Below are 144,179 nucleotides of genomic sequence, written 5' to 3' on the forward strand. Positions count from 1 at the left end.
TTCCATCTTCAATATTAAAATGGCTACACAGACACTTGCCAATTTTTTGAAATGCACACTAATATAGCAGCTGTCACAATACAATCTAACAAAATTGTTTTGAAGTTCAAGACAACTAAGCACTACTAGAGCCAATTTACAGAAAACAAACGAATTTTTTGGCCAACCCAACAGCAACTGTTGGCACATTGTCTGAAGTCTTTGCTTAGGGAAAACCAGCACCCTCCCTGTGCTCCTGAGGCTCTGTTCCCAAGAAGGCAGGTAGGGGACAAACTGGCAGTGCTGCCCTGCCCTTTTCTCTGGTGCCAGTAGGAAGGTATTTTGAGCTGAGGGACTGAGGGATAACCAGGTCCACCAACAGTCTGGCCCAGTCCCGCCCAGTCCAGCTGGCAAAGGGGCTGTGGCAAGAAACACCTAGGAACCGGAGCAAAGGCAGAGGTAAGAGGCCCAGGAGAGTCAATAGCTTGGGTTTGGGGCCTGGAAGCACAGCAGGCCTGGCTGGGCCCAGCTGCAGAGCTCCCGAACCAGCTACGGCTGGGAGGCTAGCCTTCTGACTTCCCAGATTCTGTTCTTCCTCCGTGCCCCGACGCCAACCCCTTTCTGAGCCTCAGCAGGCCTCAGCTGGGAGTTCTGGGTGTGTTTATACGTCTCTGTCAAGCATTAAGCCTGGATCTGTGAGTGACTAGCACCTTTTCTAATGTTTGTATATCTGCGAAGAGCTTTGAAGGACACGCAATCAATTCCCCTGCCCAACCCCGAAAGCCTTCCCATTTCCAATTACTCTTTTTTGTAAGACTTCAAAGGACTTGATCAAAGATAACATTCACGTTAAGTACAACAGCAGAGTTTTTTCTGTTTACCGTAAAGCTGGGAATGAAGAGCAGCCACACTTCGGCTCTCTGGCACACAAAGCATGGTGAATGGCAGCGACAAAGTGATTATTGCAGGACAACCCTCCACACCCGCTTTGTGGGGAACTTTAGTTGAATTTCTGACATTAGAGATGACTTTTCAAGTGCTCAGGTCATTAGGTGACCAGAAACCAAAGCTCATCTTGATACTCTCCATAAATTATCACCCGAGAAGGCGGCTGTGGCGTGGTGAAAAAACACGCTGGATTTGGGGGTCAGAAAGCGACAGTTCTCCCTCTGGGAAGCTGGCTAGTTGGTTAGAGGGTTGCCCCGATACGCCAAGGTTGCGGGTTCAATCCCCAGTCAGGGAACATACGGGAAACAACCAATGAATGTGTGAGTGTTTCTCTCTCTTACCCTTCTTCTCTAAAACCAAGAAACTGAACATAAATTAAATGTTTAGAAGTCTGGGTTCTCAAGTCTTTACTCTGCCTCTCTGTGGCCATCCAGCCCAAGCAGGACACTCACCCTCTGTGGACCGCCTCCCCTACAAACACAGAGGCTGCAAACCCTGTGCATCTCACAAGGCTAGCAGAGTGCATAAAAACGTGCGCTCCTTACTCTGTGCTCCATGTACACCAGACTCTCAATAATGCGTATTGCGTTATACACTGTTACATTTGTGGTATTTTCTGTAACACTTCCCACAACCCCCAAACCAATTTAATAAAACAAATATAAAGGTAACATTTTAAAAATTGCTGTATTCAAAATAATAAACTTTAGGGTAAATAAGCTTTAAAACAAAAGTACATAAGCAAAAAAATAAATAATTTACACCAACCCACTAACCTAATTTTCAGAGTAAAGCCATTTCCAATTACAGTGTTACCGGGGCTCTGGCCTGTGGTCAACTCTGACAGTTCATTATTTTTTTTTAAAATGGTAACACAAGCAAGAACACTTAAGTCTTTAACAAAACCAAAGCACTGGATTTAACTTTTTAAAAGTAAACAAACTTGGTAATTTTAGACATAATCCAATGTAGTGCTAGTATGATTAGCATTTCTGCTTGAAGAGCTGGTATTTAACAGGGATGGAAAACTACAATGAATAGTCTTCAAACCATGAAATATGAACAAAAATGGACAAGTATACAGTAGAACAAAAACTGCAGACACTCCAACTGCAGGAAATATTTGAAGGCTTTACATTGTTTATTTTTATTACCCATGATGGCTTTTGGAATTGTGATCATGTGACATATAGAACCTTTGACATTTTAGGTCTAGCTTTTATTTGACTTTTTTCACAGTAAGTTAAAAATCCATCCTAAGACTCTGTAAGACTTCACTGGTCTTGCATAAAGACTCTAGGAGTTTGCAATGTGATAAAAGAGTAATGTGAAAATTTACGGTATTGCCCTAATTTCATACTTCCTTGTACACAATGAATCAATCTGGGAATCTATTTCAAGGGTTATATACACAAAAGTGTCAAGAATAAAATGTTCTCCACTCTTGCATAAAAATGTGTACAGTGTTTCAGGAATGGAAAATGTCCCCCGTCTCCCGGGCCCGGCGCCCACAGGTCTCTGCTGCCTGAAGATGAAAGGCTCCTCCTGCTGTGCTGCTCTCAGGTCTAATCGTCCAGCCCCGGCGTCTCTCCTTGCTGGATCCTGGATGCTATCCTGATGGCTTCTTCCAGGGATGGCTGCTCTCCAAGCTGAAACAGGAACATACACAAACTCACGGTCAAGAGGATGCCAAAGAAATATTATATGCCAGAAGTGGAATTTCTCTGTGATTCTGACATGTGGGCTTGTTAAGCTACTACCATTGATCCAATCAGTAAAAGCAAGAAAACTATATTCCTACAAGGGACAATAATGCAGTTTCTTTATTTGGGATTTTGATAGACCTTCACACATGCCAGGGACAAAAGATGCTCGTATTTCCAATGGAGATTCAATTTAGAGAGCTTTCTGAGACTTTAGCTTTATGCCCATAAACTAAATAAAAATCAATGGCTGGCATTTTCCTGATTATGTTCTAACCTTTTGCCAAGTAAACACATGAAGAACTCCCCCAAGGAAAGGTAATCTGTACCTAGGATTCTGGATTCTCTGCTCGAATCCACTGACTCCCCAGAGGATGGTTTCTTCTTAGTCTTCTGACATTGCCCACTGTAAAATAGGGCTGTGCAGTGAATCCTCAGAGGTAGGGTCTGTGTTGATACTAGTTTCGCTTCCAAAGGAGTAGCTCTTAAGTGTTTTATAGAATTCTATCTATTTAGGTTTTTTAAAAAAAGATTTTATTTATTTTGTTTTTTAGAGAGGGGAAGGGAGAAAGAGGAGAGAAACATCAATGTGTGGCTGCCTCTCACATGCCCCCTACTGGGGACCTGGCTGGCAACCCAGGCATGTGCCCTGACTGGGAATCAAACTGGCAACCCTTTGATTCACAGGCTGGTACTTAACTACTGAGCCATACCAGCCAGGGCTTAGACTTTCATTTTGAGAGTTAAGATAGCTGGCTGGATGCAAATAGGTAGACATACCAGAAGCTTTATTTTTCTTGGTATAAATTCCCACAGAATATGCAAAAAAGAACAAAGTGTTGGTCTCTTTGAATCCACCTCAAACACACAATTTCCTTACGGTGGCTAAATGACAGACTGTCCTGTGCCCCGCCTCCTGTAAAGGTTATGCACAAAGCACAGTGTACAAGGTTGAGAGGTCCGAGCAGCGCTGCTGTTGATGGAGGACAGCTGTCTCTGGACTCACCTGAACTGCAATCTGGGTGCCGTTGGATGTTGCCACTAAGGTCAGAGGTCTGGTTTCTGTGGTTACTAGATGATGGCTGTGCTGTTGGTGCCCCATTTCTGACGACGCAGTATGGAATGCTGCTAAGTCCTGAGCCACAATTGCAACCTTAAACAAAAAACACACAGAAGAATTCAAACAATGGTTTAGTTATTTAAATCCCACCAGAGGATATGTTCACTGATTTTAGAAAGAGAGGAAGGGGTGGGGGTGAGAGAGAGATAAACATCAATGTGAGAGAAAAACACTGGCTGGCGGCCTCCTGCATGCACTCCAACTGGGGATCAAACCCGCAGCCTAGGTATGTGCCCTGCAGAACAATCAAACCTGCAACCTTTAGCACAACAGGGTGAAGCGCCAACCAACTGAGCCACCTGGCCAGGGCAAAACTATGATTTAAATAGGTTAAAATCCATTTAATGAAAAGGTGTGTCTGCAAATTCAAAAGGAAGAGATTCCCTCTGACCACAGACTTGTAGAAGCCCAAAGCTGGAAGAAGCCTTATATATCATCTATCATGGATGCCTCCTTTTTAGTTGGGGAAGCTGAGGCTCAGAAGGGATTTATCTAAGGTTATGAAGTAAGGCAATGGCAAACAAGGGTAGAAGGCACTGGAGAAATGGATCCCCACGCCAGGCTCCATCAATGAGGAGAGACGTGACTGTGCTTAAGTTCTATTTCCCCTAAGTGGCTGCTCAGGAAGTTACACCTGTGGACTAATTCACATCTCAAATGTCTATTTATTCCTAAGTTTGGGGCAGATAAGATACCATTTTCTCCTGTTTACCTATTGCATTTTAATCAGACTCCATTTAACCAGGAAAATTGAAAGAACCAGTAGCATCACTGACCCATAGCAACATATCTTGCTATACTCATTTCCTATTTTAGACTCCATGGAATCTTTGCCCACTGCTCCTGAAGCATCTACCTAGAGCGGCTGAAAGTGCTTCCGTGGCCCTTAAACCACAAATGTGGCCTTTTCTATGTAGATAAAATAGAAATGGCATCAAATATACTTTCTATATAATATTCTAAAGTTTTGCTCAGCCAAACTTAGAAGAAGAAAGGCTAAAAACTAAAATTTCTGTTTTACTTGGCCATTAATCCACTGAAATGCTATGTTGGATCAATCCCAGCAATGTTTCATAACCTAATAAGATTTCGGCCCAGCAAGGGCTGAGTGGTTTATACTGCACTAACCTCTCCTGCAGATAACAATTATAAACTGTGGACAAAATTATAAAAAAGCAACTGTTTGAATGGACTGGAGAACGAAGAAAAGCAAGCAGAAACTGTAGGAGATTCTCAAAGAAAGGGAACCACACTGGGTCACATCCATGTTTAAATGGCTATGGAAACAGACTTGTCTTGGGTGGTAAACACATAATATAATATAGAGATGCTGTACTGAAGAACCGTACACCGGAAACCTGTGTAATTTTATTAACCAATGGTACCCCAATAACTTCAATAAAAAATAAATAAATAGCCCTGGCTGGCGTGGCTCAGTGGATTGAGCACCATTCTTCAAGCCCAAAGGTCGCTGGTTCCACTGCAGGTTGGAGCACGTGTTTGGGTTGTAGGCCAGGTCCCGGTTGGGGGCGGGTGAGAGGCAATCAATCAATGTTTCTTTCCCCACTTCTAAAAATTTGAAAAATAAAAAATAAATAAATAAAATAGCTTTTTCATTAATGCCACTCCCCAGTCTGAGTAGCACAGGGCAACTTAAAGAATCAGCTAATGGAGTCCAGGGCTGCCAGAATGGTTCTACATTGAGAGGAATATTCTAGAAAGGAGAAAACAGGGGGGGGGGGGGTGAGCCCCTCCACATATCTGTGTATGAACTTTCAATTCCTTAAGACCCCAGAACTGCAAATATATGGGGGAGGTGCCAATAATTCTGGTAGAAAGCAGCAGCTGAAAGGCTAAAAAAGCTGAGACGCCACGGAAAAGACAGAATTTAGAGTTTCTGTCTCACCACGTTAGAGGGGCTACAAATAGTGCTAAAGCATACCCTTCAGATAACACACAGGTGGAGTGTGGACGCCCCTTGGGGATGGTCGACATTTGCCCAACAGCCTACAGTTGCAGCAGGAGCAGTGGTGGCAGCTGGTCCTCAAGCAAAGCCGGCCCTCGCCCGCCACCCCCACCCCTTGTGATATCCCCAGTGGCTGGAAGCTGCTCTATTTCATTCCAGCCCCCAAAGTCTTCTCTTCCTGAGAATTTTCCTAGCCCACAGGCTACAGGTAAACTGCAAAAGAATGTTTGCTTTAGGGTCAAAGCAAATACAAGGTTTATTTACCCAAGCTGGGCTATAAACCCATCCAAGTATTCTAGAGCCATGGAGATGACTACAAACTGATGAGGTGGGGCCATCCCATAAGACAGCCCGAAAGCTCATGTTTAGGTTTTTTCTTTTTGTTTTGGCATACATTATAATCAGCTAACAATAACTATGTTCCCACCTCAGGTTTCCCGTTGAGTTTTGACAGATACATCTGTGAAAACAACACCTAAAATAAGATACAGTACAGTTCCTTCATATTCCATGCCATCAATGTCCTTCCCCAGCCACGCAGCACTTTCTACCGGAGGATCTGTTTTCTCTGCTCTTGGATTCCATGTAAGGGGACTCATACAGCATCTATTCTACTAGAATTTATGGGTCAAGGGACAGAGGTATGTTTGACTTTATCAGAAACTGCCAAACTGTTCTCCTAATTGGTTACATCATCTTACATTCCCACTATTGTGGAAGAATGTTCTAGTTCCTTCCCATCTTTGCCAGCGTTTGGTTTCCAGTCTTCTATTTGAGTCACTTTCTTATGTCTGAAAAGGTAGCTAACTGATTTTAATATGCATTTCTCTGATGACTAAAGAGGTTAAGCACTTTTTGTGTTATTGCCATTAATGAATCTTCTTTTGTAAGGGGTCTAGTCAAATAAGCAATCAAATGATTTGCTCATTTTTTAAAATTGTATTTATTTATTTTGCTCATTAATGGGCTGTTCATCTTTCTATTATTGATTTGAAGAGGTTTGTTATGTATTCTCAATGTAAGTTCACTGTTAGATATATACATTTTGAGTAACTTTTCCCCAATTTAGCACTTTTTCTTAATGGTGTCTTTTGGTAAACAGAATTAATTTGATGAAGTCCAATTTATCAGTTTTTTCTTTTATGGTTAGTGCATTTTGTATCCTAAGAAATCGTTAAAGTTGCAAAAATATTCACTTTTCCAGAAGGTTTATGATTCTGAGGTTTATATTTCAAGGTGTAGAAGACCTTTGACTTTGTTCTTTGTTAAAGATTGCTGTGGCTGTTACAGGTCCTTTGCATTTTCAGGTAAATTTTAGGATCAGACTATATCATCAAAAACTCCTGCTGAAATTTTGGTTATGATAGTATGAAATCTGTAAATGAATTTACAGGAAGAACGAGAGCTACCAATTTTGACAGATTCTCACTGAATAAGGTGAAGCAACTGCAGTGAAACCTAACATTGTCATCAGCATAGTCCAAGAACAGTTTTTAAATGTATTAATCAATATAACTCATATTAATGGAAATAAAAAATTAAAACTACAAAGAGATATATCAGATTGGCAAATAGCCAAAAGGATATTTTTTCCACAAAAGGGAAAGAGTGTGTTGGCACTCTCAAATACCGCAGGTAGGAATGCAGATGGTTGTCCACAGAAGGGAAGTTTGGTGATACTTATCACAATTACAAATGCATAGATCTTTTTACCAGGCAATTCCATTTGAAGGATTTATACATGCAAAATCACATGTGCACAAGGCTATGTGTTGTTTGAAACAGCAAAAGACTAAGTATATCATGCATGCCCATACAGTGAATACAATGTAAGTTAAAAAATGAGGAAGCTCTCTATATAATGAAATAGGAAGATTTTTCTAGATATGCTATTAAAGAAACAAAACAAAGTAAACAGTATAGTTTACTACCATAAGAAAGTAGGGAAGATGACTGCATATGCTTAATGAATTATTGGGAGAATATACAGGAAACTAACTGAAGTGGATAATCTCTACGAGGGTGAGCACTAGGTTGATGGAAGCAGGGGCGGGGAGAAGGACTTTTCAATGCATACTTGTATACAATTTTTTATTTCTCTAAAACTATTTTTTTAAAGATTTTATTTGTTTTTTGAGAAAGGGGGAGGAAGAGAGAGAGGGAGAAACATCAATGTGCAATAGGTACATTGATCGGTTGCCTCTCACATGTCCCCAACTGGGGACCTGGCCNACTACCATAAGAAAGTAGGGAAGATGACTGCATATGCTTAATGAATTATTGGGAGAATATACAGGAAACTAACTGAAGTGGATAATCTCTACGAGGGTGAGCACTAGGTTGATGGAAGCAGGGGTGGGGAGAAGGACTTTTCAATGCATACTTGTATACAATTTTTTATTTCTCTAAAACTATTTTTTTAAAGATTTTATTTGTTTTTTTGAGAAAGGGGGAGGAAGAGAGAGAGGGAGAGAAACATCAATGTGCAAAAGGTACATTGATCGGTTGCCTCTCACATGTCCCCAACTGGGGACCTGGCCTGCAACCCAGGCATGTGCTCTGACTGGGAATTGAACCACTGACCCTTTGGTTGGCAGGCCGGTGCACAATTCACTGAGCCACACCAGCCAGGGCATACTTTTTGATTTCTGAACTATGTGAATGTGTTACATCTTCAAAAAATTAAGTAAATTTTGCAAATAAATTTTTCCCTAAGAATCTGGTGATGATAACTGTAGGAAGAGCTATCATTAAGGAATATTTAATAAATACATGGGTTGAATAGTTTAAATGCATTATCTCATTCAGTCCTTAGGATCAACCTTGTGGGGCAGACACAACAATCACTCCTATTTTACGGATGATGAAAAACCAAGACTCAGAGTTATGTAGCTCAGAAGTGATAAACTGGGATTCAGTCTTAAATTTATGTGCTTAACTGCTATATCACACTGTATATCTATTAATAATTTAGATATTAACATGTTTTGATTGATTTAGAAGAAAAAAAGAGCAATTACCTGCTGCCCTTCTGTGCCCTCAGCAGTTACCATAGCAACAGAGTGTGTTCCTGCTGAGGAGATGACTGCATCATGGGCAGGGACTGTGATAGGTGTACCATCTTGCGTTACCATTGTGATGGTATTGCCTATGGCTTGCATATCGGTCTGAGATATGTTGACCTGCAATACAATGCATTTCACAAATCAGTCAATGTCTCTTCTTGTATTTGGCAAATTTTATTAAGAACTAGGCCTAATTCTTTGGTTCGCAAGCCCACGCTCAATCCACTGAGCTACAACAGCCAAGGCAGAACTAGGTCTAATTCTTGATAAAGCTACTCTGGGAGTAAATAAACATTTCATATTTTAGAAAAAGAAAAAGGCTATCAGAAAAAATTGAGTATTTCTTAAATGCATTTTCTCCTCTCCATCTCTACTGCCAATTCAGACCTTTATTTTCCATCATGACTTTTTGCAATACCACTTCTTTCCAGGTATCCAGTCTAACCCTTCCCTAATCATACCCTACCTGGACACCTTTCTAAAAAACAAATTTCAGTATGTTTGCTGCCATCACTACAGTTCGGACTTCTCTCATGCCAGTCAGGACTTTTCAAGGTTTGGCCTCTCAGTGTCTTCAGACTCATCTGCCACCACTTCCAAACCAGCAACCGGCACTTCAGCCACAGCTAACCATTTGCAGTCCCAGACAGTGTCATATTCTATTCTCTCTTCATGACTTCGCCCATCCTTTACTCTCTGCCTTGAGAACTCATGAAAAATTTTCAATGTCCAACTGAATGGCCAATGTCTACAAGGGCCTCCAAGAGTCCTTCACTCCGTCCTCCAGGTTGCCACAGCACACAGCTATCTATGAGCAATTATTGTTCATTTTAGGAATGTCTCCCGCAGCACTGGGTAGATGTTCAGTAAGTATTTGTTGTCTAATTGACTAAAGGAATGGAACAGAAACCCAACTCCTAAAGGAAATAGGAAGGTTACATCTACAGAAAATACAACATTGTGGTGAGGAAAACAGTTGTTTGGGACCACAGGGAGAGGGCAGAGAGGGGTCATGAGTAGATGACATGGCAGGAGGTTCATATATGATAAACACTAGAATTATCGAAGACTGGAACAGGCTGTCTCTTTTTAAAAATTTTTATTTATTGATTTTAGAGAGAGGAAAGGGGGGGGAAGATATCGATTTGTCGTTCCGCTTATTGATTCATTCATTGGCTGATTCTTGTATGTGAGCTCACCAGGGATCAAACCCAAAACTCTGGAGTATTGGGATGATGCTCTAATTAACTAAGCTGCCAGGGCTAGGTTGCCTCTTAGGAGAGAAACTGCCCATGTATTTTAGAGCTGCTTTGGGGGGAATTTCTCCTGTACAGAGAGGGAGGGAGATAACATCCAATGACCACCAAAGGGCCTCTGTCTGTGTGGAATCAGTGATGTCAAAAGTGAGGGGGAGGGAGATAAAAGGGATGGTACAAGAGCTTTGTATTTTCCAATTCTGAGTATGTTCTGCTCCCACCTAACATTAGCATCTTAGCAATCATCAACACAAATGGCAGATTAATCATGGGAGGTAAAGCTCTGAGAGAGACAAGGGTAAATAGAGAGTTCTCCATGGAAAAATACACATATAAAAAGGCAGAAGAACCCCAGATGCCTATTTCTACCAGGTGCTAAGATGACCTTAGCTAGAGCTTAAAAATAAAATTATTTTAGGCTACTAGCATCTAAAAAACTTAACATTTGACTATTGGAGAACAACCGTTACATTGCTTTTCCTGGTGGAATCAAGAGACCTGTTCCATTAATTACGTGAAGGCCCCATGATTCCATATAGGAAGAGAGCCACACTTTGGAAGTTTTACAGGTTTGCCCATCACTGACTTCACATGCCTTTTAATGATGACATCATTACTCAGCCAAGGGTCTGCTGATTTTTTAGTCTCATCTGGACTCAATCAGCCATCAAATGCTATCCCTTCTCTGCATAGTGTTTCACATGGATTCATTATTTCTCAAGCCATCAATTTCACTGTAGTTCTGACCTTCATCACCTCACCTTTGAACTCTACCAGTAACAGTTGAGTTCCAGTCACAAACACTCTCTCTACTAATTTCTCTGCATGTAGACTCTTCTAGCAGGCTACTGAAGGACCTTCAGGAAAGCTAGTCCTATCTACAAGATGAAGTCCAAACTTTGTGCTCTGATATTTAAGGAATTCCTTAACTGGGACCCAACCTGACTTTCAAGTCCAGGTTCAGAGAAATATTATTTAACTTGTTTGGCTTCAGTGCATACTTACATGCTGAGTCCCGTCCTGGGATATGAGTGTAACCTGTTGACTCAACCCAGACTGTGTTACTGTGGCTACTTGTGTAGACACATCATCCCCTTCTACACCTGTAACATATGTGATCTGGGGCCCTTTAAGAACATCTTCACCTTGACCTGTTTAAAACAAACGAATCATTTATTTGACCAACCAACCAAGATGTTTAAAAAACAAAGGATATTTTAAATATTATAGAGAAACTTATACAAATTAAAGTAAATGTATTATAGTGTACATAATGAAAATAAGCTCCCAACACCTCCTTCCAATTCTTCTACCTCCATCTTTGCAAAGTCAAACCAAATCAAAGCAGACCAAACCAAACCGTTCCGTATCAAAGCTAAGTGTTCTAATTGAGAGCCTTCTTTTATTGCCTCAGTTGGAGTACTACGTGATAACTGTGCATGTATGTTGGGGCAGCAAGTAAGGCAACTACACAGGAAGACTGATTGGCAAATAACCCCTCCACTATGGCAAGTTCTTACATTCAGAAGCTGTTAAAAAAGACAAGACACAGTCTTCAGAAACATTAACCACAAATCTGAATGGTGTGTAAATGTAACCTACTAAGTTAGTTATTTTTTAACACAAGTGATTGACTGCAAATCATCAGTACACAATGACATCACTGGGTAAAGAAAATATAATGGTGTGTTATCTGGTGTAAAGTTAATCATTTAATAAGTGACAGAACAGGAACCACCATCCACTTCTTTAGTCCATGAAGAACCAGCAGTAAACAGAAATTTCAGCGGTCTGTCACTGCTATACTTGGCAACCAGGAAGATCACTGATCCCTCTCTTTCATCACCTTCCACCTCCCAGAGGCAGAAATAGGGTAAATATGCACTTTTTTCCTTCAGAGGAGGACTTTATATGCTAATTTAAAAGTCCTTCTCAAAGTTAGAGGTTGATGCATGTATTCATACGGCTGCAGTCATCTTGGCATAATCTCCACAGCAGTCATTACTTCATTCTTTTTGTTCTATTCCATAGCCATTATATTAACATCATTAATAATAATAATAATATCATTATTCCAACAGGTTATACAACTTATGTGATCATATAAGAGAAAAGGTACACAAATCCATCCCCAGTCTTTTTTTTTAAGATTTTATTTTATTTTTAAAAATTTTTACAGAGATGGGAAAGGAGGGAGAAAGAGAGGGAGAGAAACATCAATGTGAGAGAAAAAGATAAATCTATTGCTTTTCTTACTCGCCCCAACCAGGGACCTGGCCTGCAACCCAGGCATGTGCCCTGACTGGGAATCAAACAGGCGACCTTTCACTTTGCAGACAGTGCCCAACCAACTGTGCCGCACCAGTCAGGGCTATTCTTTCTTTTTTAAAATCAAAGTAGGTTTTTAAAAAATCATTTATTTACTCTAGAGCAAGCAAGAGGGAAAGACGGGGACAAAGGGGGAGAGGAGCAGGGAGAGGAGAGGTAAAGGAAAAGGGGATGGATGGATGGATGGAGGGAGGGAAGGAGGGAGAGAGACAGAAATATTGATTTGTTGTTCCACTTATTTATGCACTCATTGGTTGATTCTTGTACGTGCCTTGACTGGGGATCGAACCTACAACCTTGTTGTATCAGGACAATGCTCTAACCAAATGAGCTGCCTGGCCAGGTCTCCATCCCTAGTTTTGAAAAAACAATCTTAGTTGTTGTTTTTTTTTTAACAGAATGTATATTATAATATAGACTATTTCCTTGAGTACAAGAAATTCTGACAATCTGAAACATCAATATTTAGGAAAGGGATTAAAGAAGCTTAAAAAAGAGTCTTAAAACCTAAGTTTGCCACCATTAAAACGTGCTTTCTAACTGTAAGGATTCAGCAGTTGTAATATTTAACCATGGGCACTTACAGTGCTTTGGCTAGAAAATAATATAGCACTCAGACTGAAGGATTTGTTATTTTCTTACAATCATGTGACAGATATCTGAAAAGACAAATTAGAACCACAAAGAATCATGTGATCAGCGAGAGAGTGATCTGTTCTTTCCCTTATTCTCCAACCCATTTTTCACCTAAATGTTTTCAATGTTAAGAATGGGAAAGGTTTTCTTTTTAAAAAAATTTTCAAATTTATTTCATTTAGGAGGTACTCAATAAAACATTGAAACAATCTACAATTTGTTTAACAAAACCTACTTCATTTTTTCTATTTACCTGTGCTGAGTTATTGAAATTAAATCATAGAATGTAGTTCTCTGACATACTTTTTTAAGAGTTTATTCTTTTTAACGCTGGCTGGTGTAGCTCAGTGGATTGAGCGCGGGCCTGCGAGCCACATGATCGCGGTTCGATTCCCAGTCAGGGCACATGCCTGGGTTGCAGGCAAGTTCCCAGCAGGGGATGCATGAGAGGCAACCATACATTGATATTTCTCTCCTTCTCTCCTTCCCTTCCTCTCTAAAGATAAATAAATAAACTATTTAAAAAAAAGAGTTTATTCTTTTTAAAAAAGATTTATTTATTTTTAGAAAGAGGGGAAGGGAGGGAGAAAGAGAGGGAGAGAAACAATGGGTTGCCTCTCACATGGTCCCAACTGGGCACCTGGCCTGCAACCCAGGCAATGTGCCCTAACTGGGAATTGAACCAGCAACCTTTCAGTTTGCAGGCTGGAGCTCAATCCACTAAGCCACACAAGCCAGGGCTCAAGAGTTTATTCCCATTAAAATGAATGTTTTTGTCTCCTACAACACTATCTAACAGCAAGCACATGAATCAACTAAGAATTATTTGGGAGTGCTTCACTGCTCTTATGGTCAAGATCAACATCCTTAACATACCCCAATAATCTAGCTGCCCCTGCCTGGCTCTCCAATCTCATTTTATGCCACCTTCCAGGCAGAAGTGAGAATTGCCACACTGGCCAGGCTTCTTCCAGTCTCCAATGTACTTCGCTCTCTCGAACCTCAGGGTTTTTTCCCACGTGCCACTACCTCCATTTGAAACATTTTTTGGTCTTTGCTCCCTGTTTCCCCTCTCCTTTAACCCCTGCCAGCTAGTTAACCCTCCAGATTTCTCCAAAAATCACCTCCTCAGGGAACCTTTCTCTGAGGTTCAGACTAGGTGAAGTTCCCTTCTTATATATCCTAAAGCACCAAGTACCTTTCTTTGATAACATTTATCACAATTATAAATTATATGGTTGTGTGCTTACTTGAATGAAACTTCATGATTTGAGAAAATACTATGAATGATAAATTATGTTGATTACTGTTGATTCTCAAACACATAGACAGATATATTAGACAAACTCCTCACCTGGGGGAGGCTCAAAAAAGGCTTCCTGCTCCTCCTCGATTGGCTCAGTGTCATTGTGGGCGGTCCGTTTGTGCATGGCCAGGGTGGAGATCTGCTTGTATGTCTTCCCACAGTGGTTACAGTTGTATGGTTTTGAGTGAGTGTGAACAACATGATGTTTATACAAACTGGAATATTCTGTAAACCTTTTGTCACACCCAGGAACTGTACAAACATATGGCTTTTCCCCTAAGTAAAGAACAGAAGAGAAAAAAAAAACCAAACCCAAAATCAACCTTTACATATAAAGGCATAATCATTCCGTACGTGGAATGGGGCAAAAAGTGGTAGCTGCCAATCCCTTTCTGTGCTGCCCCGAGGCAGCACACAGGAACCACTCCCTAACCATGCTTCTGGTTTGGTTAAACAGGTAGTCTGCCCCCGAGTGCTGCCCTGAGTCTGAAGGCTACTTTCCCCTTAACTTCAAGGGATGAGAAAATTAAGGAGATGTTGCCTAGTTTAACCCTTAAGTTTTAATAAAACTGTAACTTACCTATTACTAGATAATCTAGATATGATTAATGATATCACACTAATAATGACAAGAAATGTAATTATTATTATAACTAATGCAGTTTACCCTAAAGATTTTCTAAAAAGCCTATATAGTTTAGACACTTCAGTAACTCTAAAAGGACATACATGTTTCATATTTAACTTCACTTGACTTCTCTCATCCAATCAAAAGCTACTGAATATTCACTAAAAACTACTTGGCAATACAAAGGGAAGTAAAAACTAGAAATCTTTTTCCATGAAACAATTTGAAGACCATATAGGCAATACAACGATTTCTAGAACATACTATTATAGAAAATTTCAAACATACACAAAATTATAGAGAAACAGTGTAATACGTTTTCATGTACCAATCACCCAGCTTTAACTATCAATTCATGACCAACACTGTTTCATCTATTCACTACACATACCACCCCCACTTCTTCCCCCTGGATTATTCTGAAACGACTCCAGATAGCAGCCTATGGCATCTATAAATATTTCAGGTTGTATATCTGAAAGACAGGACTTAAAAAAAAATAAAATTAACAATAATTACTTAGTATCATTACTTAGTATCATAAACTATCCAGACAGTATTAACATATGGTGGTAGACAATCTAAAACTGAACGCAAACTGAAACAAATTAACCTAATAGTGGTTTAAGTGAATACTTTAAACCACACTGAAGGGGTTGGGGTGAGGGAGAACGAATAAACTAGCTAAGGTAACTCATATACACAGTATTTGACTAACACACTCAGTACTGAACTACTGCTCATTCTTGCACTAGGTAACAAATCTTCAACTTTCTTTTAAAGATGATTCTGAAATTATTTGAAATATAATAAAAGATTGAGCAAATAGTACATGTGTCAATGTTGTTGGAAGCCAGAGTTCTTGCTGTGGAAGAAGGGACATACAAATAAGGAATGGGGGGAGAAAAAGAGAGCTGTCGGCCGAATTGTCTTGTAGGTATCAGTGTAAACTCATATAATTTCTAAAAAAGTGCGTGTGTGTGTGGATACACATGCATGTTCTACATTCTCTTTTTACACCTTCCCTAGGTAACTGCATCCTTTCCCATGGCTCTAAACAGTAAAACCACCCACACATAGTAAAAAATCTCATACTAATGTAATCTGTAATGAATCTTGGACATAAAGTAAGTGGAGATTGCCTCCTGTCCTCTGCCTAGTCCTATTCTCAAAGCAGGGCAGGTTTAATTTCTTATCTTGGCAAATGGCTATGAGGGAGATGTGGGAAAAGCAAAGCCAGGAAGGTAATTGGGCAATACCAACTCAGAAAATTGGCCCTATTTGTATTGAGGCTGGAGCATAAACTGCCACTAGGTGGCACCAAATCACATCAAGGGGTAAATGGCTTGGAGTTGGGCTTCTGTGCTTCCTACTGGCTAGCCACCTGCCTCAAGTGGGCCATCTCGTCAACCTTGCAAGAAGAGACTGCCACTAATCTTTACACTACACATACAGCATAATGTGGGTGTTTGCTGTTTCATATATTTGATGATCATTAGCCAATCCTTTCTTCCAGCCCCAGACTACCTCTTGGGTCAGACAAACATTTATCATTACCTACTGGATCTATTTCAATGATTCTCAACCATTTAAGCCGATAAAAGACATGGTGAGCTTTTAATATATACTGATACCTGGGCCCCATCCCAGTAAAATTATGTTAGGAACTCTGTACACATAATTTGGGAAATTAGTCTATTTTTAAAAGGTTAATTCAATGTGCAGCCACATTTGACAGCACTGCCCTATCTGCATATTCCAAAGATCAGTACAGCCAAACGTAATATAGGCTTTCCTCTTATCAAAATCTAACTTGTCTACAAAACATATTGACTGGCAAACATTCAGATAATGGGTCTATATTCTATCACTTCATTTCTTAAAAAAATTATTTATTTATTTACTTTTAGACAGAAGGGAAAGGAGGGAAATATAGAGGGAGAGAAGCATCAATGTGTGGTTGCCTCTCATGTGCCCCTTACTGGAGACCTGACCCTCAACCCAGGTATGTGCCCTGATTGGGAATTGAACTGGCGACCTTTTGGCTCCCAAGCAGGCTCTCAATTCACTGAGTCACACCAGGTAGGGCTCTATTACTTTAAGTAGGAAAAATGTTTTCCCAGCTCCTATAAAAATCCCAGCTAATTTTCCCAAATATCACAAAAAAGTTCCTAAGCACCTGTGTTAATAACTCACCAAGAATGTCTACATAACACGAAGCACTTGAAACACCAACTATCTTAATTATTCAGCATTCAATGAGCTCAGCAGGTATATGTCTGTATGTAATACACAATGATATGGTATAATATAGAATAGCAATTTTGTTTTCCTTCTACCTTGCAAACAAGTACAGTAAATAAAAAACTGAAGTATCTAAAAATATAAAAGAAATGCAAGTTATATTAACAAAATATACCTTTTCTTCTAACCTTTTCTATGCCTCTTAGGTATTTACAGGCTTTTCCACTTTCTTAGAAAAGAGATGAACTTAATCATACAGGGAAAATGACAGCAACAACACATAACACACAACGTAAGCATGATATGATTATATCTGAAATATGACTTCAGTGTATTGTGTGTGCTCTCATTTACAGTAATATGCAAAACAACCTGATAGTTTTTCCTTTCACAGAAAAAGCACTCACAAGTAGACTTACTATAGTGGTTTTCAATTTGGGTCAGGAATTTTGACTAAAAATTTTGCTCTATGCCTCCAATCACATGGAGCCACTCAATGTTCTCCAAGTAAGTTACGTTCTTTTTCATACCTTTGTGGCTTTACTCATGACATTTCCACTGCCAGGAATACTCTCCCTCTGCCTAGCAAACTGTAGGACTGAATCTGAAAGTCGAATTCCCCTTAAAGCCTTCCCCAAATGCTTTTCTCACAGAGATGGCCCTGCGCCTCTCTACACCCACGGCATCTTGTTCATGTAACTGGGAGACCCTGTACAGCAATTACACAGCTTTTCTCCTGTATGGGTTCTCATCTCTCCTCAGCTCAACTGCTCTGAACAATCTCTTATCTGTCTCTGTATGTCTGATGCCTAGCAGGGCATACACAGTGGGTACTTAGACACTGTTGAATAAATGAATGTATAAATGCTAAGGTGAAGGTTTTTTTAAAAAGTTGCTTAATCCTTGTCCACCATGCCAAGTGGTAGGAGAGAGGGAAGAGATTACTTGGCAATGGTTTACAGAAGAGGCAGGACTTAAAGTGAGCCTTGAAAGTTAAAGACCAAGAAATCAGAGACTCTTACCCGTGTGTATCCTCACATGGTTTTTGTAATTGGTGGCACTGGCAAATGCCCTTCCACAACCTGGTTCTGTACAGTAGTAGGGTCTTTCTCCTGTGTGTGTCCTAATATGCACTTTTCTGATATTTGATGTTGTAAAAGACCGACCGCAGCCTTCAAAGTGACATTTAAAAGGCCTTTCTCCTGAAAATGCAAAAGGGAATAAATTGAATGGTGCAAAAACACAGAGAACATGGAAATGTCTTATTTTTCCATTCTGCTTAGGGTCATGCTCAGGACACTAACCTTTTTGTATATGAGCTTCCTTTCCCATTCAGATTGTTCACAGCCCCTCCCCGCCCCATGAACAGCATCTTCTGCTCCAAACTTAAAGTTACCTAGATGTGTGATCCTAGGTAAATTAGCCTGTTACTTACATATTTAGACAATCCCTAAAAACTGAGAGCACTGATGGTCTAGGGCTAATCTTTTTGGGGACACAGATTGATTTAAGAATCTACAAAGTTATGGACCCTCATCCTGGAAAGAAGCATACATGCTCAAACGGCAAACTGCATGGAATTTCACTTCAAGAAAAACCCTTGGTGACGACCCCCTGAAACTCTTCCTGAGCCTCCTTCCCCATGTCCACTCCCTGCAGGTAGGAACTGCCTAGACGGATGTGTTCACACCAGTACCTGTATGAGTTCTGATATGTTTCTGTAGATCTCCTGAAGTTTTGAAGGACTTAGTACAATTATCTTCTGAACACCGATATGGCTTTTCTCCTGTATGGGTTCTGACATGACTTTTTAATCCATAACCTTTAAGAAAAATGTAAAAGAAACTTAATTACACAAGACCCATCTAACCATGACCATTGAGATTAAGCTTTTGAAAAATATAGTAAACACCAAGGATATAATACTAGGCAAGCACAACAAAGTAAGTATTAAAATGTATAAGAGTAAGCCCTAACTGGTGTGGCTCAGTGGGTTAGGCATTGTGCTGCAAACCGACAGGTCACTAGTTCAATTTCCTGTCAGGGCACATGCCTGGGTTGCAGGCCGGGTCCCTTGGTGAGGGGTGTACGAGAGGCAAATGAGTAATGTTTCTCTCACACATCATTGTTTCTCTCTCTTTCTCCCTCCCTTCCCCTCTCTCTAAAAATAAATTTAAAAAATACAAGAGTATGACAGCTCAGGACTGTCATACTAAAAATTAGACAGCTTCATCTCGGTCTAAAAGAGGTTGTGTGCCTTTTTTCCAAGTGCCCAACCTTATTAAATGTTCCTAACTCATAATCCAAAAGCCTGAAGTGGAACCAAGACATGGAATGAGGAACAGGACAGGGTGGAAGTCAAGAGGCCTGGTACTGTCGAGTCCTGGCCCTGCTCAACATGTCCCTGAGCAGGCCTGCCCCACTGCTAAGTGCGGTTCCCCATGGCGCCCCCTAAGGAGTGTCCTAATGTTAAATTCTGTATGAGCTTTTAATGCGAAGCTTTTCTTTTTCTTGCTGAAAGAAAGCAGGGTGTGGAGTGAAACACTGAATATAGTAGGCAGGAACAAAACAGGCCTGAGGAGAAAAATGGGAATGAGAGAGAAAGAAAGAGAATAGAGCAAGCAGGACAAGAGGTAGTTAATGAAGAGACTGAGAAACTGGTTACTGTGCCAAAGGCAAGGGGTCAGTTCCTGCCTCTGGCCTGTCTCTGCTTGACCTCAACTGAAACCAAGAAACAGAAAATGCATGTTTTTACCTGTTGCAAATGCTTTCCCACAGCCTGGATGCTCACACTGATAGGGCCGGTCTCCTGTGTGTGACCTCTCATGCACCTGTCATTAAACACAGGCATGATTCTATTTCCTTTAGGCATTCTTCAGGTAGGTCTCAACATAGACCTATTTTTTTCACCGTGGAATTATTTTCTTGTTTGTATGTTATTTTTAATAAAAAAGGTAACACTTCTTTTCTCAACAATTATAGTCCAATAAGTAGCATACACCAAATGTTTTATGTTAAGTACTCATTTTAAGTAAGAAATAGGAACAGTGGAGGTGTGCGTTTTCTAGGGTGGTCAAAGGTGCCTGCATGGAACACATACATGATGAAAACGGGGAGCAGAGTGTAGGGAGAGGCTACACGTGCACGGTTAAGGGTGGGGAGGCTGCTGCTGGAGGGCCCTCGGTCTCAGGCCAGGCTTCACCACTTAGTGGCCCTGACACCGACTTCTCTAAGCCTCCAACTCCTCTCTGTAAAGTGGGGACAAAACAGTATCTACCATTGAGTGCTGCTGGGACAAATGAATGATCATGACAATGGGCAACAACTGCGGAACTTCTACCACACGCCAAGCCATTCTTTTTGATGTTTACATGTACAGTTTTATTTAATTTTCACAACCAATCTAAGAGGGATATACTTTTTATCATCCAATTTTATAGATGAGGAAAATGAGGTACTAAGAGGTCAGATTATACACTGTGTCAGATTAACCAGTGTAAGGTTATACACTGGTAAGTAGTAGAGATGGGCTCTGAAGCTGCTACTCCAAATACGCAAACACACACACTTCCTGCCACTCTAAGTTATTCAGTAATTGCTATTATTTTTGAGTCATGGTATATTGTGTTTAGCTGCAATGAAAGTACTTGGCCTATATATTTGGAAGAAAAGACAAGTAACACCAACTTTTGCTAGATTTCACCAAATCACTGTTAACAGAGTGAATAAACACAGCTCATGTAATTATAAAAATTTCACATTTGATAAAAATGTATTCAAATATATAGAGTACCTACCATGTACCAGTAGGGAGACAGAGATAAAGTAAACATAGTCCAAGCCCTCAAAATGTTCACATTTTCTGAAATCTGTATAGGCTTTTGTGCACCTTTGTATGAGTGTGAGTGTACATAGTATATAGATATACTATACCTTGATAAGTGGGAGAAAACAATGGCATTTGAATGCTACAGTATCATGCTGACATTAAATGTCCTAGGTATTCTCATAACTAGATCAGCATTTCTTTACAGATACCTTAAGATGATGAGCTGTTGTATATAATTTTCCACATCCATCATATTCACATCGAAATGCCTTTTCTCCACTCTGTTGGGATTTAGCAGTTACTCTTGTTGCATGTCCTTGTAAGACAATCTATATTAAAAAAAAGTATGACTGAAATTATTTAGAGAGATAAAATAGATGAAGTTGCTATTTTCAGAATAAAAAAAGCTAAAACTATAATGTAGGTTCCCAGACTTAGGTCATCATTTTATGAAAACTCTATCATGCTCAACCAGTTAGGCTAATTCTGCCCCAGGGCTGCAGGCAGTGGCTATGGAAGAAGTCGCAAGGAGACCCACAGGGAGGTACAGCTAGAGCTCACAGAGGTACNAGCATTTCTTTACAGATACCTTAAGATGATGAGCTGTTGTATATAATTTTCCACATCCATCATATTCACATCGAAATGCCTTTTCTCCACTCTGTTGGGATTTAGCAGTTACTCTTGTTGCATGTCCTTGTAAGACAATCTATATTAAAAAAAAGTATGACTGAAATTATTTAGAGAGATAAAATAGATGAAGTTGCTATTTTCAGAATAAAAAAAGCTAAAACTATAATGTAGGTTCCCAGACTTAGGTCATCATTTTACGAAAACTCTATCATGCTCAGCCAGTTAGGCTAATTCTGCCCCAGGGCTGCAGGCAGTGGCTATGGAAGAAGTCGAAAGGAGACCCACAGGGAGGTACAGCTAGAGCTCACAGAGGTACAGGAGGCCCTCCTCACCCATGGGCATGCACTGCAAGGCCCGCAGTGGACACCTGAAACCAGATTGGACCGAACCCTATATATACCGTGTTTTCTTCTATATTATATACTTACGATAAAGTTTAATTTGTAAGTTAGGCACAGTAAGAGATGAACAACAATAACTAATACCAAAACAGTATGCATAACAATATATTCTAATAAAATTATGTGACTGTGGTCTAAGTATCTTATTGTACTGTAATCACCCTTCTGATGATGATGATAACGTGAGATGATACAAGTGCCTTCGTAAGTCAAGAATTTTTAACTTTTTCTTAAAGGCATCACTTTACGGCTTCTCTTTGGCATGTCTCAACTGTCAGCATCACTACTCCTGCACTTCGGGGCCATTATTAAGTAAAATATTATTAAGTGCTTGAACGTAAGTACTATCATTCAACAACAACTTATCTGACAACTGAGACAGCTACTAAGTGACTAACGGGCGTAGTGTGTACCACGTGGATATGCTGGACTAAGGAATGATTCACCTCCTAGGAAGAATGGAGCAGGACAGCTTGAGATGTCATCGTGCTACTTGGAATGGCACACAATGTAAAACTTATGAATCATTCATTCCTGAAATTTTCCATTTAATATTTTTGGACTGCAACTGACCCTGGGTAACTGAAATCACAGTTAAGGGGGGACTACTGTATTGCTGCTCTAGAAAAATCAACCCAAGTAACATCTCCATTGTATGTAAGTATTCCATTATATACTCAAGGGACACACACACACACACACACACTTTATTTATTTATTTATTTATTTATTTATTTATTTATTTATTGACATGTATGCTAAAAGCAATGTAAAAAGCATTTTCAACTTCAAATAATAAATTAGAAATGGTCCCTGCCTTAGCAGGACTGTCATTCTAGTTAGTAAAATTGTTCTATAAATAAGGGATTATGACAGAATATACCAACTGCTATCATAGCAGTCTGCAAAGTTCTATGAGGGACAAAATTGGAAAGTAGGTAGAGATTCAGGTTATGGTGAGCTGTTTAGAGGTAAAATCTGAAGGCTAAAGAACAGGGGTAGGGAGAGCAACCCATGCAGAAGGCTTACTATGACCAAAAGTATGAAAGTGCGTCAAAAAGAATGGAAACTTAAATACAGCACTATATCTCTATAATGCAATGAATAACTTGAAAAAGAAAGAAAAATTTAGTACCACATTTGGGAAGAGTTTTAGATGTTATTCTGAAGAGTAAGCCTAGATAATAAAAGCAAAAGGAAGCCATTAAAAATTTTAAAGTAATGGACTGACCAAGATTAGCTCTGTGTTTAGAGAGAGAACTCTGATAACAGTATGGAACGGAGTGAAAGACAAAAAAGGCAAGAAGACTAGAATAAATTTGGATAACCACAACTATAGAAGAAGTAATGAAAACCTGCCTAGGACAATGACTATGGAAGAGAAAGCAATAGATGATTCTGTAGACTTTTTAAAGGGTAGAAATAGGTAAAATCAAAAATTCTAAATTAATAAGCTAAAGCTAAAACAGGTATTTTAGGGTTACACAATATTGAATATATATAGTCTTTGTAAAAAGAAATATAACCTGGCCCTGGCTGGTGTAGCTCAGTGGATTGAGCACAGGCCTGTGAGGCAAAGGGTCGCTGGTTCGATTCCCAGTCAAGGCACATGCCTGGGTTGCAGGCCAGGTCCTCAGTAGCGGACACATATGAGGCAACCACACACTGATGTTTCTCTCCCATTCTCTATCTTTCCCTTCCCCTCTATCTAAAAATGAATAAATAAAATATTTAAAAAAAGAAATATAACCTAATATATTATATCACAAGGGAAATGTCTCAAGGTCAATTCAGAAGTTAATACGGCCCTGGCTGGTGTGGCTCAGTGGATTAAGCACCAGCCTGCAAACTGTGAGGTCGCTGGTTCAATCCCCAGTTGGGCCACATGCCTGAGTTGCAGTCCAGGTCCCCAGTTGGGGGCACGTGAGAGGCAACTGATCGATTTTTCTCTCATACATCAATGCTTCGCTCCCTCTTTTCCCCCTCCCTTCCCCACTCTCTAAAATATAAACAAAATCTTTTAAAAAATATGATGATTTCTGTCAATAAGTCTTTAAAAAAGAAGAAGCTAACAGCAGTGAAATGCTTTAACAGCTTCTAAAAACATCTCTAAAAATGACTTCACTATTTACGCTTAATATATGTTCTGAAAATTAAAAGATAACCTAAGCTCTGCAATATATTCATTGTGTTACCTTGTATAAGTCATGTAGGATCTGTTTGCCTGTCCGCATAAAGAACATCTTATACTAAATCAGTGATATTTTTTTTCTTTTAAGCTTTTTTTAAAGAAGTCAAAATCCTTTGCCAGACGAAATCTTAGACAGCGTTCTACCGTGTAAAACAGGGCCATTCCGGCTGCTATCCTACTACTGGTCCAGGCAGATGTGGGTGGCACAGAGGTCTGCTAGCCCCTGAGGGACCACAAAGAAACCCTAAGGCCTCCCAAAATTAGAGTTTAAAAACCACTGTGCAAGATAATTAATGCTAAGTCCCTTAAAGCTTTAACATTCTAGGATTCTGAGGAGGTGCAAACCACTGTGGTAAATAAGGGGCTGGATCTAAGACTGAATTCCAAAATGCCTTCAATAGTGGAGATTAACTACCATTAATTGAGGAGTTGCATTTACGTGATGTAACATGGTAGCTTTCCACATGCTGTCTTATTAGTCCTTCATGACTGTCCAATAAACTGACTTATTTACGATTTACAAATTAAAAACATGAGAAGCAGCGTGACTAACTAATGCGACCTGCCCTTGGGTTAGAAGATGAGAACCAGGCCTCAGGACGCTATAGCCCATTGATAACTGACTAGCAGAGCTTCTGTAGCAACAGCGAGGAACCTGGTAGGGCTGAGGGTAAATGGCACATTTTATCACCTGGTTCAGTACTTAAAATTCCACTTACCGTAAATGCCCTAATAAACATTTCAGACAAACTCTTGTCATTTGATGAGCTTAAACTTGTTTATTAGGATGTAAATAATTTATACTCTTGGGAGAGCATAAAATAAAAGCAACTCACCCCATTTTTAAAAGTATGTTCTCTTTCAAGAAAGGAATTAATCATTGAAGTGTGGCAATAGAAGGGTCTCTAAGGAACCATGGGGAGACATCAGCATTGCCAGAAAGACTTATGAACAAACAAATCCCACACATTTCTAATGATTACTATTGGGTAGTGGTACTCAACTTTCTAGTTTTACCTCTATACCATTTGGATTTTTGGAATATAAACATGATTACCTTTTTAAAGAAGAAGGTATCTATATAGTAAGGTAATTGGTCATTTTATTTTTTTACTTTGTACTTCTATTAAAAAAAAAAGCCCTGAGTGGTGTGGCTCAGTGGATTGAGTACCAGATGCAAACCAGGGGGTCACAGATTCGATTCCCAGTCTAGAGCACATGCCTGGGTTACAGGCTGGGTTCCCAGGGACAGGAACAGGGATGGGGGTGGGGGATGTGCATGGGGCGGGGGCACGGCGCACGTGAGAGGCAGCCACATGATGATGTTTTTCTCCCTCTCTAAAAACTAAAAAGTAAATTAATTAAATCAAAACATAAAATAAAAATTAAATTAAATTAAAAAAATTTAAAAAGCTATTGCCCTGACTGGTGTGGCTCAGTGGGTTGGGCATCATCCAGCAAACCGAAAGGTCGCTGGTTCGATTCCTGGTCAGGGCACATGCCTGGGCTGTGGGCAAGGTCCTTGGTTGGGGATGTGCAACAGGAAACTGACTGGTTTTTCTCACACATTGATGCTTCTCTTCCTTTCTTTCTCCCTCCCTTCTATTTGCTCTAAAAATAATAAAATCTTAAAAAATATTTTTAAAACTACTAAAAATATATATATTTTAAAAAATCCTGGGTCCCACTCCAGATCTACTTATTGAATCTCTGGAATTTGGTCTTAATCAAGGGTTATTTTTAAAAATAAGCCCTTATCTAATACCTTTCTTTTAGGGAAAAAAAAAAGGCTTAGAAAAGCAAGGCTCAAGATCACATAGCTAGATAAAAATACAGAAAATATACATGAAATATGATCCACATTAAAATTGCCTATACTAAACAGGTGTTGGGATAATCATCCAACCCACGTCTGGGAGAATCTGCTACCCCATCCATAGACTCTGATAACCAGAAAAGATGGTATATCTAAAGCTAACCAGTGATCTGTGCCTTACGTGGCCTGGCTTAAAAAGTCAAGCTGAACCCTGGCTAGTGTGGGTCAGTTGGTTGGAGAGTCATCCCATAAACCAAAGGTAGTGGGTTTGATTCCTGGTTGGGGTACATGGCTGGTTAGTAGCTTCAGTACCTGGCTGGGACATGTACAGAGGCAACCAATCAATGTTTCTCTCTCACATCTTTTCCTCTCTTTCTCCCTCCCTTCTTTATCTCTAAAATCAATAAACATGTAGTTGGGTGAGTATTAAAACAAAAACCAAAAAAATACGACAAACTGAGTCCTGAAATCTTGACCTAAGGAATCTTGAGCTGAACGTGGGTGGTAAGCCAGAGAGGGCATGGCTGTGATGAGCCATAGGTAATCTCAGTGACAATGCAAAGAAAGCCTGTGTGCAGAGAAAAGAAGGGCATGCGAGAGGGGAAGAGGATGAAAAAGGAAGAATGAAAATAGCCTCCAGTGATGCCTCCTTTGCAAGTCAGATGGCTCTGGTTCCTGTGAAATTCAACTGTTCAGCAGTTCCTATTTTGGGCTTCTTGTACAGTCATATAATGTATCTATTTATCTTGAGCTAGCCTGAGTACCTTTTTGTGTTACTAGAGCCGTGATTAAAACTGGCAAGCCAAAAACTCTGATCTCCATCCCATGTAAATAAAATTAGTTTTGAACACAGTCAAAACTAATGGAAACCATGAAAAAGGCCTGGTATTCTAACAGAACACATTAAGTGCCAATCATACTATATCATCCTTATACATTTACAAATTATGTTCTCATGTCTTAACTAAAATATTAATCAAATGAAGATCTCATCTGATTTTCATAATCCCATGAGATACGTAAGGCAGAGTATTATTATTCAAATTTAGCAGATAATAAACCTCAGATCCAGAGAAGTTAATTTGATCAGTCATATAGCTACTACATAGCAGAGTGGAAATTCAACTCGGATTTTTTTAAAATTATAAACTATGTGCTACTTTAACACTATGCTGTTCACCACTTCACTAAGGGTGGCGCACGCAACCTGCGGACAGGGACTGCAGCAGCAGTCTCCCCTCCCCACACACCCCATCATCTTTACAGTTCTTATAACTGAACACCTGGGAATTCTTTTTTTTTTTAATCCTCACCTATGGGTATTTTTAAAATTGATTTTAGAGAGAGAGGAAAGGAGAGAGCAAGAGAGAGAGAAACACTGATTGGTTGCCTCCCATATGCACCCCAACCTGGGATTACGCCCACAACTTCGGTATGTGCCCCGACCGGGAATCAAAACAGTAACATTTTGGTGTACAGGACAATGCTCCAACCAAGCCATCTGGCCAGGGCCTAGAGTTGCACCTTCTTAAGCAACTCTGGCAGAACTAGAAGGTGTACCAAGAGTCAAGCTGAGAATTTACAGGTGCTGCTTAATTGGAGTGGTTCTTTAAGGATATTTTGACTTTTTAATGCCATGTACTGGGCCCTCAACCTCAAATATGGTACTTGAGGTTGAGGTGTTTTAGAGGATGAAGGATTCATGAACTTCTGGTCCAGCATTAATGAAGAGAAATATAATGAGTCACGAATACAAGAAACATGCAATTAAAAATGTTCCAGTGTAGCCACATTTTACAAGTAAAAACAAACAAACAAACAAAAACAAAGGGTGAAATTAATTTCAGTAGTTATTTTAACTCAGCATGTTCAACTTATCATTTCAACATCTCATCTATACAAGATTTTATTAATGAGATATTTTACATTCTTTTTTCATAATAAACGTTCCAAATCCCGTAAGTAGTCTGCACTCACAGCACATCTGAATTCTGACTAGCCAGATTTCAAGTGCTCAGTAGGCACATGTGGCTACCATATTGGACAACACAGATGGAGTCTATAAGGGAGAAGTAAAAAGGGCAAAGGAGAAAAGCTACAATGAAAAAAAAAAAACATCCTATTCGACTTTCTTCTATTTCTTTGTCCACTGGCATCAACATCAAATGGTTTTATGTCTGCATAAAGAGTTATAGGGCTTTTTTTTTGCCCTGGCTGGTGTAGCTCAGTGGATTGAGCACGGGCCTGCGAACCACACGATCCTGGTTCAATTCCCAGTCAGGGCACATGCCTGGGTTGCAGGCCAGTTCCCAACAGGGGACTCTTGAGAGGCAACCATACATTGATGTTTCTCTCCTTCCCTTCCTCTCTAAAGATAAATAAATAAAATCTTTTTTAAAAAAAGAGCTATAGGGCTTTTTATGACATGTTGCAGTTCTGAATTCCTAGTGACACACCTGGCTCAGAAGTTACTTATTGAAAGTAACAAGCTTTTATGGTAATAGTATACTATAATGTTACACTCATTTTTCTGTAGGACACATTCTGTATTAGTCATTATAAGTGTAGTTACAACTGTCTTTCTTTAGAAATAATCTATTTAAACATTTAATTGTCAGTCACTAACAAGAGATAAAACCCTTAATGGGAAACCCCAAGGCAATGACCTATACCTCTTTTTTTTAATCTTTTAAAAATATTTTTTATTTATTGATTTTTTTTGGGGGGGGAGAAACAAATTGATTTGTCGTTCCATTTACAAGTGCATTCATTGGTTGCTTCTTATATATACTCGGACTTGAGTACAAACTGGCAACCTTGACATATTGGGACAACGCTCTAACCAACTGAGCTACCTGGCCAGGCCTTGACCAACATCTTTTGTATATATTTACACAGTATTTGAATTTCAGAAGAGGTTGACTTAGTAAAATGCAAACAGTGCTTATACTGTTGCCACTTCATGGAAAACAGAAATACTTGACTGTTCAGCAATGTTTAGAAGTATCAAATTTCCACCAGTGATTCTGCTACTGTATCATTTGCTATTATTATAAAAGTAAAACCTTATTGATAATCCTTAACAGTATAACTCAATGCCAGTAAGTGATGCTAATGCTCAAGTTAAGAAGTGTGACCCTGAAGCAGTAACTTTAAGATAGGAGATAAAAATGATAAAACTCTCAGATGAATGCAAACACTGCTGAGGGAGCAGTCAGGAAAATACTGAGGTAATTGCTGAGAAAAAGAACATCATTAAAACAAGAATATGCTACAATGATCACAGAAGCTCCAAGGACATCCACCCACACAAAACAAAAATACGTAATTCAAAACAGTCTTGAATTATGCAAGTCTTGAATTTTTGAACTGTAGAACTCCCAGAATGCATCTGTGACTACTTTGTACTAACTAAACAACTTTTAGAGGCACTGCTGCTCTAGGCTGTTATTTGGGTAAGAGGCAGCCAATGACTAAATCTAGGGTAAGCATCTGAAACGAGGGCAGCCAACCCATGGACATATGCAGCCTAGGAAGCAGTCTGGTACAAAAGGTACAAACAACCTTGCCCAGTGCAAACAATAATAATTAGCTAGACTGGACTTTTTTCCCAAGAGCTGAAAAGAAAAGTATGGAAGGAATCGGAAACAGAAGAAACAAAAAGATATAAAAAGCAAAGTCAGCCCTGGCTGGTGTAGCTCAGTGGATTGAGTGCGGGCCTGTGAACTAAGATATTGCGGTTTGATTCCCAGTTAGGGCACATGCTTGGGTTGCAGGCCAGTTCCCAGCAGGGGACACACGAGAGGCAACCATACATTGATACTTCTCTCCCTCTCTTCTTCCCTTCCCTTCTAAAGGTAAGTAAATAAAATCTTTAAAAAAAAAAAAGCAAAGTCATTCACATGGGGCCCAAAATTGCCTTGGATTACAGAACACAAGGTTCATCTGGATTTCTGTGGTATTTCTATATGATGAATCCTTACACCTGAGATAGTCTGAGAAAGTTGCTAATATATACTGCACAATGTTTTATTTTCTACTGAGGCAGAAAGGGAAGAAGGTTGGGGAGAAAGACAGAGAGAGACAGAGACAGACAGAGACAGACAGGGAGAGAGAGATCTGTTGTTCTACTTATTTATGCATTTCTTGGTTGATTCTTGCATGTACCCTGCCCAGGGATTGAACCTGCAACCTTGGCGTATCTGGACAATGCTCTAATCAACTGAGCTAACAGGCCAGGCATATTGCATGCTGTTTTTCTGAAATGGTAAGATTTTCCTAGAAAGGTAGGGAGATTCCCTATTCTTGCTTGCATCCATAAAAGGGCTTAAAAATGCTAAGAGAAAGAGATTCTTATATAAAAAAAGTAGCTTTACATACCTGCATTTTTTTCTCTTGCTCATTCTCTCCAATCATTCCAGTACCTGTTATACTTTCACTTCCATCAATGGACACCTATAGAAATAAAATAAAGCTTAAAAAAGCTTTTGCCTAGCCCTGGCTGATGTAGCTCAGTGGGTTGAGCGCAGGCCTGCGAACCAGAGGATCGCAGTTCGATTCCCAGTCAGGGCACATGCCTGGGTTGCAGGCTAGTTCCCGGCAGGGGACACAGGATACATTGTGTGTCCTTGGCAGAGGCAACCATACATTGATATTTCTCTCCCTCTCTCCTTCCCTTCCCCTCTATAGATAAATAAATAAAATATTAAAAAAAAAAGCTTTTGCCCTGGCTGGTGTAGCTCAGTGGATTGAGCACGGGCCTGTGAACCAGAGGATTGCGGTTCAGTTCCTAGTCAGGGCACATGCCTGGGTTGCAGGCCAGTTCCCAGCAGGAGACACACAAGAGGCAACCACACATTGATATTTCTCTCCCTCTCTCCTTTCCTTACCCTCTAAAGACAAATAAATAAAATCTTAAAAAAAAAAGCTTTACATTTTGACCATTGTTTAGGCTGGGTGGTAAGTTCATGGAGAGTCATTGTTTATTTCTGTGTATGTTGAAAATTTGAATAATAAAAAGTGGGAAAATAACCTTTTAAATTATATAAAAGATATTAAAAATCCAGCCCTTTTGAAGTAAAACTTAATTGACATTTTACTTCATCTTTTCCAATCTCTAGTTTCTACTTCTTAATTCATAAGTAGTTCTATATATAATCTATTATTTCTCTTAAGATACTCATTCATTCTTGCATATAACTTCTGTGAGTTACCCGCCACCCATTTCTTTAAGCTCTTATTCCATGCTGTTACTTTTCTCTCAATGTTTCTTTTTCCATATGTCTTTTAAGATAAATGCTGATCTCCTTTCTGCTGTCTGATTCCGACTCTGAATTGCTAGTTTCTTACTGGATAAAGTATACTAGTATACTTTTTTGTTTTCTTTTCTTTTAATGAAAAATAAAGGTTCTTAACATTGTAAAATGATGTACCTTTGCTGCATACTGCTCCAAAGCACTGATAGTTTCAGGGTCAATTGTGGCATCCCCGGTGTGCAAACCTGCCACTGTACCATCAGCCTGAATTGCTAAGATGGTATCAGACTGTGGGACTTGCACTGTGTGGTGGATGTAAGCTGTGGTGCCATCTTCCAGCTGAACTGCCTGTAACGCGCTCTGGTCATAACTATCTGAGGGAGTGGAAGAGAATGGCATTAAGATAAAGGTAGTCTGATAAACAGTTACATATTTAAAGGATGGAGGGAGTGAAGTTTTACTAAATAGTTACATAAGCCCTGGCTGATATACCTTCCAAGTATTATTTCATTCAATCTTCACAATTCTGTGAGACAAGTATATTTACTGCCCACACTGGACAAATGAGAAACTGAGATTTTGGGAACCAGGAAAATATAAAACTAATTAACAGTCAAAAATCAGTACACTGAGAAAAAAGGATGAATTCAAGTCAGTGGGACTCCAAAGTCCGTGGGGTTTTTTCCCTCTAAATAATCACACAAAGCTATATACAGCATAGCGAAATAGTAAATCTATCCAACTAAAACGAACCCATGATTAACTCCCACCACTAAAGAAAAACTTCGGAGATTATTTTTTCTCATTTTTAATTAAACAAATTTACTTATAAAGTATTCTAAAATTTTAAAAATTTACCCTTGGTTTCACAACTAAAAGTCTTTCTAAAACATGTTACATCATTCTATAATAAAATATTTTATAAAGTAATAACAATAGCTGGTGTTTATTAAGCACATACCATGTGATAAGCATTGCTCTAAGTGCTTTACATATGTTTGCACATTCTGTTTCACAACCACCCTGTGATGTGGATACTGATTACAATCCTCATTTTACAGATCATGAAACTGAATCACAGGGAGGTTAAGTAATTTGCTTAAAGTCACAAAGCTAAACAGGTGCAGAGAGAGATTTGAACTCTGGCTGCAGAGCTGTGCTCACTACTCCTATGCATTCCACCTGCCCGGTCCTCCCCACACAAAGTTAATAAACATGAACACTTTGCTGTATTTGCTTAAGACAGTTTTAAATTTTTATTTAGTTTTAATTAAAGATCAACACAATAGACAAAGTATTATATTTAAGAGAAATAAAAGAATCAACAATTTAACTTTCAAGTATTTAATTTCATATTTTAAAAGCATCCTGGCCCTGGCTGGTGTGGCTCAGTGGATTGAGCACAGGCCTGCGAACCACACGATCATGGTTCAATTCCCAGTCAGGGCACATGCCTAGGATGCAGGCCAGTTCCCGGCAGGGAACACACCAGAGGCAACCATACACTGATATTTCTCTCTTTCTCTCCTTCCCTTCCCCTCTAAAAATAAATAAATAAAATCTTTAAAAAATAAATAAATAAAAATAAAATAAACGCATCCTGTAGTTGAAGTCCTTTAGGGAATAGAAGTTTGCTATTGAGACCTGTTATTGGACAGCTCAAATTAGAAAGATTTTGCTCAGTCTGTGCCAAAATCTGCTTTCTTGTACTTGAAAACTAGCATAAATCTCCTTTTATGTGACAGCACTTCATTAACAACAGACAGGTCTTATTTTTGCCACATATCCATTTCTTCCTTATTTTATTTATATTTCCAAAGCTATCTTACCTTTAGAGGCATGGTGAATAAATGCTGTAGTTCCATCTTCTAACTGTACTGCTTGACCATCCTCTAGACGTAAACTGTCCCCTGCTCGAGAACAATGTTTACATTTAGATCCCATGCTTTCTGATAACTCAGCAACAACAGAGTAAATAAATCATGCCCTGGCTGGTGTGGCTCAGTGGATTGAGCATCCGCCTACGAACTGAAGGGTCACTGGTTTGATTTCCAGTCAGGGCACATGCCTGGGTTGTGGGCCAGCTCCCCAATTGCGAGCTTACAAGAGGCAACCAAATGATGTACCTCTCGCACATTGACATTTCTCTCCCCTTCTCCCTTCTCTCTCTCTAAAAATAAATAAGGATCAAGAAAAATAAAATAAATCAAACACATACAAACTACACTTGCTTTATGGGTCCTTTGAATTCACATAATTTCAGTAAAACTGCTCTCAATAAGGGTAATGATAGGAGGACATTAAGATACTTGTTTTAGAAATATATGCCAGGGGCCCTGGCTGGTGTAGCTCAGTGGATTGAGTGTGGGCCTTCAAACTATGGGATTGCGGTTTGATTCCCAGTCAGGGCACATGCCTGGGTTGCAGGCTAGTTCCCAGCAGGGGACACACAGGAGGCAACCATACATTGATATTTATCTCCCTCTCTCCTTCCCTTCCCCTCTAAAGATAAGTAAATAAAATCTTAAAAGATACTCTTTTAAAAAAGGAAGAAAAAAGAAATACATACTAGGTTGTAAGAAGAGTTGAAAGAAGGACAAAAAGAAAAAAATCAGAGACATCTAGCTCACATAATAGAAATATTTACTTAGGACTGTTGCACGTTTGTCTCCAGAGTGTAGCCCAATAACTTCTTTTCTATTATTTTTGAGAGAAAGTCTCAAGTTAAAATGGTCTTTCACTGTTCTCTGTGACATCTACTGATCTTCCCTTTCAGAAGGAGGACTAGAGATCAGGACTAAGTTTAGGTAATAAGGGAGAGAGGCAGAAAAGACTAAAATATGAAAATTAGGACAGTAAGTAGTATCAAATACTTACTAGTTTTAGGTATGGGTACATGTTGAACATAGGCAGCAGAACCATCTTCCAACTGAATGACCTGGCCATCTATGAGTTTTCCATCTGGAACAAGACATTTAAACCACTGAATTAGAATAAGAAAAAATGTTAAACTTTATACAATTTCAAAATGATTATCAACTATAAAAACATACACTACTTAAGATCATGTTCATCTTGGTTCTTCCCTCAACGTTCTGAGGCAATTCAATAACACATCCAGTGATCCTACAGAAAGCAGAAAAGCCTCCCTCAGCCATCCTTCCTCCCCTCCAATTCCCAATTAGACAAGTTCAAGAGGAAGAGCGGCTCATCACAGCAGGCTACCTGAGTTGACCCTCTGTGCACTCTTCAGAGCCACCTAGAAACAGTAACTCTGAACAGGGGGAAGCTGAAGCTAGGAAGAATAGACAGCTATGTCAGTGTATGTGAGGCCATTCTCATCCAGGGGGCATAAGTCCCTAGACTACGTATATATGTGTTTAGTAGGTTTCTATAAAAACAAAAAGTTTGAGAACTAGGCTATTTCTTGGATCAAAGTAAACACTGATTCAGAGGCAATGTTGTAAAACTAAAACCAAATGACTTTACTCTTTTGCATATTTCTTAAAAACATTAAATAATAACTTGAACTATAAATAGCAAGAAAGGTCCTAATAGAATCAGGCTAGGGGCACTCCTCTCTCCCTCACTTAATTTTGATACCCCACAGTATCTTCCAAATGTCTCGAAGAGTGTCCCCAAATTATTAAACCAATTTTAAGTTAAACTGAAGCTAGGAAGGCCTGGGAAGGGGTCGAGTTACTAAGTGCTCCAACTCTGAGGTCATTATGCATTGCTGATACTAACCAATGGGTTGTAATGAGGTACGCACCTTTAGAATTATGTTGTATATAAGCAGTAGAGCCATCTGCAAGTGTTACTGCTTGCAAGCTTACACCTTCCATATTTTCTAAATTGTCACCATCTATTATAAAAAGACAATTGTTTTCTTTAGATAACTATCACATGTACATCTATTTAAATCAATTCTTTAAAATGAAAATTAGGCAGACGGCTTAACTTAGATTCAAGTGTGATTTTTTCTAGTATTTACAAAAAACATTCCCCTGTCCCACTGCACCCAGCATCTACACCAAGGTAAAAATGCTTATTTTTTTTTTTAATATTTTATTTATTTATCTTTCGAGGGGAAGGGCAGGAGAGAGGGAGAGAAACATCAATGTATGGTTGCCTTTCGTGTGTCCCCTGCTGGGAGTTGGCCTGCAGGGAACTGGCCTGCAACCCAGGCATGTGCCCTGACTGGGAATCGAACTGCGATCGTCTGGTTCGCAGGTCTGCGCTCAATCCACTGAGCTACACCAGCCAGGGCCTAAAAATGCTTATTGAAAGGCTTAGCTTTGGGTTGTCTCTAGCTAAATGAGAAAAGAGATGTAAATTCAGTGTTGTGATTTTTCATTTTCCCTTAAGCTAAATGATATTTCCAAAACCACAGAATCCCTTCAGATAAGATTGCTCACCTGCCACAGTCACAGCCTCTGTCAGACACAGGGTCACGTGCTGAGCCTCCATTCCTCCTCCAGGAAACTCTGCCATTCCCTGAGAGTCTCGATTTATTTGGGCTAACAACATTTTTTACCTTGAAGAAAAATATAGCCCTTGAGAATAAAGAACAATGCACATGAAATAAAAGCTACAGAGAATATTTATGAACCATAAAAAAATGCCAAGAAAATGAACAGTTTTTGAAATAAGCAGAAATTTCACTTAATATGCAGGGTAAAACTATGAACTCAAAGTCCAAGGCATGCTTTTCATAATTTATCAAACTATTAAACTATTGAGCACACTGGCAAGTGTTGCTTATCAGTTTTGTAACATGTCTAAAATTCCCGTAATTAGAGTTATTTGGGTTTAACATGTTGAAGATTCCCACTTATATTCCGTTAGCAATTCTGTTGACTCAGTGAACCCTGAGGGTAGGGGAAAGTTTGTTTCTTTCCTATAACTGCATTCATGGTTTTTTAAAAAAGATTTTATTTATTTATTTATCTTTTTAGAGGGGAAGGAGAGAAGGAGAGAAACATCAATGTATGGTTGCCTTTTGTGCGTCCCCTGCTGGGAGTGGGCCTGCAGGGAACCGGCCTGCAACCCAGGCACGTGCCCTGACTGGGAATCGAACCGCAATCCTCTGGATCGCAAGCCCGCGCTCAATCCACTGAGCTACACCATCCAGGGCTGCATTCCTGTTTTAAAAAAATGTATATAAATACCTATACATGCTATACAATGTATATAAATGTATATACATTTATAAATTCAAGAGGTCCTCCCAGAATTGGGACCAGGAAATGAGGGTGGAGTGAGGAAGGGACTTAATTTTTACTGCATACCTTCTATAAGTTAAAAATTTTTACTATGTTTATGTCCATTATTTTTTTAAAAAGTAGTTACTATGAATAGAAGCATTAATAGAAAAAGCAGCACTTAACTCTGCCTCAGGGGTGCAAATACCAGGGCAGGTAAATTTGGGCAGACAAAGATAAGTAAGCATTTCCTAGAGGTAGAAAATAGAAAGGGCAGTCCAAACAGAGAGAAAAACCTTTAACTGTCACTGGCTCCTCACTACCCAGATCTTAGTCATCATTTGAATCCTACATTATTTGCTGTTACTTTGATTTGCCTTTCCACCCATTCATGCATTTACCAGTTGACTTCCACAAGTGCCCCCACTGGGGATTGAACCTGCAACCCCAGTGCATCAGGAAGATGCTCCCATCGACTGAGCTACTTGGCCAGGGCCCTCATTATTTTAATGATCATAGATTTCATGTACATTATGGCTTTATAATTTGCTGGCATGTTATGCTTTTTTTTTTCTGTTGCATGCTATGCATTTGACTCTTGCTCAGCTCCTAGGCAATTAACCTGCTGCTGAGCCCCCATTTCCTCCACTGAAAAAAATGGAGGAAGACCCACCTGACAGGGCTGTTGTAAGAATTAAGTGAAATAATGTATTTAAAGCCTTTAGCACTGAAGATGTACTTTTGTGCCAGTTTTCTTTATGCAAGTGAGAAAAGTGAGGTTTACAGAACCTTGTTTTGGGCTGAAAAGCTTCTGCTTCCTGATATCTAATGCTCTTCTCTCATCTTACCAGTCCTTTAACTCCTACATCCAGTCTGCCCATTAGATTATAAGCCTTCTAGAATATGTGCTATGTCCTTCGGGTCTCTGGAATTTTGACTCCTAAGATTGTATGTTCAACAAATATCTAATGAGCCTGGGCTGGTATGAATCAGTGGACTGAGCACTGGCCTGCTAACCAAAGGGCCCCCAGTTTGCTTCCCAGTCAGGGCACATGCCTGGGTTGTGGGCCAGGTCCCCAGTAGGAGTGCACGAGAGGCAATCACACATGGATGTTTCTCTCCATCTTTCTCCTTCCCTTTCCTTCTCTCTAAAAATTAAATAATGATGATAATCTTTAAATAAATAAATGGGTAAATAAAGTTAGACACACCTCATGTTGCAGAGTGCTTTACAACAGTCATCCATTATATACACCCAGACATGGCCCTCTAGTTCTTACTATACTCATAACTCTTCCTGCTTTTACATGTATTGTTCAGTTTCACCTCTTAACTGAAATAGCAATTCTACCACTATCTCCTTATTTGCTATCACAGAAACCTCTTTCATAGGAGCATTTCACTTATCAGAATCTCTAAGTCACAGAGGCCAACACAAGGCCCTCGGGCCAAATCCGGCCCTCCACCTTGTTTCAACCTGGCAGCAGCGCAGAGCTCTCACTTAACTGTTCAGGAGTAGTGACATTTATATAATCCTAATATTATACTCTGCCCTTTGAAGGCAACCGGGAGGCTGATGTGGCCCCAGGTGAAAGTGAGTTTGACGCCCCCATTCTAAATGGACTCTAAATTCCAGGATGGCAGGGCTCCCATCAGTCCTATTCACTCCTGAATTCCTAGTGCCTTCAGGAAATCATGCCACATGGTACATGCTTACTAAATTATTTGCTGAATAAATGAATACAATTTGTATAAGGTCATGGCTAGTTAACTGCCTAAAATGGGATTAAAGATTAAGTCTTCTTTAATTCCAATGCTCTTTTTATTGGCTCACCTATAGTGTCCTACTGTATTACGTGTATATATTAGTAGATCAAAAGCCACTTCCTCAGACCCTTTTTCCCAGAGCCAGCTGGACCCCCATAAAGCATGGCTGACCCTAACTGTTTTGTGAACCTTTATCCTGGGGACTAGAAAATTACTGGAAGCACCCTGAAGGCTCAGAAGCTCCAGGAATTTACTAAACGGGACAAACCACATCACAATGACCTCCAGACCGTGATGACCTCCAGACCCCGCACCCAAAGATAACATTGAAACAAGCTGCAGCCTAACTGAAACATCCTGCTCTACAACCACCCCATTACCCCATCAAAGCCCTAACCCCTCAGTGATGGTGCTAGTGCTGGTAGTATCCCCACACCTGACCCTTCCCCTCCCCTGGGAAAGCAAAAATAAAACCCTTTACTCTTAGCACTATCTTCTCTTTGTGAATTCTTTCACAGCCCACACTGCCAACCACCCTAACATTTAGCACGTATAAATTACCATTAATTGTAATGATTCCAACTTCCTGTGACTATTATTCCATGTTATATAAATGTCTGTATTTTCAATTCTAGGCCAGTTGCCATCATGGTTTAACTTAAAAAAATGTGTGTAAACAGTACATTAACATCTGTGTTATGGCATATTATGTATAGTACTCAAAATACTGCATTACTCTACAAACTACAGGTATTTTATATTTTAAAAGTAAGAAGATGGGTACTAGGTAGCTTACACTTCAGAGACTGGGCTTTTGAACCAGTCATAGGTTCAAGACTCAGCTTTGCCATGTAATAAATTGTTGGACAAGTTACTCTAAATTTCAGTTGACTCACTTGCAAGATAGGGATAATAACTCCAGTATTTGATTAAGGTTTATAGTGAAGGTGATAAGTTTACATATGTAAACGACTCAAAAAATTATTCAATTCATTGCCTAATTAAAGTTAAGTGCTGAGTAAAGTGGTATTTTAAGTAAAAAACATGTAGTTTGGAGTTAATGTCCGTGTCTACACATTAATGGATAAGTCATTTCTGCAGGGTGCAGAGTTCCCACTGCAGTTTTGTTTTGTTTTTTAAGATTTTATTTATTTATTTCTAGGGGGAGGATAAAGAGAGGGAGAGAAATATCCATTGGTTGCTTCTCGCATGCCTCCAACCAGGGACTTGGCCTGCAACCCAGGCATGTACCTTGACAGGAAATGAACCAGCAACCTTTTGTTTGCAAGACAATGGCCAACCCACTGAGCCACGCCAGTCAGGGCTGCTGCAACAGCTTTAAAATTGAATTAGATTTATTGAAAAGGATAGAGAAAAATTTATCACTGTTTTCAAAAGTTTTTTTTCAAAGAATGACAGGGAGACTTCTAAGTCTAAATCAATCTGAAAAACAAAATAATTCTGATTGACAGTACAATAAAGTTTAAAACACTGTCTCACAAATTAAGCATAGAAACAAGCAATGACACATGCAACTGAACTCTTTAAAAGAAAAACCACTGTGTTCTGAAATAAAGCCAGGAGCAAAAAGACTTAGAACTAGATGAAACCTCAGATTAAAACAAAAACAAAAACTAGATTAAAAACTTCAATATGGAGTAACAATGAAAATCTCAGGACTCAGAAAATTTTCCTCGCATAATCACAAAGTGCCAGTACATCATAATTAGTGACATCTTAAGTAATAGTAGAGGCACAATTCCTGAATACAGGTAGCTCATCTTTACATGAAGAACACAGCAATTCTTACTTCACAGCAATATCTCACCTTGCAGCAAAGGGCTATAAACATTTCGCCAATCGTGTAATCTTGTAAGAGACTTTTATATGAAAAGACCTCATACAACTCAATAGCAAGCAAATAACCCAACTTAAAAATGGGGGAAAGATAAAAATCAACATTTCTCTAAAGAATGTTTATCTACAAGTGGCCAATTAAGCACATGAAAAAACGTTCAATACCATTAGCCATTGGGAGATACAAACCAAAATCAGTAAGATACCACTTCATACCCACTAACTAAGAAGTGCTGACAAGACATGAAGGAATGGGAACTCTCATACACTGCTGGTAGAAGTGTAAAACGGTGCAGCCACTTTGGAAAACAATTTGCCAGTCCCCCAAAAGGCTGAATGTAGTTACCAACCACATGACCAAGAAATTCTACTCCTAGGTATATATCTAAGAGAAGCAAAACTGTATATCCACACAAAATCTCGTACAGTGTTCATAGCAACATTATCCATAACAGACAAATTGGTGGAAACAAACCATATGTCCGTCAACAGATAATGGACAAATATAATGTCTATACATGAAATAACTCAATAGAAAGACATGAAGTTCTGATAATGCTATCACATGGGGGACCCTTGCAAATATTATGCAAATGAAAGAAGCCAGTCACAAAAGCCCACACACTGAAATTCCTATGAAACGTTCACAATAGTGGTTGGGGAAGAAGTTGGGGGTTAAAGGGAACAGGGAGTTTCTTTTTGGCGTGATGAACATGTTTAAAAATTTATGGTGGTGATGGCTGCACAGCTCTGAATACACCAAGCCAACTTAATTACACACTTTAAATGGATGAGTTGTATGTGAATTATACCAATAAAGCTATTATTTTTTTAAAGGTGGGGGTGGGGGGGAGGCTATGGAATTTTCAAAATATACCTTAGTTACAAATCTTATCATCTCATCAGTTTTTGGAGGATCTCCTTATCATCTATTCTCTTACTAAACACTTAACAATGAACTTAAACTGTACCCTCAGGGAGAGAAAATACTAAGTACTGCATCGATTTTTGTCAACTACAGAAAAACCAATGTATCTTCCAGTAAGACTCAGGGCGAAGCTGACCACAGCCTCCAACTTACAATTTTTCACTATATCCCACCATAATTATACCAGCTGATTAGACACTTCCAAAGCAAAGGCTTAAGTTGATTTTAAACACCAATGGTACTAGCAATGGTACTTCCCCCCCCGCCCCACTTCTTTCTTAACTTCGTTAGTGTGGTCACTTTATTGTTTAAAAATAAATAGGAGGGAGNCCAGTAAGACTCAGGGCGAAGCTGACCACAGCCTCCAACTTACAATTTTTCACTATATCCCACCATAATTATACCAGCTGATTAGACACTTCCAAAGCAAAGGCTTAAGTTGATTTTAAACACCAATGGTACTAGCAATGGTACTCCCCCCCCGCCCCACTTCTTTAACTTCGTTAGTGTGGTCACTTTATTGTTTAAAAATAAATAGGAGGGAGTAAAAATTGGTTCACATTCCACAATGTTACAAAGCAACCGAAGGAATCGTTCTCTTTGGCCAAAACCGACCAAAAAAAAAGGAGGAATGACAAAAATAACAATTTCTAAATATTCGGTGTTAGACCTCAAATGACCTAAATTTTTTTTTAAGTGAGATAAAGAAGTAATCTGTGCACGATATGGGTGGGAGGATATTCTAGGTGCGTTCTTCAGGCGGGGTCCAAGGGGGCCCACGGCCAGTCCTGCCGCCGGCGCCACAGCTGGGGCCTGGTATAGACCATGGCCCGCCGTCCCAGGCGGAGGAGCTTCATTCACCACGGGAGCGCCTGGGGACTCGCTCCGCAAGGAGGTCAAGACCAGACGCCGCCAGGCTCCCGAGGGCGCCAGGCTCCCGAGGGCTCCACCCTCCCGTCCCTTTCCTCGGCGGTCCCTCGAGGGAACAGGCGGGGCACCGAGCAAAGACGAGAGTTTGGGGGGAGGGGGGTCTTCGGTAAGAAAAGCTCCGCCGCCCCAGCGTGGCGGCCGCGGGTTATTAATAAACTCCGATTCTGCCCAGGCGCCGCTGCCCGCCGTAAAATCAGAAGGGCCTGCGACCAAGACTGAGCAGCCGGAGTCAGGGCCCGGGCCCTAGCGAGCCCGCGCCGCAGCGTTAAGGGCGGCGGCCGGGCGGAGAATAATGCACACTGGGTAAAAACACATTTATATACGAACCTCCGAGAAAATTTTCCAACAATTCCTTCGTCCGACCACCATGCACCAGGACAGGAAACAGCCGCCCGGCCCCCAGGCCCCGCAACCCGCATACCTAGTCTGAAGCCCGCCCCTAGCCTCCATTGGGCTTTCACTACGTCACTCATTAGACGCTTCCTGCTTACCATTGGCTCAAATTTATGCGACTCGAGAGATCAGTTTGTCCACGCCCCATTTTCTTGACGTCACGCCTTAAGGCAAGCGCCTGAGTGGCTTGGCTGAAGAGCGGAATCAAAGTTCCTGTGTCTCAGTGGTTGGCAGAACCGCTTATCCTAGACCGACACCGCCTCGCTAACTAGTGAATTATGCTGATTCGGGGGCTCCTGCGGGAGACGCCATTTTGTAGTGAGGGAGGGATGCTGGTCCTTGTGACTAGCCGGGAGGGAAAAGGGGTGGCTGGCGCCATTTTCCCCACAGGGGCTAGGAGATGGCCTTGACTCTTACGGTGGGCCTACTGGAGCGCGTTCTGGGGACTGGTTGGGCTTTGCTTAGAGATTGCCGTATGTCGCGCCGTTGGGAGGGAAATGGTTGTGAGGAGTAGGACAAAATGGGATGCCTAACAGCTCCCTGGGGGCTCTTGGTGCCCGCTGGGGCCTTTGGTTTCGGAGGAGGGCTCCGCTTTCCCGCGAGTTGCTCTAAGGCAGTCAATGGTTGCCAAGCTTCTCCGCGCTTCGGTCGTCCGGGCATCACCATTCGGTGGGAGGGTGAGCCCCCTAACGCCCCCCCCCTCCCCCAAAAGCCTCGGAGGAGTTTGGCCACGGGTCTTGGACTCCGCTGGCAGAGTGCGGTTCCTTCTGCACTTTAATGTTTAGGTTCAAAATTTGAAAGTCTTTAATGGTGTCGTACCTTCTCTCTTTTTTAAAATCGACCTTCATTTTCACCTTTTGTGTGTTTCGCGAATTAAAGAAAAGCGAAAAGGTTGGGAAAAGCATTTCCTCTGTCTCCGTGAACCTAGTCAGAATGAATACAAATTAGTTACTAAATTTTTCCACGTCCCAACCCCAACTTCAACTATTGGAAATACTAGACGTTTCAGGAGTATTCAGTGAGTTCATTTGCTTTGGCAACCAGGCTGAATAAAGAGGAGATAAAAGTTTGCTAAACCGGGCATTCCAGGTGTGGAGCTGAGTTACTACGAGAATGAGGAGGCCGGTCAGTTGTAATAGGTTAGTGTTCCTCTTGCAAAAATTGGAGCGCGCTAGATGATGTTAGATTTAGAGTCTTTGATGTTTCAGGTGGTTTTGGAATGGCCAAGGGGATTAAGGCAAAAAGAAAGTTAAAAATAGCTCTCTAAATGAAAATAACTAAAGTGTTTTGACCGACAGTTAAGCCTAGTTCGAGATTTCAATGGTACCTTATTTCTTGGAGGAGAGTAGGGGGCAGGTTGAACCTACTAGAGTTTAGTTGAGTAATTGGTGCCCAAACGCCAGTCCAAGAAAAATAACGACTTTTGAGTTTTGTTTGAATACATATTACATCTCTGAAGCAGTTTTTTTTCATTGTGCCCTTAGAAAAATGAAAAAATGTAACACGAAATTGGATTAGGTTACTTGAAACTGAAGGAATTGGCTTACGGAAAGCAGCCTCGTACTACTCAATGGATAGGTTCCCTTTGACATAAAGGAGTATAAGAGTTCAGATGAAAAACAAGGTTTTTAAAAATAAACCAAACCAGGGTGTTTTAACTTACACATTCTATACCTTCCAGGTGTTGTATCTGTATTTGGTAATCAGAAATGTTATTAAAAGAAACAATACTTCTCTGCAGTTTAGCCATTTATTACTAAGTCTCATGCCTGTAGTTTACTCATTACAATACAGAATTCCAAGAATTCATGTGTAAATTTGTATATTTTTATTACCATTTATCCCCGTTATAGCGTCTTCCACCCCACCCAATGCCCAGAGCTGTCAGCCTGCTCTTTATGATTTTATCCCTGGCTGGTGTGGTTCAATGAATTGAGTGTGGGCCTGCAAACCAGATGATGGCGGTTCAATTCCCAATCCGGGCACAGGCCTGGGTTGCAGGCCAGTTCCTGGCAGGGGACGCAAAGGAGGCAACCATGCATTGCTATTTCTCTTCCTCTCTCCTTCCCTTCCTCTCTAAAGATAAATAAATCTTTAAAGAAAAAAGACTTTTTAAAGATTTTATTCTAAGAAAAAGGAAGGGAGGAAGAGGGAAACATTGGTTGCCTTGCACAGGCCCTAACCGTGGACCTGCCCACAACCCAGGCATATGCCCTGAAGGGGCATCAACAGGTGACCTACTGACAGCCATACAGCCAGAGCTCAAAAAGAAGCTTTAGGTTTACCCATTAATTGCAGATTGCATTTACAAAACTTTTTTTGGTCTTTTTAAAATTAGTTTACATTCAGTATTATTTTGTGTTAGTTTCAGGTGTATAGCAGTGGTTGGCCAATCATGTACTTTACAAAGTTTTTCCCCTCATACTTTCAGTATCATACATAGTTACTACAATGTTATTGACCATATTTCCTATGCTCTACTTCACGTGACTAGATAAGATACTGTAATTCTTACCTGATTCAGAGAGAAACCCTAACTCTTGATTTTTTTCACAGGTAGTGGAACTTTGTGTTAACAGTATTTACCAGTGATTTTAGAGTTCACGTGTACAGAGTATTCAGGGCAATCCATAATCTTCATAATTTCCCAAATCATATTTTCTCCTGTCCCTTATATCTTATATTTTGGATTAATGACTTGAAAATATTTCACTTCCAACCAGCGCTAGTACTGGTGCTAGGCCCTTAAAGCTGGACCATCTGGCCAATTCATGAATAGGCTAATTTATTTCTAGGCCCCTTTAAAAACTGCCATTGTGATTTTAAAAACATTTAAATAACTCAAAACTTTCTGGAGAATTGACTGAATTGAGCATGTTTGTACCATGTCAACCAATAAAGTATTATATGTGTAAAAAAAGATACAAAGAAATGCATTAAATCCTAAAAATATCTGGAACAAAGTGTTTAGAGATGACTTGGGTTCATTAAGTTATTTCTGTAATAAATTTGAATTTTTTAAATCATGGATTTGTAGTTTTTAAAAAACGAAAATTTAAAACCAAACTAGTAGCTTGCTCTGTATTGGGAGCTGTGGCTATAGGTATATCAACTTGTCTCGGAATCTGTTGCCTCATCCTTAAGGTAAAAACCACTTATGCAAAGAAGAAAAAAAGGAGAAAAAACCTACTTATGCCATGGCGTGATTGGCACACAATATGGATACACAATATGAGAATATAGGCAAACGAATTAGCACAGTGCCTAGTAGAGATGCATTCAAGGACTTAATGTTAAACCATCTTTCTCCAGTTCTCACTTTAATGGTCTCTACAGCAGTGGTTCTTAAGCACCTAAATAATAGTTCTGTTGTGATTGGGATGAAAGCTATGAACAATATGCTAAAAAGTTTGTGGTTTCATAGGGCTTTCAGGAGTCCTTGGCCTGTAGACTGAAGCCAATTCAGTTAATCTCAGTTTCCACACCGAAAGCATTAATCAGGGCTTAATTAGAACATGTTTTGGAAGTTTATGTTAAAATGCCCCTTTTCCAATCTCAGATAAGTGGTTTTCAATTTATATGATGACATGAGCATAGCTATACTACAACTGTTAATGTTTTGTTAGTGGCTAATTGAATGATTCCCCTCATTTTAAACTGATGTAATTACAGTATGAATGCAAGTTTTCCATTTATCAACTCTACCCTTGGACCACTTGTTAACCTCATTCATTCATCTTTGAAAAATCACAGAGTTTGAAGTTTACCAATTGTGACTAATATATGTTAAGTTTATTTTAGTGACAAACTGAGGAAGTACATTCAATTTACACAATGCTATAAATCTTGAAAAGACCCTGAAGATTCCAGGTGTCCCTTTGGAAGTGGCTACTTTGGAAGTGGCTACTATAGCTTCATTTTGGGATCTAATTATATTTGCTTAAATCGAAACTAGAACATTCCAAACAGGGAAAACCGAGTTTCATTAATAGACACAGTAAGTCCGCACTGTTTCAGTAGTAAATAGTGGATAGTACACGAATGAAGCCACTGCTCTCAACATGATATTATTTTCCTCATACTCTTGAGACAATTTTTTATACCATTTTATAGAAAAACACTTAAGTGCTGTCTTTTTCTTTTTTTGGCAGGGGGAAGGGTTGGCTCAGTCTTAAATCCCTAATGGTATGTATTACATTGAAAAGTATAATAGATATGCAAGTTTACAGGAAAAAAATAATTTCAAGAATCACCATCCCAACCTTGGCACCAGTTTGGACTGTTTAATAGGGTAATGGCAATTAAAAAATGAACTAGTAGGCAAAATATTGGGGTAATAAAATCTGAGACTTTTTTCATCATTCCCAAAAGCAACCCTGTACACATCAGCAGTCACTTTATTTCCTCCCCAACCCTTCCCGGCAACCATTAATTTCTGCTTCTATGGATTTGTCAATCCTAGACATTTCATATAAATGGAATCTTTTCTTTGTAGTTTCCAAGGCTTATCAGTGTTGTTGCATGTTAACAGTACTCCATTCTTTTTTATTGCCAAAATACATGATTTTATGGATACACCACATTTTGTTTATTCAACTGACAGCTTGGGCTATTTGCACCTTTTGGCTGTAATGGTAGCGTTGACAATCATGTCCACGTTCTTGTGTGGACACACCTTTCCTTTCTCTCAACTCTATGTAAGAGTGGAATTGCTGGGTGACACTACATTCAATCTTACGAGGAACTTCCAAACTTTTCCACCAGATAGCCACTTTACATCTTAGCAGTGTATGATGTTCCTAATTTCTCATCTTCACCAACACTTGTTACTTGTCCACCTTCCTAATTACAAACGTGCTTAGTACATGTGAAGTACCTTATTTTTATCTTGATTTCATTTCCCAAGTGACTGGCCATATTGGGCATCTCTTCCAATGATACTAGCTTTGGAGAAGTGTCTACTTGTATTTCCTAAAGAAAATTTTTAGATAGAGGGAAGGGAGGGAAAAAGAAACATCACCATGTGGTTGCCTTTTGTGCACCAACCCCAGTGGGGACCTGGCCCGCAACCCAGGCATGTGCCTACAGGTAATCAAATCAGTGACCCCTTAGTTCACAGGCTGATGTGCAATCCACTGAGCCACAACAGCCAAGGCTCTTTTACTGTAAATTGTTTTTGCTGTTACATACTGCAGATTTGCTTCTGCTTTGGTGTTATATCCAAGAAACTGTTGCACTGCCTAAATCACAGTAAAAAGGATTTATGCCTTTTTTTTCTAAGAGTTTTATACTTTGAGGTCTTATATTGTCTTTCAATCACTAATTTTTATAAATTATTGATGAGGTAAGGGTCTAACTTCAGGCTCTTGCATGTAAATGTCCAGCTGTCTTAGAACAGTTTGCTAAGATTCTTTCACACATCGAATGGTTGTTGCATCCTTGTTGAAAATCAGTTGACCACAAGTTTGAAGTTTCACACTGGACTCAATTTTATGTCTGTGCTTATGCCAGTATCACTGTCACAATTACTAAATCATGTTCACATTTATGATGGGCCATTATGCAACCCTTGTATTTTTTTAATAAAAATTATTTTTTAAATATATATTTTATTGATTATGCCACTATAGTTGTCCCATTCACCCCTTCACTCCCCTCTACCCTGCACACCCCTCCTCCACCATTCCCCCTTCATTCATGTCCATGTGTCACAAATTTAGATTCTGTATTTCCCATAGTATTCCTGCATTCCCCTGTCTATTTTCTACCTATCATCTATGCTACTTATTCTCTGTACCTTCTCCCCCGTTCTCCTCCCACTCCCCTGTTGCTAACCCTCCATGTGATCTCCATTTGTTTCCGCTCCCAATCTAGCTGTCCTCTTAGTTTGCTTTTGTTTTAGGTGTGGTTGTTAATAACTGTGAGTTTGCTCTCCTTTCACTGTTCACATTTTTATGTTCTTTTTCTTAGATAAGTCCCATTAACATTTCATAATAAGGGCCTGGTGATGATGATGAACTTGAATTTGACCTTATCTGAGAAGCACTTTATCTGCCCTTCCATTCTAAATGAAAGCTTTACTGGGTAGAGCAATCTTGGATGTAGGTCTTTGGATTTCATGACTTGGAATATTTCTATCCAGTCTCTTCTTGCCTGTAAGGTCTCTTTTGAGAAATATGCTGACAGTCTGATGGGAACCCCTTTGTAGGTGACTATCCCCTTACCTCTTGCTGCTTCTAGAATTCTCTCCTTCATTTTCATCTTGGCTAATGTAATTATGATGTGCCTTGGTGTGTTCCTTCTTGGGTCCAACTTCTTTGGGACTCTCTGAGCTTCCTGGATTTCCTGGAAGTCTATTTCCTTTGCCAGACTGGGGAAGTTCTCCTTTATTATTTGTTCAAATAAGCTTTCCACTCGTGGCTGTTTCTTTTCCCCTTCTGGTACCCCTATAATTCAGATGTTGGAATGTTTAAAGATGTCCTGGAGGTTCCTAAGCCTCTCCTCAATTTTTTGAATTCCTGTTTCTTCATTCTTTTCTGTTTGGTTGTTTCTTCCTTCCTTCTGGTCCACTCCCTTTATTTGAGTCCCAGTTTCCTTTCCATCACTATTGGTTTCCTGTGCATTTCCCTTCATTTCAATTAGTTTAGCCTTCATATGTTCCTCTAATTTGTGGCTAAAATCAACCAATTCTGTGAGCATCCTGATCAGTGTTTTTGAACTGTGCATCTGAAAGGTTTGCTATTTCTTGGTCACTTAGAAGTATAGGCTCTGGGGCTTTGAGCTGTTCTTGAGTCATAATGTTTGGTCTGTTTGCACCTGTTAATGTATGAGGGGTGGAGCCTTAGGTGTACGTCAGGGCCGGGCGACCCAGTTGCTGGGTTTTGACGCTGTATGGGGGGGGGGGGTCAGAGAGGGGAAAAAAATGGTGCTTTGCTCCACTCTGCTCTCAGATTTCTGTCCCCTCTGCAGCTTCCCACAAGCAAATTGGGCCCCTCCAGTGCTGGTTCCTGGGTGTGTGGGCCTGTGTACTCTCCAGGACCCTGTGGGTCTCTCCAACGAACTCTGTGGGCCTGGGAGCCTGTCCCGGCCCTTTGACCCCGGGAAAAGCTTTCCAGTTGGTGCTTTCAGTCTCTAATTCCCGTCACTGAGGTCCTAGCTTGAGTGGTCCGTCTCACTGTTCGCTCCTTTGCTTGGTTTATCTGTGCTCGAATGTGTGACCACAGTCAGCCAGCCACCCTGTGCCCTCACTGGGTCCACTGGGTCCGCAGCTGCCGCCGCAACCACCCCACACTGGGATCAACCAACCACTTCTGCTCCTGAGTCGGTAAGACCAGTCTTTCCAGCCCGACCCCTCTGCTGCTGACTCCACCCCTCTTACCGGTTCTGAACTGAGTGGACTTCCATACAGTTCAATTTTCACTGTTTTGTCTGCGTTTTTCTAAAATTTCGCTGTCTTTAAATTTAGTTGTGGGAGGGGGCACAGTGTTTCCACCTACGCCTCCATCTTGGCTGGAAGTGGGCAACCGTTGTATTTACATACCAACTATAGGATCAGTGTGTCAATCTTGGCAGTAAGGAAGCTGAGATTTTGAGAATTATACTGAACCTATTGATCAATCTGAGAAATATTTCCATCCTCATTATTTACCAATCCATGAACGTGGATGTCTACTTATTTAGGTCTTTCAACAGGTTTGTAGTTCTGAGTATGTTTTTCACTTTTGTTAAATTTATTTTTAAGTATATTTTCATGTTATTGTACATGGAATTTCCTTAATTTCACTGCTATACAGAAATACAACTGATTTTTGTATATTGACCTTGTGTCCTACAGTCTTGATGGTCATTAGCTCTTTGTGTGTGGATTCCTTAGGGTTTTCTTGATATCATGTTATCTGTGAATTCACTTCTTCCATTCCAGTTTGGATGTCTTTCATTTCCTCTTGCCTAATTGCCCTGGCTAGAACCTCATGTAAATGTTGAATAGAAATGGCAACAGGTGGCATGCTTGTCTGGTTCTCGGTCTTAGTTTTCAAGTCTTTAAGTTTGGGGTAGATGCCATTTTTCAGGTTGAGAAAATTTCCTTGTTTTTTGGTTTATTAAAAGGATTTTGAAAGAAACAAAAGATGGAAAGGAAGATTTAAAGGATTCAAAGTAACTGACAAATTTCAGTCTGTACATGAAAGATCTATAATAAATACACAAAATAATTAACACCTATGCTTTAAAAACCTAGAGGGGGATTACCCCAGACCAAAAAAAGTTACTTCTCAAACGTATTTATTCCTGCCCTGGCTGCTGTGGCTCAGTCAGTTGGGGCATTATCCTGTAGACCAAAATGTTGTGGTTGGATTCCCAGTTAGGGTAATGCCAGCGTTACATAGCAGGGTCCCTGACTAGGGGAGTATAAAAGGTAACAGACTGTTTTTCTTGCCTATCTATGATGCCTTTCTCTAAAAATAAGTAAATAAAATCTTTTTAAAAGATGTCCTTGAGTGAGAAAACAAAAAAGGTATTTATTCCTCCCACAGTGATAAAATCCTGGACTTCTAGATGGGACCTAGTTTCCCTTTGTAAGAAACCACGCACCAAAGTATTATTTCAAAGATGACCAACTTCATCAAGGGTAAAATTGAAACTTCAGGGTGGATGCTAACAAATAGTCACAGGTAATTGTCACCAAAACAAATTTATATAAAACAGAGCTGTGATTTTTATAACTGATGATTTAAGGTAATTTTAGGTCATTCATCTTACAAACTTTGGAATACCTACTATATGCATAAGACATTGTACTGGACCTTCCCAAAGACCTGTTGCAATCAAGTTAATACAATTCTTAATGACTTTTTCTTCATGCTTACTTCAGGGGCTATCTCTGTGGCTGAACAGCAGCACACAGCCAATAGGGCTATGGTTTGACCAACCCTGCTCTATACGCTGGTCTCTCGTAGAGGTGAGCATAACAGTCACCATCCTGATGAAGTGTGTAGGTTTGCAATCACCATTTTATAACCTGCAGAGAAACAAATGAATTTCATTTAATACTGATAAAAATCAAAGTTACATGCTTAATAGCCACTAAAAGACAAATACTGAAACCCATACAAAATCAGAATTCTACAAATTAAAAAATGTTACAGGGCCCTGACCATTGTGGTTTAATTGGTTGGACCTCCTACCACAAAGTGAAAGGTCACTGGTTTGATTCCCAGTCAGGACACATGTGATGCGTCCACTGGCTCGCAGTGCCTGCCGCATCATGGATGAGACAAATTCACGAGGACTACCAAGTCCTGTGGAGGAAAAGGGACAGCACGGCTACTCCCTCAAGGGGGTAGTGCCTTGGAGTGGCCTGGCAACTCTCTCAAAGGGAGAGCACGCTGACCTTTGCCTAGACAGGCTTTTATTGGTTTCTTTGCACAGGAGTTTAGGTACAACTTACTAATCATTGTCAGGCAGTAAACAGTAGATAGTATACAAAGAACCATTAGGGCTTTTTCTAAGTCAGGGTCTATTAGCTAAAGGGCTACAGAACTTTGGAAAAACAAACTCATTTTCTGCTTGGGCCTTCATCATTTAACTAAAGTACTCTTAGCAAAGCAGGCTTCCCAGGATTGTTAGGAATTCTTTCTTATGCCAGATCATCCCGGATCCTGCTCTGGCCAGGCAAAGGGCTGCACCCACCTTCCCCATCACAGGTTTTCAGGCCTAAGTGGGTTAGAGCCAGGAAGTGCTTCTCCCAGAGGACATGAGGACTGGGCTGTCAGAATATCGGGAGTGTGTGTGCACGCACAGCCCATCGATCCCTCTTTGTTGCAGCCCCCCACCCCCAGTCCTTCCATGATGGTCTCCCAGGTGATTGTGTCTGGCTTAGGTTGCCCTGCCCCCGCCCCCACCCCCACCTGCCAGGGGTCTTACCTGTCTCTAACTATCCAAACGTGCTTTGGGGACAGGGGGATGAAGCAGAGGCAGTGTTTGCTACCAGACAAGCCTTGTCTCCTTGTGGCTCTCATTCAGAGTTTGCTAACTTAGCCTTAGCCATGGTGGGTAGTTACAACTCCTGAAACCAGTTCCCAACACACATGCCTAGGTTATGGTTTACATCCTAAGCCGAGGCACATACAAGAGAGGCTACTGACTGATGTTTCTCTCTCACACTAATGTTTCTCCCCCTTTCTCTCTGCCTTCCCCACTCTAAAAATACACACATAAATAAATGAATAAAAAAGTTATAGGGTAGTGAATTTGTGGGAAAGGCTGTAGGTAAATAAAACCTACATGTAGTTTACTACACATTTAGAAATACTGTCCAAAAAGTCATCAGGCCTTGCCAGGTGGCTAAGTTGGTTAGAGCATGTCCTGTACACCAAAAAGTTGCCGGTTCTATTCCCAGTCAGGGCGTGTATGGGAGGTAACTGACCAAAAATTTTCTCCCTCTCTAAAATCAATAAACTTATCCTTGGATAAGGATAAAAAAAATAAGCTATCAAAAGTCCTACTACTTTGCCTAACAGCACTAACACATATATCAAGATCCATAATGTATAAGAAAGTATAATTTGATGTTTAATTTACAGAAATACTGAAAATAATTAAGGTATATATTAGATACATTAGAAACTACCATTTGAACACTATTTAATATTAAATATAGTTTAATTTTAAGGTCTTTAATTTCACTTCAAATCCATAAATGGAAATTAGTTTGGATTGTATGACAGAGGAAACAATAAAACTTGTTCTCAAAGACATACCAATACATTTTCTTGAAACAAAAATCTCAGCAAATGAGAATTTTCATACTGTGCACTGGAATAACTAAAACCTTTATTAGATACGGTTTTCCATTAACAATGTGGAAACTGAAATTATCAATTCAAAAAGCAGTGAAGTCTGAAATTTAAAAAAGTAGGCTAAATATTAGGTAAGGGACAAAAGATAAAGGAAGACGAAAATGTTTAATACTATTCAATATCTCCCCTCTGTACACAATGCTTCATATATACAACTACTCCATTTTAATTTTATTGATTTTATATAATAGTGAAATCCCCTTAAGCAACCTATGGTATACAGATGGTATCCAATTTGGTGGTGGGGGGGGTTAGAAACACACTTGATTAAGTTTTCAACCCACATATTTTAGATAATTTTTTTGCCAAGATTTTCATAGTAAATTCATTAATATAGGAAGCACTTTTACTCCTTCAGTGTTAAAATAGAAAACCAAACAGTGTCAACAATAGTGGCCTAATTATTGGCATACAAGAAAAACACAACACCAATGGGTTTTCTTCCTTATGCATTTTAAATATCAATATGTGCATATTTCATTTTTAGTTATAAATTTAGTCTGTTACAGAAAACAGCATTTAGTTGTTTTGAATCTACTGAGATGTTGCTTTCAATTTGAAATATTGTGTGCACACATGTATATAAAAATTATCCAATGTATGACTCAATCCGACAGATGTTTAAGATCAATAAAGGCTTATTTTTTGACATGCAGTTAGGAGAGAGGGAAGCAAGCCAATCTCTCTACATTGGTTGCTGGCTTGTTTTTGCAGTGGTATCAATAGTGGTTTTTGGAGGGAACCATGTGCCTTCAGCCTATCTATTTAAAATCTGATACCACAATTGAGGGGCAACGGGAGGGCATATGATATCAAATTTTAAAAGTGTGCATTCTGCACCCTTTTTAGGTACAGAATAAAAACAGGCCAATGAGGAAAAATTTTTAAATTAGGAAAACACTACAATCAAATCAAGACATAATAGCCGAATTAAGTTCTTTTAATAGATTGCATATATTGATGTTTAGCCATTAACTCTTTGATAACTCTTTAAAAGTAGAACCTTATATCCAATTTACATGCTTCAAATATCACCTTTCTTATTTTTTACAGTAAGGTCTTGTATCCAAATATCCACTTGTACACCGAGAGCTTTAAGAAAAAAACAGGACACAGAGGGAGTTGCCATTTTTTTTAGCAGCAATGAAATACCATTAACCCCTTTTAACATACCGAATTCAAGTCACTATCAGAGGTGAGCGCACCACAAAGTCACCAGGTACAAAATTGCTAGTACATTTTTAAATTAATAACTTGAAATTACCCCTGTCCCCCCCCATTACATCCCTTCTTTTTATAAACAGCAAACATTTTTGCTATTTTATACATAGGCTAGCAGGCTTGTTTCAATATGAAAGTGCTAATTCATTTACAGATTTTTAAAAATCAGTTATGTAGTGCTACAATAAATGTCCAATCTACATAGAAACAATCTTTGATGAGTGAAAAGATAAAGACTGAATAAGGTTGTCAATTACCTTATTTACATATGAAGAATAGATACCCAACGGTGAGAAGAGACAGAAATCAGACAAATACTCATAGGTATAAAATTACATCTACCTTTGAGCTTATACTGTAAATGAGACATTTTAAATAGTCCTGTAGCCCATGCCTATTTTTTCCTCAGAAAAAGAAAAGCTGCCTTCATGACATCCCCTCGTTTCATATTTCCACAGTGTTACCTGAACTTTCAGTCAGAATCTTTCTTTCTTCAAAAAATAAAGAAAATACCCACCCTCCATCCCCCCCGCCCTACCACTCATAATCCCCCTGGATCTTTTTCAGTGCCAGGTTGCATGATCAGGTCTGACCTCCGGGGTTTGTTTTGTTTTTCCTTTTGTCCATCTATTGATCAATTAGTTTAGAGTAGATAACATGAACCAGTTCTGGAACTGCTACTAGGAGGAACACAAGCTCATCACTACAATCACACAGCAGGAAAGTGATAACTCAATTCATCCCTGGTGCTGGGCCTCCAAAATTGAAAGAGCTTGGCACAACTGGAGCACTAAATTTGTATCCTCCATGCTTCTCAATCATTTTGGATTCTGGAAAAGAAATGATAGTTTAATACAACATGTGATCATCTTACTACTTTGGAGAAAACAAGAAATTGACATATTAATAAAAGCTTAACTACTAGTATTAAGCAGGAGGTTGTAAAGTTAGGCTATGTATTATCTAATCTAAAATGTTCTTTTGTGAAATGAGTACTGGCTAAAATGTTTAATATAATTCTGAGACAGTTTTCCTAACTTCTAATTTTTTACACTGTTTAATAGGATTTTCAACTACCAAGCCATCATCATAAGCTTGAGCAACCTTATTAAAGCTTCTGCAAACTAAAAGTAGTCTTCAACTACACTTAAAAATCAGTAAACTGCTATCAAACACAAAATTCATTTTACTCCTTCAGATTACAGTGAATTCCTATCAACTGCAACAACCATAAATTTTATATACTTAATAATTATTTAGCCCTGGCTGGTTGGTGTGGCTCAGTGGATTGAATGCTCACCTGAGAACCAAAAGGTCCCAGGTTCCCAGTCAGGGCACACACCCAGGTTGTGGGATAAGTAGGTCCCCAGTGGGGGACATGAGAGGCAGCCACACCATTGATGTTTCTCTCCCTTTTTCCAACCCATCTCCTCTCTCTAAAAATAAATAAAATCTTTAAAAAATAATTTAACATAAAAATTTAAAGCTGCATTAAATCATGAATTGCATTAAAGAGGGGTTGTGATCAATTAACATACCATGAGCTGCCCTTCTTTGATCAGCCAGAGTTGCTATATCCTGTAACTGTTTTCTTTGTTCTTCATTAAGACCATGAGTCAGAGCCTGATACCACACAGGATTGCGATTTTGTATAGCTATCAAAATGAAAAGAAATGGGAAAATGGCAATAATAAGAAAGGCCTGACAGCTCCTTTCAATTCTGTTCCTGTAGTCCACCTCCAGTTCTAAAATTCTGATCTATTTTGTGTTCCCTCAATAATAAATTTTAAGTTACTTGGGAAACAAATGATACAGGGAGGAAAAAAAATCTGGTTTAGTGTTACTGTCTCAAAAAAATGTAACCATTCTCATAATTTATATCTCTAGCAAATAAGGACTCAGAGCCTAAACCAGTTCTTACAAGTAACAAACTAGGGAAAGCTTAGATAAAAATTCTCAGGTCTCTAAATTAAAAAACAAAAACAATAAGCATTAACTAGATGCATATAAAGGTGTGAATGATACAAAATAAAAGCCTCATTTCTTTCTGCATTGCCTATTCAAAAACCTTTCTTAAATACACCTGCTGTCTTTTTATAGAAAGCTCTACAGTACTTAAGTTAAAATTGATGCTCACACATTTTTAATATTATAGTATAATAATGGTCAAACTCAATCTGTGACAAAGGGAGAATAAATTTTCCCAACTGTCACAAGACCAGGTGTCAAAAACCTCAAAATGTTTACACTAGATGAACTGAGATATAATGGTAGCAAGCCTGACCATGTATTTCTCTACTTCGATTACATAGCTATATAAGGGACATGTGCATGGTGAGAAAAAAAGGAAAGGATTCCAAGACCATTAATTATAAATTGTCCAATTCTCAGACAGGTAAGTGTCAGTTTGGCTGGAAAGAAAGGATACACAAACACACACAAACAGAAAAGTAGATATACTTCTGGAGTAAGCTGGGAGGCTAGAAACCACAAGTGGGAAAGAGAAACGGTCAGTGTGTAAACTTTTTGAACTACACTATTTTCCTATAATGTGCATGTTTCAAAATTATAGTCTAAATAAAAATAACAGGATGAAGAAAATGTTCTCAAACTATGACAACAGTAGAAATAACTGGTTACTTTACACAACAATCTTAAATCATAGTGTACTGGATTTGATATACCCAAATCCCTCGAAGGGAAAAATGTAAGAACAGACTGGTTCATGGAAATGGATCATATAGAGCTACATGAATTACATATAACAAGCTGACTTACTCTGAAATATAGCTTTAAATATCTGATATTCATCAACTGGGTTATCTTCATCATCAATGATTGTGGAATAGCCTTCCAGAGCAGTCTCCTCAGCATCGTTTTCTTCCCAATCATCATCATCGCCATCCTCACCTGCTTGCTTAGCCAGAATCTCCAAATATTCTTGACCGTCTTCATCAATGTCATCTTCATCGCTCCCTAGTTCCTCTGCCAAAACATAAAATAGGTGCTTTTGTTAATACTGTAATATTCTGCTACTCAGCAAACTGACAGTGATAACAGTAAATCACAACTGAATAAATTCAAGGAAGAGTCCCCAGAAAATGGTGTTTAAGTATATGTTTAGCAAAAAGTAGGAAAAAATTCTCATTGAAATGCAAGAAACCCAACCACAATTCTTAATATTAGAGGTTTGAAAAAGGATCGCAAAATAAGAGATTCAGCACTTGGTGTACTCTGAGCCATATGGTTTATACCAAATAAAATACTAATAGTAAAGTAATATAGCTTATAGTATATCCACAGAACGCATTTTGCAAGATTTTTTTTAACAGCTGGCCGAGTTAATGAATGATAAAAGACAGAAATGGCGATAGCTATCTTACATTGGAACTGTTAGAAATAATTTCTCTTAACCACCATTCTATTAATTTATACTTTTGTAGTATACAGTGTCTTATAGGTGAAATATATTAGGCAACATCCAATTTATTTTATAGTTAGGATGCTTATATTACAGCACTAAAAAATGATAGATGTTTGTCAACACTAAGAACCATAAATGCCTTCTTTTCAGAATTAATACCAAATAATGGATGATGCCAGATGCTACAGGACAGCCTGGAGGCCCTGGAATGGAGAAGCCACTGTGGCTTCCATGGCAGAGGACTTGGCAGTGGCATCCAGAGCCAAGTCATGGCTGGGGTCCGGGCCAGGGCCAAGGCCCTGGAACTTAGAGTCAAGGCTGGAAACAAGGAGTGGATCCCCATCACCGAACTGGGGCACCACATTAAGGACCTGAAGATCAATGTACTGCCTTTCACACAACCCCAACTGGGGACCTGGTTCACAACCCAGGCATGAGCCCCGACCAGGAATTGCAACGGCGACTTTTTGATTTGCAGGACAATGCCCAACCCATTGAACTACACTGGTCAGAGGCACTACATAATTTTATACAAGAAAAAATAAAATGAAGTAAGCCTGTTAAAAAGAAGGAGAACCATAAATGCCTAGAAGTACTTTATGTGTTAAAGATATAAGAGAAATTCTTGTCTTCATGGATGTTACCCTTGGGGGAAGGTAAGACTATCTTTCTATGAATAACGAAAATAAAAACATTTGGCTATGACCCTACATTGCTTTAGGAAAGGGCTAATAAAACAAATTAAGTCCAGTGATATTCTAATTAGCTCAGTTTGGCTTCCTCCATCACAAATCCCTTACCTGTTTCATCATCATCATCAGCTTCATCATCGTCATCACTGTCATTCTCATGTTCTGCATGGCAGGCATATGCTCTTTTTAATCCATTAAATAAAAGGATAAAAGCTGGCAAAATCTGTCCAGAAACCTGATTTAAAACTTGTGGTATTTGTTCCATATCAATAAGAGCACACAGGCCCAGAACACACATCTTTCTGTCATGTAGCCTAAAAAGTAAAACAAAGATTTTTTTCTTTTTTTCTTAATAAGCAGAGTTTCTTATAAAGTTAAGTAAACAAATATCCAATATATGCCACTTACCCCAAGAAACAATCAACATCATTAAGCCACTGTGTAATGAAATGATTTGTAACTGGCTCAACATTATTAGGAAAGCGAAGATTTTCTAAGGTGTTAAGTAGTAGGTGTGGATTATAATACAAAGCTGCAATGGCAACTTGCAGGCACATTGTTCGAAGTTCACTTGTCTTCACCTCTCTTGTCAGTCTCTCTAAAGCTGCTTCCACAAATAAGGGAATACACTGTAAAGAAAGTTATAAAAATATTCTGTATGAGTAGTAGTAATCTAATTATCCTACCCATATTAACTTACTTGTTGCTTCACCTCACTCCTTCTCCCATTAAATGCTACGATAATTTTTTTATTGAGGCGTTTCACTGGGAATTTAATTTTAGAAAGAGACAAGTCTTCAATGAGATATTAGAGCCTCACCACCACAGCAATCATGGATTCACAGTATTTCTATATTGACAAACTTTACTGTGATAATCATGTCCATAATATACACACATATCAACTCATTACACTGTATATTTTCAACTTACACAATGTTATATTTCAATTATATCTCAATAGGACTGGAAGAAATTCTTTTTGAAACCAGCCATGGAAATTTAATGACTGAATCTATTTTACTGCAGTGATAACATGGCAAATATAACAAAATGCAAAGTCAAAACAAAACTTACCTTGCATGTTAACAAGTAATCATAAAACAAGACAGTCATATTTAACATATGTATATTAAACATATGATCATTATTATCCATTGGTTAAATATTAAACCAGTTTATCTAGGTGTCATAATAAATAACAATGTACAGAATATATAACAAATGGCCAAAAAGAAAAAAGTGGAGGGAAAGATTTCTTCTCTGAAGCCTCACAAACAGATCATTAATTGTTAGCCTCACTGACCTGGTCAATGCCACGCCCTTTGCACTGTAGAATGATGACCTCTAACAATTTTGCTGCATGACACTCTGCATCTTCTCCTGCAACTCCTGTAAGAACCTGATCAACAAAATATAAATTGGAGTGAGGCATCATGAAAACTTTCAACCTAAGAATTTCTATCCCATCTTCAGTCTCTGGAGTATTTAAGATATTCTAAATAGACTTGCAATATTCAGAGTATAGGATAAGCATCTGTGAGGATGTGGAATTGATAGTCTGTCATATTCTAGCAATCTGGATCTTGGTCTAAATAATCAAAGCTCTTCTCCCATAATGCCATTCTGGACAATAGCATGTTGACCACTACTTTCTCATACAAACATGCCAAAGGGCCTTCACCTTAACTAAAGCACCTAACTTTTCTCAGTGACATTTGGCTCTTATGTAAAGAACTACAAAAAAACTAAGCTGATACTGCTAGGAAAAATCTTTTCTCTACACAAGTTTCAAAAAAAAAAAAAAATAATACTGACATTGGAGTGGGACAGGAGAAAGGAAAAGGCAGCCTGTTGATGGCAAATGTCCACAGACAAAAAAACATGGATGAGGCATGCTAGTTAGCAGTAGAGGTCTGAAAATATTAACAGTAAGTGTTCTGAAATATGATAGTGTAGATATCTGTACCCAAAGTATTATCATAATATTAGCATTGGCAATAAATATTAAATAAACATATCTAGATGATTACTTTATGATTAAGTATTCAGAAAAAAAAGATATCAGTAAGGACAAGCACATCTAAAAACTTAATGGAGTAAAATCACTTTTTAAATGCTTCATGTTAAACAGCCTGCTGCCTCTCAACAAGCACTGTTAGAAATTCAAAAATTACCAATTACAGTCTCTTTGATACCTACTAAAGGACCCCACTTCAAGTTTTCCCCCCAATATGTTATTTATTTATGTTTTAGAGAGAGGGTGAGGGATGGAGAAAGAAAGGGAGAGAAACAACAATGTGTGGCTGCTGCTCATGAAGCCCCTACACTGGGCACTTGGCCTGCAACCCAGGCAAGTGCTGAGACTGGGAACTGAAGCGACCTTTTGGTTCGCAGGCTGGCACTCAATCCACTGAGCCACACCAGCCAGAGTCCCATACCTCAAGTTTAACAAAAGTATTTTTTAAAGTAGCATTTACTGGAAATTTCTTATGATTTTTACAATCTTGCTATTTACTAGGTAATCACTACATAGTCTCTGCAGCCTCCAATAATTTTATTTAAAAAAATATCTGTAATAAATCCTGATCCTTTAAAAAAATCTCTCAAGTTCCAGATTCTTCTTTTAATTCAAAGCCCAGCAAAGAACTAGGTTAAGGTTAAGCTTTAAGCACAGTGAAAATCAAAAACACTTATAACTCCAATTAAATGTCAAGAGGGCAGACAGAAGATAAATACTTGCTAAAGCCATTAACATAATACCAAAGAAAAGTCTTGTTTAAACTTTTAAACCATTCCCTGACCCCTGACAGATGTCAGTCAGACACGTTCCATGTTACCTATGCTGTTTCTATTTTGTTTGTCAGTTTACTCTTCATTAGATTCCCCACAGAAGTGAGATCATAGGGTATTTGTCTTTCTCTGACTGGCTAAAGTCCTTATTCTGTTATACCCATATAATCCGTTCATCATAATGTGGTATCATGTTGCTTTAAAATTTCAGTTTTTTATACCACCAGCTTCATGAACATATATTCTTCTATTAAGTAAAAATGACCTACCTTTTTGCACATACTGTATATCATTTCAAGATACTTGGTATCAGACAGAAGTGTGTCTGTGTCAACCGTCACATAATTATGAAGCAGAGGCATCATATCTGTATTAAAAAGCATCAGTTAATTACCTTCACTAATATAAATGCTTTATTTCTGAAAAATCTCTTTAGAAAAAAGAAAGGAAACATGACAATGTTTTGTCCGTAACACTTACTTTCAATTAAGGCATATTCATTTATAATTAGACATAGAAATGAACCATTATTAAATTGAATTCCTTTATATTTAGTAGTTAAAACACAAAGATTATATAAAGAATACTGACAGAGAGCAAGAGTATAAAAACAAGTTTAAAAGAAAAAGATCTAAACCAATACTAAATATTAATAGAAAACAAAAATCATTACTATGGGTTTTCACCAATTGCTACTGATAACATGCAAACAAGGATACACCTAGAATTTTCAAAACTATGTGTTCAATTGAAATACTAAAAAAAATCTAAATGGGAGTATTTCCACACTGACTTGACTTACCTGTAAAGTAATCAAAGCCATCTTGTTGAAAAACCTCAAATACCAGAGGTAGAAGCTGCCACATCTGTGGAGACACTTGTTGACATGTCAAACTATGTGCTAAAGAGAAGATCTCCTCATAGAATTCTAAAAAAAGATATGAAATAATTAGTACAATGCTTGCTAATGTGCAACAGCAGTAAATTAATATGACAGGCTCTGGCTGGTATAGCTCACTGGATTGGGCTCAGGCCTGTGAACCAAACAACCATGGTTCAATTCCCAGTCAGGGCACATGCCTGGGTTGCATGCCAGTTCCCAGCAGGGGATGCACAAGAGGCAACCATACACTGATATTTCATTCTCTCTCTCCTTCCTTTCTCTTCCCCTCTAAAGATAAACAAATAAAATCTTTTTAAAAATTATTATGATAGTCAGAGGTTATACCTAAGACATGCTGCTGTAAGACAGTTCCGATGACCTGTAAGCAAATTCCCTCAAGCTGCTGGGTTATCTAAAAAGAGAAGGAAAAAAAAAATCACATGGAGGAATCAGAGCACACTGAATAAATTCCTGAACAATGTATAATGTAATTCACTGCATTAAAATATAAAGCTAATATTGTTAAGAAATCACTGATAAATCTTTGCTTTGAAATGACTCACTCCTATTATGATGTTGTGAATCGACCTAGAATTCAAATTTAATGTATTGTCAGAATGAGACAAACATAAAGAATAATATGCAAAGTCTATGCAAAAGGGAAAATAACATCCTGGAAAAATATAAATAATTATGAAAATAAAGGAGCCACACCGTTCTGCAGACAGACTTTAAAAATTTTGTTTGTAAATATAGATTAATTCAGCTCAGATGTAACTGAGAAGTCACTGTCAGTGGTGTGCACAGCTATTTGAAATAAAGCATTATTCCCACCTCTACCAATAATTAAGTCATCCCCACTTATATAATTATCTCAATATCTGAGATAGAGAAGCAGGCCCCTAAGTTATACAACACAGAAATTATAACTTCTTTTTAACTGTTAGTATGTATGGCCTTCAGTTGGATTACAAATGCCTGAAATTCATGAGAATGTTTCTAAAGGGGCAAGGGGAAATAAGATAAACTTTACTGATCAGAAATTAAAAACAGAATTAAAAACAGAACACCCATCTCAAATACATCTTCTTCAAAGATGACACTGGTTTGTTAACCATAAGGTAGTTTAACTTTTGGGTTCCTTATGGCTTCTGCCTATCTCCAATTATCATCTAGAATAAAAAAAGAGTTTACTAAAATCTCATGTTGCAAAAGGCAATTAATAGATAATCTGAAAACATAATTTATGGATGTAAATATCTACATTGGAGTTATAAACAGCAAATTCAAGATGCTGATTACTTCTAAGGGAAGGAATTAGGGAAATGAGATTAGGAAGTCATAGCCCAATAGCTTCAATTGCATCTATATGAAATTGTTTTTCTTATTGGAAATAAAGTCTAAGGAATATACTGTAAAATGTTAAAACCTAGTAAATTTAGGTGGTGGTTAAAAGGTATTGGTTATAGCCTTTATAAACAGTTTTTTTCTGGTTATTTCTCTTTTCTGTATATTTCAAATAATTCCACTTTACAAATTCACTTACAATTCAAAAAGAAAACTAGAAAGACAACAGGGAAGGTTGCACAACAATGTGAATCTACTTACCACCAATGAACTGTACACTTAAAAGTATTCTACCATAATTTAAACATTTTTTTATGTTTAAAAAGATAGAATATAAACTAGATAGAATATGTTTTCCTAGGAATCACCGTACTTTCGGATCTCAGAAATGTAACCTAAGAGAGAGCCAAAAACCCGACCCTTGAGGTAAAGGTATTGTAATACAAACACCTTCTTCCTTCTAATAGTAAGGAAACTAAAATAATATATCAATCTTATCCATAACAAAAGGGAACTACTTAAAAGATGGCAGAATGAAGAAGCATAAAAAGATGACCAAACATTTTAAGTTAGAAACTCCAAAAAGGACAGAGTAGTTCATGAAGAATGGCTTGAAATAACCTAAAACCTTTCAAACACTGGATCACTTTGTTACCTCTTTATGATCTTCAACTACACTCAGAAGAGTGTCAATGGTATTCAGGATTCCCATAGCAGTAACTGCTTTATCATCACTTCCTTCTTCATCTGGTCCAGTCTGGATTACTTGATTAAATGTCATTGCCTAGATTCAAAAGCACATAATTTAGGTTTGCCATTAAAGCAGCATAAACACATTTATGGTCTAAAACTTTTAATTTTTAAAATGTTCCAACTGGGACATCAAAATCAATCAAAGCCTCCAAATTGATTAACAATAATTAAGAGCGTGGACACTATAATCAAATAGTACTACTCTGTGAATTACTAGGGTATCTTAAACAAGTTACTTGAACTGTTCCTTATAAATTTTGAATATTAAGCCCTTATCAGATATATCATTGACAAATATGTTCGCTGATTCAGTGTGCTGTCTTTCCATTTTGTTGATGGTTTCCTTTGCTGTGCAAAACCTTTTTAGTTTAATGCAGTCCCATTTGTTTACTTTTTCTTTTGTTTCCCTTGCCTGAGGAGATATATCAGAAAAAAATACTGCTATGAGAAATGTCAGAGATTTCACTTCTCGTGTAAAACTCTTCTCAGAGTTTTATGGTTTTCAGCCTTACATCAACTCTTTAATCCATTTTGAGGTTATTGTTGTACATGGTGTAAGAAAGTGGTCTAATTTCATTTGTTTGCACATCTGTCCAGTTTTCCCTACTCTATTTATTTACTAGATGTATCTTTACCCCACTGTAGGTTCTTGCCTCCTTTGTCACATAATAATTGACCATAAAGGAGTGGGTATATTTCTGGACTCTCTATTCTGTCCCACAGATCTCTATGTCTGTATTTATGCCAGTACTATGCTCTTTTGATTAACTATGGCTTTGTAAGTATAGTTTGGTGTCAGGTAGATTGATTCCTCCAACTATGCTCTTCTTTCTCAAGATCACTGTTGCTATTTAGGGTCTCCTATGGTTCCATATAAATTTTTGGAATATTTATTCTAGTTCTGTCAAACACGCCATTGGTATCTTGATAGGAATTGCATTGAATCTACAGGCTGCTTTGGGTACAGCACGGACATTTTAATGATGTTAACTCTTCTTATCCATGAACACAGTATAAGCTTCCATTTATTTGTAGTTTCTTTAGCTTCTTTCTTCAGTGTCTTATAATTTTCGGAATATAGGTTTTTTACATCCTTGGCTAAATTTATTCCTAGGTATTTTACATTATTTTTGATGCAATTGTAAGTGGGCTTGTTTTCTTAGTTTTCCTTTCTGATAATTCATTACTGGTATATAAAAATGAAACTCATAAACTGATTTCTGGATATTTTTTAAAGATTTATTTATTTATTTATCTTTAGAGGGGGAGGGAAGGAGAGAGGGAAAAATATTAATGTGTGGTTGCCTCTCATAAGTCCCCTGCTGGGAACTAGCCTGCAACCAAGGCATGTGCCCTGACTGGGAATCGAACCACGATTGTGTGGTTCGAAGGCCTGCGCTCAATCCACTGAGCTACACCAGCCAGAGCCTGGATATTTATTTTGTATCTTCTACATTACTAAGCTCATTAACTGAGTCGTTTTGGGGTGGAAATCTTTAGAGTTCTCAACATACAGTATCGTAAAATCTGCAAATAATGAGCTTTTCTCTTCCTTTCCAATCTCAATGCCTTTTATTAATTCTTCTCTGATTACTATGAATAGGACCTATAGTACTGTTGAGTAAGAGTGGTGAAAGTGGACATTCCTGTATTGTTTCTGATCTTAAGGGAAATGCTTTTAGTTTTTGTCCTATGAGCACGATATTGGCTTGGGTTTGTCACATATGGCTTTTATTATATTATGTTCCGTCCCGAACTATTTTGCTCAGAGTTTTTTATCATAAATGAGTGGTGGATTCACAAAACTCTTGCCATTGTTTAAATCCACAGCAAATACCAAGAGTTACATTCTTGAAATCTTAACAGCAGGAATATAAACTGCATTAAATAATTCATTGTATAGGGATAAGGAATGGGTAACTGTTGGACACATGGTCATATTCTCTATCACCCTGAAATAATTTACTTAATTCTCCGAAGACTGGGGCTATGTACAGTAAACAAAGGCCATCAATAAAATAACATTATACAAAGTTCATTTTAAAAACATTTATATCCCAGTCAGGGCACATGCCTGGGTTGCAGGCCAGTTCCTTGCAGGGGACACATGATACATTGTGTGTCCTCGGCAAAGGCAACCATACACTGATATTTCTCTCCCTCTCTCCTTCCCTTCCCCTCTAAAGATAAATAAATAAAATATTTAAAAAAATAAAAATAAATAAAAACATTTATAACCTCCCTGGCTGGTGTGGCTCAGTGGATTGAGTGCTGGCCTATGAACCAAAGGGTAGCCAGTTTGATTCCCAAGTCAGGGTACATGCCTGGGTTGTGGGCCAGGTCCCTGATGGGGGGTGCATGAGAAGCAACCACACACCGATGTTTCTCGCCTCCTCTTTCTCCTTCTCTTCCTCTCTGCCTAAAAATATTTTGTAAAAAAATTATAACAAACATGCCTACTTCATCTTTGTTTCAAAACACTCCAGAAAACTACATGAACAAAGCAGTCATAATGCAATGTGAGATAACAGGTAAGGATATGCTTCGTAAAGGCATACAGCTCAGATGTGAATCCAGCCCCACCCATTCTAGATATGGGCAAACCGCTTTATCTCTTTATATCTGAAGTTTTATTTAAATATAGGAATAGTCCTCACACAGGACTGTGTGAGATTTAAACAAGTTAAATATTTATCAAAGGATTTTAACAGTATCTACATACAGTAGTAAGCTCTATGAAAATGCTTTCTGTAAGGTAAGTAATACATAAATGACTGGTTCAAATTACATACCAAATGTTGTGTCATTTCTACTGCAATAGGAGTAACTTCTTCACTATACTCGCAGATCATTTTCTGAATTACATTGGTAAGATCATCATTTTCTGTTTCTCTTATAATATGAAGAAGAGCCTGCATTACAGGCCTGATGAATGGTGTGATGTATTCTTTAGCTGTAAGATGAAAAGAGAAAACAACTTAGGCCAAAATAGCTAAAACTTCTTAAAACCTGATATAACATACACCAGAGTAAAAAAGAGATACTGTTACATAAAAAGGAAGATTATGTGTCAAGTATCTAGGATCATGCCTTGTACAATCATGTGAAAACCCACTGCGCTATTTTTGAGATAAACACTTTACCTTTTTCTTGATTGCTGATTAACACTTGAAGTGCAATGGCAGCTTCCACTTTCACAGGCATTTCCCTATCGTCAATCAGACATCTTCGTGTCAGTTCTAAGGCCGTTTGCAAGTTCTGGTCACTTTTGAACTTCACTTCACAAAAGTAGTGAAGGACCCAGCAAGCCTTTAAAAAACATTGCAGTAAGTTGCTATATCTTACATTAAATTCCCCTAAACTATACAGTATATCTAATCCCCAAATTCTGTATGGGAATTTGGAGGCTGGCCAGTGTAAAATTATGTCCAATGAGACCACACTAGACCAGTACTATGATCCCAACTTACTCTTTGGCTGCATGATGTTTGTGTGGATAGCAAGATCTGAATGCAAAACACAGACAGACATTGCTATCAAACACAGATGAAAACTATGCACACATTACATCAGCCATTTAAAGATTTCCATGAAACATAGTCTAAAATGAAATATGGCTTTTAAAGTGAACATTAATACATTTCCCTTTGAGAGTCCACATAAGCAAGCAGTCATTCATTACAAGATGTAAATATATAAATTAATACAACATTAAAACTTACTCTCGCTCTCATGTAGCCTAGTTCACTGCTGAACAGAGGAAATACGTGATTCTGCAACATGTATTCCATCTGATCTTTGTAGATCTTTTTCTGTAAATACAAACAAATGTTATTTTTGAAGAGGTTTCAAATATAATGATCTCAAATAACAAATAGATATACCAGTGTTAAAAATTACTATCGATTTTAAAACATACATTTATTCTGGTTCTTTGAACTCCAATACCTACATCCAATTTTCTTATTCTCAAACTTGACCACCAAAAATACTGAACACACCTTGGCCCAACGTGACTCAGCTCATTGAAGCATCAACCTGTAAACCAGGGCACATGCCTAGGTTGTGGGTTCTGTCCCTGATCAGGGTGCATACAAGAACTGATCGATTTTTCTCTCCTGCACTAATGTCTCCCTCCCTCCCTCCCTCCCTCCCTTCCCTTCTCTAAAAATTTCAACAAGCATATCTTTGGTTGAAGATTAAAAAAAAAGAAAACCAAACAAACACTGAATATATTTTTTTATCTTTTTCTATCGTTTGTTTAGAAAGCAACTGCACTGAATCTTAGTAGCACTGGTGTTTGAATAATGAAATGTGGTTGATTCTATTGCTTACCTTTTAAAACTTTTTCTTGTAAAACTACTACAATGAAAAAAACCTCTGGAAAGGTTCTAAACGAATAGAACAAAGATTGAGAAACATCCTGCTTTCACGGAATAATCTGGATATCTAAAAATATACTTGTATATTTAAAATAATAACGATTCTAAGAAGAGTTCCTTGAATTAAATCAAAATCAAAACTAAACACTTTCAAAACTTAAGAATTAATTAATGAGACATGAGAACTAAATGCAATGGTGTGATCCTGGAATGGATCATGTACCAGAAAAGACATTTGTGGAAAATGTGGTAAAATGTTAAACAAGTCTGGAAATTAGTTAACAATATCGTATCAATATTAACTTCCTGACATTATGGCATAGATATCCAAGATGTTAACATTAGGGGAAGCTGGATGAAGAATGATGAAACTACTTTTGCAATTTTTCTGTAAATCTAAAATTATTTACAAATAAAGTTTTAAAAAAATCTGAATGTGCCAAAAAACATCCACTCAATTCCCAGAATTCTATACAAATAATCACTATTTTTAATCACTACTGGGTTGGCAAAAAAGTCTGTATAGTTTTTTACTGTAAAATAAAAGACGCATTTTTCATTTCCACCAATAACTTTATTGATTTGGATATTCTGAATATGTCAGTTATCTACCGCATGGTATAACGTTGTTTGTTCTCAATTAATGACTTGATTTGATCGCTATCAACTTCAACTGGTTTATCTGACTTATGGAGCATCATCCAGCAAGAAAGCTCCAGCATGAAACTGCAAATCACTTTTGGCATGTTAAATCAGTAATAGCACCTTTTCCATACACTGCACAGATCTTTTTTTTTTTTGCATCTGAGTTGTGTTTTTACCTTTCTTGAAATTATACAGTGTAATATTCTGAAAATATTTCATACTTTCTTCCATCTTCCATATTAAAATGGCTACACAGAAATTCACCAATTTTGATTTTTTTAAAAAATGCACATTGCTATGCCAGCTGTCACAACACAACCTAACAAAATTATTTCAAATGAAGTTAAAGACAATTAAGCACTACTAGAGCCATCTCACGGGAAAAAAAAAATTTTGCCAACCTAATACTTTAACAATTAAGAGAAGGATGGCTGGACAGGTATAGTAAAACTGAAAGATACACAAAATAACGATGACAAATTCAATACAGCATCATATGTAGTAAGGCTACCGGGAGTTGAGTGTATTGTGACTAAGTATTTATTTACAATTTGAATAGGTCTCAATTATTAACTTCAAAGTAAAAATAAATTTTAGATATTATTTATGAAGAAGTCAGACACAATATTTACAATTAAGTTGAGGATTCTAAAGATAAATCCACTCCAGTCATTCATTCTTTCCTAGAGAATTTGGCACAAAAGCATTATGTTCCTAGGCTGTAAATGGATGAATTCATGTATACAAGCTTCCTTAAAAACCAATTTTGAGAAGGAAAAACCCACTATTTTACAATTGTTTTGCAACATAAAAAGAAAACTCATGTAGCTTCTCCAAGATGTAACTGAAATAGGTAGAAATTACACTAACCTCCTCCCAGGACCAAACTGGAATTACAACTAGATTATAGAGAAACCATCCTAAATAACAAACTGAACAGTAACTGGAGAAAAGCCGAGGACTTATGCAAGAAACCTCATCACCACAACGAGAATGGCAGGGAGGTACAGAAGCACAAGAGGAATGGCTGGGCTCCCATGGGCAGCAGCTGAAGTGCTGGCGGGACATTTCAGAGGTGGTGGGGGGATAGGGTTGGGGTAGTGGGGATCCCCTTGGGACTTGCGGGGGTCCAAACCCCAAGCTGGGCTACCCAGCATAGAGCGCCAGAACTGGGAAAGGAATCCAAGTATCACCCAGCTGTGAAAAGCAGTAGGGTTTTTGTCCACCAGGCGGTGAGAGCTGGAGACACAGAGAGCCTCTTAAAGAACCAACACACAAAATTTTGTTTACAGCCACTTACCCTCGGCTCCCACAGAAGGAGAGCAGAGCAGACTAGAGACATGTGAGAAGAGACTGAAGTTGGCTCTGTGGAGAGTGCTGAAGGGTCAGCCATCAGGATCCCTGTCCTGAATCATTCCTCATACTGCAGCAGCCATCTTCCTCAGAGCACTCTCCTCGAGGCATTAGCCTGGAGGGGAAGCAGTAGTGCCACCCACGGGAATCCTTCTCAACCCACTCTGTGAAGCTGAAGACAGGCTGCTCAGCATAGCTGGAGGCTATTTCAGGAATTAAGCCCTTGAGCTATGAGACTTTACTGACCCTCTGCTGGGCCCAGTGCTGGTAATATCCGGCCTTTGTGTGCAGCTTGGTTCTTTCTGCACATACCTGGTCTGGCACTAGGAGCCAGCCACAAGCTCTGGATTGCTAACAGCTCCAAATAGGTTGCCCAGGGCCAGGCACAAGCTGTGTCTGACATAGGTCTACACCAGCCTCTTTGTGGATCTACCTAATACACAGAAACATATAAAAGGAGGTAGCCAAAAAGGGAAGACAAAGTAACAGGCCCTCCAAGAAAGAACAAGAGAACTCTCCAGAAGAACTACTAAATGAAATGGAGGCAAGCATGTTATCAGATATACAGTTTAAGGTACTGATTATAAGGACACTCAATAGCATGAAAAAAGACAAGAAACCATAAAAAGCACCAGTCAGAAAGAAAGAAATGCAGTATGTGAAATAAGGGAATGGCATGAAATATTCAAGATGATTAAACACAAGAACCTACAACCAAGGACACTTTACCCAGCCAGGCTATCATTTAAAACAGAAAGAGAAATACAGAAATTCTCAGATAAGAAAAAGCTAAAGGAGTTTGTTAATGCCAAACCAATATTGTAACAAATGTTAAAGGGCTGGCTTTAAAAAGAAGAAAAAGAGCCCTGGCTCATGTGGCTCAGTGGACTGAGTGCTGGCCTGAGAACCAAAAGGTCACTGGTTCACAGGCCAGGTCCCCATTTGGGGACACACAAGAGGCAACTGATTGATGTACCTCTTGTACATTGATGTTTTTCTCCCTCCCTCTAAAAATAAACAAACAAAATTTAAAAAAAAAAAAAAAAAAAGCAGCCCTGGCTGGTGTGGCTCAGTGGATTGAGCACCAGACTGGGAATCAAAGGGTCATTGGTTTGATTTCCAGTCAAGGCACATGCCTGGGTTGTGGGCCAGGTACCCAGTAGGGGGCGCTCAAGGGGCGACCACACATTCATGTTTCTCTCCCTCTCTTTCTTGCTCCCTTCCTCTCTCTAAAATTAAATAAAATCTTTACTGAAGAAAAAAACCCCAGGAAAATAGTTATATATGCTCTTTCCAAGAGACCCACCTCAGAATAAAAGATACACAAAGTAAAAGTAAAGGAATAAAAAAGATGTTTCATGGAAATGGAAAGAAAAATCCACAAGGAGACAGTGGCTTTAAATGACACACTAGATCAAACAGATTTAATTGATATCTTCAGAGCATTTCACTCCAAAGCAGCAGAATATACATTCTTTTCAACTGCACATGGAATATCTTCTAGGACAGACCACATTTAAGGAGGTAGCCAAAAAGGGAAGGTTTCAATAAATTTAAGATTGAAATCATACCAAGTATCTTCTGTGACCATAATGCCATGAAACTAGAAATCAATCACAAAAATAAAACTAAAAATACAAAGACATGGAAGCTAAATAACATATTGTTAAATAATACATGGGTCAAAAAGCTACCTTGTAAAACAAGTGAAAATGTGAGAACACAACACAAAATCTGTGGGACACAAAAAAAGCAGTCCTAAGATGGAAATTCATAGCATTATAGGACTATCTCAAGAAATAAGAAGTAGGCCTGGCTGGTGTAGCTCAGTGGAGTGAGCGTGAGCCTGCCAAACAAAGGGTCGTCAGTTCCATTCCCAGTCAGGGTACATGCCTGGGTTGCAGGCCAGGTCCCCAACTGGAGGCACATAAGGGGCAACCACACATTGACGTTTCTCTCTTTCTCCTTCCTTTCCCCTTCTCTAAAAAAATAAAATCTTTTAAAAAATCTTAAAAAAAAAAAGAGAGACAAGAAGTAGTTCAAATAAACAATCTAACTTTATAGTTAAAGGAACGTGAAAAAGAACACCAGGAAGTCCTGGTTGATGTGGCTCAGTAAACTGAGTGCTGGCCTGCGAACCGAGAGGTCACTGGTTCAGTTCCTGGCAAAAGCACATGCCTAGGTTGCGGGCAGGTTCCCTGGTTGGGGGCATGTGAGAGATGGCTGATTGATGTATCTCTCACACTTCAATGTTTCTCTCCCTCTCTTTCTCCCTCCCTCGCCCTCTCTCTAGAAATAAATAGAATCTTAAAAGAAAAGAACAAGCAAAGCCCAAAGTGAGTAAAAGAAAGAAAATAATAAGGTCAGAGCAGAAATAAATGAAATTAGAGTCTATAAAAATGATACAAAAGAGCAATGAATCCAAAAACTGAAATTTTGAAAAGATAAACAAGACTGACGAACCTTTAACCAGACTAATCAAGGAAAAAAAAAAGGACCCAAATAAATAAAATCAGAAATGTAAGCCCTGGCTGGTGTAGCTCAGTGGATTGAGCACGGGCCTGCGAACCATACTATCGCGGTTTGATTCCTGGTTAGGGCACATGCCTGGGTTGCAGGCCAGTTCCCAGCAGGGGACTCACGAGAGGCAACCATACATTGATATTTATCTCCCTCTCTCCTTCCCTTCCCCTCTAAAGATAAATAAATAAAATCTTTAAAAAAAAGAAATGTAAGAGGAGAGATAATAACAGACACCAAAGAAATCCAAAGGATTGTAAGAAAATATTATGAACAACTACTTGCCAACAAATTGGACAACCTGAATGAAATCAATAAATTTCTAGAAACATACAATCTTCCAAAACTAAATAAAAAAGGGATTCTGAAAAACCAGATTATACCTAGTAAAATTGAAGCAGTAATCAAAAAACTCCCAATAAATAAAAGACCTGGGCCAGAAAACTTCACATGTGAATTTTACCAAACATTCCAAGAACACCTCTCCTTAAACTATTCTAAAAAATTCAAGAAGAGGAAAGACTCCCAAGCTCATTTTATGAGGCCAGTATTATCCTCATTCCACACCCAATTAGACACTACAGAGAAAAAAATCTATATGCCAATATTCCTGAAGAACATAGATACTGAAATCCTCAACAAAACACTAGCAAACCCAATATAGCAATTCATCATCAAAAAGATCACACACCATGATCAAGTGGGATTTATTCAGGAATGCGAGACTGGTACAACATTCACAAATCAACAAGTGTGATACACTGTATAAACAAAACGAAGGATGAAAGCCACATGCAGAAAAAGCATTTGATAAAATCCAGCACCCATTTATGATAAAAACTCTCAGCAAAAGGGGAATAGAGAAAACATACCTCAACATAATAAATGCTATGTACGACGAACCCAGTGCCAGAATCATATTCAATGGGCAAAAATCACAAGCATTCCCCTTAAGATCGGGAATAAGACTGGGAGTCCGCTTCCACCTCTCTCATTCAGCATAGTACTAGAAGTCCCAGCTACAGCAATCAAACAAGAAGAAATAAAAGGCATCCAAATTGGAAAGGAAGAAGTAAAATGGTCTGTATTTGCAGATAACATGATCTTGTACATAAAGAACCCTAAAGATTCCACCAAGAAACTACTAGAGCTGATCAATGAAAGCAACCTCATTTTCTTGTGTGGTTGCCTCTCGCATGCCCCTCCCTGGGGACCTGGCCTGCAACCCAGGCATGTGCCCTGACTGGGAATCCAACTGGCAACCCTTTGGTTCACAGGCCAGGGCTCAATACAACGGAATTTTCATATGCCAATAATGAACTATCAGGGAAACTATGAGAACAATACCTTTTACAATAGCTTCAAAAGGAAAAAATGCCTAAGAATAGATTTATCCAAGGATGTAAAATACCTATACTTAGAAAATTGTAAGACACTGAAGAAATTAAAGATACAAATAATTGGAAGCACATACCGAGTTCATGGATAGGAAGAACTAACTCAATCATTAAAACGTCCATGCTACCCAAAGCAGCCTATAGATTCAACACAATTCCTATCAAGATACCAATGGCATCTTTGACAGAACTAGAATAAATATTCCAAAAATTTATATGGAACCACAAAAGGCCCCAAATAGCAACAGCAATCTTGAGAAAGAAGAACAAAGTTGGAAGAATAATACTACCTGGTATCAAACTACACTATTAAGCTTTGGTCAACAAAACACCATGGTAATGGCATAAAATCAGACATACAGATCAATGAACAGAACAGAGCACCCTAAAATAAACCCACACCTTTATAGTCAATTAATATTTAACAGGAAAAGCAAGCACATACAGTGGGCTAAAGAGAGCTTATTCAATAAATGATATTGAGAAAACTAGACAGATGTATGCAGAAAAATGAAACTATACCACCTTCTTATGCCACACACAAGAATAAATTCAAAATGACTTATTAAAAACTTAAAACATTAGACTCGAAACCCTAAAAGTACTAAAAGAAAACATAGGCAGCAAAATCCCAGACACTGCTCGTAGCAGTATCATTTCTGATACATATCCCCAGGAAATGGAAACAAAGGGAAAATAAACAAATGGTACTATATCAATCTAAAAAGTTTTTGCACAGCTAAGGAAGCCATCAACAAAATATAAAGATAACCCACAGTAGGGAGAACATATTTGCTGATACATCTGATAATGGGTTAATATCCAAAATTCATGAAAAACTTCTAAAGCACCACCAAAGAAACAAAGAATGAAACTTAAAAAATGGACAAAGGACGCAAATAGATACTTCTCCAAAGAGGACATACATATGGCCAATAGATATACAAGGCAGGACATGTCCAAAAAACCCTGGAGTCTATAAAAATTTATTTATTCTTACATGTTTAAACTTTGGTCACCTTCAAAGTACTCTCTCCATTTGATGTAATATATCTATTGAGATGTTTTCCCCACTGCTCAAAACAGTTTTTGAACTTGTTTTTTATTTCAATGCCTTTCAATGCCTTCTGTCATTTTTTGTTTCATCTATTCTGTATCAACATTTTTCTTGGAGGATTTTTTTAATCCAGGGAAACAAAATATTCACTTGGGGTTAAATTGGATGAATAGGCATGGTGGGGCACCAGGGTCATGCTGTTTGGGTCAAAAACTACTGAGCACTAAGCACAGTATGAACAGGTGCTCTCTTAAATCAACCATCAAGAAATGGGCAAACTGATTGAAAGAGTTTTCAAATAAAATTTATTGAAGCCTAACCCAGCCTCTCACAACAATGCTAGCTGGTACACTGATACAGGTGGGTTCCTAGAACACTCAACTAGCAGGGGAAGCCTATACTACAAGGAACCAGCGCTCCAGAAGATTATTCCAGGTTTTTCTGGGACCCATCTCATATGAAAAGATGGTCAACATTACTACTCAGAGAAATGCAAATTAAAGCAACAAGCTATCACCTCACACTTGTCAGAATCGCTATCTTCAATAAATCAACAAACAACAAGTGCTGGCCAGGATGTGGAAAAATGGGAACCCTTTTGTACTGTTGGTGGGACTACAGATTGGTGCAGCCACTGCGGACAGTATGGAGATACATCAAATAATTAAAAACAGAACTGCTTTATGACCCAGTAATTCCACTTCTGGCAACTGATCTGAAGAAACCCGAAGCATTCAATCAAAAGTATAAAAGTACCCCATGTTCACTGTAGTATTATTTACAATTACCACAGATGTGCAAGCAGCCCAAGTGTCCATCAGTAGATGAGTGGACAAAACAACTATGGCAGACATACACGATGGAATACTATTCGGCTGTAAAATAGAGTAAAAATTTACCCTTTGTGACAGCATGGATGGAACTAGAGAACATTATGCTAAGTGAAATAAGCCAGTCAGAAAAAGACAAATACCATGATTTCACTCATGTGGAATTTAATGAACACACTGAACTAAGAAGCAAAACAGAGACAGATACATAGACAGAGAGCAGGCTGACAGCTCTGTGGAGGAGATTAGGAGGTGAAGGGACCAAGCAAAAAGGAAAAAGGGACTCATGGACCTGGACAAAAGAGTGGTAATTGTGGGGGAGGGGCCTATAAGGGGAATAAATGGTAATGGGGAAAAATACAATTAAGGAAAGCTCATGCAAAAAGAAGTAACTTCAGCACAAGCAACAAAAGAAAATGTAAACTGGACATGATTTCAAAATCGTATCAAAATTTATACGTTGAAGGATACCATCAATAAGTTGAAAAGATAACCCAGAGAATGGCAGAAAATATTTGAAAATCATGTATATGATAAAGATGTAGTATTTACAATACATAAAGAATTATGCCCTGGCTGGTGTAGCTCAGTGGATTGAGCGCAGGCCTGCGAACCACACGATCGCGGTTCGATTCCCAGTCAGGACACATGCCTGGGTTGCAGGCCAGTTCCCAGCAGGGGACTCACAAGAGGCAACCATACATTGATATTTCTCTCCTTCCCTTCCCCTCTAAAGATAAATAAACACCAAGTAGGATGGCTATAACGAAAATGACAGGTAAATTTATGAGGACATAATAACTTGAACCTTCATACACTGCTGGAGAAAACATAAAATGATAGACCTAGTCACTTTGGAAAAACAGCCTGGCAGTTTCTCAAATATGACCTGCAATTTCACTTCTAGGTATTTACTACCCAAGAAAAATAAAAACATACATCTACACAAAAGTTCACAGCACCACTGAATAATAGTCAAAATATGAAAATAATACAAAAGCCCATCAACTGAAAAACAAATAAATAAAATGTGGTATATCGATACAATGAAATATTACTTGGCAATAAAACAGAATGAAAGTGCTGGGACATGTGCGACCCTATGATGAACTTTGAAAATATTATGCTAAGTAAAAAAAAGCTACTCAAAAAGGACCAAATGTTTTATCACTCCATTTATATGCAATGTCCAGTTAGCAAATCCATAAAGGAGGCAAAAAATAGATTAGGTGTATCCCAGGGCTGGGAAGTCTCAGACAAAATGGAGAGTAACTGCTAGTAAGGTTTCTTTTTAGGGTGATGAAAATGTTGTAGAACTCTGAATATAAGGAAAAAAACCACTGAATTATACTTTATATGGGACAATTTTATGGTATATAAATTATATCTCAATTTGCACATTTACATGAAAAAAATACCTTCAGAAGTATTTCAGCTAATGATCCAATCATATGCAGGGCTCCATCTTTTTTTCGAGGATCAGCGTTCGGTTCTGTAAGAATCTGGTAGCAAAATCCCATAGTCTTCTGCAGTACCTAAATTAAAAAGAAAAAAGTAACACTATTGGATAAATCAAAATCCTTCAAAAAACATTAATGACAAAATGAGTTACACTTAACATTAAAAACTGTATCTGAACCAATTTTAAATGTAGAGCAAAAAGTTTCTACATTAAATAACTTACCTCTTTCCTCTTACTACAGGCTGTAAACAAAAGTGTCTGGGCAGCAGTTGTAGGAGAAATGAAATCTTCGAACACATCTAGAGAATAAATTTAAAATTAATAGAGAAAACAGTTAATTTCTTCAACAATCAATGCTAGAAAATGTATAAATAATGCTGTTATTAAAAACAAAATAAACCAACCAACCAACCAAACAAACAAAAAACCACACACCGCAGCCCTGGCTAGTAGCCCCAGGTTGAGTGCCAGCCTGCACACTGAAAGGTTGCAGGCCAGGTCCCCAGCTGGGGAAGTGCGAGAGGCAACTGATCCATGTTTCTCTCTCAGAGATGTTTCTGTCTCTCCCTCCCTGCCCTCTCTCCCTCAAAAAACAAACAAACAAACAAACAAACAAACTTAAAAAGGAACAACAAAAAAACAAAAGTTTATAAAATTTCACACAAGATCAACATGAAAATGTACCCAATCACCCATATAATTTTGTAAAAGCCTTATCCTATATATTTTCTGTACGGGTTAAATGTTAACAATCCATTAATTTCTCCCAATGATTATTTTCACACTACAACTGAGAATTTTCACAATAGAGTCACAAAAGTACAAACTAGTAAAAGTACATTAAAATTCTTTGATTGCAACTTCATGAGAGATTTTGAGATTTTGAAGCAGTCAATTGTTAAGCCATGCCCTGATCCCTAACTCTCAGAAACTGATGTTATTGTGTATTAAGCCAATAAAAAATATGAAAAATAAGAGTAATAAATAAATAAGGATAAACATCAATACACACACACACACACACACACATTAAGACTTTGCTAGGAAGAGGGACAAATGCTCAATATCAGCCCATTACAATTCTTTAGTTCCAGGGAGAGACTCCGTGTGACTACAGCTTCCAGTATTCATCTTCCCAATTCCCACATTATATGATGACTAACACAAAACTATAGTTTAGACACTAAGTGTTAAGGTATAATCTTGAATTTCTCACAGTTTTGGCATGAAGCACATCTAAAAACTTAGCAACACTACTGTGTCTGCTAAAAATTACGAAGTGCCATAATTAATGAATTGTCCTCCACAAAATATCTAAAGCAGTGATTTTCAACTGGTATGCTGCAAAAATTGTTTAAAACATGCAATACCTGACTATTTAGTATGGAGCACTGACCTCTTTTCCCTTACACTGTCAAATTTAAAAAATGACAACAGCAAACACAATAGCTGTCTGGTGTGAATGAATTAAAATTGTATCCATGTTTTTGTCAGTTTAGCAAAGAACATTCTCTGGTGTGCCACACAATTTTAATGATTAGTTTACGTGTGCTGTGATATGAAAAGGATTGAAAATCACTGGTCTAAACAATGAATAACTTACACTGAAACAAAAGATTACTTTTTTTGATCCTCACCTGATCAAAAGTATTTTGATCATTGCTTTTTTAGAGAGGAAAGGTGAGAGTGGGGACTGAACCTGCATCCTTACTGCGTATAGGATGCTCTGACCAACAAAGCCACAATAGCCAGGGCAACAAAGATTTCAGAGTACAAAAGGTAAAAGACTCTGACACCCCCTAGGTATACTATATACAAACTTTATAAACTTAATATAAATTGACAAACTTAATTGACATTTCATTTCTAAACAAGTGAAAATTCCTTACCAAACTTCATGCGTATATATTCATAAGGGTCTTCTTGCCAAAGTTCTTCATCGGCATCTGTATAGCACATCAATGGAAAAATAACATCTTGGATAATGCCCTGCAATTTAAAAGTTAAGAAGGTAATAACCTTAAGTCAGTCTTAAGATTTAAACCTTCAAATTTCTGTTAAGTGGTAAAACAAAAGTAACTCCATAATCTCTAATACATATTTTTAAAGCTTAATATCAAACTTTTTACATTTTCAGATCAACTGCCAATGTACCTACCCTTCCCTGTATGCAACAATTATAAAACAAAATAGGTGTACATAGGTAGTAATGAGAAAATATGACATGCAATTTTAGTCCATCAAGCCCTACAGTTGCAAATAAAGCAAAAAAAACTACTCATGAAAATAATACATATGCCAATTATTCCCAAAAACTACCTGGTAAAACAGTCCTTTGCCTACTCCAAATCACATGACTAAAATTTTAACTACTCATAGTCCAATAGTAAGAAGAGTTTAGGTGAAAAGGTAATCTGAATATTCACAAAATAGCTTTTATAAGTTCATGAGGGGTGTTTTTCCCTTGTTTTTATACTCTACTCTCAAATCAATTACCAGAACTACACTAAGCAATACAAGAAAACAATTTCACTTTTAAACCTTTATGATATTTAATGTTATTTCCATTGTATTTTCTAGAAAAACATTTCAGACAGAAAATTATTACTTGTATATGAGGCTTCAGGTTCTTCCAGGTGAGCGCATGAGAAACTCCTTGATTAATATAATTTAATGTCTGTTGTAAAACTCGAGGAGCCATGTATTGCTTCTCTTTGTACTGATATAACACCTTCAGTAAAACCTTTGGGAAAAAGTTTTGATCAAAAACCAAACAGAAATTAATGACTTGTAAGCTAGCAAAAACATGTGACACTTATCTTACTATTCGGGTCATCATCCTTCTCAGAATTAAGTAATTTTAAAAATTATATACTGCAGAAACACATTTATTCTCAAAGAAGGCATTTAAATAAACAAACTGAAATAATTATCAAAGGACTAGTTTCTGATTAAATATAAAAAAAAGGGTAATTCATATGCTACTTACTAAACATAACACAATATTCTGAGACATCCCTCTAATTGCTAAACTCACCTACTAGGAAAACATTACACAAACATTCATGTACATATCTCACTTAATGTCTGGCAAGAGTTTGGATCCTACTTTGTATTTCAAGAACAACCAATGTCAAAAACTGGGTGACAGATCTCTCAAAGGGCCTGTGAGGGCAACACTATTTTCACAATAATGCTGTCATTATTTGCCCTTTTTACTGTGTTTAACATTTGCATGAATGATAGAAAAGAGTAGTAAAACATTTTATATCTAACATGAATGGGGCGCCACTGAAGTGTATCAGCAGTCATATTCTTTAGAGCCACGTAATTACAGAACAAGCTTTCCTTACAAACATCCTTATTAAAAAAAATGTCCTCAATGAACCAGAAATATTATAAATATTGTTAAATGGGAAAAATATAAGCAGCACTTCTTCTATATACCGAAGAATAATTATTAGAAGAAGAGCTGGAATAGCAGCTTGTTCCATGAAACACTATCATATACTTGAAAGAAAAACTGCCCTGGCTGGTGTAGCTCAGTGGATTGAGCACAGGCCTGCGAACCACATGATTGCGGTTCAATTCCCAGTCAGGGCACATGCCTGGGTTGCAGGCCGGTTCCCTGCAGGCCAACTCCCAGCAGGCCAACTCCCAGCAGGCCAACTCCCAGCAGGGGACGCAGGAAAGGCAACCATACATTGATGTATCTCTCCTTCTCTCCTTCCCCTCTAAAGATAAATTAATTAATTAATTAAATTTAAAAAAAGATGACTAATTTCAAAATATGAAAAAAAGAAAGAAAAATTAATAGACCAATTGTGATTATTTAGACTTGTACATATGGCATTTTTTTCTCAAAAATGAATAAAATCAGCCTGTCACTTTAAAAAAATCCAGTAATGTTACTTGTATTAAAATTTGAGCTTTCAAGAAAAAATTATTTGAAAATATTTCTGATGAGATTGGTGTTGTAATTAACAAATGTGATTTTTAAATTGCAAAATAAAATGTATTAACATTACAAAATGTGCATTAATTCAATGAATTGACATCCTCTAAATGCCCAGTGCAGAATGTCACAAAATTATGTATGGATGAAAGAGCCATCTAAGCGCTATACAGACCAATGTATGTTACTATAATAGAATACGAAATGTTCAGTTAGTTTCAAACTCTATGTTGCAATTAACCTTTAAGAAACTACATCATTCAGGACTTCCGGCTAAGATGGAGGGGTAGGTTGTGCTTCCTCGCACAACCAAAATTAAGGACAACAAATATACAATCAGAACTGACAGAAAATTGAACTGTATGGAAGTCCCAAAACCATTTATCCTGACCAGTAAGAGGGTTGGAGTCGGCAGCCCGCGGAGAAGAGCTGAGGCAGGAAAGTGTTGGCTGGTGGACCCAAGCACGCAGGCAGCAGTTGGCAGACCTTGGGCGCAGGGAGGCAACAAGCAGACCCAGTGAGGTGCGCAAGGCAGCTGGCTAACCACAGTCACACATTAGTGCACAGATAAACCAGGGAAAAATGGGGAGCGAGACAGACCACGCAACCCAGGGCCCCAGCGCTGGGAAATAAAGCCTAAAAGCACCGACTGAAAACACTTGTGGGGGTTGAGGTGCCAGGAGAGAACCCCCAACCTCAAAGGAGAGTTTACTGGAGAAACCCACAGGGTCCTAGAACGTACACAAGCCCACCAACACAGGAACCAGCACCAGAAGGGCCCAATTTGCTTGTGGGAAGCGGCAGAAAGAACTGAAATCCAAGAGAGAGCAGAGCAAGAACCATTGTTCCCTCTCTGACCCCGCCCCCATGTACAGCGTCCCAACCCAGTGACTGGGTTGCCCTGCCCTGGTGAACACCTAAGCCTTTGCCCCTCATACATAACAGGCGCAACCAGGACCCTCCCCCCCAAAATGGCTCAAATGGAAGAGCAGATCAAAGCCCCAGACGCAATACTTTCCAGCGACCAAGAGGTAGCCAATCTATCAGATGCACAGTTCAAAGCAATGGTGATCAGGATGCTCACAGAATTGGTTAATTTTGGTTGTAAATTAGATGAAAAAAAAAATGAAGGCTACACTAAGTGAAATGAAGCAAAATGCACAGGGAACCAATAATAATGGAAAGAAAACTGGGACTCAAATCAATGGAGGGGACCAGAAGGAAGCAAGAAACAAGCAAGCAAAAAATAATGAAGAAACAAGAATTCAAAAAAAAAGAGGAGAGGCTTAGGAACCTCCAGGACATCTTTCAACATTTCAACCTCCGAATCATAGGGGTACCAGAAGGGGAAGAGGAACAGCAATAAGTGGAAAACTCATTTGAAGAAATAATCAAGGAGAACTTCCCCAGTCTGGCAAAGGAAATAGACTTCCAGGAAGCCCAGAAAGCTCAGACAGTCCCAAAGAAGTTGGACTGACCCAAGAAGGAACACACCTAGGCACATCATAATTACATTACCCATGATGAAAATGAAGGAGAGAATCCTAGAAGCAGCAAGAGATAAGGGGACAGTCACCTACAAAGGAGTTCCCATCAGACTGTCAGTGGATTTCTCAAAAGAGACCTTACAGGCAAGAAGGGGCTGGAAAGAAGTATTCCAAGTCATGAAAGGCAAGGACCTACATCCAAGATTGCTCTATCCAGCAAAACTTTCATTTAGAATGGAAGGGCAGATAAAGTGCTTCTCAGATAAAGTCCGAGTTCAAGGAGTTCATCATCACCAAGCCCTTATTATATGGGCTTGTCAAAGGGACTTACCTGAGAAAAAGAAAATAAAAAATATGAACAGTAAAAAGACAGCAAACTCAGTTATTAGCAACCACAACGGAAAGAAAAGCAAATGAAGCAAACAACCACAACAGGAACAGAACCACAGAAATGGAGATCACATGGAGGATTAGCAACAGGGGAGTGGGAGGAGAGAAGGGGAAAAGGTACAGAGAATAAGTAGCATAGATGGTAGGCAGAAAATAGGCAGAGGGAAGGCAAGAATAGTATGGGAAATGTAGAAGCTAAAGAACTTATGACACATGGACATGAACTAAAGGGGAGGAATGTGGGTGGGAGGGGGTGTGCAGGGTGGGGGGAGTGAAGGGGGGAATGTAATAGCATAATCAATAAATATATTTAAAAAAAAGAAAAAAAACTACATCATTCAATTTTGGTGTAATATTAAAGAATTTCCAAAACTTTATGAAAAGTCTATTGAAACATTCCCAACTTATCTCTAAAGCCAAACTGTCATTATGTCCATCAAAACAAATTAAAACAGACTGAATACAGATGTAGGTGAGTATACAGATGACTTTTATGAAGCCAGACATTAAAGATAATAGTAAAAGTGTATTAATAACACCATTTCTTCTCACTAAAAAGGTTTCATTTTAGAAAATAGTTATTTTCAACATAAAACACAGTCTACATTAATATGCAACAAGGTTATTATTATTTAATTTCTAATGAAATAAGAGAGAAATTAACCTAATAATACTATATTTCTATTTAGAAAAATTATCTTAGACTTACTTGCTGCACACCAACAGCAAATGCCTTCAGAAAGACTTCAGCGAATTCATTATACTCCTTGGAAACATTGCCAGGGCTTCCATATCTAAAAGAACATCAAAATGCCCATTGTTTCTTTATAATGCTCTATATCAGCACTTACAAACCAAAAGTCTGAAAAAAAATGAACTTAAATCATCATATATCTGGGAGCTTACCTTTCGAAAAGCCTTGCTAAAATATGCAAAGCCCACTTCTTACACTTCCACCATGGTAACTCAGGTCTATCATCTTCTTCAACTTGAAGTGTTTCCTTATTTAAAGAGACATTTATTTAATGATAGATAATAAAAAGTGATACAATATAAGAGAAACAGTATGAGGTGAGAACAAATTCTCAAAGACATAAATCCTCCTCCTATAGTGGCCGACCTTCCATAATAAAAAGCTAGGTCTGAAAAAGTCCTAACCCTTATTTAAATAAAAGAGGCACTTCCAGTGCTTCAGCTACTTATTCATGAAGGATATGCTTTTTAAAAATTCTTTTAACACTTAAACGGAAACATTTTACTCAAGTCCCACATAATATAAAATCAAGGCCCTGGCAAGTAGTCTAATCAAAACCAGTATAGTTCAAATCAAAAGGCTGTGAGAAACTCCATTTCAGAAATATTAGTATAAATAAAGATACATGTATAAGAATATTCATTTGCAAAACTATTTGTAATAATGAAAAACTGCCTAGAACTTTTCATTAATAAGGGTATGCTTAATTATGGAACTTCCATAAAAGATGAATAGATTAGATCACTATATTTACCTAAGACATCCATGACATATTTTTAAGTTATAGCAATTAAAACTCCCATACATTGCCAGTGACATCAATGGAACAACTACATTAGAAATTATATATATACCTATGCTATGACCCAATTCCATTCTTTGGTTTTCAACTCAAGAAAAATGACAATATATATGATCACAGAGACTTGTGTAAGAACGTTCATAGGAGTTTTATCTAATACTAAAATTCTGAGAACACCCATGTCCATCAACTTGTATATCCAACTTTAAATAAACAGTAGTGTATCCACATAATGGGATACTACTTAGCAATAAAAAGAAACAAACTACCACAACACAACTTAATACATCTGATAAATATATTAAGCAAAAGAAGATAGATACAAAAAAGTACTTTTATATTAAGTTCTAGAACAGACGAAACTAATTTATGATGCTGGAAATGAGAATGGCGATGGTAGGGATGACTCGAACAAGCCATGAGTAACCATGCTAGGTGATTTACATGGGTTCAGGTGATTGTCGTAACTCACTGAACTATTTTCTTATAATATATGCTGTTTATGATTATAAATTATACCAAAAAGGTCAATATAAAATTTATATATATATTTTATAGTTGTATTAAGTGTCTACAGAAAAATACACATCAAACTAAAATAGTTTCCTATGAAGCTAGGCAAATGTCATTTATTATTTCTGTGGGGGTTTTTTACGTAAAAATTTGTAGCGTATTGCTACAGAACAGGTTTCTTCTTCTTCTTTTTTTATTTACACCACTAAGAAAATTGTGTTGGATAAATTGCAGAACTCTTCCATATCTGTGTAAAATAAGTTCAGCAGGATTTTTTTTGAAGATTAAAAAAGGATGATAGTAACAACTCTAAAACACATTAGGTAATTCAGGATTGTTAATACCCTACCTCTCCAGAAAGCTAATTAGTGATTTTCAACCTTTTTCATCACATGGCACACATAAACTAATTACTTTTTTGCCAACCTGACAAAAAAATTAGTTATAATTTTGACTCATTCTCACTGGACATCTATTGCTGTTTTGGCAGCTGTCATTTTTTATTTTGACAATAAGGGAAAAGTGGCCAGTGCCCCTAACTAAATAGTCAAGTACGACATGTTTAATAAATTCTTACGGCACACCAGTTGAAAATCAATGAACTAGATTATAAAGTAAAACAAGTTATTTTTAAATTTTTGATTAATATTAAAAAAGCATAATTGAATAGTTTTGTATGAACTAAAAACCACTGAATCAAAATACTTTGAAAAGGTCAGTTTAATGTTTTGTAAGTTATATTTCTAAAAAATTATTTAGAAAACAAAGTAATATAACTATAAAGTTTAATCAACTTATAAATTCTTTCTTATTCACAGATGTCTTAAAAAATTATTAGGCTAAAAATCTACATACTTTTTAAAAAGATGTAATTTATATATAATGTTGTATTACTTTAAGATATACGACAGAATTATTTGATATATGTATATATTGTGAAATGATTACCATAAGTAATCACTGGGAAGGTGGTCAAAAGGAGCAAATTCCCAGTTATGAGATAAATAAATTCTGGGGATGTAATGTATAGCATGATGACTACAGTTAATAATACTGTATTTGTATTATATATTTGAAGGTTGCTGAGAAAGCAGATTTTAAAAGTTCACATAACAAAAAAAATTTATAACTATGCAAGGTAATACATGTTATGAGCTCTTAATTAAAAACTGAAAAGAAACAGAAGGATTAGGATGAAATTAACAGAGATACACTAGAATTTAAACAACAGTATATAAAATAACGCTCCACAAATTTTTACTAAGTATATGCTCATATGTAAACAATGAAATGGTGTCTGTCTAAAAAAATCTGCATCATGAAATTACCAAAGTTTATTAAAATGTTACAGAAAATAGCAGTTAACATTCTCAAAAAACTGAACTATATATTTATGTTTAGTGATAGATCACAGAGAGACTTACATTAGGTACATCCCTGTTCACAACAGTCTTCAAAATTTCTATCCATTCTGTCAGGTTCTGTTGATTTATCAGCTCCAGGGGTAGTGTATACTAAATTAAAATCAAGTATTAATTTTTTAAATCCTTACAAAAGAAAATTATACTTTCTTTTATTCTACACAATACCTACAAAAAGTATTTCATTCAATCCACATTTCTTATTTTTAGTACACAGGCAAATTCAGTTAGTTACCTGTCCTGGAGAACTGTGGCAATCACAGGGGACACCCTTATCTTTTTCCCAAATTACTGAAAATACATCTTATTTTCACCATAAGGCATGATATTTACTATGGATTTCTTATGAACATTTTTTAATCAAGTTAAGGAATTTCAATTCCAGGATTCTTAGTTTTATATAAAGCAAGAAGGACATCCTTAAAGATGGCTACAGGCCTTTCTTTTCAAGTAAGAGTTAAATCACAGAAGGTGATTTCTGACCGTTATCCATTCTTGCATTTTTTTTTTAAGATTTTATTTATCTTTAGAGAGGAAGGGAAGGAGAGGAGAGAAACATCAATGTATGGTTGCCTCTCATGAGTCCCCTGCTGGGAACTGGCCTGCAACCCAGGCATGTGCCTTGACTGGGAATCGAATCGCGGTCGTGTAGTTCACATGCCCATGCTCAATTCACTGAGCTATACCAGCCAGGGCCAAAATCCTCTCTTAATAGGTTCATAAAATCAATAATCTATTTAGGATTTTAGAACATATCTTCACAAATGAGAAGGGGCTATACTCATATTTTTATGTCAAGGTATCCTAGTCTCAAAAAATCTGTTGCAGAGATAACTTGTCCTATGCCCTAAAATAATTTACAAAAAGAAATTATTTTTAATCTAAAAGATGGAGGTTCTACCAGTCGGGGTGTGGGGAACAGAAACAGTGTACATATGGTCTATCAAAGCACTTTAAAATGAACTGCATAAGAAGGGGCCAATTAGCCCTGGCTGGTGTAGCTCAGTGGATTGAGCTCAGGCCTGCGAACCACACGACCGCGATTTGATTCCTAGTCAGGGCACATGCCTGGGTTGCAGGCCAGTTCCCAGCAGGGGACTCATGAAAGGCAACTATACATTGATATTTCTCTCCTTTCCTTTCCCTCTAAAGATAAATAAATAGTTTTTTTAAAAAAGGGGGGGGCCAATTAAAGTGCCCTTAGGTTAAGAATTAGAGATATTAGGTTATCTTTAAAGATCTAGCAAAGACATGCAAAATCCAACCAAACAAAGGAGTGAACCAGTTACAGTTTCAGTGGAGGCAAAGTCGTAGGTCTATTTAAATGAGATTTAAAAAGTAAGTAAAAAACTGGAGGTTTCTTAAGTAATTACATTCACTGAGAATACAGATACAACCATTTCCTTAATGGATAACTTTTACTCCAAAGATTTAGAATAATATATAAAAATGTCGAAGCCCATTACCATGTACCAGTCAAGCCCACAGTATTAGTATTTTTGTGTAATGTAAGCTTAGGAATAGGTTTTGTAATTATTGGGATAATCTATGTATATTTGGTATATCAGGGTACTTGTTAGATCTAAGCTATAATCAAGTAACTGATTTCTAGACTTGTGAATTCTTAAGGTGAAAGGTACAGGAAAAAACTTACAAATTTTGTAAATAATGTTGGAGGGTTTAAGAGAACTTAAGATTGACCATTTATAATTTAAGATGAGCCCTGGCTGGTGTAGCTCAGTGGATTGAGTGCGGGCCTGCGAACCACACAATTGTGGTTTGATTCCCAGTCAGGGCACATGCCTGGGTAGCAGGCCAGTTCCCAGCCGGGGACTCGTGAGAAGCAACCATACATTGATACTTCTCTCACTCTCTCCTTCCCTTCCCCTCTAAAGATAAATTTTAAAAAATTAAAAAAATAATAATTTAAGATTAGACTTGTTTGTGTATTTGGGTAAGTATGCTTGGTTATACTTTTAACATACTTATAATTTTGGCAATTTATATTTGACTAGCAAATCATCAACTCAATCTAGATACACTGGCTTTTTATACTAAAAAAAAACCCCAAAAATGCTTTATAAAAATTACCTGAACAAGAGCATAGAAGATCTTGAAAATCTGTTTTTGAATAAGAACAGACTGATCAGACTGATCAGGAAGAAGCTGAATAAAACGGTCCTTTAGCAGGGGCAGGAAATGCTGCATTGCTGCCACCAATGGACTCCGTTCCTCTGGTTTCTTGTACCTTTGGGTAGGAATAGAAACTAATTCTGTAAGAATTTACTTTCACTTCACAATTTTATTTATAGATGACATATACATTTACTTGTTTGTTTATACAAATAAAAGCAAATAAAAACCTACTCTGCAACCAAAAGCAACTTTAGAAAAACCTCAAATAATAAAATATATAAAATTTACTCAGCATTTATCATCAGGTCATAATCTTCAAGGCCCCATTAGTCTCCTGTTTTCTATAGCTCAGGAGATGGAGGCACAGGCAAGGTAACTAACTACCTTCCCCAAAATACACCATCTAGGTATGAACCTCAGCAGTCAAGATCCAGGGTCTGCCCTTTTAACCACTTCACTATGTTATCTCTAATTCTGAAGACCAAATAAATGAAGAGCTACAGTGATTTGGCTTTTAAACATTAGCAGCCAAAAGATATAAAACCAATTATATTTTACTATCCTTAAGTAATTTACATTCCACGAATTAAGGCAGAGTGGCATCTATAAAGTAGAAAAATATTGTACTTCTAAAAGCATTATAAACCAGCAGTTTTTTAATAACCCATTCGGCAACAAAATCCAACCTCAGCATGCTATTTATGATCTTCATTTATTCCATTTGGAGTAAATATTCACATATTTTATAGCCAATATAATAATAATGTTTTATTATTGAGTGTTGGTATAGATTTTTAAAACTTTTCTCCGAGATTTATTTGAATGTTTCTTATTTTAGTTATAAAAGTTACATATAAAATCCACATAGTAAATTTTAATTATTCAGTTTCCTGAAGCTCCCACCTACCACTGTGAGAGAAACATCTTCTTTTAAAACTCAAAAAAGGGTAAAATTTTTTCCTTTGTCAATGTCAGACAACATTTACAAAAGATAAAAGGTATGTTATACCTTTTTCAAATTAGGACAATGTACAATTATACTTGGTCCCTTTTTCCCCACTCTCCAAAAGAGCTAATCAGTTACCAAGGCAAAAAGGTATGAAAAAGCAATTCTACTTTCAGCAAATTTTTATTTTACTATTTAAGTAAAAGCTTTGTAAAGAGATTCTCACAGATCTCACATATACTGTAAAAACAGTATATAAGCAAGTACCAAAAAAAAAAAAAAAGCAAGCACACTGCCTAACAAGTAAGATAATCAGAGAATGACTGCATAACACACATTGAGCCTAGATTTCATAATAGGTATGCCTCTGACCTTATTTCTAAATTAGTAAAGAATACTGAAAATGTCCATAGTTAGTAAGAATAAGGCCTGGATACAGTAATATGCATAATACATTAGCAATGCTTTTCTTAGTTGACATTTCTTTTAAACAACAACAGTACAAAACCACTGCAGATATGCAAATAAGCAAATAGGCAATTAACACTGTTACACGCATGAAGAACTTGTGCACTTGACTCATATTCACGTGAGGTATAGAGAGAAATCCAGTTTGGATTTATGACTTTGTCACATATGCACATAAAATACTGTGATAAGCTGTAAGAGGTATATAATACAATCCCCAATACAGAAAAATGTTATCACCGCTGTTAAAATAGCATAGTTTGGTAAATAACCAATTTCTTGCCAGTGTCTCTGAGCTTCAGAATTGCCAAACATAGGGAGTTTTCTAGCATCTAAATAAGAATTAAGAGAAATTGTCCACTGTACTGCTAGTCTTATTAAGACAACAGTTGTGATCAAAGCACCATTTCTCCATATTTATTCAAATTCAAGGAGAAAAAAAGAATGGGACCAGTGCCAGGATACTTTCAACATACAGTCACTTCTTTTCTTGATCAGAGAATGTTGCCAATTCTTTGGAATTAGGAGTTTGGTCGGATTTTAAACGATGTTTCATTTCTAAACAGTTAAATATTGATTTTTTAAAAATGTCTATGAAGAAGTAGCAATATTTTCAACTTAGGATAGTTAACAATGGGTTTATCTGGATGTAACCTCATCCTATAGAAAAGAGTCCTAATTTACTGAATGATGATCTTCAACTGTGAAATGGGGAGGTACGTACGGAGTTTTACTGATTCCTTAATGGCTAAAGATATTATCTGAGACTCTTCTTGTACAGTAAAAAAGGTTCTTTATTATTTTTTAAAAAATATTTTATTCATTTATCTTTAGAGGGGAAGGGAAGGAGAGAGGGAGAGAAACATCAATGTATGGTTGCCTATCGTGTGTCCCCCACTGGGAACTGGCCTGCAACCCAGATATGTGCCCTGACTGGGAATCAAACTGCGAACGCATGGTTCGCAGGCCCGTAGTTAATCCACTGAGCTACATCAGCCAGGGCTAAAAAAGGTTCTTTATTAACTTTTCCATCCTGCTGCCCACCGCACAATGAGCTTCACGCCTACAGCTGGTTCCAAAAAAGGGCCTGTGCCTTTGCCCCCATGGCACAGTGCCCCCTGGCCTTCCATCTTCCAGCTTTGCTGGTACAGATTTCAATAGCAACATTACATAATATGTATAACATGAACCTTATTCCCTTCCTAAAATCCAAAAAATACTGAATTCTGAATCACATTTTGCTCCAAGATTATGGGTAATGAATTGCTAATCTGAGGCACTTTCACTTTTGAATCCCTTAGCATTTTAACTGGATTATTGAAAGGTCTGTGGCTTTATTTCAAAAGAGAAATTAAATAATCGAATTTTTAGTATAGAAATATGAAAAAGTAACTCCAGCTTCCATTATTAAGGAGTCAGTAGGCATAAGAGCTTTGCAAAATTCAAAGTAGTTTAAGAAGTCATTATTCTAATTTTTTAAAAGATTTTATTTTATTTTTAGAGAGAGAGGAAGGGAAGGAGAAAGAGAAGGAGAAACATCATTGTATGCTTGCCTCTCACATGCCCCCTACTGGGGGCCTGGCCTGCAACCCAGGCATGTGCCCAGACTGGGAATCAAATCAGTGACCCTTTGGTTTGCAGTCCCACACTCACTCCACTGAGCTACACCAGCCAGGGCAAGAAGTCATTATTCTAAAAAGCACAGCTTTTTTTTTTTTTAAGATTAGGTTATCTAAAAGGCATTAAGTTGGTTTTCTTTTTATCAGAATCCAGGTTTATCTACTGGTAGACATTCTGCACACTAAAAATGTACTTAAGAATTGCAAATCTGCCTTGGCTGGACCACTGACCCACAACTGAAAGGTTGTGGTTTGTTTCCCAAGTCAGGGCACATGCCCAGGCTGCAGGTTCATCCCTGGTCTGGTCCAGGCACGTACAAGCCTGGGTCCATGCACCTACCAGAGGCAACCAAAATACGCTTCTCTCTCACACAGATATTTCTCTCCCTTCCTCTGTCAAAAAAAAGAAGAGAAAAAGAACAAAGAAAGAAAGAAAATGAAAATGAAAAACAAAACAAAACTCCTTGGTGGGAATTTTAAAAAAGAGAATTGAATATCTGAGTACATTTTTAAAACACTATATTCGTTTCTGCTATTGGGTGAAATGAAAACCAAAGTCAATTGCCAAGAATAAAAAACACCAAGAGAAATATTCACACAAATAATGACTGAGACTATTAAACAAAACTGACAGATTATTTTAAATATTTTAATGTACTGAGAAAATATACCTAGTACACACATTTTAAAAAGTTATTTGTACACTTCAAGTTGATAAAACAAAGCACTCTCTAATCTGATTATAAAAACTATAATAATTATTGACAATATTCCCTTTTAACAATAAAGGTGAGGACTAAATTAAGCACCCCTCTCCATTTATTCAACCCAAGTGATCACCCACACCCAGAGTTTGAATACCTACTTATGCTAGACATTCTCTCCTATTTTCCTCTCTACACTGAGTAGAGAACTAGAAGTTGGGTGGTACTAGTTGGTAATCTAAGATAATTGGTATAAAAGTAATTTATGGTAGGAAACAAATTATTATTCCATAAGACTAAGTTCCTGAACTCATGAAAATGTATCAATAAAAGCTCCACTACAAGGCTATGGCGTGTCAATCTGGTGAGCCATGTTGATAGGAAATTTTAAATACTAGACCATAATTTTCTGTTAAAAAAAAAGAAAAAAACTTCAATAGTCCACCAGTATCTAAAAGATGACATCCAAATTTCGCATGACATTCAAAATCCTCTTTAACATCCCAATTTGAAAGTCCAAAATTACCCCCAAACCCTCAACAGAAATTATCCATACTAGTGTCCTCAGTACCCACTAAAGACAAAGTCTCATTTCCACCTCAGTACCTTTCTTTTTGTTCACACTACTCCACTTGGTGTGACTTGCCTTCCTCTTCAAGTGCTCCTGCTGTGCTCCTTCAACTGACAAGTATTTCCTGAGGATCTATGCTCCTGAAGGCCACCACAACTTCCAATTTCGCCAAGAATTTTCTTAGAACTGCTTCAGTCCACACAGATCCCTTGTGAATACCTTGTGCTCCACAATAAAACAATAGCTGAAAATGAACTGGAATTCCAATATTGTAGCAGCCTCCTGCATCTCCCATTTAAAAAATCCCTGTCAAACTCTCTCCTGCTAAGATTATAGGACAGAAGAGACTTGGACCTCCTCAATGACAATACAGCTTATTATTGTTATTCTCTCTCATTTTAGTCACTCACTTACCAGAACTACAACAACTGGCACTCTGACAGGGGTTGGAGCAACAGCTGGAACATTCCTTAGCAGGAAGATGGGTAGCTGGTGGGAACACAAGAAAACACCAGTACCAATGCTGTAAATAGTATATTCCTCTCCTGCTCAGAACAAATGCAGCAGTTCATCAGCAACTTTGAGATGGGATCCAAAAATGGTATCAGAGGCTAACTACAAGCACCATAATTACAAGGATCACAATGGCATCTGTGTGGCTGTTAGGACTGGGAATAAAGCCACCATCGTGGTGTAAGTGTCCCTCAACTCCTCCTCATAATTTTCTAATGTCAAAACTTTCATATACCTATCAATTTCATTACTTTCACAACACACACAAGAGATAACCCCTTTGAGATTTGACTTACTACTTTCAGCGCTACATACCTCAACTTCCAAGGTTATATATTTTTCTTATCCCGAGATCCAGATCAAAGATGATTTCTTGGTTCAAAATAATCTCTTACTAATACTAATATGAACTATAATTTGCTGAAATAGGCAAACACTGAAACAGGTGACTATGAATCCCTTAAAACACAATGATTAAAAATGGTCATGAAATTACAACATATTTTTCTTAAAAAAATTAGAGATAGGTTCTTGTAAGTTATCAAGATCCCAAATTAAGACAAAAATTCACAGAAAGCCAAAAGCAATAAAGAGCTCTAATGCTAAATGTACTATGATTACCTTCACATTTAAAAAATAAAAACAAAAACCAAACACCTTTATCACCCCATACTGAGAAGTTAGGTAACTGATTTTTTAAATAGGGAAACATGATTTTTTTAATAAGAAAAAAGGACACAAATAGTTTATTAGTTGAATCAACAGAAGAGACTGCAGAATTAAAATTAAAATGCTATTTCAAAAAAAGAACACAATTAAAATATAATTTTAATATATATTAGGTTGGCCAAAACATCTACATGGTTTTTTCCATACAAGACACATTTTTCACTTTCACCAATAACTTTACTGATTTGGATATTTTGAGTATGTTGGCTATCTTCTGCATGGTATAACGTTGATTGTTCTCAATTAATGTCTCAAATGAGATTACTATCAACTTCAATTGGTCTACCCAACAGTAGAGCATCATCCAATGAGAATTCTCCAGCACAAACTCAAACCACTCTTAACACGTTCGATCAGTCATAGCACCTTCTTCATACACTGCACAAAGCTTTTTGCTTTTGTTGTTTTTACCTTTCTTGAAATAATAAAGCATAATACGCTGAAAGTGTTGCTTATTTTCTTCTATCTTCTGTATTTAAATAGCTACACAAAAATTCATCAATTTTGTTAAGTTTTTTTTCTAAATGCACGCTGTCACAATACAATTTATCAAAACTGTTTCAAATGAAGTCAACGACAACTAAGCGCTACTAAAGGGATCTTATGGAAAAAAATCAAATGAACTTTCTGGCCAACCCAATATATACCAAAAGTAATGCTAGACCTTCAATCAAATTTGCTTACATTTTCCAAACTTTTCCCATTTGTCAAAATGCTATAGGAATCGAAAGAGACACTTACTCATAATTTTTCACAAGCTGATAAAGGCAAAGAAGAATTCCTAGCCAACAAGCACTGTTATCAGACTGAAGATAAAAGCCAATTTTGTCCACGATGGCAGTCCAGCGGCTTGGGTAATCATGTTTGATGATGTGATGAATACATGTAGTAAGCTGTACCCTAAAAGTAAAAAATAAACAATAAAGAGGAAGAAATGCTACCTAGGTAAAATTTTGCTAACTCAAAAACAAACAAACCCAAAAAGGCACTTCAGACAAAATAAGTTACTAAGCGAAACTCTATGTTCCTACTATTTCAAAGAACAAAAGACTATAATATAAATTATATGACATTCTGTAGTTTTCTTTACCCTCTTTCATCTGAACACACACTGTTTCACAAGTTTTGCATGAAATTTAAAAGTTTTTTTGTTTTATAAATGTATAATTTCAGTACAAAAATGAAACAACAAAAAAAAACTACTCTTACAGCATTTGTTAAGTTTTCTGCCACAAAAATGACAGGTTTGTATGTTCTGAAAACACCCTCTTCCATGCCCTCCCAAAATCCCCACAAATTATATAGCTATAAAATGAACAAGTTTAAAATATATATATATATACACACACACATATATACCTGATGAGCTCAGGAGAATGGATAATGGCCTCTACAATATTTTCTCGAATACAATGTCGATCTTCTTCTGGAATAGTATAAGGGGATATATCCCGTGGTGCTGTCTCTCGATCTGGCCAATACTGCGTTACCATATTTTTCAAATAGATAACACCTGAAATATAAGTTAATGCATTCTATTATTATAAAAATTGATCATCAAACACAAATTTAATACCTACCTACAGTAGTCACCCAGAAAGATTTTTATTAAACAAAGACTAAAGTAACTTTGCAAATAAACACACTCCACATTAAACTGTTTAGACCTTTTATATCACATTTATTCATAACACTTTTTATCCTATTTTCTGTCAGAAAATTAGATTAGTTTTAACAATTTTAAAATATATATTATTTATTTATTTTTAGAGAGGGGAGGGGAAGGAGAAAGGGAGAAAATCATCAATGTGTGGTTGCCTCTCACACACCCCCTACTGTGGACCTGGCCTGCAACACAGGCATGTGCCCTAGACTGGAAATGGAACAGTGATCCTTTGATTTGCAGGCTGGCACTCAATCCACTGAACCATACTAGCCAGTGTTTAACAAATAAATTTTTCTAAATGAAGCCTCTAAAGACAAAACCAGCTATACATACCAATAGATTCTACAGTTAAAATCACTCTTACAATAGTACATGTTTGTGCCCACCCTCACCCCCAAATTCAAATTGAAATCCTAATCTCCAACGTGATGCTATTACAGCCTTTGGTGCATTATTAGGGCTCTGTCCTCATGAATGAGACTAAGGCCTTTATAATAGAGACCCCAGAGAGCTTGCTCTCCCTCTTCCACTATCTGAGGATCTATGAACCAGAAGGTGGGTCTTCATCAGACACCAAATCTGTCAATGCCTTAACCTTGGACTTCTCAGTCTGCAGAACTACAAGAAATAAATTTGTTTGCAAACCCCCTAGCCTATGGTATTCTGTTACAGCAGGCCAACTAAGATACAAAGGTTATTTTTACCATAGAAAAAGTAGAGTATATCAAGATTCTCGGTCTACAAATCTAAGCATTTCAATTATCACAATTATGCTGCTTCAAATTCATGTTATTTCATGGCAGAATTTGCTGTGTTCAAAATTACAGATTATTTCCTGTCAGCTGGTTAACTCAAACTAAACTAGATTGCTAACAATGCTTTTTATACAGTCCTCTCCCCCCAAATGAAGAGGGGCAGAGAGGGATGAACAGGGAGAGGGAAGCTCAATCACTAATGTATAAAAAAGGGAAATTATTCAAAATTAATTAATTCCTAAACTCTGCAAACACTGGCTCTTCTCTGATTAATGATTAACTCTTACCTAGAGTCTGGCACCTATTTAAATAAGGGTAACGAATACAACTCTATAATTTTTGTCTTCTATTTTGCTTTATCTTGGGAATTAAAATACATCTTATAATATTTCTAAAAGATTAAGACTACACATTAAAATACCCTTCAGCAAATGTTTTAAGATAAACTACATCTACCATAAACAACACTAAGTATAAAGGACTGACATATTTCAGATTGATACAACTTCTAGAATTGATTCTTTAGCTCTAAAACAGAACGAAGATCAAATTAAGACCCGACACAGCCTCTAAGTATGTCCTTCTCCTGTAATGCACAGAGAAATGGGGTAAGTAACTTATTTGTAAAACGCTGATTTGGTATTTTTAAAAGCTGTTTGATCCCACAAGTGAGAACTACACTGCAACAATCTCATGATACCCCATTCAGAATGAACTCTACTACAAACACAGAATCTTTCAAACTCTAGCAGGTGATACTACCATATGCTATACACTACAAAGTACCATTCAAATATTATAAGGATGTAACTTCTAAATGATTATGTTTTTTAAATGTTTGACAGTCCCATAGTTCAGTTGCTTCTGGTTCTGTAAGACTAAGAAAATATTTCCTAGGACAATTTAATTTTACTCTACAGATACCTTGGACTACCAGAAAGACGTATAGATGAACAAGTGGGTCGAAGAGCAAATTAAGCCTGAAAACACTGCCATAGGCAAAAATGACGAAACTGAAGCTGTTCTACTTAGGGAAGATCATGAGAAGGCAGGGTTCTTTGGAAAAGATAGTAATTCTGGGAAAAATAAGAGACAGCAAGAAAAGAGAAGAGAAAATATGAGATGGATAGACTCTGTAAAAGAAGCCATAGGCACAATTCTACATGAGCTGAGCAGGGCTGTTGAAGACAAGATATTATGGACACCACTTGTACATAGGGTATCAAGGACTCAGAGCCACATAACACATATAATACACATAATCAAGTCTCTAAAATTTGTTAAGGTCCCTCCAAAATGCCAAACACTTTGAAAATCTTAGTAAAAAATTTGAGATTCAAAGGCCAAGATTCTTTTTTTTTAATTGCTTAAAGATTTTATTTATTTATTTTTAGAGAGAAGGGAAGGACGGGAGAAAGAGAGGGAGAGAAACATCACTGTGTGGTTGCCTCTTGCACATTCCCTACTGGGGACCTGGCCTGAACCCAAGCATGTGCCCTGACTGGGAACTGAACTGGCAAGCCTTCAGGTTCACAGGCCAATACTCAATTGACTGAGCCACATCAGCCAGGGCTCAAAGTCAAAGATTCTTATCTTAAAAATAACCGAATCAGAAAATACCAACTTCATTAGTAAAAAAAGGAACAACAGTTAAAATAATCAATGCAATCTTTTTCTATTTATTTAGAAATTTATAACAAGGTTTACTATTGGCCAGAGTCCAGTTAAGTTACTGTATTTTATAGTTCAAAAAATGTTCCATTATCATACAACTTACATGCCAATTTTTTAAAAAATCCTAACAATTAAATTACATTCATTCATTTATTTATTGAGTACCCTCAGGCAATATTTTAGGCCCTGGGGATACAATTGTTAATAAAATAGACCTGAGATTAAACTCTAACAATTAAGAAATAGTTCACTGCATATAGCACATTATGGCAAATTACTTAGCCACTAACATTTAATTTTTGCCATCATTGGTGTGACTCAATTGGGCATCGTCCTGCAAAGTGAAGGTTTTACTAGTTTGACTTCCGGTCAGGACACATGCCTGGGTTGTAGGTCCTATTCCCAGTTGCAGTGAATATGAAAGGCAGCCAATTGATGTTTCCCTCCCTCTCTTCCTCCCATCCCCTGTCTCTAAAATTAATAAAATCTTTAATATATATCTATATAACTTTTAAGACTAACTCTATGTAAAATAAAGTGCTCACTATACACTAAAGAAAGCAGAAAAAGCTATTCGTTAAGCAAAATTTGTATAAAGGAACAAAAGAGCAAGAAGTAGCATCAGAATGTTTTTTCTAGAATGATGAGACTATTGGTACTTTATAGTTCCTGTAAAATTTATACATCTGGCACAGAAATTAAGTAATAAAACATAAAGATGTGAAGTGCATTACTTTGTAGACTAACATAATAACAGAAGTAGTATGCTGTATTTTCACAGACTTTGATTGATACTGAAAGAATTGCTCAATACCTCGCTAAAATCTGAACTAAGAAATAGCACTTTTTAAAATGTTGAAATAAACAATAAATGCAAATGGCTGTTAAGGAACAACTATATATACAAAGAATCTTAAAAAAAATTTTTATCCTACCCTGAGAACATATTTTCATTGCCTTTAGAGAAACAGGGAGAGAAGAAAGGAAAGGGAGAGAAAAAAACATCAAAGCAAGAGAGAAGCATCAATTGGTTGCCTCCTGCATGTGCCTGGAGTGGGGGCAGTAAGCGCCCAGACTGTGAACCCACAACCCTTCTACCAAAGGACGATGCTCCAACCAAGCCACACTATCAAGAGCTAAACAAAGAATCTTTCAATAAACCCCCTCGGTTTTTCTTTCTAGTTTCTCTTTTAATTCAATGAAATATTACATTCCTTTATACTCTGCTACCAAATCTCAAAATACCTGCTATCTGCAGTAAACACACGAAGGCAAATTGATTTTCAGGAAAGAAAATCACTAGAGGGCCACCCCAAGATACTTCTGCTATTCAGAATCTTTTAAACAATAATATTTACATGCATTCAAGAAATTCAGGAAACTTGCCTGCTTGTCTCACAGGTAAATCCAGTTGTTCCGACATAGTAATCTGAAGCAGTGTCGAAACAAAATTCAGAGACTTGTGTGCCTACAAACAAAAACATACATTTTAAATTTCAGTAAAGATATTCTCAGTACTTCATTCCACTGTTTCGCTGACACGAAAGCCTCTAAGTTGGTCCCAGCCTTATTTCCTGTCACTCACCTACAATAACTCAAAAAAATTCCTATGTGCTACAACATTTTGGATGTTTGCATTTGCCTGCACTCGCTGCACTTTCCATTCACCCCAATTAGCATTCTTAACCTACACCAGTGGCAGCAGATCAAAACCAGTATTCTCTGTGATACTTGTTTTTCCAATTCAAATTTAATAATTTCTCCATAGAAACATTAAATCAGTAACAAACTAAACTAGAAATAAACTAAATCAGTAAAAATTAACCTGAGGGTTTGCTTCAAAGGGGCTAATAATGTTTTATTTCTTAATATGGCTGTGTTAGATAAGTGTGCTCAGTTTGTAAAAATTAACCAACTGTACCTATGACCACTTTTCTGTATGGATGTTTTATTTCAATAGAAAGTTAAAAATCAGTAACTTTGAACATTCAATAAAAGTAGGGTATAAACTATATAATGATAATTTAATAAATACATTGATAAGAATAGGCAGTGCAACATACACAGAAAATAAAACACCAAAAACACTAAGTTATCTCTAGAGTGGTGGGATTATAGAGGAGCAATTCTTTCTCTTAAAAAAAATTATTTTATTGTTATTCAATGGAGTAATTCTTTATATACTTTTTATTTTCCAAAATTTATACTCTGAACCTGGGTCACTTTCATTAACACTACAAATGGTACTTAACGATTCCTAAATCCGTCATATTTGCATCTAACAATTTTCATTTTTTTAATTTTTATTTATTTATTTTTTGAGAGAGAAGGGAGGGAGAAAGAGAGGGGGAGAAACATCAATGCCACAAAGATTGGTTGCCTCATGCAAGGTGACAGGCATATACCCTGACCAGACCAGGAATCAAACCTGCAACCTTTTGCTTTGCAGGATGCCTAACCAACTGAGCCACACCTGTCACAGCTGCTTGTAACATTTTTTATTTATTTATTTATCTTTAGAGGGGAAGGGAAGGAGAGAAGGAGGGAAATATCAATGTATGGTTGCTTCTTGTGAATCCCCTGCTGGGAACTGGCCTGCAACCCAGGCATGTGCCCTGACTGGGAATCGAACCGCGATTGTGTGGTTTGCAGGCCTGCGCTCAATCCACTGAGCTACACCAGCCAGGGCTGCTTGTAACATTTTTTTAAAAGAACTGAACCTTCAAGTTAAATTCCCTTCTTACATGTTTTCTCAGTATCACTCCTTTTCCCCCAATTTAACCACTACCTGTTATGTCATCTCCTCCTTCCAGCCCATGTTTTAGTATTTTTCTGCACACATTTATATGAACAGTGACTTTTATTTTGGTTTCCTCTTTACAGCCTCCCCTTCTGGCAAACACTGTTTAAACATTTTCCAAAACAAAAATTTCCCTTTGGATACAAAAAAACTTCTTCCATATTAGAACCTAGAGTGACACTTTACTCAGTCACTCCTAAAATTATTCATGTAGGTGTTCTTGGTGCAAGACACCATTCCAGAAGCTACGAATACAGGGTTGAACAAAACAAATGAGGCTCCATGACTTTGTGGAAATTTAAGAGTTTAATGAAAGAAAACAACATAAATAGCTAATTGCAATGAAGTATAATGAAGAAGTAAAGCATACAATGGAAGAATCAAAAGAATCTCCTAAAATTTAATATAATCTAGAATAACCCTAAAAGGAGAATCTCTTAAATTTAAGACCTGAACAGGACTAATAAAGTGGATGAAGGGGAGGTATTTGCCCTTTCCAGTGCTCTAAATAGATCTGAACAGTTAACCACACTGTTTCCTGAAACACCATTCCATCTACGCAATTCATAGCTCACTTTTCCTGGTCCTTTTCTCTGGCTCCTTTGCTGGTTTCTCATCCTATTTAATCTACAAATGCTAGATAGAACCTGGTGCCAGGACTCAACTCATAGGGTGTCTTTTCCATTCCCCAGCTGATTTATTTTATCCAACTCATCTGTAAACAAAAAGTCAAATATATTCCACATCATTCTAACATCTTTACCTTCGTTACCCCAAACTCTTCACTTATGTTCAATGCATCTTTTCCCCTAAAAGCTGTGCTCTATTTCCTTGCACCACTTTATCACTATCCTCACAGTTATTCATGGCTGAAACCTGAACATTATTTTTAATACTTTCCTCTTCAATACAAACCCTGTCAATTCTATACCCAAAATGCTTATATAATTAATACACCCACTTTCTCCATTTTCATCAACACCAACCTAGTCCGGGCTTTACATCTGCCTTTCCTATCAACTAGACTTTACATGCCGTGAGAGTAGGGAATATACTATCTGTACACCCAACTCCTCATATGATGTTCGGCATTTAAGATATCAACAACAAAATGGAAAAGACAGTCAACAAATTTATTAAGTGAATAATTGAATGAATCAACAACAACAAAAAATGCCTTGGAAGCAGTTATGATCATCCAGGGTATCACAGAGTGAAAAGGGGTATATATACTTAAGGAGTAGACAGATTAGCCCACAGAGGACACTACTATCCATACTATGACTAGGGCACTTTTTAAAAAAATTTACTTTAGAGAGAAACACCGATTTGTTGTTCCACTTATTTATGCATTCATTGATTGATTCTTGTATGTGCCCTGACCAGGAATACAATCTGCAACCTTGGTGTATGGAACACTCTAATGAACTGAGATACCTGGCCAGGGCGACTATAGCAATTTTAGGCCAATTACACATTATAGAATATATCTTATCTCCTACATCGAATTACGAACTCCTAGAATGTACTGCTGGAAGCAGGTAGTCTTGGTTGTACATACAGGGTGGGGCAAACATAGGTTCACAGTTGTGAGTCTGTAAAACAGAGTTTAATCTTGTATTATTTATTAATTTTGGTATTACTTGCCATCATGAACTGTAAACCTACATTTGCACAACCCTGTATATGTGATGCCACTTTCTACATTTTTAACTCTTGAGAAAGTTGATTTAGCACATCTAAGACTTAATTACAAAATTAGTATAACAAAATCTACTTCACAGGAAGGCTGTAAGGAATAAATAACATGGAAAACATTTTTAGCAAATATAAAGAGATAATAAATAAATGTTACTATAATCATACATAGTAGAATCTCATCTTTTTCAGATAGTATGTACTAAAACCAGTAGGGCATAAACTAAATACTGCCAAATTAATCTTTGGTTCCTTAAATCACCCATAAAGTAGACTATATGTGGTTTTGTTCATGAGAAAGGGACCCCACCAAAAAAAACCAGAATTATCTTCTGGCAGGTGGGAGTTTTGTAATACAAGTCTCCCCACTCCCAGGTGAGTGTTTCAAGAACCCATCTTTATCAGTGAACCAGCTGGCGTTTTTATAAGAGGCTGCATTTGGCTTCAGTGAATTTTTTGAAGACTCTTTCAACACATTTGGCCATTTCATGATGGGCGATTTAAAAGTGCACCTGTCCACACCACACTGAGTGTTCAGCAGTTTTTGACGAAAAAAAAACCAGCATGACCGCCATGCCCCACCCTCAATATGCACCCAATCTCGACCCAGCAAGTTTATTTCCTCAGATAAAAAAAGTCCTTAAAGGAAAATGTTTTGCCAATGTAGAAGAGGTGGGGAAAGGGACAGGAGAAGCACTGAAAGGCTCCAAAATCAAGGAATTCAAAAACTGTTTTCAGCCCTGGCTGGTGTAGCTCAGTGGATTGAGCACAGGCCTGCGAACCAGATAATCATGGTTCGATTCCCAGTCAGGGCACATGCCTGGATTGCAGGCCAGTTCCCAGCAGAGGATGCATGAGAGGCAACCATACATTAATATTTCTCTCCCTCTCTCCCTCCTTTCCCCTCTAAAGATAAATAAAATCTTTTTTAAAAAACCTGTTTTCAGCAGGGGAAGAAATGTCAATAGGTGTATTGCAGGCAATGAAGAGTACTCTGAAGGTGACCCAAGTTTAAACACATAAGACTAAATACATAATATTTTATAAATAAATTGCAGTTGTTTGGGGTCCCCCCTCATATACTTATAAGATCATAATACTGTAGTTTTTTTTCTTTCTGAGTTGGAAAAGACTGCTTTCTATGACTGGAACCCCAAAATGAAGTTACTGGGGCTTTTTTGGCTTTTCTAAAAAATATATTTTATTGATTATACCATTACAGTTGTCCTATTCCCCCCCTTTATTCCCCTCCATCCCGCACACTCCCTCCCCCACCATTCCCACCCCCTTTAGTTTATATCCACATATCTAAAGTTCTTTAGATTCTATATTTCCCATACTATTCTTGCCCTCCCCCTATTTTCTACCTACTGTCTATGCTACTTATTCTCTGTACCTTCTCCCCCCTTCTCCTCCTCCCACTCCCCTTTTGCTAACTCTCCAAGTGATCTCCATTTCTGTGGTTCTGTTCCTGTTGTTGTTGTTTGCTTAGTTTGCTTTCATTTTAGCTGTGGTTGTTAATAACTGAGTTTGCTGTCCTTTCACTGTTCATATTTTTTACCTTTTTTTTCTTAGATAAGTCCCTTTAACATTTCATATAATAAGGGCTTGGTGATGATGAACTCTTTGAATTTGATCTTATCTGAGAAGTACTTTATCTGCCCTTCCATTCTAAATGAAAACTCTGCTGGATAGAGCAATCTTGGAGGTAGGTCTTTGGATTTCATGACTTGGAATACCTCTTTCCAGCCCCTTCTTGCCTGGAAGGTCTCTTTTGAGAAATCCGCTGACAGTCTGATGGGAACTCCTTTGTAGGTGACTGTCCCCTTATCTCTTGCTGCTTCTAGGATTCTCTCCTTCATTTTAATCTTGGCTAATGTAATTATGATGTGCCTTGATGTGTTCCTTCTTGGGTTCAACTTCTTTGGGACTCTCTGAGCTTCCTGGATTTCCTGGAAGTCTATCTCCTTTGCCAGGTGGGGGAAGTTCTCCTTTATTATTTGTTCAAATAAGCTTTCCATTTGTCATTCTTCCTCTTCCCTTTCTGGTATCCCTATCATTCAGATGTTGGAATGTTTAAAGATGTCCTGGAGGTTCCTAAGCCTCTCCTCATTTTTTAATTCTTGTTTCTTCATACTTTTCTGTTTAGTCGTTTTTTTCTTCCTTCTGGTCCACTCCATTGATTTGAGTCCCAGTTTCCTTTCCATCACTATTGGTTTCCTGTGCATTTCCCTTCATTTCACTTAGTTTAGCCTTCATTTGTTCCTCTAATTTGTGACTAAAATCAACCAGTTCTGTGAGCATCCTGATCACAGTGTTTGGAACTGTGCATCTGATAGGCTGGCTATTTCTTGGCTACTTAGAGTTATTGGCTCTGGGGCTTTGAGTTCTTCTTGGGCCATAATGTTTTGGTCTGTTCGCACCTGTTACATATGAGGGGCAGAGCCCTAGGTGTTCACCAGGGCAGGGCAACTCAGTTGCTGGGTTGCGACGCTGTATGTGGGAGCGGGGTCAGAGAGAGGCAATGGCGGTCCCCTCTGCGCCTTCCCGCAGCTGAGGCCTGTGCAGTCTGTCTCACTGCTCGCTCCTTTGCCTGGTTTATCTGCGGGCGAATGCATGACCGTGGTCAGCCTGCCGCCTCATGCCCTCAATGGGTCCACCCGTTGCAACCCCTTGCCGGGGATCTGCCAACCACTGCCTGTGCACCTGGGTCAGTCTGGCCGATTTTTCCTGAGCGACCCTGCTCCGCCAGTTGCTGGCTCCGCCCCTCTTACCGGTCTCGCTGAAGGGTTTGTTGTTCTCGGACTTCAGTATAGTTCAATTTTCTGTGTTTTGGTTGCATTTTTGTTACTAAAACTTTGTTGTCTTTAAACTTGGTTGTTCGAGGAGGCACAGTGTTTCCACCTACGCCTCCATCTTGGCCGGAACTGAAGGCATTGGTTTATGTTTAGGAGTCATGTTAAAACAACCACAATCACCATTTTTTATGGCTGGATAGCTACATATGACTTAAAAGTGAACATAGCCACTCACTGTATCTTCCCACAGTACAGTAAGTACTCCATAAATATAACATTAACAAAGGACCTTTACCAATTTCTAACTTCTTAAGGTTTAAATATAAAAAAATTAAACTGTGCCCTGGCCAGTGTGGCTCAGTTGGTCGGAGTGTTGTCCTGTACACCAAAAGGTTGGAGGTTTGATCCCTGGTCAGAGCATGTATGGGAGGCAACCAATCCATGTTTTTCTCTCAGTAATGCTTCTTTCTCTCAAATCAATAAACATTTTTAAAATAAAAAAAACTGTAAGAGTAATTGAAGGAAACCAAGTTATATGGGGTTTGTTTTAAGATTTTTATTTATTTATCTTTAGAGGGGAAGGGAAGGAGAGAGGGAGAGAAATATCAGTGTATGGTTGCCTCATGCATCCCCTGCCGGGAACTGGCCTGCAACCCAGGCATGTCCCCGACTGGGAATCAAACTGCGATTACCTGGTCCGCAGGCCCGCACTCAATCCACTGAGCTACACCAGGCAGGGCCTGAGTTATGTTTTTATCATCTCAGTGGGGGAAACCTAACCATGACACCAAAAGCTCAAAGCCGTAAGAGTTTTAGTATCAAGTGGACTTTTATATGTTTCCCATCAGTATAAACAATATAAAAAAGAAAGAAAAACATCTGCAACATCTGAGGAAGAGTTAATCACTCAAAAAAAAAAAAACACCAAAATTGCAAATACGTACAACTAAATTACAAAAGAATTAGTACAAGTGGACAGGATAGACCTACCTCAAAACAATATATGCACTACATCAAAGTGCTGGTGAGGATGTGGGGAAAAAAAAAACCTCATACAGTGGTGGTAGCTGTATAACATAAAACAACCATAAGGGAAAATTGGCAGTTTCTAACACACTCCTACTTTATAACCAAGCAATTTCACCCCTATATATCCAAGAGAAATAAAGTGTTTGTGCCCACAATAGTACCTGCCCAATGACAAATGAATTTATTAACAAACTTTGGTACAATTCATATAATGAGATACTAGATAATATCTTTAAAAAATAAAACCAACCTACAGAATCAAGCAATAAATACAGATTTCAAAATCATGTTGAGAAAGAAGCCAGACTATGTGGGTACATACCATGTAATTCTATTTTATGTGCACGAAGCTTAAGGACAGGCAAATCTAATCTATAGTTAACAAAAGTCATAATGATGCTAAGCTGAAGGAGAAAAGGTATTGAGAAGGGTCTCAAGGGAAAGGTGGTTTAGGCTAATGGAAATGTTACATATACCTTGATGCGGATAGTGGTTATCTCATAAAAGTAGTTAACTTGTATCTACTGAGCTGTATATATTTTTCAGCTTTCTATTACATGCTGAGTGTAAATCATCTCTCAATTTAAAAAAAAAGAACTACTTTTGCCTGGACATTCATGGCATTATTATTTGTAATAGCCCGAAAGTGAAAACAGCCCACATGTTCAACTGATGGATAAGCAAAATGTGGCATACCCTTAAATACTTTGGAATATTATTTGGTAATAAAAATGAAGTACTGACACATTATAAAACATGCATAAACCTTAAAACCATTATGATACATGAAAGAAGCCAGTCACAAAAAAATACCATATGAGTTCACTTATGTGAAATGTCCAGAATAGGCAAATCTATATTAGACAGAAAATAGCCTAGGTGAGAGGATATGGGGGAAGATAAGAAATGAAAGCAAATATGTATGGGGTTCCTCTATTTTTCTAAATAGATTTTTAGACAGAGGAAGGGAGAGGGAAGAGAGTGGGGAGGGAAGAGAGGGAGGGGGGAGAGAAAGAAAAGAAAGAAAAGAAGAAAGAAAGAAAAAGAAGGAGAGAAGGAGGAAAGGAGGGAGGGAGGGAGGGAGGGAGGGAGACAGAGAGGGAGGGAGGGATATCAATTTGTTCCACTTACTTCTGTATTCAGTGGCTGATTCTTTTATGTGTGCCCTGATCCAGGATGAATGCTACAACCTTGGCATATCTAGGATGATGCTTTAACCAACTGAGCTACCTGGCCAGGGAGGGGAGTTTCTTTTGGGAGTGATAAAAATATTCTAAAGTTTGTGGTGATGACTGCATAACTCTGAAATAACCCAAAAGTGCAACTGACGAAAAGTACTACTTTCAGACAACTGAGCTACACATGCTAAGGTTAAGAATGAAAGGATACTTCCATAAGTGGGACTAGCACAAGAAAACAAATTCAACCTGGGACAAATATATAGCTGCAACATACAAATTTCCACCCTGCTGAAATCCCTACTTCGGGAAACCTTGCATTCACCCAAGTAAGATAACACATGGATTTAAAGTAACACTAAATATCGAACACCAGATTCTCAAGAAAATTGAGACAGAAAGTGGATTACCAATTGGGGCTGAGACAGAGGATTAACTGTAAACCGGAAGGAGTAATTACTGGGTTAATGAAAATCTTCCAAAACTGGACTGTGGTGATGGCTGTACCACTAGATAAATCTACTAAAATCATTGATTTTCACTTAAAACAGGTGAATTTTATGAAACGTTAAATTATACCTTAATGAAGTTTAAAAATGAAAAGGAAAAAAGACCATTATAAAACACAGATCAAATAAAAACATATATTAAGTGTTCAAATTAGAACTAACCATGCTTCTACTCATTGCCTGATCAACAACTTTTTGAAATTCTTGGCTATACCAAACTAACAAATATTTATTTATTTTTTATTTTAAAAAATATTTTATTGATTATGCCATTATAGTTGCCCATTTCCCCCTTCACTGCCCTCCACCCTGTACACACCCTCCCCCAATTCAGCCCCTTTAGTTCATGCCCATGTGTCGTAAGTTCTTTAGCTTCTACATTTCCCATACTATTCTTGCCCTCCCCTGTCTATTTTCTACCTACCATCTAAGCTACTTATTCCCTATACCTTATCCCCCCTTCTCATCATCCCACTCCCCTGTTGTTAACACTCCATGTGATCTCCATTTCTGTGGTTCTGTTCCTGTTGTGGTTGTTTGCTTAGTTTGCTTTTGTTTTAGTTGTGGTTGTTAATAACTGAGTTTGCTGTCCTTTCACTGTTCACATTTTTTATCTTCTTTTTCTTAGATAAGTCCCTTTAACATTTCATATAATAAGGGCTTGGTGATGATGAACTCCTTGAACTCAACCTTATCTGAGAAGCACTTTATCTGTCCTTCCATTCTAAATGAAGGCTTTGCTGTATAGAGCAATCTTGGATGTAGGTCCTTGCCTTTCATGACTTGAAATACTTCTTCCCAGCCTTCTTGCCTCTAAGATCTCTTTTGAGAAAGCAGCTGACAGTCTGATGAGAACTCCTTTGTAGGTGACTGTCCCCTTATCTCTTGCTGCTTCTAGGATTCTCTCCTTCATTTTCATCTCAGCTAATGTAATTATGATGTGCCTTGGTGTGTTCCTCCCTGAGTCAGTCCAACTTCTTTGGGACTCTCTGAGCTTCCTGGACTTCCTGGAAGTCTGTTTCCTTTGCCAGATTGGGGAAGTTCTCCTTTATTATTTGTTCAAATAAGTTTTCCACTTGTTGCTGTGCCTCTTCTCCTTCTGTACCCCTATAATTTGGATGTTGGAACACTGAAAGATGTCCTGGAGGTTCCTAAGCCTCTCATTTTTTTGAATTCTTGTTTCTTCATTCTTTTCCATTTGGTCATTTCTTTCTTCCTACTGGTCCCCTCCATTGAGGTGAGTCCCAGTTTTCTTTCCATCACTACTGGTTTCATGTGCATTTTGCTTCATTTCACTTAGTGTAGCCTTCATTTTTTCATATAATTTGTGACCCAAATCAACCAGTGAGCATCCTGATCATCAGTGCTTTGTCTGAACTGTGCATCTGATAGGTGGGCTATCTCTTGGTTGCTTAGAAGTGTTGGCTCTGAGGCTTTGAGCTGTTCTGCTTGAGCCATAATGTTTTGGTCTGTGCGCACCTGTTATGTATGAGGGGCAAAAGGTTAGGTGTTCACCAGGGCGGGTCAACCCAGTCACAGGGTTGTGACTGGGGGCGGGGTCAGAGAGGGAGCGGTGATGTTTGTTCCACTGTCTCTTGGATTTTGGTCCCCTCTGCCGCTTCCCACAAGCAAACTGGGCCCTTCTGGTTCTGGTTCCCAGGTGTGTGGGCTTGTCTTTGTTCTAGGACCCTGTGGGTCTCTCCAACGAACTCTCCTGTGAGGCCGGGATCGTCTCCCGGCACCTCAACCCCTGAAAGGTTTTCCAATCGGTTCTTTTAAACTTCAATTCCCGTCACTGGGGCCCTGGGTTGCACGGTCTGTCTCACTGCCCGTTTTTTTTGGCCTGGTTTATCTGCATGCAACTGTGTGTCCGAGGTCAGCCAGCTGCCTTGCAAGCCTTACTGGGTTTGCTCATTCCATCCCTGCACCCACACAGGTCCACTAACCACCACCTTTTTCTGCTGGGACCCCTCTCCACTGGTCACTGACTCCACCCCTCTTACCAGTTTGGATAAATGGTTCATTGTTGTCGGACTTTGGTACAGTTCAGTTTTCTGTGTTTTGGTTGTGTTTTTGTTTCTAAATCTTTGTTGTCCTTAAATTTGGTTATGTAGGAGGTACAGTGTTTCCACCTACATCTCCATCTTGGGGGCCAAAAGTCCCAAACTATCACACATTTAAAAGAATCTCTACCACATATTAACTATTATTACATTGTTTATCACATATTAAATGATCTCTACAGTTTTATAATTTAAAAATAAACAAGTAAAAATATCACTAGCATCAATCTTTAATGCAAAAACCCTATAAAACTTGAGTAATTATGGTATTATTCCCAACAGTTTGGCAAACACTGATATAATCCTCAAAAGATGCTACAATAAATATTTTATGAGCCAAAGTATAAACGTAACTTCTGAATGCTGGCACTAATTACAGGACCCAGAACTATAGCAACAAATGGGTCAGGTCATTACACATCATTAAATAGAGCTAAAACTACCAATACTCAAGTTAAAAGCTGCTAAGCATAACACAAAAACCTTTCTGGACAATTTCTTACCTTGTCATTATTTGTCATCAACCCAGATAATCCAATAATTACCTTCAATACATCTAATTAAAATTCTCAAGGGCCCCAACTCCAGCTCCATCTCTTTTAACTCCACTCCACTTACTAGTACTTACAACATGCCAGACACTATAGAGATAAAACCTGACTATAAAGATAGGTTGGGAAATAAATTCTGACTGGACTACCAGGTAAAATTTTGAGTTAGACCCTAAAGAAATGAGGAGGATTTTTAAAAGTAAAAGAAGGTATGAGTTGTGCTAAAGAAATTATTAGGAGAATGAAGAGAATAGTGAAAGACAAATGAATAGGTAAATTGTGACATCAACATCTGGTAAATGTGAACTTTTTCTGGAAAGTTTTACACAATTGTATCTGTGCTGCAGGAAGATAAGGTCTTGAAGCAATATAAAGGATGTAATTCTAGGATACATATCTATAAAACATTACAGGTAGGAAACTATTGTCACAATATAGGTAATAATAGACCTGTAAAACTTACACTCCACAGGCAGCTTCCCTTACTCCCCCAAATATATAAAGTCTAACTTTACAAAAGAAAAAAATACATGAAAAACAAAATCTATCTACATAAACACTCCTCTGACCCTACAACCTCTTTAACCTATAATCTTTTCCTCACTCCTTTGCTAGCATTTCCACTCAGGTAACCCTGTAACCTGAAATTGCTTTCTCCAAGTTTACCAATATTTTAAAAGCTTTCTTCCCCCAAAGTCATTTTACTTTAACCTCCCCTCACTTAGAAATGTTAACAACCCTTTTCCTCCCTGATAGCTTTTTGCTTAATATCAAAGTAATTCATGTTTACTGGTAGAAAATTTACAAAATGTATTTAAGGAAAAAGGAAACTACCGTACCTTGCTGTGTATAATGCACTCTTGTGAATAGTGCACACCAACATTTCTGGCCCAAACTTTTAGGAAAAAGATCTTTCATTTAAATATTTAAGACAAATTTTATTTATTTATATTTAGATACTTGTCTTTTAATTATAAAAGAATTTCAGCATTTATTTTTTAACATATTATGGGTACAAGAAATTTAATATAACAAATAATCACAAAACACAAGAGCACACACAAGGTATTTCAGGTGCTACCCAAGCATAATGCACATCCTTATTTTTCCCTTAAAAATTTAGGCAAAAAAGTGTTCATTATACATGGCACTTATACCCATTATACATGGGTAAATTGCACACAACCAACCTTCTTACTTGAAATTCCTTTCAATGGCTTTCCTCCATTTTCACGCACAATTCTCCAGTCTCCTTTTCCCTATATTTCTCAAAGTCTCTAAAATGGGCATGGCCCAAAGTACAGGCCTTCCTTCAGTCCACCACACACCTCTGGATTATACTCACTCTCAATTCGCCTTCAGAAAAAATATTACTTTTCCACTGATGCTTTTTTCTTAAACTTCAATTCTATATTCCTAATTGCCTGCTAGACATTTTCTCCTGGATGATTACCAGCATATCAAACCAGACTTAAAAACTTAAGCCATATTTTCTCCCATATCAGTTTCCCCTCCAGATTCACATTTTCCAAGAGTAAGAAACCTCTTACACTTGAAGACATTACTGCTCTTAAAGAGGTTACTTTTTATTTCTCTCCACTGGAAAGCAATCAATTAGCTACTATACTTCCTTCAATTTGCTACTACACTTTAACACCATTATTCAGGAAGAGAGGAGTAAGGGCACTGTAACATCAGAGTTTACATAAAATGAATATAACGAGATAATTTTAAGAGTCCAGGAATTTATAACCTTTCTGTTTTATTAAAGAATTTGATAAAGGTAAATACTTCATTTCACCCATGTGCAATATGAGGTATAGTGAGGTTAAGTCCTCGTAGTGATAGAATCAGGAATGAGGCTGTTCACTGTGTCCTCTCACCTTTCATTAAATATGAGTAATACCTAAATGCTTTCCAACTACGGAGTTTTATAAAACTTCTAAATTGTAATTTAGTTAGATCAAAAGAAACTCCCACTTTAAATCAAACTCATCATTAATGTGCCACTGACAGGAACAAATAAGTAAAATGACACATATATATCTAATAATCTGAAGCACAAATTCATTTCTTACAAATATTAATATAGCGCTATCTTTCTTTCAGATCTTTAACATGTTATGTCACTGAATAACCTCTTGTCTGACAGCCAAAGTATCCAGAAACTTCCCTCTCCCAAATTCAAAACTGAATCTACTTAACTATATGTATATTTTAAAATTCTCAACCAATAATATTTGTTATTATTGATTTTAGAGAGAGGAAAAAAATTTAATGTGTGAGAAAAATATTGAATGGTTGCCTCCTGCACACACCCCAGCCAGGGGTCCAACCACAACCCAAGTATGTTCCCTGACTGGGAATGAACCCCCAGTTTTTTGGTGTACAGGGACAATGCTCCAACCAACAGAGCTATCCATCCAGGGCAAAATTCATTATATTTTTGGTAGGGCAGCCATATTCTTAATTAAGGAATGTTATCTGCTCAGACTATATACTGTCTATATATAGTCTCATAAATATTTTGTTAATCTCTAGACATGATAAACTCCTATAAACATGCTGTCGTTTTGTACTTTTCCAGACCTAAGATTTCCATTAATTAAACACTAACTAAATCCTTTAATAAAATTAAATCAACCATTTATAAATGAAATATATAACTTACAGTAGTAATACTAACAATCTCTGTAAAGATCCCTTAAGTGACTCCGGGTAGTTTATGAATGTTAATAAAATACCAACAAACTACTGAAAGCTAAGTCCACTTATTTTTTCACATAAAGAATGTGATAAAGCAGCATTTCTGCCTCCATAACCATTTTTAGCACATTAGGCTTAGAAACTGTGGGTTTAAAAGGCTCTAGGTAAGCCTCCTAATTCCATGTAGGGCATTTTTCCTGGCTCCAAGTTTAAGCAATATTGTTGCTGAGATTGTATCTGCTTTAACCAAAGTCAAATTTAATAGTTTCCTCATCTAAAACTTACTGCTAGCTCTATTATAAACCTGACCACATGTATTATGAGGGCTGTGTTGACTATGGGACTCCAGAAAGGCAGAAATCATGAATTTCTTTTTATCTATAACTTAGCTCAGTGTTTAGTAGAAAGATATTGCTATACACGAACCAGACTGGAAATTGTCATTCAGAATAAATACTTCAAAAAAATGTTTCCTAACATTACATTTAAACTTCAATTCAAATGCAAGCTACATGACCACCAGGACTTTGTCTTATGTGGAGTATTAGATCCCCAGAATCACAAATAGTATTGGATACATGATAGGCACTCAAATATTTTTCAAACAGAAACAATTATTTGTTGAATGTCTATTCTTAGCTAATACTCCATGATTTAAAAAAAATATATATTGATCTGGCCATCTCTGGTGTGGGTAAGTGGACTGAGTACGAGCCTGCGAGCAGAAAGGTTGCCATTTAGATTCCCAGTCAGGGCACATGCCTGGGTTGCCAGCCAGGTCCCCAGTAGGGGATGCATGAGAGGCAACCACATGATGGTGTTTCCCTCCTGCTCTTTCTCCCTCCCTTCCCCTCTCTCTAAAAATAAAATCTTTAAAAAATAATAAATAAAATATTTTAAAAATAAAATAAATATATATTGATCTAAAGATTTAATTTCAACTGGAAATAATTTTTAAAAAATCAATGACCTTCAGAGTAGAAGGGACGGCAATCACCTAGTTCAATAAAATTAAAATAGTTAAAATAAAATGTAACGAAGAATATACAAGATTAGGTGTTTTAAAAAAAAAAAGGATGTGTCTGAAGTTTACACATTACCAGAGAATGTCAGAGTGGGACAAGATGGCATTTAAGATGGGATTCATGAGATTTATGGATAGGAAAATTTTTACTTTTAGAGTTTAAAAGGAGAGGTAAGCAGCATGAATGACAGTCTGTATATAGAAAGGCTTTCACTTAAGAACACTAGCAGTTACAGCAGGAAGTATATGATCAGAGACAGCTGTCTATTAAAATAATCTGCCAAAATTTAGAGATGTTTTATAATATCTACCCCCAAAATGAAGAAATAAGTATTTTTTAAAAAATATTTTATTTATTTATCTTTAGAGGGGAAGGGAAGGAGAGAGGAAGAGAAACATCAATGTATGGTTGCTTCTCACGCATCCCCTGCTGGGAACACGCCCCTGCCAGGAACTGGCCTGCAACCCAGGCATGTGCCCTGACTGGGAATCGAACCGCGATCGTCTGGTTCGCAGGCCTGTGCTCAATCCACTGAGCTACACCAGCTAGGGCAGAAATAAGTATTTTTGAGTGTGTGTGTATGTGTACATAAAGGAAAGGAGAATCTTTGTATCCTCCAGAGCACATAGTCTCAGGAACATAATAAACAATGCTGAATGAATGAATATCAAATGTCACATTTCAAATTAACCCAAATAAAGCAAATTTTAAAAAACTGTACTTCTAGATATACAGAAATTAATTAATCTCATGGAATTTAAATGACAAGTAACAGATCCCTGCAACAAAAATCTACTTTATAGATTCAAAGAAGAGTACTCTTAACATTTTTTACTATTATTCAAGTTTTTATTTCTCTTGCATTTAGCAAATATTATTGAGAACCTATAATGTGCCAGGCACTGTGCCTGTAATTGTGCCAATTTTCATGTTACAGTAATACTATCTACTAATGATTTCAGTGTCCAAAGAATATGTACTTGTGTTGTTTTGTCATTAGTGCTGATCACTTTTTGATCATGTTCCACTGAGATGTAAAACTACTTAGTTAATAGAGTAAGACAAGAAATAAAATGTATGGCATGTTGGATTGGTTAATCAACTGGCAGTTCATATAGTCTGAAGAACTTAGTAGGTGTCAACACTTTCTGAAATTTTTTACAAGCCATCATCTCATTCAACCCACATAACACAATGACATACATACTATAACTACTTTCATTTTATACACAGGAGGAAAAATACTTAAGAGGTTAAATACCTTTTCTAAGATCCCCCCCTAGCCCACAATTCTTCAGTTTAAGGTTTTTTTTAAGTAAGGTAGTTTTCAATTTTATTTCCAATAATACTTTTACTTTTTAATGGTCTTCTCCAGTCTTTGATATAAAGTTTGTTAAAATTAGAACAGCAGTTCAAAAAAATTTCATAACACACTACAGAGTAAGTCAGTGGGGAATACTAAGTATCTTGAAAATATCTGTCAAAAAAAGTTCTTACTGTGGCCTTTAACAGTCTAATGACTTTCTTAATTTTATCTATATGTAACATAAAAAATATATATAAATACCCCAAAATCCTTGAGGCAGGGGTGGTATAACATATTAAAGTCTATGTTGTTATCTATTATATCAAGAAGTCAGTAAAGCCAGTCACTGACAAATCAAGAATTGCAGTAACAAAAGACAAAAATTCCTTACCTCCTGAAACTCCAAAATTATCTGGGGAGAATAAGTAAAATATGTATGATAAATCAGTGCTACAGAGAAAAACAAACAGGTGAAGGGTGATAAGGAGTGTGAAGTCTGGGAACTCATTAGTGACAAGGAGACAGTTGAATGGTGATAAAGAGCAGTGAGAGAACAAGTCTAGGACATAAATGAGTAATAGAGGCTCCAAGGAGATGGAATAGTGAAGTGCAACCACTTTAAGGCAGGGGCACTTTTTAAAAAACCTATTTGCACTATAATACTCTGAAAACATTTATAATTTTTATAGTTAGCTAAAGAGATTCATTCAAATGTCATTTTTTCTTTTAGGTAAATGAATCAAAATACAGCTTTAGTCGAGACCTCATGGAATGATTGGTTCATCCCAACTTAACCAAGCAAGGAGAGCCTGACAGAAATCAAATATAACTTCCTCATTCTCACTAGTCAAGCTTCTTCAAGATTTATCTGGGATCTATCTCCTAACTCCAAGTTCTGCCACAGAAAATTAAACGGAAGTATTCAAATGGAATCACTTCATTAAAAGGAAGATTAGAGGCCTGGCTGGGTCATTCAGTGGGTAGAGTATTTCACCAAGGTTGAAATACAACCTATTCACCAAGGTTGTGGATTCCATCCAGTCAGGGCACATACAAGAATGAATCAATGGCCCTGGCTGCTGTGGCACAGTGAATTGAGTGCCCGCCTGCAAACCAAAGGGTCCCAGGTTGGATTCCCAGTCAGGGCTCATGCCTGGGTTGTGGTCCAGGAGGGTGTGCAAAAGGCAACCGCACATTGATATTTCTCTCCCTCCTTTCCACTGTCTAAAAATAAATAAATAAAATCTTTTAAAAAATGAACATGAATGCATAAATACATGGAACAAAAAACAAAAAAAATCAATGTTTCCATTGCTTTCTAAAATCAAATAAAATTTTTAAATAAAACTGAAGATCAGAGATGAGAATAGATATTCTAAGAGAAGTTATCTTAGGAAATTACTAAAAAATATAGGTGTAATAACTGAAAGAAATTTACAAAATATAAATAGCTAACAATCACAAAAACACAGACTAGACACCAAATTTTCTGACATAATAAATAAGAAGTTTGCTGTTCCAAAGTATTCCAAAACTCTTAATGGCAGCTTAGCACTTAAGTAAAAAATGCTTTGAATACTACTTTGATTATTTATCTTCCAAAAACACCATGAAATACTTATTCCAGATCTCTTCCACAAGATGTTAGTGCATAGAACCAGACATTCAATACCTACTTGACGAGTAAGTATATTTCAAATTTGTAGGAAGTATTTTTTATCCAGTTTTTCTTTTTTTAAGATTTTACTTATTTTTAAAGAGTGGGAGGAGGGAGAAAGAGAGGGAAAGAAACATCAATGTGTGGTTGCCTCTAACATGCCCCCTACTAGGGACCTGGCCCAGAACCCAGACATGTGCGTTGACTGGGAATGGAACTGGCAACCTTTTGGTTTGCAGGCCCCCACCCCATCCACTGAGCCATACCAGCCAGGGCTACTTACCCAAGTTTTTTACAAGGAAAGCAACTCTTTCTTTTAAATAATAATTATATGCAAGTATATTTAGTTAAAATAATGTGTTATTAGAGCAAGGCCATGGTAGAAATAACTATGACTACACTTCTAGACTGTGTAGGCTTATATCTGCATTAATACTTAACAAAATAATGTTCATCTTAACCTATCACAAAACAAACCAAACTATAAAGTGATCCGTAACTCCATAGTTTAGTAATGGTTCAAACTGAGAATTTGTTTCAACTCATTACTCTCCTAAAGCAACTGTAAGCCTAAGAATTTGATCATACCACTTTCGGTATGATCTAATGGTGGTTTCACTTACATGTAAAATAGACTTTTCTGAAACAATTTTACACTTAACTTGTCATAAGTCTATGGGTGGTATTCTAAAAATATAAGTTCCTTCGGGGCAGGGATATCTAAAATTCCATTGTATACTGAAGATGTTCAATCAGGAATACTTCTGTTGCTTCTATTAAGTGGAATATTTTCTCTTTTTGTTTTTTTAAAATTTTTCTTCTTTTGTTAAGTCAATGTGTTTAAATGATTTACCTACCAACTAAGCAGCATAAAAATAATTCAACTTCTACTTTACAAAGGGACTTCTTTTACTCAGTTAAAATAAATTTACACCGAACCTCACTAAAGCTGGCAACTGATTAACACCAACAAGCAATTAACACCAAAAAAGCTTCTTTTTAAGAAGCTTTTAAAATACTAAAATATAAAAAACAAAGAATGAAATTAAAGATAGTACAATAAAATATCCATATAACAAGTCTGTTTTCCAAGGAGTGGTCCCCCAATGTGTGGTTCCCAAAATATATGGGGAAAAAAAGAACCGCCCCCCTCGGCGAGTTGACAGGAAGTTTGGCACTCACTTGATCGCCACAGAAACCCTGTGGCCTAATACTATGAATGGGAAAAACTCTGCATCAAAAGGTTAAGCGACTTGCCCAAGGTCAGTCAGGGAATCTAGCATCGCAGGTGTACCTAGAAGGGTGCACTTCACCTCACTCCAATACTTCGTTCTGCCTCCCCTGCGCCTGAGGTAGAGTGAATGAGACTCCCGCACCATCCTCAATTTGCCAAAGAGGCGGGTGGAAGCTTTCCCTGGCAGGTCAGCCGGAGGAGAGAAAGTTGTACAGGTCACGGATCAGCCCAAGGAAGTGACAAGCTGACACGCGCAGCTCCCAAAGGTACAGCCCCGCTTTCCCAGAGCCCCTCCAAACCCGGCGCCAGCAAGACTGCCCCCGGAAATGTCTGAAAAACCTCCCATTGAGTTTCGCCCCCTCCTGGGCACGAGGAGCAAGCGGGCAATGAGCCAGAGGACAGACGGCCAGCCGACCCAGCCATGTGTCCAGCCCGTCACGCCCGCCTCGCCTCGCCTCAACCGGTTCCTCGTGCCTCGACCGCAGCCAGAGGCCCAGTTCAGATCCAACGCAAAGGCTGTCTGGGCCGCGGTCGCCACCACGGTAGCAGCCTGAGGCACCCTGGCGTGGCACTCTCGGTCAAGTCCCCGCCCCACCTCTCCAGTTGGGGCCCTCAGCGACGCCGTCCGCGTCTCCAGCCAGGCCCAGAGGGCTCGGCCTGCCACAGTGCGCCTGCCCGCCCGCCGCCGCCAGCCCGGCGTTCTTACTTCATTGAGCTGGCGCTCCGCGGCCTCACGCAGGGCTGGGTCCATGGTGCCCCGCAGGGCCTCGATAATGGTGTTGGGGTCCATCGCAGCGCGGACTCGCTAAAACCCAAGGCTCGGGTGCTTCTGCGCCAGAAACAGCGCCGCTCACTGCGCACATGGACCCGCCGCGCTCAGCAGCGGCAACCGGCGCGAAAGGAAAGGGAGCGCCAAAGGCCCGGATAGAACCTCTTCCCCCGCCCCCCCTTCACCGTGGAGGCGGGAGATGCTCTGGGAACTTCCTGTCGGTGAGCCGCAGGGCACCTTGGGATGTGTAGTCTGCACTTGCAATCCTCAGCCCACGTGGTCCTGAGCTGTCGCTTATACAGAGAAGTCATGCTATTCAAAAAGGGAAAAAGACTGCACACAGAAAGTTAAAGCAATCAGTCAAAAATATTTCACATAACAATATATTTATGGTGGCTATAAGATGAGTCTATTGGTAGTAGCTTTGTATTGAAGGGAAGCTTTTCCAAAGCAATTTGAGACGGTGTTTCTATATGCCATATATGTTTATAATCTTTGACTCAAGTAATCCCATTTGGGACTATCCTGAGGAAAAAACACAAAAGATTACATGAGCTTTATGTGTGAAAGGTATTTATCAGATTACTGATCCTGTTTATTATCATCAGCAAATAACTAAAATCATGGCTTTTTATTAAGTATCCAAATACTAGCGGAAATTTTATGTAAATCACATCTAAATGCGGAATAAAAGCATAATCCCTACTAAAACCCACCTTCTTTAAAACAGTTAATGGAACAATTTCAGAAAGTTAAATAACTATTCCAAGGTCACTTAAATAGAAGTTCACCTAGGATGTTTCTGTTTTCAAAGTTTTCATTCTACTGAATTACTCTGCCTCTCAAGAGAAATGTCAAATAATTAGGAATGGTGAGGCAAATGACAAAATCAAATCAATTGAATATTTCACAGTATATAATATGTAAACATATAATTATATATTTATTATAAGTATATATAGCATGCGTGTTATTTTTAATATATAAGTATATCATTTTAGTATAAAATTACAAATATTAAACACCTTGTAACAACACAAAAACATTTATGTAAGGATACAGCTTTGTAACATGGACAAAGACTGGGAAACCAGGCTGGGAAAGTTCACCAATTACTTACAAATGAAAGTAATTGGTGAACTTTCTTTTTCAAATTATAAGAGAAAGTTTATTTAGAAAGTCACAGCGATAGTAGAAGTGAGCCAGCTGGACTGTGTAGGCTCCAAAACAAGTTACAGAAGCAAAAGGAGGGCCCCTGGAGCTTAGAAAAGGCAAAGGCAAAGGTAATGTGCTTTGAGGGGAAGAAGAGGTGTGGGTGTGCTCCATAATGGGAAAGTGCCCCAGTAAACGATTTTCTATTGCAGGATGGTGAGATTTTGAATAATTTCCTTTTATACCTGCTATTGTTGTTATGCAAACATAGTGTTAAACAGAAAACCACAGGCCAAGAATGACGTCACAAAACCCCATGACAAAAATCCTAGGTTTAATTCCTGATCTAATTGTTGTTTCAGCCTTTCCCAGAAACATAATCAATCAGTCTGGATTTTCTTGTGAGGTAATCTGCCTGATGAGACCTCTTGCGTTCCCTTTAGGGAAGGTGTTCTTATCTGAAATAGTCTACTCTTAGTTTTTTAGTCCTACCCTCTTCCTGCCTGTAAAAACCTTGTTTTTTACAGAACTCATCTGTTCCCTTCTAATTGCTATATGGAATGCTGCCTGACTCCTGAATGCTTAAGTAAATCCGATTAGATCTTCAAATTTACTCTGTTAATTTTTGTTTTTTTTTAACAATAGATACTTAAATTGGCTCTTTGGAGCACTCCCGTACCTATCTTCCCTCTCCTGACTACAACTTTATTTTTCTTTCCTAAATCTAAGGGTCCCCACAATACTTGCAACCAGGAGAACAGCAGGCAGTAGCAACTCATCCCAGGCTAACATCATTACCTATTTCAAAGGCCCTTTTTCTCTGACTTTCCAGTGAGCTAAAAGCAGCCCCGCCTTAGCTAACTTCTGTCACTGTGGCTTTTACTTCTCAGTGAATTCACATAGTCCAGCATGGCTCTCTTCTTTCCTTTAACTTTTTTAGAGCCAACAGAGCCCCACCTAGGCTCTCTCCTTTTGCTTCCTCACCCTAAGCCCTTCCTTTGTTTCACTGTCTCCAGGTTTGTTTTTTTTTAATTTATTGATTTGAGAGAGAGAGAGAGAAAGTGGGCAGGGAGGTGAAGAGAGAGACACACTGATTTGTTGTTCCACTTATTTATGCATTCATTGGTTGATTTTTGTAGGTGCCCTGATGGGGGATCAAACCGACAACCTTCGCATATTGGGAAGACTAACTAACTTAGCTATCCAGCCAGAGCTCACTGCCCCCAGCTTTTTTTTTTAAAGATTTTATTTAAAATCTAGAGAGAAGGGAAGAAAGGGAGACACAGAGGGAGAAAAACATTGATGTGTGAGAGACGCTTCGATGGGCTGCCACTCATACACCCCCAACTGGGGACGTGGCCTGCAACCCAGGTGTGTGTCCTGACTGGGAGTCAAACCTATGACCTCTTGCTTCTAAGGCAGGCACTCAATCCACTGAGCCACACCAGCCAGGGCTCACTGTCCCCAGCTTTAATAAATGTACTCCCAAAATAAAAAATAGTAATAATTGTTAAAGAATAGACAGTTAAAATGAATCATAAGCCTTTAAATACCATTTGTTAAAAGATTCCATATTGATTTTAGCTTGCAAAAAAAGAAAGGAGGGGGCACAGAAACCTTTCCTGGAGTAGCAGGGCTTTATAATATTAGTAGTTCCTTATATGCCAGCTGCTATGCTTGAAAGTGAGATATAATTAACCCTAATTTACAAATGAAGAATCCAAGGCTCAAATAGGCTACTTCAATTGTGAAAGGTCATAAAGATAACATATAGTTAGCTCTATCATTGTACTGAAACAATCTGTTTAAGAATTTTCTCATTCCTCAAATATGAGGGCCTTGAAAATATGGATTATGTTTTACTCCCTTTTGTAACTTCACCTCCTAACACAGAGCTTGAATATCTACCAGGAATTCAGTAAATATTTTAGTGAATAAATGAAGAAAGGAATGAATGAAGCAGCAACAATGTGGTGGCTGAGCCAGAATGAAATCTCAGTCTTCATGATTCCAAAGCCCGTCTTTTTTGCACTACTACATACCTATTTTAGATTCTAGAATTGACTTGCACACCATGGAATTGTGACACTTACAGCACAACACAATGTATGTAAAAGCACCTGACACATAGAAGGTGCTCCAAAAATGTAAATTCCTCCTGTTCCTGAGTACTGGAAATTGAGAGTTAGCAAGGTTCGCTGAAGCTGGAGTGGGGCCTGTGTCTCATGCAGAGAAAATGGAGCTCATAGGGTGCTGAAACCTATCCAGGGAGCCAGAGTTCAGCAGGCACTCCTTATCTACCTAAGGAGTTTGGCTCCGGGACCCTTCAGGAGCTTGCCTGGCAGTGTGATTAGCACACCAAATTATTTGTAGGTTTATTTTTACTTTGTCAAGATTGTGACACAGAAAATGTGACTTACATGACAAGAAAATTAGATGGAACCTTCTCAAGGACAGGGACCACGACTATTTCTTTGTGGCAGACACAGCAATGAATATGTGGTCAATAAATAATGTGAAGATTAATGGGGAAAGCACTAAGCTGGGCCAGTGTAAACATAAATAGTTAACCTTTTTTAAAAATATATTTTATTGATTATACCATTACAGTTGTTCTATTCCCCCCCTTCATTCTCCTCCACCCACACACTCCCTCCCCCACCATTCTCCCCCCTTAGTTTATAACCAAGTATCTCAAGTTCTTTAGATTATATATTTCCCCCACTATTCTCGCCCTCCCCCCTATCTATTTTCTACCTACCCTCTATGCTGCTTTCTGTGCCTTCTCCCCCCTTCTCCTCCTCCCACTCCCCTATTGCTAACCCTCCATGCATTCTTCATTTCTATGGTTCCACTCCTGATCTAGCTGTCCTCTTGGTTTGCTTTTGTTTTAGGTGTGGTTGTTAATAACTGTGAGTTTGCTGTCCTTTCACTGTTAACATTTTTCATCTTCTTTTTCTTATATAAGTCCCTTTAGCATTTCATATAATAAGGGCTTGGTGATGATGAACTCCTTGAACTTGACCTTATCTGAGAAGCACTTTATCTGTCCTTCCATTCTAAATGAAAGTTTTGCTGGATAAAGCAATCTTGGCTGTAGGTCTTTGGATTTCATGACTTGGAATACTTCTTTCCAGCCCCTTCTTGCCTGTAAGGTCTCTTTTGAGAAATCCGCTGACAGTCTGATGGGTACTCCTTTGTAGGTGACTGTCCCCTTATCCCTTGCTGCTTCTAGGATTCTCTCCTTCATTTTGGTCTTGGCTAATGTAATTATGATGTGCCTTGGTGTGTTCCTTCTTGGGTCCAACTTCTTTGGGACTCTCTGAGCTTCCTGGATTTCCTGGAAGTCTATTTCCTTTGCCAGACTGGGGAAGTTCTCCTTTATTATTTGTTCAAATAAGTTTTCCACTCGTGGCTGTTTCTTTCCCCCTTCTGGTACCCCTATAATCCAAATGTTGGAACGTTTAAAGATGTCCTGGAGGTTCCTAAGCCTCTCCTCATTTTGTTGAATTCTCATCTCTTCATTCCTTTCTGGTGGGATGTTTTGTTCTTCCTTCTGGTCCATTCCATTGATGTGAGTCCCAGTTTCCTTTCCATCGCTACTGGTTTCCTGGACATCTCCCTTCATTTCAATTAGTTTAGCCTTCATATGTTCCTCCAATTTGTGACTATAATCAACCAGTTCTGTGAGCATCCTGATAAATAGTGTCTTGAATTGTGCTTCTGAGAGGCTGGCAATTTCTCGTTCGCTTAGTTATTGGCTCTGGGACTTTGAGTTCTTCTTGCGCCATCTTTCGGGCTGTTCGTGCCTGTTAAGTAGCAGGATTGGAGCCCTAAGGTGTTCACCAGAGCAGGGCAACTAAGTCGCTGGGTTGTGACGTCGTATGTGAGGGCAGGGTCAACGAGGAACTCTGCCATCCCGTCTGCCGCCTCCCTCCGAGGCCCCCACCGGTGCTGCAGCGGCCACTGTTACCGGCCCGAGCGTTTTGTCCCTCTGCACTCGAGTGTGCCACCGCCGTCAGCCCTCGCCCCCTGGGGCCTGGGTGGTCTGTCTCACTGTGCGCGAATGTGCGACCTCGGTCAGTCTGCCCCACACCCCAACTGGTTCCGGGCTGCCTGCGTGCCTAGGTCGGGGGATCTGTCCTGCCTGACGCTGCTCGCTGCTGGCTCCACCCCTCTTACCGTCCCCGTTGAACGGTTAGTGGTTGTCGGACTTCCGTATAACTCAGTTTTCTGTTTTTTGCTGTGTCTTTGGTCTCCAAACCGTTGTTGTATTCAAACTTGGTTGTGGGAGAAGGCACAGGGTTTCCACCTATGCCTCCATCTTGGCGGAAGTCCTCATAAATAGTTAACCTTATCTCACCCCTCAATCCCATTTCCCAGTGCCACAGTCAACACAGGAATTTATACCTCACTGGGCAAGTCTGAGAAATTTAGAAAAGTAGAAACTACAGGGTTTCAGAGCTGGTTTTGAGTTGGGATATGACTAGACAAAAATTTTTAAAAGGGAAAGATCAATGCAGAGATGATTTGGTTTGAACTGATCTCATAAGGGATGGTTCTGTTGTTCAAACGGAAAAAATCTCTTGTCTATAAGTAAGAGAGAGGAAATGGGGGTTCAGGATATGGCCATAATAAGTATAAGAGAATAGTAAGAATTAATCTTTTCTTTATAGCCCCCCCCATTGGAGGCTTTTGTGGGTGAATGATAATGACAAGGTCCTTCATGTTAAGAACCTAGCTCCCAAAGGCATCTTAAGGCCCAGACTAATCATCTATCTGAAGTGACTGGATTCTGTCAAGACCTCACATCCAATACTTTTTATGTTAGGTCTATTTCAGATAGAACATTTTAGAGAAAATTTTTCATTAAATTTAGTTTTTTCAATGAAGGTAATCATTATATTTGTAATTAATGGAATTTTCACTCTAAAAGTAAGATTGGTGAGATTTTTACTCTAAACAATTTAAAATGTGAGGAGTAAAAGAAAGACATAGGCCCTGGCTGGCATGGCTCAGTGGATTGAGTGCCAGCCTGCAGGCCAAAAGGTTGCTGTTTCAATCCTGGTCAGGGCACGTGGCTGGGTTGCGGGTCAGGTCCCCAGTTGCAGGTGTGTGAGAGGCAAACGATTGATATATCTTTTGTACATTGATATTTCTTTCCCTCTGTTTTCCTCCCTTCCTCTCTCTCTAAAAATAAATAAAATCTTTTTTAAAAGAAAGAAAGAAAGACATAGAAGCTAAGAAAAGAGCTATCGTGTTCTGAGGCATGTGACAGCTGTGTTGCCTTGGGTAGAACTTTTATATCACTGGCCCTCATGTGTTGTTTCTATCTGTAAATGAATAAATAACCCTGTCCTGGGCTCCCAAAAATTATTCTAAGAATCAAATGATGTTGCAAAGTGCTTTGTAATTATTAAGTTCAGTACAAAAGTAAATTGTTACTGGTATTAAGGAAAGGGATGAGGAGAAAAGAAGGTAAGAGGGCACATCAGGAGAGGTAAAGAAAGAGAAGAAATGAGGAGAGTACCCTTCCCAGTACCTGTAAGTCAGCACGTTCAGCAACTTGGTTCATATGTGTTAAAGCTTAGCATATATGCAAGAAAAGGTAAAAGACAACCTTGTACTGAAATTGTCACATTAAGGCCATTTTATTATTGCATTCCTTTTAAGTACACTCATCTACACAAAATTGAATTTTATGTATGCTCAAAACCATATTTTAAAGACCAACTTCATTAAAGTATAATTTACATATAATTTAATGAGTTTTGCCCTGTATGGATGGCTCAGTTAATTGGAATATCGCCCCATACACTGAAAGGTTGTGGGTTCGATTCCCAGTCAGAGGACACTCTTAGGATGCAAGTTCAATCCTCAGTTGGAGGGCACATATGAGAAGCAATTGATCAATGTTTCTCTCTCACATCAATGTTTCTCACTCTCAAATCAATAAACATATCCTCAGGTAAAGATTAACAATGAAGAATAAATTTAATGAGTTTTCACAAGGTTATATACCCATGTAACACCACCACAATCAACCATGTATATCTCATTGGTCCTTCCCAGTAATCTTCACGTGTTCTGGGCTGTGCCACACATATGAACTGATGTATTTTCTATCACTATGGATCCAATTTGCCTTTCCTTAGAGTTTCATATAAATTGGATCATTCAATAAGTATTTTTGTGTGTATGTCTGGCTCTTTCTTTCCACTCACTATAATGTTTCTGAGATTATTTCCATGATGTTGAGCATAAACAGTAGTTGCCTCCTTTTTGCTAAATGACAGTCCATTGACTGGATATGTGAGTATTCATCCATCCATTAATGGACATTTAATTCATCTCCAGTTTTTCACTATCGTGAATGAAGCCTACATGTGCATTTGTGTACAAAGTCTGTTGTGGATATATGTTTTCAGTTCTGATAAATAGCAAGGGGTGGAATGACTGGTTTGTCTTGTAACTTTATTAAAAACTGCCAAATCATTTCTCAGATTTACTGTACAATTTTACATTCCCACCAGCAATTTATGGGCATTCCATTGTTCCACATCTTCACCAACAATGTGAATTCTCAGTCTTTTTAAACGCAGCTAGTGGGCTAGATATTCAGTGGTATGTGATTCTGGATGTCATTACCCACAATATGCATTTCTCTGATGGTTAATGATGTCAAGCATCTTTTCAGGCGCTATTAGCCATTTGTGCCACCTTTTATAAAGTGTCTAGTTTAAATTATTTATTTATTGATTGATTTTAGAGAGGGAGAAAGTGGGGGAGAAAGAAACACCCATTTGTTGTTACACTTATTTATGCATTTATTGGTTGATCCTTGTGTGTGTCCTGACCAGGATCAAACTTGCAACCTTGGCCTATCAGAATGCTGCTCGAACTAACTAAGCTACCCATTCGGGGTCTAAAGTGTCTATTTTCATCTTTTGTTCATTTTAAAAATTGGGTTGTTACCTTTCCAGCTATTGAGTTGCAAGATATTCTGGGCAGATTTCTATATTGTGAATATTTTGTTTTAGTATGTATCCTGTCTTTTTGTTTGCTCAATTAATTTTTCAAAAAGCAATGTTCTATTTTGTAAAGTCCAATTTATTGGTTTCTTGTATAATTGTGGGTGTTTTGTATTTATACAATAAATGTTTTCCACCTCAACATTATAAACATTTTCTTCAAAAAACTGCATAGTTTAAAGGTTTATGCTTTAGTCTATGACACAGTTTGAGTTAATTTTTGTATATGATATGAGGTAAGGGTTGAAGTTAATTGTTCCTGTGTATGACTATCCAGTTAGTTAGTACAATACAAAGTGTAGAAAAGTTCATCCTTTGACTATTGAGTTACCTTGGACCCTCTGTTGAAAAACAATTGACCAGATATACGTTTGAACTCTGGTTTATTCTACTGATGTATTTATCGGTGCCTATGCCAATATCACAATATCTTGACTAATGTAGTTTTTTGGTGAGTATTAAAGTCAAATAATGTAAGTCCTCCAATTTCTTTACTCCTTTTCAAAGTTGTTTAGAATATACTAGATAATTTCTATTTCCATATGTATTTGAAAATTAGTTTCTAGTTTAAAAATGCATGTATTGGGTTTTTGATAGTTATTGCATTTCATCAATACATTAATTTGTGTAAAATTAACATCTTGAGCCCTGGCTGGTGTAGCTCAGTGGATTGAGCTCGGGCCTGCGAACCACATGACCGCGGTTCGATTCCCATTCAGGACACATGCCTGGGTTGCTGGCCAGTTCCCAGCAGGGGACTCACGAGAGGCAACCATACATTGATATTTCTCTCCTTCTCTCCTTCCCTTCCCCTCTAAAGATAAATAAATAAAATCTAAAAAAAAATTTAACATCTTGAGTTTTCTGATCCATGAACATGCTAATCTCTCCATTTATTTATATATTTACATATTTCTGTCAGTAATATCATGAGTTTTCAATGTACAGACCTTGCACACATTTTCGTAAATGTATCCCTCCCTAAGTATTTCATGTTATTGTTAATGATACTGTAACACTTGACTTTCAAACTGTTTGTTGCTTATATCTAGAAATATAAATGATTTTTGTATTTTGACCTTGTATCCAGCAATCATGCTAAGTCAATTTGTTAACTTTAGTAGTGTTTTTTCTAGATTCCTTAGAATTTTCTGTATATATAATCAAGTCTTCTGCATATAAAAAACTTTCATTTGTTCCCATGCTGGGTTTTTTTTCTTGTTTTGAGAATTTTTATAAGAGTTTATTTGAGCCACCTGAAGGCATATGCCAGGGAACAAGATCTCAAATGTTCCACCATTTTCCTCATCCTTTAGCCATAGGCTTTTCATAATTTCTCTTTTATCAAATAGAAAAAGTTCCCTTTTATCCCTAGGTTTCTTAGAAGTTCTTATCATGAACAGGGTATTATTTTAATCCTGTCAAATATTTTTTAGAGCTACTGATGTTATCATATGGATTTTTCTTTATTCTGTTAATATGGAAAATGATACCAGTTGATTTTCACACATTGCTTTCCTAGGATAAATGTCACTTGGTCACAGTGCAACACCATTTTTGTTTATTCCTGGGTTCAACAGCTAATTTTTACAATTATTTTTTATTTTTCATTTACAGTTGATGTACAATGTTGTATTAGTTTCAGCTTTACACCCTAGTGATTAGTCATTGTAAACAACTTACTAAGTGATCATCCCAATAAATCTTATACACATCTGATACCATACATAGCTATTACAATATTATTGACTATGTTCCCTATGCTATACTTTACATCCCCTTGATTATTCTGTAACTGCCAATTTGTACTTCTTAATCCCTTCACCTTTTCCACCCATCCCCCCAACATGCCTTCTGTCTGGCAACCATCAAAATATTCTCTGTCTTACCCTGGCTGATGTGGCTCAATGGTTGAGTGAGGACCTGAGATTCAAGGGGTTGCCGGTTCCATTCCTGGTTTTGAGCACATGCCTGGGTTGCAGGCCAGGTCCCCAGAAGGGGGTGTGAGAGGCAACCACACTTTGATGTTTTTCTCCTTCTCTTTCTCTCTCCCTTCCTCTCTCTAAAAAATAAATGAAATCTTTTTAAAAAATGTTCTCTGTATCTGTGAATCTGTTTCTATTCTGCTTGTTCATTTATTTTGCTTTTCAAAATAAATTCAATTCTTGATATGTATTAATTGCCATTCTATTGTTCAAAGTTTTAAATTTCTTCTTCTTCTTCTTATTATTATTCTCCTCCTCCTCCTTCTTCTCTTTCTCCCTCTTCAGGAACACCCTCTAACATTTCATATAATACTGGTTTGGTGAAGATGAACTCCTTTAGCTTTTTCTTGTCTGGGAAGCTCTTCATAGTCCTTTGATTCTAATGATAGCTTTGCTGGGTAGAATAATCTTGGTTGCTACTGATGTTATCATAAGGATTTTTCTTGCTTTTCATCACTTCAAATATTTCTTGTCAATCCCTTTTGGCCTGCAAAGTTCTGTTAAGAAATCAGCTGACAGTCTTATGGAAGCTTCCTTCTAGGTAACTTACTGCTTTTCTCTTGCTGCTTTTAAGATTTTCTCTTTGTCTTTAACCTTTTGCATTTTACTTATGATTTGTCTTGGTGTGGGCCTCTTTGGGTCCATCTTGTTTGAGACTCTCTCTGCTTCTTGGACTTATATATTTATTCCCTTCACCAGGTTAGGGAATTTTTCTGTCATTATTTTTTCAAATAGGTTTCCAATTTCTTGCTCTCTCTCTCCTCCTGTCACACTCATGATGTGAATGTTGATATGTTTGAAGTTGTCCCAGGGGCTCTCTACATTGTCCTCATTTTTTCATATTCTTTTTTCTTCTTGCTGTTCTGGTTGGGTATTTTTTGCTTCCTTATATTTCAAATCACTGATCTGATTCTTGGCTTCATCTATTTTATTGTTGATTCCCTGTAAATTAGTTTTCATTTAGTTAGTGTAGCCTTCTTTTCTGACTGGTTCTTTTTTATGATTTCCATGGTCTTTTCTATGCTGTTGAAGTTCTATCTAAGTTCATCTACACTTCCCCTAAGTTCATTGAGCATCCTTATAACCAGTGTTTTGAACTCTGAATCTCGTAAACTGTCTTGATTTTATTTATTTATTTATTTATTTATTTTTTAAATATATCTTATTGATTATACCATTACAGTTGTTCTATTCCCCCCTTCATTCCCCTCCACCCACACACTCCCTCCCCCACCATTCTCCCCCCTTAGTTTATAACCACGTATCTCAAGTTCTTTAGATTATATATTTCCCCCACTATTCTTGCCCTCCCCCCTATCTATTTTCTACCTACCCTCTATGCTGCTTTCTGTGCCTTCTCCCCCCTTCTCCTCCTCCCACTCCCCTGTTGCTAACCCTCCATGCATTCTTCATTTCTATGGTTCCACTCCTGATCTAGCTGTCCTCTTGGTTTGCTTTTGTTTTAGGTGTGGTTGTTAATAACTGTGAGTTTGCTATCCTTTCACTGTTAACATTTTTCATCTTCTTTTTCTTATATAAGTCCCTTTAGCATTTCATATAATAAGGGCTTGTTGATGATGAACTCCTTGAACTTGACCTTGTCTGAGAAGCACTTTATCTGTCCTTCCATTCTAAATGAAAGTTTTGCTGGATAAAGCAATCTTGGCTGTAGGTCTTTGGATTTCATGACTTGGAATACTTCTTTCCAGCCCCTTCTTGCCTGTAAGGTCTCTTTTGAGAAATCTGCTGACAGTCTGATGGGTACTCCTTTGTAGGTGACTGTCCCCTTATCCCTTGCTGCTTCTAGGATTCTCTCCTTCATTTTGGTCTTGGCTAATGTAATTATGATGTGCCTTGGTGTGTTCCTTCTTGGGTCCAACTTCTTTGGCACTCTCTGAGCTTCCTGGATTTCCTGGAAGTCTATTTCCTTTGCCAGACTGGGGAAGTTCTCCTTTATTATTTGTTCAAATACGTTTTCCACTCATGGCTGTTTCTTTCCCCCTTCTGGTACCCCTATAATCCGGATGTTGGAACGTTTAAAGATGTCCTGGAGGTTCCTAAGCCTCTCCTCATTTTGTTGAATTCTCATTTCTTCATTCCTTTCTGGTGGGATGTTTTGTTCTTCCTTCTGGTCCATTCCATTGATTTGAGTCCCAGTTTCCTTTCCATCGCTACTGGTTTCCTGGACATCTCCCTTCATTTCAATTAGTTTAGCCTTCATATGTTCCTCCAATTTGTGACTGTACTCTACCAATTCTGTGAGCATCCTGATAAATAGTGTCTTGAATTGTGCTTCTGAGAGGCTGGCAATTTCTCAGTCGCTTAGAGTTATTGGCTCTGGGACTTTGAGTTCTTCCTGAGCCATCCTTTGGGTTGTTCGTGCCTGTTAAGTAGCAGGAACGGAGCGCTAGGTTTTCACCAGAGCAGGGCAACTAAGTCGCTGGGTTGTGACGTCGTATGTGGGGGCGGGGTCAAAGAGGGACAATGGCTTCCCTCCGGCGCCCACCGCCACCGCGACCCCCACCAGCACCGCAGCCACCACCGTCACCAGGGCCACACGCCCCGCTCCACTGCACGTGAGCGTGCCACCGCTGTCAGCCCTCCACCACTGGGTTCGCCCCCTGGGGCCTGCGTGGTCCGTCTCACTGTGCGTGAATATGCGACCTTGGTCAGTCTGTCCTGCACCCCGACTAGGTCCGGGCTGCCTGCGCTCCTAGGTCTGTCCTTCCCGACCCTGCTCCCCTGCTGGCTTTGCCTCTCTTACCGTCGCCGTTGAACGGTTTGTAGCTGTCAGACTTCCGTATAATTCGGTTTTATGGCCTCTGGGTGTGTGTTAGTTCTCCAAAACTTTTGTTGTATCCAAACTTGGTTGTGGGAGAAGGCACAGTGTTTCCACCTATGCCTCCATCTTGGGGGAAGTCTTGTCTTGATTTTTTAATTCTTTTTCTGGAGTTTTGTTCTGTTCTTTCATTTGGAACTTGTTTATTTGCCTCCTCATTCTGGCAGCCTCCCTGTGTTTGTTTCTATGTATTATGTAGAGCTGTTACATCTCCTCAGCTTGGTAGAGTGGCCTTAACATAGTAGGTGTTCTGTAGGGTCCAATGGTACAGTCTCCCTGTTCACCTGAGCTGGGCACTCTAGATGTACCCACCATATGGGCTGCATACACCTTCCTGTTGTAGGTGAGTCTTATTTGCTGTTGGCAGGTTAATGGGAGGGATTTACCTTCAGGTGAACTGATTATAAGGATTGGCTGTGATCAAATGGAGGATCACCTGTGCAATGATCCACCCCACAAGACCAGGACTTATTCAGCAGGCTATAGTGCCTGCTGAGCTTCCCCCTTAATTGTATTGTTTATGAAGGTAGCTGTGTGGTGCTTTGACCTGGTCTGAAACTGTTTACCTAGTGCACTGGTTCTTAGGCCTCCTGGGAGGTTCAGGCCAAGGTCAGCTGCCGCCTGTGTTCTGCCTGGGGCTACCCTGGATGAGTTACAAAGCAACTTGCATATGGCTGCTATTAGTGCTGGGTTTTGAGGTGTCCGAGAGAGGCTAAACTGAGAACCAACATTAGCTATTTCTATCACCAGACCTGGAGCCATTTAATGAGACTTACGGGGCACTCTGAGGCCACATGCTGCTTGCTTGAGAGATTTTAGGCAAGTCTGAATCATGAGCCAAGACAGGCCAGTCCTATGGAAAAGCCATTAAAAACAGCTTGGGTGGGTCCCAAATTGGGTGGGGTAGGATCTTAGGTCTTAGGAAATCTCCGGGACAGAAAGAGCAGTCATAGCCAGGTTGATGGAGACTCAGATATGGTACATGCCTGCTTGTGGGGGGGTAGGGCCTAGGAATGGAACAATGGCCTCTGCCAGAATTTCTGTCTGGGAGAAAGCTGCCCCTCTACCCCTTTCCTTGATGCCATATAATTCAGCTCCTCCCTGTATGTTCTTGGTGACTTTCAAGCTGTTGCTGCAATGCTCACTCACTCAGGGAGTGAGTTTGAGTGAGTCCATGCGTAAGTCCTTTTTTTTTTAATTTTTAAAAATACATCCACTTATTTCAGTGGGGGAAGAAAGAGAGACAGGCAGAGAGAGAGAGAGAGAGAAACATCAATGTGAGAGAAAAACATTGATTGTTTGCCTCCCATATACATCCCAACCAAGGATCAAACCTGCAACCTAGGTATGTGCCCTGACTAAGATTCGAATTCCCAACCTTTTAGTCTATGAAATGATGCTCCAACTAATTTAACCACACCAGCCAGGGCTCATGTGCAAACCTTTTAAGAAGAACTGCCTGAGATTCCAGGGGCCTGTGCCTTACTAAGTCACAATTCCTGTTGATTTTTACAGCCAAAAGTTCTGGGGACTTCCCTTCCTGGCACTGGAACCCTGGGCTGGGGGGCCCTGGTGTGGGACTGGAACCTCCATGCTCCTCAGGCAGGACCTACACAGCCAAGATATCCCTCCTTATTTTTATCTGCCACATGTGGGTGTGGGACCAGCTGGTACCCCTCCCACCAGTTTCAATGTGTTTTTTTATTTTATATCCTTAGTTGTAGCACTTCTATTCAGCCAGATTTCAGGAGGTTCTGAATGATGGTTGTTATGTACTTCAGTTGTAATTTTGAGGTGGTTGTGGAAATTTGCAAGTACCACATTACCTATGCTGCCATCTTGACTGGAAGCCTCAATAGCTAATTTTTTAAGGATATTTGCATTTCTCTTCATGAGGGATATTAGATTTCTTTCCCTAAATGGCTTTACCTGGTTTTAGTATCAAGGGTATGCTAGCCTCATAAAATGTACTCCTTCCTTTGTTGTTTTCTGAAAGAATTTGTGTAGGACTAGTATCATTTCTCCCTTAAATATTTGTAGATTTCAACAGTGAAGCCATCTAAGCCTTGGAGATTTCTTTTTGGAAAGATTATGAATTATGAATTTAAGTTTTAGTAGATACAGGACTATTTAGATTTTCTAGTTTTTCCTAAGTCACATCTAAAAACCACAGGAAATTATTATCAAGTTTCTTCAAATCAGTACAAATAAGATCCCAAAGAAAAATGGGAATAAGTTACTAGAATGTAATTCATAGACAGGGAACCTTGAATTACTAAATGGGATATAACAAAATGCTCATAGCCATGAGTTATTTGTGAAACAGAAAACAATAAAATATCATTTTTGTTCCATTGGAATGACAAAAAAGAAGGAGTTGCAAAATACTAAGTACTTACAAGTATATGGAAACACAGGCACTCCTGCACATTGTTCACAAGGGTATAAACTTAACTATTTTGGAAAATAATCTGTTACTATTTAGCAAAACCAAATAATGCTTGCACACTATAGGACAGTACTCCCAATTTTAGGTCTGTAGTGCAGAGTATATTCTTCATAGCTTTCTGTTGTTGTAGCAGAGGGAAAGAGGAGGCAACCCAGATATCCATTACTAGGGCCATGTACATACGAAAGTAGTAAATTCCAGCCTTAGAACACTATGCTGCAATTAAAAGCAATAATTGTTATGTATCCATAGCAATATGAACAGATCTTGGAAATATAACACATGAAAAAGTAAGCAACTTAAGTAAATTTATAGCATAATGACATTGATGTAAATTATAAACCCATACATATGCCACTTCTGGCCATAACAGACTAACTGGAAATAGCACAGTCACTGTAAACAACTATATAATTGAGCAAAATATATGAGGCATCCACTTTCAAGTAAAAAAATAAAAATAAAAAGAGTATAAGACTGAGATCCCTGAGACAAAGGGAACTAACAAAGTGAGTCCCATGATTGCCCACCTCTCTGGGAATAATTCTTAACTACAACTCAAAGAACCAGGTTCTGGTAGAACACGGGGGTCTCATTGACCTAAGGAGGCAGAGATAAGAGTTTAGGACAAGAGGATTTGGCTGGGTAGTTCAGTTGGTTAGAGTGTTGTCCAACATGCCAAGGTTGTGGGTTCAATTCCCAGTCGGGGCACATACAGGAATCAACCAATGAATGCATTAATAAGTGGAATAACAAATCGATATTTCTCTCTCTCTGTCCTTCCATTTCTCTCTGTCTCTCTAAAATCAATAAATTTTAAAAGAGTTTAGGACAAGAGAAATTGCTGGCATCTTTGAGGGGAGATTTCATGGACAAGGGAGCTGTGTAGACGTGTGGCCTGAAAGCTGTGCAGTGGCAGTCTCCAATGAGAACACAGCTGACCCCTGTGCTGTGCGCACACAGAGGGAGACCGCAAGACTTGCCAGATAGAAGCTCCTAGGAGCAATGGAACAGAGGTTGGGATTGGATGTAAGCAGGACCAGAAGACATGAATAAGTTACAATAACTCCTATGCCATGTACTTCTGCTGCACTGAAGCCTATCTTTCAATCCATTCCAATGATGGGGCCAGAAAACTTAGGTTAAGTTCACAGAAAGGTCAGCTAATATGTTGGTACTAATAAAAAAAATAGACTGTGCTGCACAACAGCTCTACACTGGCCATAAAAAACACTGGTGAAGAAAGATTCTCCCAATAGGTAGAGTTAAAGCAGTACATCTGTTCGTTCATTTTGTATGGAGGGATAAGTAGCCTGAGATACAGATATGCATGGATTCCTGGTGGTGAATGTTCTGTCTGGTTAATCAGCATCCTGGAATAAGTTTGGAAGATGGGGGCAAGGAGGTCTGGTGAAAGGTAAATGGATGGACTTAAAGAAATGGGCATAAAGTGTGTAGATCTTTGTGTCTCGTTATAATGTCCACTGGAGAGCAAATATCAGAAAGGATGCATTTAGAAACCGGGTAGGCAGGGTGACTTGTCCTGTGGATGTTAGCCAGGCTCCCTCCTTGGCCATCTCAGTGATCACTGGAGCTACTGATGGAGTGGCCACGGTAGCAGGTATGGAGGTTGTGCATGGGCCCAACATTGTGGGTTGCCTCTGATTGAAGTTGTTCTGGCTACTGTTCTGAATGAATACCAAACCTCCTAGCAAAAGAGACCTATGTTGTGTCCTCAATAGGAGTCTAGCCAGACACTGGTGGCACTGGGTGGCAGCTTGATTATATCAGATCCCTTTCTCCTTGGAGGGGCAGCAATTAGTTCTTATTAGTATTGACAGCTATTCCAGAAATAAAGTACTGATACAAACATAAAATTGATACTGCCTGAGTAATAAAGTCCTTTATCTCTGACCTAGGAGTCTCAGATCTTCTGTCAGCATCCGTGAAACTTGGGCTTGTAAATACAGTTCTTGACATATACCCACGCAACCTGTCTGCAACTGGGCCTCACCTCAGGCCTGAGCCACAGGCCTCTCACTTCGTATGTTGGGTTTCTCTAATGAAGTATCGCAGAATGTCCATAGAAACATGCTTGGCTCTTCTGGAAGTTTGTGGAAGTTAATAGTCTGTGAGGCGACCCTTCACCAATGCGCAATGATTGCCGATTCTTCCCTCCTTTCTCTTGGTCAGATGGTCCTGAGACACACTTCATAAATCTCACAATCTCCCAGAACAGTGTCCCTCACCAGTAGACAACTAAAAGCCTTTCCTTGTATTAGCTCTTTCTCCTTCCTATTTTCACTTCTGCCCTCTGGAATCATACTTCCAGTTAAACTACTGGCATTGTATTTCTACTGGTATTACAGGTTCTACTTCTGGGGAAACTCAGACTATGGCAAGGGAATTTGAATTGTGATAGCAAGACAACATAAAGTTTATAAGCCTGAGTAACTTAGAGGGTGTTAAAGCCATTAGAAAAAAAAAAATCTGCAGTACAGTAGGAGGAGCATGTTTACTACCAAAAATATTTGATTTGAAATATTTGGCTGTATCCTTGTGATGCCCAGGGCATAGGACATGATACTTACCTATATATCAAACAGTTAGATCTTTCATTCAGCAAACATGTATTGAAATTCTAAGTGCAAACCACATTTGGTTCAATGCCATGTTCTTAAAGATAGCTGACACCATAAAAGACTTAAGACCTGAGAAATGGGGAAAAGATAGGCAACTATCAAAAGAAGTGGCAGTAAATAATTAAGCACCTATTCTGTTCACGGCACCATGCTTAGCTCTGATATGAAAGGAACCATGCTTAGCTCTGATATTGCATTTACATTGTATTTACTTCAAAATATTCATAATCTAATAAAGATGATGTTTTCATATGACACAGAGTTGGGAGTAAGACACATTCTTCAAAGAAATAGAAATATGAGCTCTGAGGAGATAGGGAGTCATAAATTACAGCTGAAATACCAGGGTGGGTGGATGGAAGAGGTGGCATCTGAGCTGGACTCTAGATCTATAACATGTAATTCCAAGGCTATGAGGGCAGAACACTGCAAACAGTGGAGATGGCAAAGGCACAGAAATGAGAGAGCATGGTTTGGAGAATGTGGTAGTTAGGGCCTTTAGTTGCAAAGATCACATTACTTTAAGTGATAAAGATTTCTTCTAAGGCTGTATGGGAAAATAAAAAAGACAGGAATCTCAATCATGTAGGACTGAAGCCTCATGGGGGATTAAATTCATTTGGGGATCTGGGAGACAATACTGGATCCAAGGCAGCTTTTAAGGATTAGGTGTTTTTCCCACACCCCTTTCTATGCTCTGTCACTGTAGAGGGACGCTCTCTCTGCACCTACTGCTCATGTTATAACCACTTAACTTTTCGTTATGTGTCTGCATACTCAAGACTGCTGTCTACTCCTGGCTTCTGTTGTGCCATAACTTCTAGTTACATTATTTTCTCTGTGTGCATTTCAGCTTCTGACCCTGCTATCAACTATTTTACTGTTCAGGTCTCAAATTCAATCTTTGCAAGAGAAAATTTGATTGACCTGGTTAATTTTTTTTAAATATTTTATTTATTTATCTTTAAGGGGAAGGGAAGGAGAGAGGAAGGAAAGAAACATCAATGTATGGTTGCTTCTCGTGCATCCCCTGCACAGAACTGGCCCCTGCCAGGAACTGGCCTGCAACCCAAGCATGTGCCCTGACTGGGAATTGAACCGCGATAGTCTGGTTTGCAGGCCCGCGCTCAATCCACTGAGCTACACCAGCCAGGGCTGACCTGGTTAATTTTTTTACTTGGTTAATTATTATCATTTGCATTGAACAACTCTCTTGGGCAGTTGGATGGACTATAAATAGACTGATCAATTAGATGTGCCAAAGGTGAGAGAGTCCTAAGGTATAAAACAAGGTGACCTCAGAGTTGTGGGAGTTGAAGTTACTGCTCCAATATTGGAAATATCAAGCAAACAACTTGGCCTAGTCTTAGGTATAGCAAAGAGGAACAAATCTGGGAGAAGACAATGGTGGTCATAATGCCAGGATAAGTCATTTGGATTTATTTGAAGGGGCTAGTAGGTCTCCACCCTATCAGTCCTCTTTTTGTAATGTCCTCTCTACTATTCTCTTTCTTTCTTCATTTTTTTTAGAGAGAGGGTATTGGAGGGGGAAAGAGAGGAAGAGAAACATTGGTGAGGAAGAAAAACATTGGCGTGAAAGAGAAACAACACCAATCGGTTGCCTCTCATAAACTCCCTCACTGGAGATCGAACCTGCAACCCAGCCATGTGCTCTGACTGGGAATTGAACCAGCAGCCTTTGCAGGATGATGCCCAGCCAGCTGAGCCACACCAGTCAGGGCCCTCTCTACTATTCTTAAATGAGTTCCATAGACACTATAGTTTAAATACACACACACCTTAAAAAATAAATCCATATAGTGCTTTTTAACTATAACACAAGGAAAAATAAAATGATTTATAAAATATGTATTTTAATATGCAATTGCTCATGGACAACTACACTAGAAGTCATAAAGCAGTTAGTCAGATGCTTGCAACTGTACACATAGCAAACTTATATATGTTTTTTTAAAGATTTTTTATTTATTTATCTTTAGAGGGGAAGGGAAGGAGAGAGGGAGAGAAACATCAATGTATGGTTGTCTTTCATGTGTCCCCTGCTGGGAGTTGGCCTGCAGGGGACTGGCCTGCAACCCAGCCATGTGCCCTGACTGAGAATCGAACCGTGATTGTCTGAGTCGCAGGCCCGTACTCAATCCACTGAGCTACACCAGCCAGGGGCAAACTTATATATGTTATAGCTACAAATGCAGGCTCATACAAATGTGTTGTGTTGGTGATTCAGATGCCATCAATGACATTGCAATCAATAATATGAATTTTTGAAATGGTATCCTCAATCCCTAGCATAGTGTCCTCCAGTACTCAGTTAAATTTAGTGCTGGGTTTTGTTTGTTTGTTTGTTTTTTGAGATGAAAAAAATCTGAAAGCAAAAGAGACCCACTAAAGATTTTAAAAAGATAAGTGTCTGGGTTAGAGCAATCTTCAAAAATGTTTAAGACTCTTAAACAGCCCTGGCTTGCGTAGCTCAGTGGATTGAGCACGGGCCTGCGAACCAAAAGATCGAGGTTCGATTCCTAGTCAGGGCACATGCCTGGGTTGCAGGCCAGTTCCCCTCAGGGGCCAGTTCCTAGCAGAGAACGCATGAGAAGCAACCATACATTGATATTTCTCTCCTACTTTCCTTCCCTTCCTTTCTAAAGATAAGTAAATAAAACAAAAAAAAAGACTCTTAAACAATGATGAGCTTCGAGGTCTGAACTGTTTTTGCTTTTGGCTCATCTCCCACTCCTGCCTCAGTGCTTAAGTAGCAAGCACTCAATACATAATTTTGAGTTGAATTGATTTGAATAAAATAATTTCACCATCAAAGTGACCACAGGGCCTTTTGGTATAATATTATCTTCAGGCAGATTTCCAGAAAAGCAGTATTTAGTGAAAGAGACTCCCTTACCACAGGGACCAAAGTCAGTCCTATCTTTATTTTACATGTGAAGGACTCTGGAATTTGAAATAGAATGTTCTAGGTCCAGCTCTGTTGCAAAGAAAGCTATATTCTATTACATCATCTCAAGATTCACTAACATGCCCACAGACTCACAGTCACAGAAATCTTTAACAAAAATTCATTCTATATAGCTGGTACACACATCACTCCAAATTTTGGTTGGCTGTTTGAAGAATGTCTTCAGAACCTAGTACAATGCCTAGCACATAAAGACACTTAAGACATATGTGTTGAATGGATAAATGACAATTGAAGAGTCCCTAGGAAAGAAAAATGAAAAAGCAAATTCTGGCATGTGTTACACCAGTACCAGATCTGGGACTCAGTTTTCAGTTTGAAGACCCACCAGGCAAACTGACTCAAAAGCAAGTACTCAGGCCACACATCCGAAACAACAAAAAAAACCAAAGTAAAGAACTTATGTGCATGGTTACAAAGTAGTGCAAAACAGCTCAAAATGAAAGGTAACCACTTCTTGATTTTTTTCTTCTCCCTTCAGCTTCACTCCCACAGTGCCCAGGTAGATTCAAGTTTCAAACATAAAACTTTTTTCAAAAGATCTTGTGACATATCTATTTTCAGCTTTATGAAATTATTGCTCTTATTAGGAAGAATTATATATTGAGTTAATTTTCAAATGGTGGGGAGAGTTTACAAGGAAACACATCTCCCGTATCGGCCTTGGTGGCCTTGGTGGCCAAGGTGTGCTTGTCATTACTCAGTACAGAGCCAACGCTCTCTTCAATAGCATAAAGACCACAGTATTTACTTATAAACAAACATTTATTGAGCACTAGGCACAATCAGTCTAAGCCTTCACTTTACACATGTGACCTCAATTTAATTGTCACAACTTATGAAGTGTGTACTCTTATTGTCCCCATATTTCATATGAGAAAAATGAGCCTGAGAGAGTTTAAATAACTTATCTGAGTCACACATACAGGAGACAGGAAACAGTGACGCTTGAATACAACTGCTTGATGGAACTCTGAAAATTATGTCGGCTACAACTCTGAATTCCACTTTTGTCAGACTGCTGACAGAAGGTCTAGTGTTTCCCACTGTATACTACCATTGTCAGTTACAGCGTTTAAGAAAGACTGGTTATCCAACTGGGGTAAAATATCAAAAGAATGTCTGGGGAAATGATGACAACTCTTAAAAACGAAAAGAAGCTTTCCTGTAGTGCCACAGTTAGCAGCTACTTCTCCTCGCGATTAAAGAAAACAGTGTCTGGATTAGACGCTTATCCTCATGAGGTTCCACCATTTTGCCCAGTGAGAACCTTTCCTGATGGAGGACAAACGCTGACAGTTAGAAACAAAGAGCAACTCCAGGCACTAAACAACCTACAAGCACGGGAACAGTAGGGTACGTTAGTGGCTCCTGTGATGAGCAGTATTTAAAATATGATCCAGAAGGTCTGTGAGACATGGACAAATGTTTATACGGCATCCCTGAAAACAGTGAAATAGAAAATCATAGCTCTGATGCATCTACATAAAAACTTCTTGTGAACAAAAATGTAAGAAAAATTGTGGTTTCTGGTCTAGGGACTTTAATTAGGTATGATTTCCGTTTTCCCTCCCACACCTCATCCCCGAATTTTCTTTTGACTAAAAAAGAAACTTGAACAAAACCAGTAAAGCATTGTTATACAAAAAATGGGCTCTAGCCTCTATAGTGTAGGAGTGGGGAGAAACTGGAGAATGGCGTTGGAATCGAGTTCATCGGGGGCCTCCAGAAAGTCCCTCTGCGATCCCCTCACCTTGTTAGAACATCTCAGAAACCAAGGTTTATTTGCTCTTGGCATTCTGGAAGTTTTGCTCTTGCATTGAAAAATAATTATGTGTGAGTGTTTTAATTATTATTTACTGCATTTTAAAACCGAGTCAGCTAATCAATTTTGGTGTAGGGGAAGTCCCTTTGATCTTTAAAAGGGACTACCCAGTCTTTGAGACAAGGCCTGTCTCCTTTTTCAAGGTCAGTAGCTTCCACTGAAACCCGCACTATAGCCTCCGTTGTTTGAGGCCACTCCAATACTTCAAGTTTTAGTGTAAGATTCCAAAACCCACTGGAAACCTGCGCCTAATCTTGGCCGCAGGCCTGGGATCCCGGCGAGGGCCGGCTGCGCACACCTGTCGGACGCAGCGCGCGGGAGACCGGACGCGTCCGGGCCCGGAAGGCGCGCGTTCCCGGGTCCGCGTCAGCTTTGGCAGCGCCGCCTGCGCTGACTCAGCTCTTCCGGTCGCGTCAGTGGAGATTCCCGACAGCCCGGGAAGTGCGGGCGGCGAGCGTCACGGCGCAGTACAGCGGGAGCCGCAGGCGGCCCCTGGCCGCCCCTCCCAGCAGGCCGTGCTCCTGCCTCGCGGTGACTCAGCCGCTTCCGCTCGAGGGGGCCGCGCGGAGCTCCCGTGACGCGCCTCTGTCCGCCCTTAGGTGTCTGGAAGCCCGAAAGGGATTAATAGCTTCGTAAAGGGCTCCAATCCTGAGGCCCTTCTCAGTAAATTGAGGAGTTGTGGCTTCAGTTCGGGGGCGATATTCCTCACCCCGCAGTGCAGAGTGGGCACAGAGTGGACAATTGAGGCCTGGGGTAGCCTGGACTCTTAGAGCCCACGATTTGTGTTGGAAGCTGAGTACCTGCCACTTGCCAGATGTGTGACCCCTGACCCGACCCCTACCC

At 38.4% G+C, this 144,179-nt stretch overlaps 2 protein-coding genes and 1 non-coding gene across 14 annotated transcripts; all 3 read right to left on the reverse strand.

Annotated features, from left to right (window-relative positions):
- Positions 1-2,038: 2,038 nt before the first annotated feature.
- ZNF143 (zinc finger protein 143) lies at positions 2,039-42,403 on the reverse strand. Of its 11 annotated transcripts, none has more exons than XR_005067081.1 (17): positions 42,318-42,403; positions 35,723-35,841; positions 35,077-35,169; positions 34,182-34,265; positions 33,134-33,217; positions 31,482-31,678; positions 30,430-30,504; positions 21,598-21,717; positions 19,935-20,010; positions 18,876-19,001; positions 18,202-18,381; positions 14,356-14,583; positions 11,043-11,188; positions 8,737-8,898; positions 3,637-3,783; positions 2,960-3,036; positions 2,485-2,576 (listed from the first exon to the last, which is right to left on the reverse strand). XR_005067081.1 is itself a non-coding variant. In XM_037050099.1 (17 exons), exons 2-16 carry the CDS (start codon positions 35,832-35,834, stop codon positions 2,960-2,962), a joined length of 1,917 nt encoding a protein of 638 aa, XP_036905994.1. In that variant the 5' UTR covers positions 35,835-35,841; positions 42,318-42,403; the 3' UTR covers positions 2,485-2,576. The 11 variants fall into 11 exon arrangements, 10 of the variants coding, with proteins under 10 accessions (XP_036905996.1, XP_036905995.1, XP_036905994.1 ...); XM_037050099.1 differs by having other exon boundaries at positions 2,960-3,049; positions 33,134-33,214; XM_037050102.1 differs by having other exon boundaries at positions 2,960-3,049; positions 21,598-21,705.
- A 10,800-nt stretch (positions 42,404-53,203) lies between these two features.
- On the reverse strand, positions 53,204-120,608 carry IPO7 (importin 7). Of its 2 annotated transcripts, XM_037050103.1 has the most exons (25): positions 120,362-120,608; positions 100,488-100,569; positions 96,366-96,519; positions 95,748-95,906; positions 89,412-89,568; positions 87,324-87,413; positions 84,737-84,831; positions 84,540-84,624; positions 80,607-80,741; positions 79,888-79,987; positions 78,221-78,297; positions 77,955-78,071; positions 68,075-68,164; positions 67,496-67,661; positions 67,145-67,305; positions 64,255-64,383; positions 62,598-62,664; positions 62,172-62,297; positions 61,639-61,736; positions 59,883-59,978; positions 58,985-59,205; positions 58,685-58,890; positions 57,239-57,445; positions 55,999-56,115; positions 53,204-55,290 (listed from the first exon to the last, which is right to left on the reverse strand). In XM_037050103.1, the coding sequence occupies exons 1-25, from the start codon at positions 120,443-120,445 to the stop codon at positions 55,193-55,195; spliced, it is 3,117 nt and encodes a 1,038-aa protein (XP_036905998.1). In that variant the 5' UTR covers positions 120,446-120,608; the 3' UTR covers positions 53,204-55,192. The 2 variants fall into 2 exon arrangements, with proteins under 2 accessions (XP_036905998.1, XP_036905999.1); XM_037050104.1 differs by lacking the exon at positions 100,488-100,569 and having other exon boundaries at positions 120,362-120,438.
- Positions 67,739-67,923, reverse strand: LOC118989832 (small nucleolar RNA SNORA23). The gene has a single exon (XR_005067102.1). It is a non-coding gene; the product is annotated as a small nucleolar RNA SNORA23 (small nucleolar RNA).
- Positions 120,609-144,179: the final 23,571 nt, after the last annotated feature.

Source organism: Sturnira hondurensis, unplaced genomic scaffold (assembly GCF_014824575.4).
Source record: "Sturnira hondurensis isolate 20B ecotype Veracruz unplaced genomic scaffold, ASM1482457v3 Scaffold0006505, whole genome shotgun sequence".
In the NCBI taxonomy this organism is placed as follows: Eukaryota; Metazoa; Chordata; class Mammalia; order Chiroptera; family Phyllostomidae; genus Sturnira; species Sturnira hondurensis.

Bases quoted from the DNA above. Each gene is read 5' to 3' on its own strand.
- ZNF143 (XM_037050093.1), bottom strand. From the start codon at position 35,834: ATGTTGTTAGCCCAAATAAATCGAGACTCTCAGGGAATGGCAGAGTTT. The intron at 14,584-18,201 runs GTAAGAGTCTCT...TTCTTTACTTAG, and splicing joins CCATGTGAGGATACACACGG to GGGAAAAGCCATATGTTTGT. The intron at 3,784-8,736 runs GTAATTGCTCTT...TTTTTGTTTAAG, and splicing joins AGGGCACAGAAGGGCAGCAG to GTTGCAATTGTGGCTCAGGA.
- IPO7 (XM_037050103.1), bottom strand. From the start codon at position 120,445: ATGGACCCCAACACCATTATCGAGGCCCTGCGGGGCACCATGGACCCA. The intron at 84,625-84,736 runs GTAAGCTCCCAG...ATGTTCTTTTAG, and splicing joins TTAGCAAGGCTTTTCGAAAG to ATATGGAAGCCCTGGCAATG. The intron at 80,742-84,539 runs GTAAGTCTAAGA...TTTTTCCCAAAG, and splicing joins TTGCTGTTGGTGTGCAGCAA to GTTTTACTGAAGGTGTTATA.